Here is a 144179-nt window from a genome sequence, read left to right as displayed (position 1 = left end):
TAACTGCTGAGAGTTAAAGAAGTCAGGAATGATGGCATGGTCGATAGTCTGGATGTTTATAATTTTACAATGGAATGCTCGAAGTCTACTAGCTAATGGGTTGGAGTTTAAAGGTTGCATTAATCAATCTATAAGAAAACCAGATATAATTTGCCTTCAGGAGACTTGTGTATGAGGGGGGTGTGTAACATTTATTAGATCAGGAACTTCTAATAGAGTAGTAGGAATAGGGGAAGAAATGGAATATGTAGTGGTGAAAGTTTGGATACAAGGGAAAAAATATGTGATAACAAACTTTTTTAATCCGTGCCATAGACTACAGTTTGATAAGTCGGAGCAAATAGAAAGTCTCAAGGATGAGAGGGTAACCTGGTGTGGAGATTTTAATGCACATAACACTCTTTGGGGTGGATTGATCGTGGATTTCAATGGGAAGGTGGTGGAAGAGGTAATGGTGTCTTATAATTTAGTTTGTCTTCATGGTGGAAGTGGGACAAGGGTAAATTTTTAAACAGGGAAAGAATCTGTTTTGGATTTAACTGTAGTATCTGTAGTAATAGGTGCATTGGCTAAATGGGAAATAAGTAGGAAGTGCACTATGGGTAGTGATCACTATCCAATAGTTACAGTTATTCAGGGAAATGAGAGAAGAGAAGGAGAAAAGATTGGTACTGTTGGGAGATGGATTTATGAAAAAGCAAACTAGGAAGAATTTATGTCAGTTAGTGAAGAAGGGTTAAAAACACTGGATAAAATGGAAATATCTAATAATGATAATATAAACAACAGAATAGTCGCAGTAATTAAGGAGGCAGCAGATCAATATATACCAAAGAGTAAAGGGGGAAGGGAGAGAAAGATAGTGCCTTGGTGGAATGAGAAATGCAAAGAAGTCATAAAAAGTTTCATAGCTTTAAAAGTTTAATTGAATATAAAACTGTTCAAGCAGAAGTTAGGAGAGTAGTAAGGAAAACAAAAAAAGAATACCGGAAGGAATTTTGTAACAAAATAGGAAGAAGTACACCAGTAGAAGAAATATGGAATATGATTTTAAAAAATTAGAGGAATTAGAAAAGATGTAGAAATTCCTGTACTCAAAGAAGGAAATGTGGTGGCAGTAAATGACAGAGAAAAGGCTATGTTGCTAAGAGAGGCATTCACCAAAGTAAACTCCTCTAGAAATTTGTGTGAGGATAGAGTAAGGATCAGGGAAGAGGTGTAATCCGTTAATAAAGCAAAGAAAAAAAGAAACAGGCAGTGTTTTGGATGCTCAGATTGAAATGGTAGAACTAAAAAGAGTTCTAAACAGAGTAAAAGAATCTTCCCCTAGTTTAGATAAAGTAAGTTATACTATGATTAAACATTTAAGTGACAAAGCTTTGAGTATTATGTTAGATTTTTACAACAAGGTATGGAGAGAAGGAATTTTGCCAAAGAGTTTGAAATAAGCTTTAATAATTCCAATTAAGAAACCAGGAAAGGATTATAGTAATCCAAACAGCTACAGACCAATAGCACTTACTTCTTATTTAGGTAAAATAATGGAAAAAAAATCATAACTGACAGAATAATGTATCATTTGAAAAAGGGTAAGAAATTATCACAAAATCAGAGTGGTTTTAGGGGGAAAGAGTGACTATGAATTCAGTGGTATGTTTGGAGACAAATATAAGAAAAGCATTAATAAGTAAAGAATCAGTGGGAGCAGTATTTTTTTTTTTTTTTTTGATATTGAAAAGGCCTATGATATGGTATGGCGTGATGGACTGGTAATGAAATTGGAAAAAAATGGGAGTAGAAGGGAGAATGTTTAATTTATATCAACAAATCAATGGACAGAGAATGGTACTCCTCAAGGGAGTGTCATAAGCCGTTGCTTTTCATTATAATGATTAATGATGTATTGGAGAAAGTAGATAAGGGGATAAGTAGGTCTTTGTATGCGGATAATGAAGCTTTGTGGTTTAGGGGAAGAAATATAGATTGTATTATAAGAAAAATGCAAGATGGATTATATAAAGTTAAAGAGTAAAGGTAAGTAAAGGAACAAATCTAAAGTTAAAGTTATGTTATCAACAGCTAGAACAGGTATCAAAAATAAGACTTTTAGGTATGTGGCTGGATTATAGACTTACATGGAACAAACATATTAAAAGGATGGAAGATAAATGCAAAAAAGTTCTGGGCATAATGAGATGTGTAGCTGGGGGGGTCTGGGGGGCAGACAGGTTGGCTTTAAAAACTATACAGTATATATTACACTGATTAGATCAGTGTTGGATTACGGCTGTGTACAGGTCAGCAGCAAAGACTCATCTAGAGAAGTTGGAAAGAATACAGGCTCAGGCATTAAGGATTTGTTGTGGGGCGTTCCGATCATCACCTGTGTCAGCACATCAAGTTGAAGTAGGAGAAATGTCTCTTAGTTTAAGGAGGAAACATTTAACGGCAGTTTATAGGGTAAATCTAATGGGGCAAGAGGAGTCTTACCCTACAACTGAGGTCTTAAAGAAATGCTCGGAGTATGGAAAGAGTAAATGCAACAATTTTCTGTGGATAGTGGAACATTTAGAAGATGAAGTGAACAATAAAGGGTTAAGTATTTCTCCTAGACTTTCTCCTAAACCAGTAGTGGATCTAAAAATGTTAGAAATAAGACAAAAAGAGAGAATGGGAGTATTAGAAGAAATATATGTAAGGGAATATTTAATGGAAGAATATGGAGAGATGGTACTTGTTTTTTCAGATGCATCAAAAAATCCAGATAATGACCAGCTAGGAATAGCAAATGTAATTCCAAAATTTAATATAGTAAAAAATAAGGATTTCAAACAAATTATTAGTATACACAGGGGAAATGTTGGGAATAAGTCTAGCCTCACAATGGGTGAAAGTTGCAGGAATTAAGTAAATTTTAGTTTGCTCAGATTGTAGTTCTGCTCTTTTAAGCATTGAAGCTAAACACTTAGACTGTAGGCAAGATTTAGTTAATGAAATATTACAAGAGTTGGATAAATTTAAAGGAGAATGAGTAAAGGTAGTGTTCATATGGGTGCCAGCTCATGTGGGATTAAAAGGAAATGACGCAGCAGATAAAATGGCAAAGCAAGCTACAATGAAAGATAATATAGGAATGGAAGTGAATTACAGTAGAAGTGAAGTTAAAGCAATAATAACAAAACAAATAATGGAGAAATGGCAGTTCCAATGGGAAGCAAGAATGAATGGAAGGCAAATGTATAATATTCAGCCACAAGTGGGTAAAGGGAGGTACTCGAGTGGAAAAAGAAAAAAGGGTACTATATTATCCATACTAAGAATTGGGCACACTGGACTTAACCGTACAATAAAGTTAATGGCAAAGCACAGAACAGGTCTGTGAGTGCGGGGAAAATTAATCTGTTGAACATGTGAGAATGCATTGTGAGCGGTATAATAAAGAAAGAAGAGAGTTATTGGAAGAAGTCAAGAAAAAGATTATGAGTTTACAATCACATTTTTATTAAATCCTGAGGTAGGAAGGCATAAGTACACAGCATTGTTTAGATTTTTTAAAAATACAGGACTGATTAATTAGTTATGATTATTAGAATTATTTAAATTTATTAAGTTTAAGGTAGGGATGGAGGGAGTTATTTTCTGAAACTGACATAGTTGGAGGAATGAGCAGAAGTCAGAAGAGCTGGAGACGCAGCGCTGGCGGATGTGAAGTCTCTAACTGAGTTAGGGGAAGGGTTTATAATGGGAACATAGTAGAGTCTCTGAATTAGGTTACATTAAGGTGGCAGTAATGCACAAGAACTGGTGCGAACTGAACGAACTGGTCCCTCTTTCTATAATTACGCCATGTCCAAGCCTGGTTCGGCACGTTTATTTGTTAAAAGACAGCAATTAATTATGGAAGTTGTCTCTAAAGATCTCCTCAAAGATTTTCTCAGTGTAATCTTTTTCCAAAAAATGATCAATGCATACTCGTGGCTCTGAGCCCATTGGAGGGTTTTTCCTTTTTATCGCCGCTAGCCAGTAAAGCAGTGTTGTTCTGCGTTTATGCTGCAGTTTATGAAAATTAACTAATTTGCCCTTTGCTTTGACACTGTAAAAATCATTTTTACAACTACAATACAGTAGCTTTACATTAGCAATACAGTAGTGCCCCCCCCCCTCCTTAACTTTTTATATGCCTTGTGGTATTCGACTTTGTAGTCTCCATCATTTAGTCGTTTTTTGCTACTGTATCTATTTACCTGTAGTAAAGGAACCAACCCTGTGACGTCACATGCTGCGGCATTCCAAGATGGCATTTGGACATTTTGATTGGCTGTGCTTTTCCCTGCTGTCTTGAGAGTGGCTGTGGCTGTGTTCAGACAAAGAGCTTAGAAGACCAAGAGGCGACACTCAATAGAACGTTCCATTGCAACAGCAGCGCCCAGCAACAGCCCTGGATTCCGCCATTTTGGAGTGAAAGTGATTGACCGTCCATTGGATCTCATTACTGTCGCGATGGCAAGCAGCTGCTTTGTTATTTATTTATTTATTTTAAAAATGCATTAAAGCTGATATACAACCTGAAAGACGACAATACAACACTTCTTATCACAATCATCAGCACTTTTAATAGTTTATTTTACAGATTTATAATATGCTGTTGTTCTATTGAAGTTTTCATTCCAAAATGGCCGCCGCGCCCTCTAGTGGCTGTTTCCCAAGTTACACTAAAGTGTCGCCTCTTGGTCATTCTAAGCTCTTTGGTTGAGATAAGCAGCGCCAAATCCAGTAGATTTTTTTTTTCCGGTGCAAGAATAATATGTGATGGGTGACACACAAGTAAGCATGGCGGCAGCAAAATAATGTGGACATGAGCTTTTTTTCAACGAAAGTGTAAGTCTCATAAACGCAAGTTCGCTACTGAATGAGTCTATCATGATAATGCCGTTAATGCTTGTGTTTTCCTCCGCTTTAACGCACAGTCTAACGATACAGAAGTGCAGACTGATATAAGTCCCTTTCACACCATTCATTACCGGCAATTTACCAGAAAGATGTGTATGTGTGAACAGGATCTTTTTGAAAATACTAGTAAATTCGTTCTGGCTATTTTCCGGAAAGAAAAGTTTTAACATTACCGGTAATTTGCCGGAATGCTGTGCTGTGTGAACGCAAAAGGAAGATTGCCGGAATAAGCGCGTGCACGTCTAGAACGTGCTGACGTGAGACGCCTGCTTTAGCCAATCAGAACAGTCAGACACATTTACGTCCGAGCGGTTTATGAGAATAAAAGCCTTATATTTATATATTTAAATATTTTTCCAGACACATTTAGCTGCTAGAAATTAGTCAGATAATGTTTATATGTTCATCTTAATGCCAACTGTGTAATTAATTATCGATAAGATGCTTATGATAAGCCATTGTTTGTTGACCTTCAAGCTTTGCGTGTGCCCATAAAGTCTATGAGCGCCAGCACACACACATATCATGTACATCTCGAAATGCGAAAATGTTTCTCTATATGTTTTCATCGAAGTTGTCCACAATACTGATCCATTCACAGAGTTAGTGATGTAGTCAAATGTTTACAAATACAAGCGCAGCCGTTTAGAGCTCATTTCTGGTTAATGATGTCAAAATTTACCGCTATTTTGGAATGGATGTGTGAATGCTCGTTTCCAGAAAAATTCCGTAACGTTCTCGCCTGTGTGAACAGCGCTTTTTTTAATTTACCGTTAAAGTCATTCCAGAAATTTTCCATATATTTACCGGTATCAATGTGTAAAAGGGGCTACAGCCTAGTCTGTGTGAATAATGTGCCCTGAAAACTAACTGCAAAATAATCAGCTCAAGTGATCCCCGGCAGCTCTCAAAATCTCTAGCATGTGCAATTTTAGTTGAAACAATTTGTCAGAAAAAATACAGCCTGTGTATAGGCATAATACTGATATATGGGACATGTTATATTTGCATTATAGCTAAAATAAACGGAATTAAACTCTCTCTTTATCAATTAATAAACATTATTTTAACTTTAGACTATCAGGCCTGTAGCTAGCTTATTGAAAGTGTGGTTAATTTTTTCTGAAAAGCTAAACCTTTTAGCAGTTATTTATATTTAATTATGAGGTATACATATTGCATATTTATATTAGTAACATTTTAAGAACTGTTTTTTGCTGTTTTTTTTTTTTTTTTTGGACGGTTATAATTACCACATTTTCTGATGTACCAAAAATATTCAAACCATTTTGTCAAATTGCTCACCATACTAATTTACTTTTTTAAGTGTTTATTTAAAAATGTGCATTCAAACTGTAAGTTTTATATCACAGTTTTATAAATAATGTCAATTTTCAATACAAAATATGAAAAGATTCTTATTATTAAAATACCATTTTTTTATCGTCTATCATTAGTTTTATTTATTTATTTTTATTTTTTAAAATCTGTTAAAGCTGGTTTTAAATTAAACACTGATGCATACGAGCAAATAAGAAACTGGTCAGTACAATAAGCATTCCTCAGTCAGATCTTGGCCACTTGTATAATCAGAAAAAAAAAATTCTAAAATAATAACAATCCAACTTTTGGTCTTTCGAAACACCAGAACCCCTTTTGGCTACAGGGCTGAAAATTAATAAATTGTATGAAGAGAGGATTAATTATTAATATATTTGAATAGCAGTTAAATAAAGATTTTGCCCATCTCAAACGAGCCTAAGAACACTGAAGAATATGAGGATATTCAAAAACAGCCACTATTCCGTACAACAGGTGGTTTTTCAAACAACTGTGACCTCTAGCGGTCGACAACAGGATCTGCTACAACCGTACTCTACTACAGTGTTGTGTGTCTAAAACAAATTTCTAACCTTGTGCAAATTGATGTGGGCAGATCATTTTGGTGTGGTGAGCCCTGGTTTAGTAGAAATTGTACAACTCTCATTTTTACCTGTTTTTCTCATATTACACTTCCCGGAGCAATAACGTCATATACCTCACTTAGGATATATATTATATATATATATATATATATATATATATATATATATATATATATATATATATATATACATACATACATACATACATATACATATAGGCAGCAGAGTAGGTAGTCGCATCACAGCAAGAAGGTTGCTGGTTCGAGCCTAGGCTGGGTCAGTTGCCGTTTCTGTGTGGAGTTTGCATGTTCTCCCTGTGTTCGCGTGGGTTTCCTCCGGGTGCTCAGGTTTCCCCCACAGTCCAAAGACATGCGGTACAGGTGAATTGGGTAAGCTTAGTTGTCCATAGTGTATGTATGTGTGCAAAATTAGTGTGAATGGGTTTCCCAGTGATGGGTTGGTTTCCCAGTGATGGGTTGAAGCTGGAAGGGGATGCGCTGCTGGAAGGGCATGTGCTGGATGAGTTGGCAGTTAGTTTAGCTGTGGCGACCCAGGATTAAAAAAGGGACTAAGCTGAAATCTGACATTTTTGGCAAAATTTTGTTATTGACATACTGTTTTTAAATGACAACTTATTTGCATTATGGGATGTTTTTTATAAGTTGTTTACATTTTAAGATTGTTTATTTAAAAAACAAATAAATGGTACACACATACTGTTTGCTATGATATGCAAAAACTTTAACGCTGATAGAACCTTATAATTCTAAGATGACGATATAATCTCAGAGTCCGAAAAGTGGTTCCACGTATTCCATAAAATAGCCCTTTTCTGTTTTGTTACTTTTAAGTAGTAAAGTGGGAGAAGTTGACAGAAGCCATTTACGTGTAATAGTTTTTTTTAGCTGCAACCAGAAGTATTCTCCATATATCTGTTTATGGTTTTATGCAACTTCAGTGTGTTTTTTTAAATAAAAAAACTCTTCCTATTTATATAAATAAATGTATTATTTCATATTTTATTTTATAAATACTTTTGATATTTTTTTATTATTATTATTGTTGTTATATTTTAGGCATCACGGTGGCACAGTGAGTAGCATAATCGCCACACAGCAAGAAGGTCAGTTGGCATTTCTGTGTGGAGTTCTGCATGTTCTCCCCGTGTTCGCAAAGGTTTCCTCCAGGTGCTCCAGTATCCACCACAGACATGCTCTATAGGTCTATTTTGTGAGCTAAATTGTCCATAGTGTATGTGTTTCCCAGTGATGGGTTGCAGCTGGAAGGGCATCCGCTGTGTAAAACATATGCTGGATAAGTTAGCGGTTCATTCCGCTAAGGGAATGAGTGAAGGGACTAAGCCGAAAATAAAATGAATGAATGATTATTCTAATCTAAATAGATAAATAAATAAATAATAAATGTAACTGGAAATCAATGTAAAGATATGAAGTGAATGTAAAACTAAAGTGATATGTTGAGAATATTTAAGAAAATTTTTACATACATATTAGAATGTAATTCTATAGACAATAGAACACAAAAAATATATATTTTGTCTACCAAAGCTCACTGCATGTTGACACCAGAGATGGCAAAAGTACACACATCCTTTACTCAAGTAGAAGTACAGATACTGCTTAAAACGACTCTGGTAAAAGATTAAGTACTGACTACACTTTTGTAATTAAGTAAAAGTAAAGAAATACGACCTGAAATATGTACTTAATTAAAAAGTATTCATTACTACTACCTGTTTTAGTTTAGTTATCATGTATATACAAAACAATTAACACTTTGTGGTTAATATTTTTGTTGCCAAATTTCAGCTGCAAACTAGTCAACCAACATCACTACATTTTTTGTCCAACAACACTTGTCAAAAAGTTGCCCCATGTATCCTGGACACAAAACTTAGAGCTGTTAAGAACAGCTGCCATACTCGTTTATATACTCTAAAACGTAATTCTGTAGGCCTATACATTTATCACTAATACATGTCTTAAATTAAACACTTTATTTTGTCCAAAACATATATAAGTTTTTTTTCTTTTGAAAAAAAATAAAAACAATGTATTTTACTACAGATTACTTTTTTAAACCATGCTAAAGCTGCTTAAAGTTTGTTTTAAATGACATTTCTTTGTTGATTATATGAGCTTACATAATGAGCAATGGACGCATTTATTTAGTCATATTAATGACTGTGAATTCAACAGCATGCATAAAGTTCTTTTTTTTTTTTTGAAAAGCTGTGTAGTTCAAGTTTCACTTTCAGTTTAGAAATGTATCAATATAGATGAATACTCTTTTTATTTTATGTCTTAATGGTGAGATTTTTTTCCAACACATTTCTAAACATAATAGTTTTAATAACTTATTTTTATTAACATAAAATTTATTTTATCTTTGCCATGATGAAATAATATTTTACTAGATATTTTTCAAGACACTTCTATACAGCTTCCAAAAATAATGTTGATCTTAAAATGTATTTAAAAACAATATAAAACTGCTTTTTTAAATTTAAAGGGGACTGAGGCGATAATTTAGTAGTGTACAGTTCATGAGAAAATCGCAAAACATTTAGGGAGGCTCAATAGAAATATATGGGGGCTGAAGTGACACCGATGCTGTTTTATAATTTTACCTGAATGCTTTAGCGAGACATCATTCAGTTGATTTTTTGTTATCTTCAAAAAACTCTCACAAAGTTTTCTTACTGCTGTGGTTGTCAGGGTGCGGAAATGAAGGAAGTTTAAAAAAATACACCAATTGCAACAAATTAAATATAAAAAAATAATAAAATAATTTCATATACAGTTAAAGGAGATGTGAATACATGTAAATAAGGGAAGTCTAATCAGCAAGAATATATGCAATTATTGATTCTTAGAAGTCGTAAAAAAAAAAAAAAAAAAAAAAAGTAGGCATACGGAGTATACGGGTATAGCCCAGACTACACCACTGCTGATTTCCATAGTATATTTTTGCTTACATTACAGTCAGATCTGTTGGCTAAAACGATTACACCTTTTTGGTGTTGTCTCATTAGCAGTTGTTTTATGGCTTAGCTCAGAGATTAGTTTAAATCTTTTCACCCATAAAGACTGTGGTACTGTAATAGTTTGTAGTTTGAATGTCATCATATCCATCCCCCTTTCATTTTTTTTCTGGTCAGTTTAATTCTCTGAGCAGGTTTAAATTTTAGCTGGAATGTCTCATCGAGGCTTCATTTGGTTTACAATCAGTTATGCCACACTTTTGTTAGTGTCTTCATTAAGGCACAAAGAAAGCAAACCCAGCAAACCTCCTCAAGATAAATGTATCATCTTTTGTTCTTTAGTGCCATGATTGTCGATTATAATATAATGTACTTTATGGTTTAATTGTTAATGTAATTCTATTATATTAAAAATAGTATGGATTAAAATAGAATTATATCTGGTCTCTGGAGAGTCTTTTAGAACAACAGTTGTTAAGGTGTTTATTTTAGTTTAATGCTTTTGTCTTGTCGTCAAAGTTGTGCTTGCCTGTGGATTGTATGGACAACAAATGGTCTGGCTTCTAGCCAAATGGGAGACTGTTGTTGTTAAAGGGCCATGAACCCCCCTCCCCCTGTCTCAGCAGGGTATTTTCACACCTGTAGTTTAAAAAAAAAGTAAGAAAAGTAGGTTAGCCCAGGTTTGTTTAGGTGGGTGTGTCCACTGGCGGGAAGGATTTGCATGAAAAGGAGAGTTTCATTGCATGCATAAAAAAGCTAATTTGCAGACCGGCAACCCAGACACAGATGCAGTAGAGATGGACAACTTTGCCATCTAGAGAAACATAAACAACAAACATTGATCGCACACTTACTAAATTCATAGAGAAAGGACAATCAACACAAACTGGAACTGCGTCTTTTTTTAAAAACAGATGAATGGCAAATCCAAACACTTTAATGTTGTATGTAAGCAGACCCCTGTAATCCAACTGCTTGGGTCCAAACACAAGATGTGCCTTCATTGCGGGGAAATGGAAACAAAACTTTTGTTTCGGCACATTTAAATAATGGAACACAGACAACCCATGCTTCCAAACAATTATTCTTTTTCCTCTTGTTTTATTTACGGTTGGCAACAAAACTTGGCATCTCTCTGAATTTATGCTTTTTCAAAATAAAACGCATTAGTGTGAACGGGGCCTGAGAGGTCATGAAAACACAAATAAGCTTTATATGAATATGCCCACCTATAGTCCTAATAGTTAAATATGTGCCCTTTACAGATTTCAAGCATCTGTAAAACTGCATTTTTTTTTTCATTTTAAAAATTTTGCACTTTTTTTGCAACTTCAACATAAGCTATCAATGTCTGATATAGAAAAGCTTATTCATGTTTTCATGACCTCTCAGGCCCCGTTCACACTAATGCGTTTTAGTTTGAAAAAGCTTAAGTTTTGCAACAATTATGCCATCCCTCCACACTACGCCGGAGTTTTCGAGCGCCGAAAACAGATCGTTTTGGAAATGCTGGAGAGGCCCTTTTTATTCTAAAACGCTGCTGCTCCATCTCAGTGTGGATACATCTGAAAACACAGGCGGGGCTGCAGACATTCGCCTCTCTGATTAGGGCTTTTTCTCAATATTAAGTAGCCTACACACAGTTCAGTCCTGCATCCTCTCCTTGTAAGTTCAGACTTCGCAAGTTTGATATGGACTCCCGAGAACATGTCGGTAAATCTTCAAAGGGAACCGTGTACTTTAACCTCATTCACATCACCCTGGCTACGTTGTTTTACTTTCTTAACAATAAAATGAAAACATGATATGAGGAACTGCTATTTTCATTTTGATATTAGCAACTTAACAGACAGAAATGTTGAGTCGTCGTGCTGCATATATGAGCGTCATCTTTACTGTATGCATATTTATAACAAAAAGGAGCTTATAACATCACTGGCTTCTTTCATTTTTATTGAAAATGCGAAACATGCCCTCTGTTTTGCTGAATATCAGTTTTAATAATCAATAATAGCCATTATAAAAGTATAATGTACAATAAGTTTATACATTATCGGAAATAAAGGTAAGCAATCAGTAAATATACAGAATGTATATGAATGTGGTTTCATTAGTTATTAACTGATCTTTGCTCTCAGCCAAAAGAATGTTACCCGAGAACAAGTAATAGATTCAAAAGACCAAAGTCGGGGAAAGTCGGGGAATATGTCGTTAGATATAGACAACAAGATGAATTAAATCGTTTGACAAATATAGTGAGATTAGATCCAGAATCCAGAATCATAAATCTTTGATGAACACTCCGATGAGCACAGCTCTCATCTGGATGAATAGGCTGCAGTGCATGCCAGTGTGTGTGTGTGTGTGGTCACATGATGTGCGTTTTCAGTGGTGTGGTCCAGTGGTCCCCAACCTTTTTATCACTGCGGACCGGTCAACATTTGTACATTTTACAACGGACCGGTGTGGCCCAGGGGTGGGTGAGGGGTTCTTCACGTAAACACAGCTGCTGAGTATGATTTTGTATGATGAGTATGATTTTGTGAAACCCCTAATACATATTGCAATGATTTCGGGTACTTAGCGATGCGCGCACACAAATATGCACAGTCCTTAAATGCTCTGCTGACTTGGACTATATAATACCTGTTTTATAACTTTAAACTATCAACAACCACCACTGAGCTATATTCTAGCGATTGTTCTTCCCGCTCCGTGGTGGATTTTAGCATAGTCCATGTTACGTGAGATGGCGGGGGTGAGTGGAAGAAACCAAGTTGGGGGGAGAATATTTTCTACAGAAATAATTTTCTTATGTGGCCCAGTACCAATTGTTCCAAGGCCTGGTGGTTGGGGACCAATAGTATAGACGAAGAGCTGTTCAGAAACATTCAGAAACTGGCTAAACTCTGGAAAAGTTTTCCTAACACAGTTCGGGAAGCAGACACACACTGTCAGTTTAAAACTAGATTAAATACACATCTCTTTGCATTAGCATATAAAACACAAGTGCTATTGAAATCCAAATCCTCTAAGGGATTGTTAGTCGGCATTATTTAGGGCAACCGGAGCTGGGAACACTTCACAAAAGACATTATAATTTAAACGACATCTGCGCTTATTTGAGTCTTTTTTGATTATTCCTGAGGTTTCCATAATCCTGGACCAGGCTGTATTCTGAGCAGTATTCTGAGCTGCTATGGTGGTCATGGAGGAGTGGAGAGCATGAGCCTGATTCCTGTAAGACCCCAGTGACAGCACAAGACTGCAGCTCTGCACAAGAAGTTTGGCCAGAGGAGAAGTGGTCATGCCCAACTGAGCCTGGTTTCTCTCAAGTTTTTTTTCTCTTCACTTTCACAAATTGGCAAAGTTTGTTTCTCAATGCTGTCCCCACTGGCTTGCATGGTTCGGGACTTGTAGAGCTGTGCATCGATGGATTTGCTAATTAGTGTTTGGACTCTCAGCAGTGAAAATTAACCACACTGAACTGAACTAAACTGAACTTAAACTATGAAAACTAGACTGACACAGTTTCAGTTTGCTATAATCTTCTAAATCAAGTGCTTCAGAAATAAAAATGAATTAATAGTGTTTTAGCAACATGAGACATAATTTCCAGCTAAAAAATAAATGAACAATAATAACAAAATGTGGTTAAAAAAAAACACATTTTGTTATATCAAAACACACACATATATTCTATTCTTATGCCCCATATGGTAATGCATATGTCTTCAAAACCTGACTGGTGTACAAATCTTGTAAACTTGTTATTATTAAAACAAATATAAATATGCATAAAATAAATAATACTGCTAATAATAATAACATTAAACAAATGCAAATTATCATGAATAAACTTTGCTAAACATTAAAAACATTGGACAGAATCACACTTTTAAACTTTTAGGATCTAAATTATGACTCTCTGTTGAGTTCCAGAACATAATTTGTATGATGTTATTCCAATTTAAGTTTAAAATCTTGCAGCCTACCAGACAAGGAGAACAAGCCAGGGATGACATTTTTCATCTATGCCGCTATCATAGATCACTTTGCTATCCCTGACAAGCAAAGTGATTTTGTCTAATTCTAAAGCCCCACTAAATTAAAGCCCCATAACGCAATCCGGTCTAACATTTTTAAGTATTTCTGACTCAATCTATCAATGTTTATATAGGGCGCATCTTGCTTTCCCTCAATGTTTCTAGACAAAGAAGAATTTACTTCCAAAAAACTGAAGATAGAAAAGAAAAAGATCCAAAGATCTTGTTTGATGTATATCAATATTGTGCTGAAAAGACATAACTCGCCTGGGTTGGGAAATCACGAAGGTTGGTCACCACTTTGTAAGATCCACCCAGTAGGCCCAATGAAGGTGTCCACAGATGGATGAAGGTTCACTGCGTGTTCGGCCTTTCCAGTGCACAATGTTGTTTTAGTTTAAATTTAGCTCATATTTGACTCCAATTTTAATATGAAGTGGTTTAGAATATTAATATATATTTATCTTTTTTTTTATCTGACTGCTATCATAAAAAAATTAAGTATATTAATTCAATATATAATTTAGATCAACATGTAGTGATCCAATGTTGATTTTTTTTTTTTTTAATCTTCAAACCAGAAACACAGCTTCATAAGTTTATAAGTTACAGTTCTCTTACTACACCACTTGAAACAGCAGGTAAGAACTCAGGTATTGTAATGTTTTTTGAAGCACAGATGATATAATATCTACATACCCATAATGTGGGTTATTTATGTTCTCTGGGAAAAAATGGTGGACAGTTCTAATTTACTGTATTTAAAGTTTAGTATAAAATGTTTGAGCAACAGTTGAGGTACATTTAATTTTTCACAGGGTGTAATTTCTTAAGCGTAGGTTTGTCAGTGGACTAATGGTGGAATAAGCAAAAGTGTGAGAGGTTCTATGTTCAAATCCATCTTTGTCTGTTGTACTTTTGTTATAAAAAAAAATAGTTATATATTTGTATTACTTAGTATAACAACAATGTGATTTGTGTATGATGCTTATGTAAACGTAGGAATGTGTTTCAGCCACAGGTATGCTTACTGTCTTCAGCCACTGATTAGCACCCAATGTAAATTTCCCAAATGACCCATTCCAATGCGTGATCATGTTTCGCAACATTATACTTTTTATAGTGTAGGCTACATCCATTCAAAGATTGGAGGGGACAAAATCACTCCTACAAAATAACAACAAAATAATGATAAGTGTGCTATATTTGGGATTAATAGACGTTTTTCGAAAATTCCCAAATCACTGGTGAAAATGTTAAATTACTGTTAAAGTTTGTGTTTTTAAGTGAAAAACACATTCTATTTTATTCATTACATTTTTCATTTTATGTATGTTTTTATATATTTCTACTCTAACAAAACAATAAATGGATGTTTTCTTAAGGAAATGTAAGGCAAATAATACACTGCATATATTTTTTATGGTTTATAGATTTATTTTTATTAAAATAAAATACATTTATTTTAGATGAGATTGTAAAGGTTTATTTTTTATTTGATACAGTTTAATTTGTTTATCCTAAAATTATAAAAAATGTGGTTTATTTTCTTTTTTCCCCTGTTTAAATTATAACTTAGCCTTTCACTGTCATTTATAAAGCATAAATAGTCCTTACTTTAGATTAGGTCACAAAACTAGATGGAGTTGAGTTAATAAAGCAGTTCTAAACATTCAAAGTAACTTTTAATATATACCTGAATAATAAGATATATGAATGTTAATTTAAATAGGTTATTAATCATACTTCATCATCAGTTTTCTTATACCTTATTTACAGTTTACTTATTACTTATTTTCTCAAAAACTTTAAGCTTTACAGAATTATATTTCCCTTATCAAACTTGGATTACTGCAGCACTACCAAGTTCTTCATTTAATTGAATGAATGAATGAATGAATGAATGAATGAATGAATGAATGAATGATTGAATGAATGAATAAATGAATAAATACAGCTTGAATATGCCCCAAAGTTTCCTTGTAGTCTGTCAAGTGTCAACATATTTGGGTGCTGTCTTATATAGGTCAGAAGGTGTAAATCTACTTGCATATAGCAGTTTCAAATACAGTTTAAAAATGCCAAAGTGCTTTTATGTAACCTTAAATAATGTAAAGCCTTTAAGTGTAACAGTAAAATACTTGTTACAAAATCATGTGTCTATCATTCATATATTTTCTCTTGTAATGTAAAAGAATAGACACAAAGATAAATATTTTGATTTTATTAGGCTGTTTTATTATATTTTACTAATTTGCTGATTTGTTCTTATCTTTGAGTTACAAACTTTTAGAACAAAGAGATGAAAGAAGGAAAAAAGATAAAACATTGAAAAAATAGGACTTTGAGTTGGAAAGTTAAACGGGAGGAAATGGGGAAAGGTTTTTACTGTTTTTTTCTATTTTCCTAATGATTATTGTCCATTCATTTTCTGTCTCTTCCAAGAAAGCTAGTAGGACATTGTGAGATGGTGGCTTTCTATTACTGATATGTATAATCTCAGTCTGTACAGTTTATTTGTCAAGAGGAAACAGAGTGTGATTTTAGATCATTTTATTGAAAGTAATCATATTAGTTAAACAACACTCACATTCAGCCCAAATGCCAACAAACCTTTAGTTCAGATAAGTATTTTTTTCAAAGGGCAGATGAACCATGACGGACTGACATGGTGTGGTAATAAGAGAAGGTAGAGAGATTATTAATGGATTAAATTATTCTTCTTCTTTCTCCTCTCCATGTGTGATGACGTAACAGATGTTCTTATAGTCTACATTGCCAGCTACATCTGGAGGGAAAGCAGCCCAAAGGTTTTTCATCTAGAAGAAAATTATAAGAGGATCTTAAACAAAATAATAAAATAAAATAAGGACCACAGGTTACCTTCTTGTTTAATTAAAAAAGTGGTAGGGTGGGGTTGTGGTATTGAATAAGGTGTTATGTGTGCCTGCTTACTTGCTCAACTAAAAAAAGAAAACACTATCTCTATATGTATAGTATTTAGCACATGTAAAACGTAGCATAGAATTTCACATTTCCTTGCTGTAGCACAAACGTCAGAAAAAAACACTAATTAAAATATTACAACTACAACTAACCTCCTCTGCCGTAAACCGGTCACATTGGGTGGTCAGAAGTTCCTCAAGGCTAGAGAATGAAACAATAACAGTTGTAAGGGCTTTATACTGTAAATGTTCTTTATGAAATATTCTTTAGCGTAAACAGGAATTGGTAAAGACACTTACAACTCCTTTTTGATTGTGCCTGTTGCCTCAGGGTCTAGGACTTTGAAAGCACTCACAATAACATCCTCAGGGTCAGCGCCTTAATTAATAGATTGATAATTAAAGGTTGTGAATGCTTGATAAAATATTAGTACTAAACTTTTACAATTCAAAACTATATTATCCACATTTTCTGAAAAGATGAAAAAACAAATTTTTTTTTTTTTTTGTCTGTAAAACTTGGCCGGTTAGTGAAGTCAAAGAAAGTTAAACAATTATGGTCTTTAGATCTAACTCCCTGTACTAGCTATCAGTAAGTCTGTAAAGAAAAGCAATAGCAAATAGAAGGTGTTGCCTTCTGTAGCTCAAACAGTAAAATGCAACACCAAGATCATAGTTATTGAATCCCATCTTCAGTCAAATGCATGTAAAAGTAATATAAAAGGTTCTCTGCTGAGATGAAAATGACATATTTGTATACCTAATTTATTACCCAAAACCAAAAGTATGAGCATTTTAAGTTTAATGTGTTTACTGTGCTAAACTTGGTAAGTGAAGATTTGGACAACTCACCCTTTAGCTTTTCACCAAACATGGTAAGGAAAACAGTAAAGTTGATGGGGCCACTGGCTTCTTTGACCATGGCTTCTAGCTCTTCATTTTTTACATTTAGCTGACCCATTGTTGCCAGCACATCCCTCAAATCATCCTTGCTGATAATACCATCTCTGTTCTGGTCAATGATTGTGAAAGCCTGTTTGTTTTAGAGAGGGTTAAACAGTTAATGTCAGTTCATGTTGCACTATGCAAGATACAAGATCTAAGCAGAAGATATCGTTCATGTTAGTGCTGTCTAGACTGAGACTATGCAAGTCAACATTAAGGGTTACAAATACAGTCTTCACAGAAGAAAACATTTTTCTTTAATTAGGAAATATATTTCCTTTTCTGAAAGTCTTTCGATATGCCATCTTTTAAACTGGGTATGACATTTGAGACCAAGAAGTATCTTGGCAGCTGCTGCCTACTTGTCTTTCTAAGCTGTTAAAAGGTCACAGACAAGACTTTGGGGTTAGTGGGGATGGGAGGGGGGTGTAAGGTGTATCCCCAGTTAATAAGAATTAATGTACTGAACTAATATTAGGTTGAATCAAATACAACACATACTTTAAATTATTGCAGAACATGCAATATACCTCCTTGTATTCCTGGATCTGGCTCTGCTCGAACATGGAGAAGACATTAGAGCTACCGCCCTCTGCCTGCTGCCTCTTCTTGGCTTTCTTGGGTGCCTAGATATAAACAAATGTAGTGAAACAATACAGTTGATTGTTACGCTGGTCAGTGTTCATATGCAACTTTTATCATCAAATAAAATTTCAGCTAATTTCCCTGTGTAAATCTTCTACCTGCTGCAAATTCAAATTCCCATTTCCAGTGGCAATGAGGTTCTATATTTCATATGATAATAAGGAAAGATTTTTTTCTTTGTCTTCTATCAAGTGGTTAATTGCACTGTCACTCCCTACAAATATATTTTATCTACAGTCATTATTAATTTGTCATCAAATGATGATCAGATTTCAACAATTAACCTCATCTTGAAGAACTGAATTCATATTTTTTTGTAGACACTTACCATTTCTCAAGGTTTTTGTCGTTGGTCAAATTAGGAGTTACTCCACGTTGATGTGACTGACATCAGTGAAGTTCCTTCTCAGGTCTTATATACTGGCCAAAGTGTGCTAACTTTAGAATCAACAGTAGGTTTAGAAAAGTGAGTGCTAGTGAAAGTACAAGAGAGGAGCTGTACTTTGGTGTCATTTTTCATTCCTGATCTAAAATAGGATTTGCACATTTTGGAATGAGAAGAGAACTGTCTAGAAAGTTTGGTTAAATTGTGGAGAAATATGGCAAGGCCAAGAAGGACATTGTTGCTGGTTTGAAAAAAGGTTCATATGTCTCTTATTAATCTAATTATTACATTTTGATAATATTCTTCTAGATTAAGGCTTGGTATGTGGATATCTTTGTAAGTGATAAGTCATTTTAATGCAACCCATGGTACTTCTATACATGACAGCATTATTGTAGCTACAGAGTAAATATCTGAGTTTTATCAAAAGTGTGAAACATAAAAATGTGTTTCTTATTATATTTTCATTAAAAATGTACCATTTCTAGTAATATGGTTTAATAGTTTGTCATTATTATTGTTGTTGTAACAGAATATTTAGATTTAACTCAGGTGTGAATTGCAATACTATAAAATTAAAATGTTGGTCTGATAGTCAGGTAGTCAACTCAACTATCTATTACCACACTATTATTTTTGTTAAAAAGCATTTAGGGAGTTTGTATTATAACTCGGGTTGCTGTGTATTCAACAATTATCATCTGCAGTCTACTGAAAGACAAATAATAAATAACAACTGGCAAGTAACAACATATCAAATTGATAAAGATTCTGTTTGTATATGTTTGATTTGTGTATAGGATGAAGCTTTTCAATCAATGGGCTCTATATTGAGTAGCTTAAAGACACCCCATGTAGTCCAAAACAGCATTCTGCAGCCCTCCCTCTTTACACCATATATGCAATCCATGAAGCACCATATATGCAGTTCATATCATTTATCTTTGGCCTAACACAGAAAGCATTGAAATTCAGAATTGTGGGAAGTGAACTGCAAGAGACTTGGTCTTCTCTTTTCTTTCTTTTTTTTTTTTTTTGACACGTCATGGCATTCAAAACTTGTGTGTGTGTATACATAAATGAATTGAAAGCAATGAATGGGGTCTTTTTTGTTTTACAGGCTGTTATACCAGTTATTAAACAGCTATACAGAAGATTAACATACTTTTATAACTCAATTTCCAATGAACACATTTCTTGACAAAACACCACAGACAATATATTTTTTTAATATATACCAGTCAAAAGTTTGAGGTGACTGCACTTTAAAATAACGGTTCAAAAGTAGTTTATTCCAGTGATTTTAAAGATGGTTTTTCAGCTTCATTATTCCAGTCACATGATCCCTCAGAAATCACTCTAATATTTATTATTATAATTATTATCATTGTTATTATTATTAATGGTAATAGTAATAAAAGCAACAATAACTGGAATAATAATTTCATTTGAAACTACATGGAAACAGCAGATATTTAACATTTTATTAAATATTTAACTTTTTTTTTTTTTTTTTTTTTTTTTTTTTTTACATTTAATAAATCCTGCCTTACACAAATTTTCAGTCATGGCTGTTGTCCTCTACTCTGTAACCACATGGCCTCTTCCACTCCCCTGAGCTAAATTTAGGGTAAGGGTTTCTAAAGATGTTTGTCAGCTGAATCTCTTGGATGCAAAATATTGCCTAAAACACATACAAAGGTTTGTAATGATCTTTGATCTGATTCAAAGTTTAGCCTTGAAGGAGTTTAAAAATTCAAATACAAAGATTGATTCAGTACAAGCTACATCAGCAGAAGAAAAATTTAGTTTTCAGTCCTTATGGTTCAAAATGAGTGAAACATTGGTGGCAGCAGTAGATGAATTGGAAAAATCTTGGTTTGCTGTGGCTAGACTGTCTTTTAGCTGTATGCTATATTCTGTGGAAATAGTTTGATAGGTTGCAGAAGAAGAAGTAGAAGATTTATAGATAAAAGAGGTTAATTTATTCATTCATTCATCATAAAATAATAATAAATAATAAAATGGCCCGAGATGCCATATGTGTCTTGCAACCTGACAGATTGACAAGCAATTAGGAGAATGGATGTCTAAATTATTATTGAAATAATTAATATTACACTAACACTTACAGCTTTATAGCCTAGTTGACAAAGTAAACCAAATTTACAACATACTTTTTATAATAACACTGTATTGTCATGGACATTTATGCACTGATTAATTCTCTGTGAAGTAAAATCTATAAAGATTGAAACTGAAAAAAATGTTTGTCTTTCTTTTGTTTTTAATTCTTCACACAAAAAAGTAGGCAGTTGAGATAGTGTATTGCAAACAGCAGTGTAAAAAAGCAAAAGTAGATTTTTTTGAGATAATATTAAACTTAGATTTAATATTTAAATAACCAGAGGGCTTTGTCTTTTTCACCTCTAAACAACACAATCATTTTACAGAAAAAAGAAGCTCCTTAAAAGTTTAATATATATATATATATATATATATATATATATATATATATATATATATATATATATATATATATATATATATATATATATATATAACTAATTCACCTTAATCATTACATGTTTCATGGTTAATATCTTCATTGGATAATGATCAGTAGATATATAAAAATTATACATTTCCACCCTACTTTCTTTCATTATTTTTGCTCATTACGAGAATGTGTTCTTCAAACAGACACATCCTTTTAGTTTTATCAAGTGTGTAAATGCACTATCAAAACATACTATTTTTTATAATTTGAAACAAGCTTTGTCTAATGACAAATCAGCAGAGAGAGAATCCATGTGCAGATTTATTGACGAGAATGATGTGATGAATGATGAACAAGCAGGGTCAGATAACAGCAAACAAATGGGTCCGTTATTCATACGTGGTTTACTTATTAGCTGGATTTGGTTATTGACGATTTGACATGATCCAGGATCATTTCTTTCTTCAAAACTGATCCGAGAGTTGTTGTCAGAGCAACAGTTCTGGTAGCTTAAACCTGCTCGGTAGCATGCTCATTTCAAATAAACAGGATTAGATTGGGTCAGTTCAAGCAAAGATAACACTGAAAGTATGTAACGAATTCAGATATTTTCTTACAGTACTTGGTTATTTACACTTAGGAAGCTAACCAAGAACCATATATAAAGTTAGAAATTATATATTAATAAAACTTGCAATCTGCACTACGAAGTAAAAGTACAAAGACTGCCACCTGGTGGTTCAAAAAGAAAAATTATTGATAAACAATTTAGATACAATAGTGTACAATCGCTTTAGTACAATTTGTTTATATGCACATCATGCACAATATTTGACTTGTTTTTTAAAGGGATAATACATTTATGCAGTCATGAACATGGTTTGACAGCTAATAAGACGGTGATTTGATGCGTTACAAAAGTTGCAGACACCATTATATCAAAATGCTTTCTTTATATCAAAACGCTTTTGTCATGCAAAATTCCAGGTATTCTTTACACTGATTAAGAAACTGGCTACTATATTACTACTGTGGCTACAATAATAATGGAAATCTGCTCTAACATTAAAGCTAAATAAAATGCTAAATACTCTTGACACATGAATGTAAAGCCTGCAGCCCACAACATAAGTGGAAAGTTTATGCATATCATATTTAACAAACAGTTTACTATGAATTTTAAGGAATTTAGCTCACATGGATAATTGAATAAATCAGATATCATCATTAAGCTGCGGTCACACTGGGTTTTTCCTCCCATAGACGTTCATTCATACGCACGTGAATGCGTCAGACCGGAAATGCAGGGTCATGCGTTAAGTTTCGCAGGTTGCTGCAGTGCAAAGTTCAAGCTTGGTGAACTCTGGCCTGCGAAATCGCATCACTTGACTGCATGAGACCAATCGAGGATCAAAACATGACATCTCTGGACAAAAAATTAAAACATGGAGCAATCGCTCGCTTTTTTAAATGTCTAATAAGCTTGTTTAATCCCACCCCTTTTGGCAGCGCCGCACGACAGAATATCGCATGCTCAAACTCTAGTGTGACCGCAGCTTTAGGCTGCTGTGCATCAACCAATCATTACATTGCTGATCATGATTTCGAGGATCGATAGATCAGTCCTGCACAGCACATGCAGCGATCTCAGATCAGTTCATCAAAACATTTTAATCTGATTTGTGGACTTGTTTGAAGAACCAAATTAGCCAGAAATCAGTTATCAAGACAAACAGATCCATGATCTATTAAATCATCTTTGATCATTTAAGCAAGGTACAAAGAATGGACCCCAATGCAAAGTCAAACACAGAATCAGTCAACGCAATCACTAAGCAGGAGAAGAGTTTATATAGTCATTGTAATTGCTTTCATGTGCAGAAAGGGATGCTAGGAAATGTAGTGGGTAAGGATTTAAAGGGTCACGAAACACCAAAACACATTTTTTGAGCTGTTGTCAGTCGTATATTTGTCCCGCACTGCTAAAAACACTATTAGGACACCTATATTTCACTAAAAAGTGTAAATTTAGACGCGCGACAACAATAACTTACGTGTCTAAGGAGGAACATTGTTTACCTGAGAGCTGTTCTCATCTGCAAACGCTGAGATCCGGATTCGCTTGTAGTCTCCTCTAAATAAAGACTCGGCTCTAGTTGCTGGTGATTGTCCTGTCTCTACAGATTTGGTAAGTGAGCGACCAGTGCTCTTTGTTTATTCAGTTCGTATTTTATTCGTATCAAACAAACTATTGCACCGAGTGTAAACAAGTTAGCACTAACAGTTACAACCAAACTATAACCTTGTGTTGAATTTTGTGACCGGAATAACACACACGGCTTTCTGACGCTACCTGCCGTGTGCATCTAAGTTTCCGGGAAATGCTGAGTTTTTTTTTTTCTCTCATTCGCCGTGCGGTATCAAACATTGCATGAAAAATACACGCTTAGAGCAGCTACTCGAATCAAATGTCACGTTTATCGGGAGGGACATGAATGAATGCCCTGAATGAAAGAGCAAAACTGCAGTTAAAGTCCACCATTTAATAATTCGGCAAATAATTCGACTACAGATGTCCATGTAAACACAGTCACATTGTCCGCTGTGGTTGTGTGTTTTGACTCTAAAATTCGGCGCGCCCAAATAGACACTCCCACACCAAGCCTATTTTCTTCCTCCGACACTCCCCCTAAACAGAGCTGGACACGCCCACTTTTCTGACTTTTTCCAAAGTAGAGGTGTGAAAACACCCTGCTGAAATGAGGGGGTTTCATGGCCCTTTAATAGTCCGTTGACGGTGACCTCTGGTGACGATAGGGGGAACCACAGAGATCATGCTACATTCTGAAAGACATAAAATAAAAAAAATCTTCGTTTAATTCCATAATTGCATTATTTTGTAATAGGGATAGTATCCTAGTTAAAACCTACTTATAACATTTAATTTATATAACATTTATAACTAGTTTATTTGATTCCTTTACTTGAGCTTGAAAAAAAAAACATTTTACATTACCATCTGGTTAACCACTATGCCATTGTCAAAATTACTGCTCCCCACATCACACTCATAAAAAAAGGGCTGCATGAACAGCGGGAAAATTTAAAACCAGTGCCATAATAGCAATCAGACCAATGTAGCCTATAGTGTTTTTTCACAATCCTTTGCGCCAACCCCAAGCGCCAACCCCAAACGTCATCAACACTAACTTTCATTGCCATTCTTTGCACTTTTTTTTTTTTTTTGGTTATTTTGTAATCATGCAACACTAATAAATATTATTTAAAAAAAAAAAAAAAAAAAAAAAAAAAAAAAATATATATATATATATATATATATATATATATATATATATATATATATATATATATATATATATATGACAGCTATTTGGGGGATTATTTTATGCTTTCTAATTTGCTGTAGGGCTATACTGAAAGGAAAGGATGAATATGTTAAAGCCTACCTAATCACTGTAGCCTGACGGATGAACAAATAAAATTAAAACTTTATGAATAAATAGGATATCTTGTAAGATACTGCATGATACAAATATAGTATTATTTGATCAATTTTGTAAGTTTTCATTACATTTTAGGCATGAAATCCACGCTGAATCCACCCTTCTGATGGGATCGGTTTAATCTGGATTTTTTGGATCAAAGTGATCCAAATCCTACAAAAAAAGGTCTAAAAAACCCAAACTAAAGGTTTGATCCGGATCAAAACCAAGATTGCATTACGTGATCTAATCCGATTATGTAATCCATTTTTTCCTTCGAAAAACCCATTTTCAAGATTTGATCCAATCCCTTATCGAAAATCCTAGTGGATTACTTTTGAAAAACCGGGCCCCAGGCTCTCAAACGAATCCGCATTTTTTTTGGACTGGTACTTTTGAGTGACAGATGTAGTTCTAATTTATCGTCACTAGGGAGCGGTGTGGGGCCCGCACGGTTGTCATCTCACACCATCCACAGTGACAAAACAATCCAGTGAACCCCCACAGCTTGTGGACAGAGCTGATTCACGAAGAATATTGTGTTGCTAATAGTCATGGAAAGCCGACGAACATTACAAAGCCTGCTGTGTACCGTGACAACCCGTGTGCGAAACACGTCCTTCTGTGCACTTCTTAAAAATTGGAGGAATAATGTAAAATAAACTTAATCTCTGTATGGATTGGAGTATCAGTCACATCACCAAACATTACCTGAGTCAAGTGCGGTGACAGCGGGCTTGACCAAGGAGGATTGCGCTGCGGAGCCATAAGCAAAAAACTGCCTCGAGAATGATTGGAAAAAATAGGATGAAAGCACAGTTTACGGAGACCGTGCACATTAGAGGGCAGTATTGCAACAAAAAGTATGCCAGCTGCCCTAAAACACCAAAGAAGAAGAAGAAAGTAGAAGAAGAAGAAGAAACAGATGATTGTTTTTAAAGAGTTTGAAAGTACGTGGCGCCTTTATTGTCTTTATTAATTATAATATACTTGCGTGATTAACAGAAAGCTAACGTTATGCCAGAATATAAACCCGGGTCAACACCATGATGTAGGTAACGTTAACGTATTATGTTATGTTATGTTATATATATTATGTTATATCTGTTAACGTTAACGTTATCTGAATATCTGATGATGAACTGGTTCTTCACTTAACGTTTTTCCAGTCTAAACTCTTCTATGTATGTACAGCATCTCAACATTTTTTATTCTCGTAAATAATAGCTCGTGTAACAAGTTAGTATAATTTACTGTATGAAAACTCATTTGTTTCTCAAAGTATGTTTTGCTAATCGTAACCTGTTTAGATAACTGTGTACTTTGACATTTACGTACTGTTTAAATTCTTAACCAATTCAGTAGTCATAATTGTAAACTTTTAGGGATACGTTTCAAATCATTTGTCGCTAACAGAAAACCAGGTATTGTCATGTTTTTTTCATGGTATGGTATGTAACGTTTTGTGTCACCGTGCCATTGCATACCAAATTATGTTGCTACAAATTTTACCTAATAATGTTGCAAACTTGGTGGCCATGCTTAAATTATATTTAGTAGTTTTTTTTTATTTAACACATATTGTGTTGTGTTTTAGGTTATAGGTTGATGTGGAGATTCTGCATGTGAAGTCCGCTTTTACAGTTTCTTAATTCGAAACAAGTTCGTTGATGCTCTATTACTTCAGAAGGTTTGATTGTGCATTTCCTATGTCGACATCCCATCAAACACCTGTGGTTAGCAGCACCCCTCTCCCACTGCCTACCCACTTCTCTAATGCTCAGCATTCTTTTACTGTTAAGAAAAGGAAACCTCCTTTTTCTAACTTATCATATTCCTCTCAGTCTCCTTCCCCACCATTATATCATAGTTTACCACCACGGCCTCCATCTAAAGGATGCTCCCCAGTAAGTCGAGTGTTTCCTCATCGCTCCATTCAGTGGACACCTCTGTCACGCTCCCTTATAGAATCACCCCCTCCTCTCTCTGTGTATGACCCATCTCAACAACAGTCCTTTTTCAGCCAGTGCTTTACCAACCTGGGCCTGATTGGACGTGGTTCCTTTGGTGAGGTTTTTAAGGTGAGACATTCCTTATTGTCCATCATTCCTATTTATAATGTTTCAGGTGGATGTACAGGGCATTTGTGTGTAACATCAGTTACCATCTTTTGTAGGAAAATTGGTTTTAAAAAAGTTAATTTTTCTCCCAAGTTATATCTTAATATAATTTGTTAAAGTAAAAATCTTGAATGAGTATACTCTGAAACTTATTTTTATGAAATGGATGCAGTTTTATAAAATAAAGAAAACATTTATGGGATGCAATGTAACACTATTAAGCTTGGTTTAAAAAAAATAATAATTACATTTAGTAAGCTATGACGTTGCTGCATAGACATCTACATTGCTGTTTCTGCTTTCCAAAAAAAAAAAAAAAAAAAAATCTTTGCAACATTACATATTGACTAAAGTTCAAAAAGTGAAACCATAATCATAGGCTTCTTTCATGTCTATCAGGTGGTGAGTCTTACAGACAATTGTCAGTATGCTGTGAAGCGTTCTGTTCATCGTTTTCGTAGTGAGGTTGAACGAGCAAAAAGCATCACAGAGGCTTGGAATCATGAGGAACTTCACCCACATCCTTACATTCTGGGTTTTATTGCGGCTTGGGAGGAGGCCGGCCATCTCTACATACAGACTGAACTCTGCTGTACCAGTCTACTGCTATATGCCGAGGAAACACCATGTCACACTGGTATGCAAAACACTACATAAGAACTGTTTATATACAGTTATTATAAATATTAGCCCCTCTGTTTATTTTCCCCAATGTCTGTTTAATGGAGAGAAGATTTTTTTTCTTCACATTTCTAAACATGATAGTTTTAATAACTCCATTTCTATTTACTGATTTATTTTATCTTTGCCATGATGACAGTAAATAATATTTTACTAGATATCAACTGGGCAGGTTAGGGTAATTAGGCAAGTTATTGTATAACGATGGTTCTGTAGACAATCGGGGAAAAAATTAGCTTAAAGGGGCTAATAATTTTGACATTACAATGTTTTTTAAAAAAAATCAAAAACTGCTTTTATTCCAGCCTAAATAAAACAAATAGGACCTTTTCCGGAAGAAAAAATAGTATCAGATATTCTGTAAAAAATTCATTGGTCTGTTAAACATCATATACGTTTAAAAAAAGAAAAAAACATTTAAAGGGGGGCTAATAATTCTGACTTCAACTGTATATACTACCATCCAAAAGTTTGGGGTCAGTACGATTGTTAAATGTTTTAAAATTTTAGCTTATCCTGCTCCCCAAGTCAGCATTTTTTAATAAAAAAAAAAAAAATACTCTACAAATTGTAAAATTGTGAAAATTTTTTGCACTATCAAATAACTGTTATACTGTTCAGTGACTTGCCTTTAACCTTATTAACCTAGTTAAGCCTTTAAATGGTAATTTAAGCTGACCACTAGTAATAGAATACTAGAGCATCTTGTAAAATATTATGTACTTTCATATTATAAATTAAATTTTATTATACTGGCAAGTTAAAAGTGCAGTAGTTTGAGTTTCGAAACCATTTTGAGAGACATTTTGCAAAACATTGTTAAATTAAATTGGCATGAATAATTGATGACCTCATTGTTTGACTTTACCTATTTTACTCTTCAAATATCTTTAACTAGAACCACATCATAACAAGCAGTACTGACAAAAACTTGAAAAAAAGAATATTTAGTATGTGCAACCTATAATATTTTTAAATAGTAATGTTTAATAGCACTATAACCTATAAAATAAAGTGCTTTCTCAGCTAAGAACATACAAAAACTTCTTAATACTTTTGGAATAATAAAGCCAGGAGATTTTTTACAATATATCTATTGACAACAATCAAATGTCAGTTTGCTTTTGATGAGTTTTAGATTTTCCTCCTTGGCTGTAACAATGTTTTCTTTTTAAAGCTAAATTTAGCCATTCATTCAAAAAAAATTGGCTTACATCAGTTTAATAAGTGACTGTTTGTCATGCATGTTTGTGCTGCAAGAAGCAAAGCCTCTGCATCTGAAATTGTATTATTTTTAGTAAATGCATTTACACAACATGTGAAGCAGCAAATCAAATGGGATGCTAAGTCCATAAATTGAGATGTTATTCTGGTACACAAAACTGACAAACAGCTGATGACAGCACATTTTTAATGTTGACCACAGCAGAAAGAGGTCATGTAATTGCCACCCAGACAGAGAACAAATTTTAAAGCTGTTTATTTATTTTAGTTTTATCGTGTTTTCATTTTGCATATATAAACAAAATGTGATGAAAACAAAAGAGTAATACAAAATAAAAAAACGAGAGAATCAATCATATATAGGTACACAAACAGTATTCAATCTTCAGCCAAGTGCTTCATTATGCTTTAGCCAGAATTTTTCATTTCGGTGCATCTCTATAAAACAACATTCAGTTTTTTTCAGCCAAACATAATTTTTACAAATGTATTTATTTATTCTTATTATTTTTTCATAGCAGCTGGAAGTTGAAGCAAAGTGTGTGGTTTGTGTTGTGGCAGGTGAGATGAGAGCTTGGGCATACCTGTGCGACATGCTGTCAGCACTTATTCACTTACATGACTGTGGGTTTGCTCATTTGGACATTAAACCCGCAAACTTTTTCATTACAAAGTCTGGACGGCTCAAACTGGGAGACTTTGGCTTGTTGATCAAGCTTCCTGCAAATGCTCAAAAACAAGTAAACGAGGAAAAGAGAGAAATGAAAAGAGAGAGAGATGATTTACAGGAAGGTGACCCAAGATATATGGCCCCCGAGCTATTGAGAGGAGACTATGGGACTGCTGCAGACATCTTTAGGTTAGCAAATGTGAATTTTTTTTCGTTGTCAAAAATAAGAGAAAAATCAGTTTTTTTCTAATTTGTACAAAGTGTGTCTTTTCTCACTTCTCTTATTTTAGTTTGGGTATTTCTATCCTGGAGTTGGCCTGTAACATTGAGGTTCCTAAAGAAGGAGATGACTGGCAGCTGCTCCGAAACGGGCACTTACCAGAAGAATTCACTAATGGTATTGTAAACCAAATACTGTAATATATTTAATTATTTATACTTTAACCAGGGTTTTCACAGGCTCTTGACATACCTAATGAAAACATGTATACTTAAAAAAATAAAAGCTTAAAGTTGCTAATTATTTTATCAGTTCATTATATTCACATTGTATATTCATGCAGTGCTCAAAAACCAGAAGAGGCTGGCAGATATGAGCAATTTTACAGCCAAATCATGCTTGCTTTACCAGGTTAAAATAAAAACTTTTATTTTAGCCTCTCTAAAATTATAATTTCCCATATTGTCTTGCTTAATTTAGTACCTTCCGGGGTCATGCTCAAGTCAAACGATGTATCAAGTATCGAGACTTTATTACAGTGCCATTACTTCTACTTCTTCAGTGCTACTACTTCTACTACTACTACTACTACTAGTGAAGCAATGAATTTTTCCACTTACAAAGGGAAGGTAACAGAAAAAAAATCTACTGCTCTGAAAGTTCCAATGACCACAGTGGCCTCCATCATCCCTAAGTGGAAGATGTTTGGAACCACCAGGACTCTTCCTAGAGCAGGCCGGCCATTTAAGAATTCATGGAGGATGTACTAAGTGAAGAATATGTTGAAAAGATGGCAAGAAAAGTTTATAGTATAATTGTCCATCTTGGTGTTATATTATCACCCAGTTTTGCCAATTTTGATTTAAAGCAATCAGGAATTGATAATTAGGATACAACGCACAAGTCATTGACATCATCAAACATAGTTTCTACATTGAGGGTTGTCCCTAGTCTGTGGCCTCTGTGAAAGATGCATTTGAGCTCATTAAATACCTTAGGGAAAGCATGTGCCCTAGCAGGATTTACTTTGAATAAATAGGTGAGCAACAGCTATGAACTTCTTAAGACCATTCCACAAAATTACAGAGCCCCTGGTGTAAAAAAAAAAAAAAAAAAAAAAAACTCAAATTGAGAGGCCATTATTAGTGACAGTAAAAACTTGGGGACTCGTTTAAATGTATTGTGCCTCAACTCGTAACATCTTATTGTGTCTCTTACTTTTTGGCACTAATAGATTAATCTGGAGCATATGTGTGTGCCAATACAATACCCCTCCCAGAAATTCCATAGTTACCCAACCACTGATATCATTGATATCCCCCCCACCCCTGTTTTGCTAACATGGGTCCATCAAACATAACTTGGTTCTGAAGATGGTTGTTCAGGAGTGTGTCTCGTAAAGGTGGCAATCATTTCAATTTCTATATCATGTCTCGTTATTTTAAAAAAATGAAGCCAAATGATCAATATTAAGTATTGCTCCTGGAACCTGGATTAGCATAGTTTGGTTAAGAATGACAATTGTAGTAGCAGTTTCATGGTGGCCATACATCATCGCTTTTCCCACTAGGGTATTAAACAGCCACTTATTCCCTGCTCCCTCAATTTGGGTAATGATCATATATCTCTATGTACGTGGGCAGAGACATGTTGAATGGTATCTAGAATTGTGCCTTTACTAGTGTAGTTTGAAAAAGGCGGTATGCTGAATTACTTTAGATTTGTACCCTTCAGAGTTGTATATTACATAGCTGCCTATGCTTTGTGTCTGGCTTGTTTTGGTTTTCTGGCATTTACTTTTGTAATCCTACTACACCATTTTTTTTGAGTGAAGATTCTAATAGGATTAACTGTTGGATTAATTAGGATTCAATTAATTTTGAGGGCTCTATCATATACCTAGCGTAAAACAGCAAGGTATGTATTAGCGAGATTTGTTGCCATTTTCCTGAGGGCACAGGTGTAATTACGTTTTGTGGCACTGTGCGAAAACCTAGGTGTCTTGAGGCATATTGTTGGCACATTTCTATTTTAAGGACACTGAAATACACTGCGCCATTGACCGACAAAAAGCTGGTCAAAAGTCCAGGGCAGAGTTTTTGTAATTTAAAGATCATCTTAGTGGGTTCAAAATTTTTACACATTGCTTAATGCACAAAGGATGTACAGTAATACACAAATATATTTTAATATGAAAAAAATAAAGGATTAAAATGTTACAAAAAGTATTATATTCTACATAATTATAAAAAAAAACACTACCTCCTCCCATGTCTTTACATCAGGGGGTTTGGAATTGTCATGACGATTTTCATTTGTATAATGTAATTATTAGTAGTATTTATAATGCATATTTATATTTGTTTAAATAAAAAACAAGTTTAGATTTGTCCACCTGTCAGTTTTGGAGATTTATGCCATATGGGGCAGTAGAATGTGTGTTTGGATATAACTTTAATTAAAGTTTTTTTGACCAGACTTTGTTGTTTTTGTTTAATTATTAGTTTTTTGTTTTTTTTTGGAAACTAGAAATGAATTTCTAAATAGTTTTTAAACAAATCTTTGCGCTTAACGAACAAATGCTAAATTAAATATGCAGGCTAATAAGATGTTTTCAGTGGAGTAAGTCCACAGTTTCCTTACTCCATGTAAGTAAAGAAGTAAAAGTTAAGCGTAAAGTAAAGAGAAAATAAAGAGGCTGAATGGAGGAGGCTCGTTCTAAATCCTTGCTGCAGATGATCTGTTTTCTCACTAGTGAAGCATTCAGTTTTTGCACCATAGTGCGATGCAACTGAATCTTAAAGGGAAAGGGAGATGAGGGTGGTTTAATGCACGTTAAACTCAAAACACACCTATCACTCATTAAGAGAATAAGCCCAACCCTTTAAGACCATGTGCTGGGACACAAACTATATCTTTCCATCCTTAAAATAGCAAAAGTGGATTTGGATATGCCCTTAATGCTTTTGTGCCATGTGCTTTAGACTTTGTGCTTATATCGTTAAGATAGAGCCCTGCCTAGTTCAATGGACCTAACATGCTAGCATTTGTGTTTATGTTTCAGTGCTTTCTGAAGAAATGCTGTATATACTACGACTTATGCTAACCCCAGAACCCTGCAACAGAGCCACTGCACAGCAGCTGCTCTCTCTGCCCTTTGTACGCAAACACAAGTGGAAACGGCATCTTTATCTTTGCATCATTGAGAGCTTCCTGACCTTATTTCAGTGGAGTCAGGTAGTCCAACATTTTTTTGCCAACAATAAATATACTCAGAAAATGTTAAATTAAAAAAGCCATTAGGATTAATCTATTATTTATTTTATATTACAGTGTGTAAGATGCGTTATTACAAATAGTTATTTCTGTAATTAGTAAGTAATGAAAATTCTGTTTTTTTATGTAATGTATTTTTTTTTATGTAAATTAAGTTTTTACTCTGTAAAAATGGCTAAAGTTTAAAATTTAACATGCTGTTTTTCACCTGCTACTGACTATGTGTGAATGTAGTGTAAAACATCTGTGTTCTTTTTGGAAAACTGATTACACTGAGTGGGGCGTCAGTGGGTAGCACAATTGCCTCACAGCAAGAAGGTTGCTAGTTCAAGCCCCGGCTCAGTCAGTTGGCATTTGTGAGTAGAGTTTGCATGTTCTGGGTGCTCTGGTTTCCCCCACAGTCCAAAGACATGTGCTAAAGGTGAATTGAATAAACTAAATTGGCCGTAGTGTATTTGTGTGAATGCAAGAGTATATGGGTGTTGCCCAGTGTTGGGTTGCAGCTGGAAGGGCATCCGCTGTGTAAAAAACATATGCTGGATAAGTTGGCGGTTCATTCCGCTGTGGCGACCCCTGGTAAATAAAGGGACTAAGTCTTTAGTTAAAACATAGCACTCATCACTGTCATATAATTTATAGGCAGGAATTATACATGCACACCCTATTTATAAAAGGCTGGAATTCATTAACATGCACGTTTAACTAACAAATATGATGTATACAGAGCCTTTATAAATTTGGAGGACAGTTTTCAAGGTCTGCTTTGTGTAAATCTTTCACAATATGCTCTGATATTTATTTTTTTTTTCATGAATGAGGCCCATAGTACATAGTTAAAGGTAAGTCATATGCATGTTGATTAGTCTTAATGATGAGACACAGATTTGCATAGCCAAATTCATGTGCATAAAACGTTTGGGGCTTTTCTACACCCTAACTCTCCTGGATGTGATGAAGGTGGACTCATCAGAGAACAATACACAGTCCACAGCCCAAGATTTTTGTTGCTGTCACCATTAGTCACATTTTCACTGTCGGTCCAGTGTGAGCCAGGGCTTTTATCGGGCCAAGCCATGTCAATTGCCCGGGAGCATGAGCAGTGAGGCCCAAATCTTGTTGCGTTTCCACTGTTGGGCTAGTAGCTTGCAGCGTGTCACGCAAACCCCGCCCAATACTCACATTCACATATATATATATATATATATATATATATATATATATATATATATATATATATATATATATATATATATATATAAAATGTATAAATAAATAATATAATGAATCAGCAATATACTTTATGTTTGCGTTAATACTCTGTATATACAGATCGATCTGAATTCTGCATTCAGGTAGGTCTTCAGGAACAGGACTGGGCATCAGTACTTGCCTTGTACTAAACAGCAAATGTGAACTTTCCCATTTGTTTGTGCGGATTTTCCTAGTTCTATATTAATACAACTACTGCCCACCCAACCGCTGTCGCAGAAAAAAGTCATAATGATGCTAATGTGTAGTCTTCATTTTGAGTCTTGAAATCTTAAGTCTTTGCATGGCAAAATATTTGAATAAATACCTAAAAGACTATAAATAAATTTTATAGTACATTTAGGGAATTTTAAGCAAAATGATTGTTTTTTAACAATGTTTTTTTTTCTTTCTCCTCCCCCAACAGTCCCTTTTTTATGGTAGTTGGAATTTTATATCCTCTCTCAGTCTGCTGTTTAAGACCCCTGCCTCTGAGTCGTCCTTATCAACCAGTACTCCTCCAAGAGAGAGATGGGAGAGAGATGCAGACATAAGCAACATTCAGTCATACTCGGAAAGCCCCATTCATCACTGTGTGTTCCCTCCAGATGTTTCTGAACACTCACCAACCTACACGCACAGGTACAATACACACAAATGTCAAATTAAAGACAGAAACTGAACTGGATATAATTATATTGCACAACTGGTAGAGCTTTTTAATTAACCTTGAGAGTATTTTGTATAAATAGGTAATTTTGGCAATTCCAGTCTTTGCATTCCTCTGCTCTTCACATGTTTTATGTTTCACTCATCACTTCAGATGTTTGCTCTAATGTGTCCATACAAGGTGGGTTCCACAGGATGTTCTGCCATGGTTCCATTTCAAAGAGAAAGCATTTGTTTTATTCAATTGGCTTTTTAGTGTGTGATATGGCAAACTTCACACTTCGATAGCGTCATATGTGTGAGATAACGCTGTTGGCTGTGTTGTGCAAACCCATTAATGAACATTTCAAAGTCAAGTAAACATTTCTCATGCTCCTTTAGGGAACAGTGGAGCAGAGAATATGCGCTGGTTATCAGAATAGGGTGTGTTAAATAACCGATACATGCAATATATGCAGAATGGTGGACAAGAACTGGGATTGAGAACTACTGACACAATTAATATTGAACACTTTTGAATAAAAAAATAAGATTACATACATTTAAGGTAACACCCACAATTGTTATTGCACACATCTGGCCATCCAACTCATTTAAAAGAAAACTTTATCTATCACACCAGGGCACCAGCTAATGCTCAATTGTCCAGTAATGATGCTTGCATGCCCATTTTACTGGCATTAGTGGAAACCAGAGCATCTGGCATTTAAAAAAAATTCAAAGTGTAGGCTAATCTAAACATAAGTTCAGTATAAATTTTTTAGCACTACTGATAACTTGACAGTAGCTGCGTTACCACTATCGCGCCTATAAAGTGAGCGAGCCAATGCCAGTTGTGTTTACACTGTCACTTCCGGGGCCTAATTGGGCCAAATAGGGGCTTTCTCGGGGCCAGCAGTCGGCCGTTTCCTGCTCGCCGAATATCTTGGGCCAAAGAGGGCCAGCTGGGACTTCGAGGCAGAGTGAAAGGAGAGGCGAACAATATTTTTCTGATCGCTCACAAGTACTTGCGCCAAACAAACAAATAAATAAATAAGGGAAAGAAAACATCTAGCCTTATAGGCTGTTTTTTTTTTGCTTATGATCGCCCTGATGTTTCCCTTTTAAATGTAAGGGTGTTGCATAAATTTTTTTTTTAAGTTTTAATTTATAAGTGACATTTTTTTGCTGCATCCTCCTTGATTATTCAATAATGCATAATAATCTTTACACCATATAAAAGACACAGCAGACAGTAAAGGTTTTCGAGAGTTTTTGTCAAGTTTAAAAGGTGTTTGTGCGCGTTTAGATGCCTGTATGTGAATGTGAGACCGAGCAAAAGAGTGCTCTCTTAACAGCTCTGTTGATGCCGTGAGCGGCTTTTTTCTCTTTTTTTTTGGAGATAATAAACAATATGAATACAGCAGAAAGACATAAAACTTAAATTTCGTGTTCACTTTTGTATTCTCAAAACAATAGTGTCATATCTTGATTAAAAAAAAGCTTAAGCTATAATTGAATAATTTAAAGAATTACAAATATCGGATATAATAAAATCACTTTAAATAAAACAATATAAAACAAACAAAAGCTAGCTATAACAATTTAGGTATATACAATACACAAATCAAACCGTTTTAAAGCCATATATAACTTTCATTTTACAAAGACCTGAAAAAAAAAGATTTTAGATAGCCTATTTTCTAAAAACAAAAAACACTGGAGAAGGTTTGAAATATTATTTATAAAGTGTTTGGATACGATGATATTAATCAATTCGTGCAAACAGAGCATTTATTTGGGTGACTGAAAGCAGAAACTAGGCTACCTTTTTTCTGTCCTGCATCTTTACAAACATATCTTAATGCTCTCGTGATGATGCAATGGTGTGCTTATCTGCCTTATCACACTAGCCCGACAGTGGAAATGAGGCTAATGATATCACTGACTGACAACATTTAATTCAGTTCAATTTTATTTATAAAGCACTTTTCCCAATAATTGTTGTTCCAACATCTGTCAGAGATCACTAAAAATATTTTTAAAAAGCCAAATAGGACATTGATTCGATATTCAAGGCAATTTATTTATAACACAATTTATACACAATGGTAATCCAAGGTGCATTACATAAACAAGAATAGAAGAAACAAAGAATAAAAATGTTGCACAGTGCTCATTTAGTAAACAGGACAGCTAAACAGATGTGTTTCTAGTCTTTATTTGAATGGGCCTAATGTTGGAGCACATCTGATCATTTCTGGAAGTTGATTCCAGCAGTGGGGGCATAGTAGCTAAAAACAGATTCACCCTGCTTTGACTGAACCTTTAGAATTTCTAATTTACTTGATCCTAATGATCTGAGTGACCTGTTAGTGTATTCAGTGCGTATATCTGTAATGTATTGAAGTCCTAGGCCTTTTAGAGATTTTTAGGCAAGTAATAATACTTTAAAATCTATTCTGAACGTTACTAGGAACCAGTGTCTTTACCTGCGGAAATGTGTGATATTCTCTGATTTTTCTGGTTCTGGTCAGAATCCTGGCAGCAGCATTCTGGATGAGCAACAACTGTCTTTTGATTTAGATTTGAAATCAGCCTGTAGCTGCTTAAAGGTGCTTTCACATCTGTAGTATTTAGTCCGGACCATGGGCTATAAATGATACATTGTTGGATTTTCTGCCGTCTTTGGTTCGTTTTCACACCACACTGCTGGCTTTGGTCCGAACCAGTTAAAACGAACCAAAATGCAGTAATCTGACAAAATACAAATCTCTCATTAGCTAGATATTGTTGAACGTAGTTCCTAAACTGCTTATTGATTGGTTAGAATTCAAGTGCAGGAAAATGGCAATGAACTCCTGCAAGTAAACAAAACCGGCAGACACAAAATGTAGTTTTTACTATGGATGTACGACAGCGCTGACTGATTGTATCCCTGCTTTAGACAAACTATACATTTCGAAAATGAAGCTGTCGCGCAGTGTTTTAATGCATCACTCGTCACTTCAGGGGGAGGCGTGAATTAATTTAGCTAAAATGCGACATGGTCATCTTGCAGAAATATTACCTACAATCCATCAGGTAATGTTTTCTCCTCTCTCTCTCTCTCTCTCTCTCTCTCTCTCTCTCTCTCTCTCTCTCTCTCTCTCTCTCTCTCTCTTTCTCTCAAATTCAAGTTCAAGTTGCTTTATTGGCATGACATTAAGTACAGTATTGCCAAAGCACTTCAAATATTAAACATATTAAAACCATTGAAAAATTTATAGTAATACAGATAAAATATAATGATACACACACTAAAAAAAAAACAATACATTTGATAAATATAATAATAATAATAATAATAATAATAAAAAGTTTAAATTATTTAAATAAGATACATGAGTTTACATTAACCATTTGGTGTGTAGGGTATATACATATTTTGCAGCTAGTCTAAATGTCAATTCGTCCTCTCCGAGTATATGGTAAAGTTTTTCTAAATCATTTAAATTAAAAAATGAACTGATCAATGTTTCAAATTTGGGGAAAAATATTTCTCTAGTCGTGGTGTATTTGGGGCAAAACAGAAGGAAGTGTGTCTCATCCTCTATTTGGTTTGTGTCACACTTTTTACATATTCTCTTTTCCTTAGGAGTCCAGGATATTTTATGTCTGCCTTTTTCTATTTCTAGGTCATGATCACAGAGGCGATATTTAGAAAAAATAGTTTTTTCTTTTAATTGTTTTAATGATAAATTATTTACCAACTGTGTGGTTCTATTTAGGGCCGAATAACATTTAAGTTTAGTCTGGAGGTTGAATTCAGTTTTTAGTTTTTCATCATAGTTATATTTTAATGTTTTGTCAATTTGTTTGTGGAGGTTTTGTTTGGGGACGGGTTCGGTTTGTGTTTTTTTTCAGTAGCTCAGATACCAGTGTGTTTAGAGGATGAGACTCTGTAGGTTTTTCATTAGCCAGAAGGGCTTTATATTGGACAGACTGGGGGTCCAACTGATGCAGGTGCAGCCAGAACTGAACAGCTCGTTTCTGAATCTCCAAGTTTAGCGGGTATAAACCCAGTTCAGCCCTGCAGGCAATGTTAGACGTGTTTCTGTGGATATGTAATATGTTTTTAGCAAATTCTAATTGTGTTTGTTCGATTAAACTTTTATTCCAATTTTCAAATTTTAATACTGGTGCCCAAATTTCACTCCCATATAATAAGGTAGGTTTGATAATAGCGTGATATAATTTAAGTCATGTTTTAGTTGGTAACTGTAATTGGCCAAAGCGTGACTTTATGGCATAGAATGCTCTGCGAGCCCTCTCGCTCAGGGTCTTGACAGCGAGACTGAACAGAACTGCTCCAACAGAGTCAGGCTGTGTTGGAGACCCTCTACTGTGGGAGACAGCAGCACCAGGTCATCCGCATACAGCAGGCACTTTACTTTAGAGTCAAGCAGAGTGAGGCCGGGGATGCAGTCGGAGCCGTCTAGAATGTCTGCCAGATCATTAATGTAGATGTTAAACAGGGTTGGGCTCAGGCTGCAACCCTGCCGCACCCCTCGACTCTGCTGGACAAACTCTGTTCTCATATTTCCAATTTTTACAGTGCATTTACTTTTCTTATACATGGCTTCTATAATGCTATATACTTTTCCACCAATGGCAATTTGCAACAATTTGTATAATAGTCCGTCATGCCAAATAGAATAAAAAGCTTTTTTTAAAATCAACAAAACAAGAGAAAATCTTTCTTTGTTTGTTCTTTATGTTTTTATTTATTAAAGTATGAAATGAGTAAATATGGTCAGATATCTGTTGTTTTGGTAAGAAGCCAATTTGTGATTAGTTTAGGATGTTATGTTTTGTGATGAATGTCACTATCCGGTTGTTAATAATATTGCAAAATAGTTTTGCTAAGTTGTTGCCAACACAAATGCCACGATAATTATTGGGGTCGAGTTTATCCCCGTTTTTATGTATAGGTGTGATAAGTCCTTTAGACCATGTCTCAGGGATGTCACCAGAGGATAGGATCAGGTTGAATAGTTTGGCAAGAGCCCGAATTATGTCAGGGCTGCTGAGTTTTAGCATTTCATTACTGATGTTGTCCTGTCCACAAGCCTTCTTCAGTTTCAGATGTTTAATGTGTTCTGATATTTCTGTTGTTGATATAATTGTGTCTAATAGGTTTTGGTAATCTTTAATTGTCTTCTTTAAATCGTCTAGTCTACTCTTGGTTTTGGTTTGAGGCTGGTTGAGTTCTGGCTGTTGGTATAATTTTTTAAAATAATTCTTCCAGATTGTTTAAAGAGATTCCAAAAATGGTTTTGGTCTATTGATTTATTAATTTCATTAATTTTATCCGCATAATATTGATTTCTTTTGTTGCAAATCAACTTTTTATAATTTTTCAGACATTGTGAATATGCAAGTCTTAGGGTTTGATCAGCTGGTGCTTTATGCTTTTTTTTTAGCAATCTGGCGAAGATCTCTTCTGAGATTTTTGCACTCATTATCAAACCAAATGTACTTTATATTTTTTGGTTTGTTTTTTCCAAATTTGAATTTTTGTTTGATGTTAGATATCGTAGCCAAAGTTTGAAATATGTTATTAAAGGGCCATGAAACCCCCTCGTTTCAGCAGGGTGTTTTCACACCTCCACTTTGGAAAAAGTCAGAAAAGTGGGGGTGTCCAGCTCTGTTTAGGGGGGAGTGTCGGAGGAACTAAAGTGGGAGGGTGTGGGAGTGTCTATTTGGGCACGCGCGAGTTTCAGTCAAAATACACACACAGGAGAAAGAGATGGTGTTTAACCTACATGGACATCTGTAGTGGAATTATTTGCCAAATTATTAAATGGTGGACTTTAACTGCAGTTTTGCTCTTTCATTCAGGGAATTCATTCATGTCCCTCGCGACAAACGAGATATTTGATTCGAGGATCTGCTCTAAGCGTGTATTTTTCATGCAATGTTTGATACCGCACGGCGAATGAGAGAAAAAAAAACTCCGCATTTCCCGGAAACTTAGATGCACACGGCAGGTAACGTCAGAAAGCCTCGTGTGTTATTCCGGTCACAAAATGCGGTGCTAACATGTTTGCAATAGTTAACTTAATTCGATACGAACAAACTGAATATACAAAGAGCACTGGTCGCTCACTTACCAAATCTGTAGAGACAGGACAATCACCAGCAACTAGAGCCGCGTCTTTATGAAGAGTGAAATTTTAGTGAAATATAGGTGTTCTTATAGTGTTTTTAGCAGTGTGGGACACATATACGACTGTCAATAGCTCAAAAAATGTGTTTTGGTGTTTCGTGACCCTTTAAGATTGGATGTTGCAGAGTTTATTCCATTAGTATCTGGTGTGTAATTTGTGGACATAAAGAGATTTATCATTTTGTGTACTGTAGAGCTGCACATGTTTTCTCTGAATATTTCTGCATCAGACTGACTCCAGCTGAGTTGGGTTTTAAAGGGAACATTTTTCCCTGATTAAGGGGAGGGACATTGAGCTGGTTACATGACTGCTTCAGGTAGAGGACTGTTTGGCAATGGTCAGAAATGGGACATTGAGGTCTAACTGTAAAGGCATTAATAAAATACGGGTCAATGTCTGTCATTGAATAATCAACTACGCTTGCTCCTAATTTGGAGCAATATGTAGGTCTACCGAAAGAATCTCCTTTGGTTCTACCATTTATAATATATAAACCTAGACTTTTGCAAAGTTTAAGTAATTGTTTCCCGTTTACATTAATAATGTTATCACAACTAGTTCTCGGAGTAATGACAGATGATGAGTAAGACATGTTCTCAGATATGTGATCATTATCAACAATATTTATATAATCAATTTCTCTTCCTGTCCTTGTATTTAAATCTCCACATATGAGAGTGTGTCCTCTGGACTGGTAGTGCAGGACGTCTCTGTGCAGCTGCTGAAAGCAGTCTTATTTATGATAAGGAGAGTCATGGGGTGGGATATATACAGCACATAGGTAAAGGTTACTCTGTGGCAGGATCGATTTTAATTCAAGCCAAATTAGTGAATTTTCAGTTTTAATAACTTTAATCAGATGTTTTAGATTAACTTTGTGCCATATAAGAATGCCACCTGAATCACGGCCACATTTGATGTGGGAGTGTTTGACTGAGGGTACAATGATCTCTCTGTATCCTCTTGGACAGTGTATGTTCTCATTACTCCAAAACCAGGTCTCAATAAATATGACTATATCTGTCTTTTATAATATTAAGTAGGTCTTGGTCTGTAGACTTGTTTAGTCTCTCTCTCTCTCTCTCTCTCTCTCTCTCTCTCTCTCTCTCTCTCTCTCTCTCTCTCTTTCTCTATTGGTAAAGTGCTGTCAACAAATATTTTTCCTCCCTATCCCATAATGCACTGCTCATCGGCCTACGGCAGCTGGATTAGTCCAAAAGGCGCAGTACTTTTTTTGGTTGGACCTGTTTTAGTACGGATCATATTCTTACCACAAACGAACCGCTCCAGGGTTCGTTTGAAAGCGTACCGAGACCACCCCTTCAAGCAGGTCTTGGTACGTTTTTGCTGCGCACTCGAGTACGATTGCTGCATTCGCATCTGCCCAAATGAACCGCACCAAGAGGGAAAACGAACTTTGGTGCGATTCAACCAAACTAAATAAGGCAGGTGTGAAAGCACCCCTAATCTGGTGTTATCCAGGTTGCTCTTTTATTAAGAGGGGTTAGGGTTTTTTTATTAAGGGAGTTTGGGGAAAAGTCGCTAAAAGAATTGGAGAATTCAACGTTTTTAGGAGGTCCATTTCTAAACCGTTTGACGCCATTTTGAACAACTGATGTGTGGAGTATGTCATGACTGCAGGTTGATGTTTTCATAATCTCTCTTCCAAGATTTTACTATCAGCTGTCTTGAAATCAGACATGATGTCTGTTTTCTTAAGTTGTGGTTAAGCCTGTCTGATGTTGGCACAACTTGGTTGATTGGATGAGCTGATTGCCTTTCTGATTAGTTAGTCTCTCTACTGTTGCAAAGAGAGTGCGAGTGTTGTTTAAATTGCTTTTTATACATTTTGAAAAGAAAGTCTGCCTAGCAGTGTTTAGTTTCACATTAAAACCATGAAGACTGTCTTTGTAAATGTTATAATGAACTGCAATTTTTGTCTTACTCCACATGCGCTCAACTTTTCTGCAGTCATGTGTACAGCTGTTGAGTTTTTCCAAGGTGCTATGTATGAAAAGCATTGTCAATGCATCGTGATGCACCGATAGGGCTGGACAATAATTCAATATCAATATATTTTGCGATAGAATTTTTTTCAATAACGTTCATATGATTTTTAAACCCATTTTTGGTATTTCAATATAAATTTGCACATGTATATTTTATTATATGTAAGATCTTATACATTGTATCATTGTCACTGAATGACTTTCAGTGTTCAGCCGTAAAGAGCGTGATCATGTCACTTGCACGATGTTGTACATCACAGACTCGCAGCTGCCAGTGCTCATCAGTTCACTTCGTCGCAGTCTCGCAGAAAGTTTAAGCTACAAAATGAGTGCCCTGAATACAGATGTGTCTGAACAAGCTTCCACGAGTAAGAATACAGACAAATTAGTTGATGAGAGAGAGAAAAGTGCCGACTAGCAGAGGGGACATGTCAATCTGTTCCACCCGATAGAACAGTGGTCGGGATCCTATGACAAAACCCACCATGCAGCTTTTGTGCCAAAGTACAAATTGAGCGAAAGCTAAAAAAACCTTTCACAAATGGCAAATAAGTCGTGTATGCTATGTACGGCAAATAAACTGTTCGCGGCAGTGGAACCGGATCTTGCTCCGGGAAATGTCAGATATCCGTGTTTTGCGTAACTTGTGCATGGTAAATACCTGCATGTGTGTTTATGTGAGAGAGAGACTGTCAATGAGTCAGAGTGAAAAACAGCTGTTAGCAAAGCTGTGTGCAGTGTTGCCAGATGTTGCTGACTGATTCCAGCCCAAAAACTATCCAAAACCCGCCAAAATGCAAAAACAACCGCCCAATCAAATTCAAAACTGCCCGATCTGGCAACAATTGTGGAGTGCATTGTGTATGCACGCACACACTAATGTAGTTACTTGCTTACGTTTAGTCACACAGCTTTCTTACGTCTACAATCACTCTCATTGATTGGTGATTATTGTTTTGCGCGCAGTGAGCAGTGAAAATAAATAATGAAATTGTTGCCTACTAAATAACGTATGTATTTTCAAAAATGCCAAAGGCAGTCAAGCATACATATGCATTTTTTTTTAAACCAGAGTAAATCAGATAATGAGCCTGATCAAGATGAAACTACGCCCTCCGTGTAGGATTTCAATCAAACTTCGCTTATTAACACGTGCATATACACCTATAAATTACTCGCATATAAACCTATACTATACTTCAAACATGTATGAAACTTGTGTGTGTGTGTGTATATATATATATATACACTGCTGCTCCGCACATCCATAATATATATATATATATATATATATATATATATATATATATATATATATATATATATATATATATATATATATATATATATATATATATATATATATATATATTATATATATATATATATATATTTATATTATGGATGTGCGGAGCAGCCGGTATTTGTATTTGTTGAGGGTGTAAAAGTATTTGTATTCGAGTAAAATTCAAAATGGTGTAAAAATATAAAAATATATATTTTTTTCTATTACACTTCTAATTTACGTTATAGTGAAAGCATTGTTTAATTATACCCATTATATAAATTATAGATAAGCAATATTGGTTGTTGTTTTTGAACATGTGACAAGAAACGTCATTGAAAATAAAGTAACATAACAGCCATTATCTCATCCATGGTTAAACCAACAACTAATAAAATCCCATTGTGAATATTATGAACCCCACCACCACCGTTCTTGTTGAAGGACACTGAATAGACAGAATAAAAACAAATAATACTTCAAAAAACTGTTCTTCTTCTAAATGAACTTCTTTCCAATTCACAGAATACCAAAAACTAAAATTAACTAAATTAAACTTAATAAACGCCTGACTTTGAGATCTGGCAGAAAAAAAGTATTCTATATAATACAAAAAGATACAGCCCTGCTTATTGTCATCTGCCTGCCACAAAACAGACACAAAGTTTCTTTGTTTTTTCACTTTTTTTATGTTTGAAACTGATTTGCTGGGGCAGAATGTGGCTGTGTTGATGGTTTGGTGCTTGTGGAGGATTTAGCAGAACATAGCTGTGGGGGGTTGGCAGACAGTATCAGAAGAGGACGCTTTTAGTGCATGTTATAATACATTACATAGAAGGTTGCGCGGTGGCACAGTGAGTAGCGCTGTTGCCTCACAGCAAGAAGGTTGCTGGTTCGAGCCTCAACTGGGTTCTCCCCATGTTGGCGTGGGTTTCCTCCGGGTGCTCCGGTTTCCCCCACAGTCCAAACACATGCAATACAGGTGAATTGGGTAAGCTAAATTGACCCTATTGTATGTGTGTGAAAAAGAGTGTATGGATGTTTCCCAGTGCTGGGTAGCAGCTGGAAGGGCATCCACTGCGTAAAACATGCTGGATAAATTGGTGGTTCATTCCACTGTGGCAACCCCAGATTAATAAAGGGATTTAGCCGAAAAGAAAAGAAATGAATGATTATGTATAGAAGATGTTGACAGATGTTTAATATCTCTGCCTCTGCTGATTTCACTTTTGCACACATTACATACAGTACCACTTTGCTTTATCTGCAGCAGCACTGACTATAAAATTCTTTCACAAATAACTTGAAGGTTTTTTTTTTTTTTTTTTTTTGACTGGTGGAGGACCAAGAAATGGCTCAGCAGCAGTCTCAGTCTTTTTCTATTTGGGTGCCCAAATGTGTTTGAGGAGTTTCAAGTTAATAAAAAGTGACGAGAAGCTATGCTAAGGTTAACTAGCCTATAGCATATATCTTGCTGTCTGCAAAAGACAGTAATTTAGACGTACCATATAACTACCATAAGTGCATACTATTTGACACAACTGCACAAGCATCGTTTTCACCTTCATAAACAAACGTTAACGTTACTCTGTCAACAGTCTATTGTCTAAATTACTGTGCTAACAGAGCTAACGTTGCGTAAACAGAGAGCACCCGATTGCAAATGTCAAAAATGCAGCGTAATGGAATATCCCAATCAAACTCCGCTTCAACTCCGCTACAAGTTTATAAACTGCATATGGAACCCAATTAAGGTACAAAAATCTGTTTAACAAAAATAGTGATGCAGTGAAGCATTTTTTTTTTCGCTGAACCGTGCCTTCTCTTTCTGTTGCTGTCTGTGTGGGGAAGCCTCTGCCAGACACCTTTTACCTCCACGCACCCCGCACTCCGACTCCTGAGCGTCTCACTCACTCACTCACTCTCACTCACTCACTCACTCACTCACTCACTCACTCACTCACTCACTTACTCACTCACTCACTCACTCACTCACGCGGGCATGCACTGTGGTCTCATGAGGAAACGCTGCTTTTTGACACAATGTTTGTCTTGCTCCCGAATACAAATAATTTTTCAAGTCTTTGTTCGAAATAAGTATTCGTAAAAACACGCTATTCGTGCCTTTCCGAATACCGAATTTGGGTTCGGCTCCACCCATAATAAATATATATAGAGTATATATATGAGCAATATCACACGAGTAGCAGTGCGATTATGGCTATATATCAGCACTGGTGGGAGGCGTGCGTTGACACGAGGCCGCTGGCCAAGTGCCTTAGTGCCCCAACCAGTGCCAATATACAGCCATATCGCATAGCTACGAGTGTGATATTGCATTTATATAACAGTTTGACGGCATAATTGTGTATATAAAAACAAAATCAAACATGGAGAGTCTCAAAAACCCTTTTGTATGAGGAACTACTTTCTTCCGCGTTGGATTCAAATCATAAGCTGACAGTTAAACAGCTGAGCAAGCATCTTTTAAACTTTAGATTTGTAGTGTCTGCTTTTTGCTGGCTTTATGTGGGTGGAATAATACACAAAGGGTAAAGAGGCTGTACGGGTGCTGATATTACTTAAATAGATCACGGCTATCAGCCAATCAGATTCGAGAACCAGACAGAACTGTTGTATAAATATATATATATATATATATATATATATATATATATATATATATATATATATATATATATATATATATATATATATATATATATAAACCCAAATTAACAATCAGGAATCTGGTTATTTGCAAAGCTGATGAAATAGAAAGAATGTGATTAATAGAGGTATTAAATCTGTTAAATAATGAAAGTGTTATATAAAACATAAAATATTAGTCGATAAAAATAGACTTTATTTAATATTTAAGAAGTATTTTATGTTAAACCTTTTAATTTAATTGGGTAATTATACACAAATATATTTAAACAAATATAACCCTTAAAGGCATTCAAGATGAAAATAAATCAGAACTATGAATATACTCATCTGTTTTAAAGGCTAAATACAAATAAAAAGTAAAAATAAATTTTTTGTAATTTTATTTTAAAAAAAAAGTTAGAAGAGCCTGGAGTTATTATAGTTACTTTGTAAATTCAGTTTGCAGACATTTGTAGGTACAGACATCTGTTGTGTACAGTTTTTTCCTGGTTTTTAAAGTTTGTTCATATCGATATCGGAAATATATCATATCGACCGAAATTAAGAAATATATTGCGATATAAATTTTTGCCATATCGCCCAGCCCTATGCACCGAGATATCGAATTGAACCGAATCGATGGCATGATAATTGTAACCGAACCGTGAGACCAGTGTAGTTTCACCCCCCTACCAAGAAGCCTTTAAAACATATTTGGTCCTCTTGCAGAGTGGTCCACTGATGAAAGGCTGAATTGTCAATCTTCCAACTGTTTCCAAGATTTTATAGAAATCTTTCTTGTGTAACTGCTCTTTACGGATATTGTTCTTCCCCACATGGATGATATTTCACTTTGCAGTCTTGTGCTTCTTCTAAATGTTCTTAAGTTCTTTGTTTATATCAGAAAAAGCTGCATGAGTGAAGCAGTATGTCATTGTAGCCTTGCTTCTAAAATTCCTAATTATTGAATCTCCAACAATCTGTATCCTGATCTCGGCTGCCATCAGTGCAGAATACCACTGTCTGCTTGGCCTTGAGTCCCTGTTCCATGCAGAATTAGCTAATGAATTATGTGATCTCTGTCTGACTGGATTTGGGGACTCTTCACCCATACAGTGCATCCAGAAAGTTTTCATAGCTTTCACTTTTCCCACTTTTTTATGTTACAGCCCTATTCCAAAATAGATTAAATGTATTTATTTCCTCAATTCTACCTACAATACCACATAATGACAATGTGAACAAAATATTTCTTGAAATTGTTGCAAATTTATTAAAAATAAAAAACCTGAAAAATCACGTTTATAACTATTCACAGCATTTGCTCAATACTTTGTTGATGCACCTTTGGCAGCTATTACAGCCTCAAGTCTTTTTAAATATGATCCCATCAAAAGCTTGGCACACCTGTCTTTGCAAATTTTTGCCCCTTTTTCTTTTGCAGTACCTCCCAAGCTTTATCAGGTTGGATGGGAAGTGACGTTGTACAGCCATTTTCAGATCTCTCCAGAGATGTTCAATAGGATTTAGATCTGGGCTCTGGCTGGGCCACCCAACGACATTCACTGAGTTTTTGTAAAGACACTCCATTAGTATTTTTTTGGTGTGCTTTGGGTGTGTGTCCGAAGATGAACCGTCGCCCCAGTCTGAGGTCAAGAGCAGGCCGAAGCAGGATGTTTTTCCATTCAGGATGTCTCTGTACTTTGCTGCATTCATCTTTTCCTCTATCCTGACTAGTCTTCTAGTTCCTGCTGCTGAAAAACATCCCCACAGCATGATGCTGCCACCACCATGCTTCACTGTAGGGATGGTATTAACCTGATGAGCAATGCCTGGTTTTCTCTCAACATAACACCTGGCATTCACTCTAAGGAGTTCAATTTTATTCTCATCAGACCAGAGAATTTTGTTTCTTATGGGCTGAAAGTCCTTCATATGCCCTTTGGCAAATTCCAGGCAGGGCTTTCATCTGGCCAATTTACCATACAGGCCTGATTGGTGGATTGCTGCACAGATATTTGTCCTCCTGTAAGGTTCTCCTCTCTCCACAGAAGAACGCTGGAGCTCAGACAGAGTGACAGGAGACATCTGAAAACGGTGGCAGAGGCCTTTTTCCTCAATATTAAGTAGCCTACAGTACACACAGTTTAGTCTTGTATGCTCTCCTTGTTCAGACTTCACAAGTTTGATATGGAAATTAAACTCCCAAGGACACGTCGGGGAAATCTACTTAACTGGGTACTGAATATTCAAAATTAGAAAGAAAAAGCAGGATATCATCTGCATAAAGTGAGATTTTATGCTCTTTAGCACCTACCGACACCCCAAAAACAGTAGTCTCCTCCCTTATTGCCTGAGCCAACGGCTCAATTGCTAAAGCAAACAGCAATGGGGAGAGAGGGCACCCCTGTCTAGGAAAATTATCTGACCTGTAACCGTTAGTGACAACAGCTGCAAGAGGGGAAGAATAAAGTAAATTAACCCAACGAATAAAATTGTCACCAAGGTCAAACCTTTCCAAACTGTAAAATAAATAAGGCCACTCCACTCTGTCAAAGGCCTTCTCTGCATCTAAGGATAATATAAGGGTGTCAGTACTGCGTTTATGTGACAGCTAAACAATATTAAGAAGCTGTCTAATATTGTTACTAGAATTTCTACTCTTAATGAAGCCTGTTTGGTCTTCATTAATTATATATGGAAGTATTTTCTCCAGTCGTAATGCAAGCATCTTGGAAAGCAACTTTAAATCTACATTCAACAAGGAGATCGGCCTGTAGGACCCACAATCCTCTGGGTCTTTTCCTTTTTTTTAGATAAGGGAGATATTGGCCTCTCTAAGCGAGAGAGGTAACATGTTTGTCTTAAAAGAATAATCATACATGGCTAAAGAGGATCTATTAATAAGTTCTCAAATTCTTTATACACTTCACTCCCTAGGCCATCGGGGCCTGGAGATTTACCAGATTGTAACCTACGTAAAGCCACTAAGGCTTCCTCCTTTGAAATGGGGGCATTCAGCATTGTTCTTTGCTCATCAGATATACTAGGGAGTGTTACGTTATCAAAAAACGTTTTCGTAGCATTGTAATTTTGAGGAGAGTATTGAGAATTATACAAATCGGAGTAAAACTGCATAAATGTGGAGTTTATAACTCCAGAATCAAATGATTGTTCTCCTGTAGAGTCCCCAATAGATTTAATGAACTGTGGACTAAATTTATTCTTCAGTAAATAAGATAAATACTTATTAGGTTTATTACCATGCTCATACAATCTTTGCTTCGAAAATAATATTTTAGTACTGGCCTGCTGTGTTAACAATGAGTCCAATGAGGCACGTATTACACTTAGTTTTTCGAAATTAGTGGCAAATAAATTTTTTATGTGATCCTCTGTAGCCATTTTGAGTTCTAGTTCTAAATGTTCCTGCTTTTCTTTTTGTTTCCATTTCTTTGTTATGGAATAAGATATGGCAAGTCCTCCATTGTAGGCTTTACAAGTCTCCAACAGTATGGATGAATTATCTATCGACTCTGAGTTAATTGACCAAAAAATCCTAAATTCGGAATTAAAATATGAAATAAACCTATTATCTTTAAGCAATAATGTATTAAATCTCCAATGTTTTGTGGATTTAGAAAGTCCTCCAACTAACATGTCCAGTGTTACCATAGCATGATTGGATACAACTGTGTTTCTTATAGTACAACTAGATACATACTGCAAACCAGCATTGGGAATAAAAAAATAATCGATTCTTGAATATGACTTATGAGGAGGGGAGTAAAATGTAAATTCAGTTCGCAGCGGGTTTAGAGTTCGCCATACATCAATGTAACCTAATTCTTTACATAAGAAAGATAAATTTTTAGATTGCTTAGAGGGAGGGTAAGTCTTAGGGGGCAGTCTGTCCAGTAAAGGGTTCAGCACACAGTTAAGATCGCCTCCTATAATCACTTTACCTGAAGCAATATCTAACAAGTCTGGAAAAGCCTTTGTGAGAAGCTCAGGGGTAAAGTTTGGTGGGGAATATATGTTTAAAAGTGTTATCTCTCCTCCGAACAACAATCCTTTGACAATTATATAACGACCTTTCCTATCTTTAACAGTATTTAAAATCTTAAAATGTACATTTATGTTCACAAGTATAGCTACTCCCCTACTATTCGTTGTAAGTGAAGAAAAATAAATATGACCTATCCACTTGTGTCCAAGACTGGATTGTTCCTTGTCATTTAAATGAGTCTCCTGCAACAGGGCCAAATCAACATTCTCTTTGCTCAGCCAATCAAAAACCTTCCGGATTTTCAGTTTTCCATGCAAACCCCTTACATTCCATGTAGAAACTCTTAACTTGTTAGTAACCATTTATACACTTTTTAAAATGTAATTGGTAAAATGAGAATTGATGTAACCTAAAGCTTTTCATCCGTATAATCCGCTGCAATGAAGTTTCACACACAATAAAGCTAAACAAACCAAAAAAACGTGTAGACCTTAAAAAACGAAGCATTTCTGGCCAGTAGAACATGCATTCAAATTCAAAACCCAAACGCAACAAGATCAAAAAATAACTATGACAAATATAACCTATATAAAAAACTCCAAAAACAAAAGGAGGCATTTTCCTTTCTCAGGGAAGGAATTCCAGTCCAAACAAACCATCCGTTGCGTTCAGAAAAGTAAAAAAAAAAGGCCAAAAAACAGTCCAAAACTTACAAACACAACTCACCCAAGAAGCAAACTACGTATCCACATTGTCCACACCGCTCAGCACGAAGTATGAAAAATAAGTAATGTTACAGAACGCAAATTGCTCATTCTGGTCGGTGCTGGAAATGTCAACAAGGCAAAGGTAAATAGCACCGCTATTCATGATTTCGGGACGTTGCCAGTTGCAGCCGGTTTTACGCGCTGATCCTTTTCGGACATGAACTCTGAAACAGCGGCCGGTGTACTGAAAACCTCGCAACTTAGCTGGATATAACATTGCATAGCGGGCTCCGATTTCTTGCAAGCGATGTTTAACCGAATCAAATTCTCTGCGCTTACGAAGCACCGCGGCAGAGAAATCTTGATAAAAGGATACCTTACTGTTGTCGAAAACCAGGTTTCCATCCATGGACAACTTTCTGCTTGCGTCAAGAATCCTCTGTTTATCTCCGAAGTTATGCATGCGCACCACCATCGGCCTGGGTCTCTCTTTGGCACCTGGTCTCGGTGCTAGAGTACGGTGAGCCCTTTCAATCTTAACATGTCCTGCTTTAGTCTGCAAATGAAGAAACTCCGGGATCCCTTTTTGAAGAATTAACATCGCGTTAGAGCCCTCTGCCCCTTCAGGTAAGCCGAGAATGTGAATGTTTTTGCGCCTTCCTTTATTCTCCAAGTCATCTATGTGGTCAGTAAGTGACGCGACTTGACTTTCCAGCGTGAGTACACGGGCCTGCATGCCTTCTGTAAACTTCTCCGCCGCAACGATTCTTCATTCGGCCTCATCCAGTCGAGCCTTCTCCAGTTGTTGAGAATGAATTTGTATAAGCTCAGCTAGAGGATCAAGTTTTGCGTTTATCGTTTTTGAAATCAATTCCGTCATTTGTTGAAACGCCTTTGCCATGGAAGGGCTTAACTCAAACTCACTGCTAGTTTGGCCTCACAGGGTACCGGTGACGAGGTCGGGGAAGAGTCTTTCTTGGGTTTCATTGCAGTGCGGGGCATTTTCAAAAAAGATTTTGGACAAAAAGATTCCAGAGACAAAATGCTATAATCAAACGTCAAAAGCCATAAGGTTGCGTCAGATTACAATTAGTAATTCGCTGATTGATGCAGGAGCACGTGAAAAACGCTGTTACACTCTATCCACCATCTTGCCCTCCCACTTCGGGGAAATCTTCAAAGGGAACAGTGTAATTTATAACATCATTTAAATCACCCAGGCTATGTTGTTTCACTTTTTAACAAAATGTAAACATGATATAAGGAACTGCTATTTTCATTTTGAAATTAACTTAACAGACACCAAAAATGTTGAGGCATCGTGTAGCTGCATATTTATGATTGTCATCTTCACTGTATGCACATTTATAACAAAACCTAGCCTATAAGATAACTGCCTCCTTTTATTATCAGTGAAAATACGAAACATACCCTCTGTTTTACTGAATATCAATTTTAATAATCGATAATGGCTATTATAAAAAAAAGTATAACGTACAATGTTTATATATTATAGAAAATAAAGACAAGCAATTTGTCAAATGTGCAGAATTCTACCTTTCTAATGTTGTCAGGAGTTTCCGTGGTTACATTAATTAATATATTAACCTAACTTATCTTTGTGCTCAGCCAAAGCTCGCTACCTGAGATCAAGTAATAGATTTAAAAGACCAAAATCGGAAAATATGTTGTTAGATATAGACAACAAGATGAATTAAATATCACGTTTAACAAATATAGTGAGATTAGATCCAGCTGTAGATAGCGATACAGAAATTTTTCTATAACTTTCCCCAGACTTGTGCCTTGAGACAATTCTGACAATCCTTTGTCTTCATGCTTGGTTTGTGCTTTGACATGCACATATCACTTCTATTAGTGATAATTTCTTTGGTTTGACTCTAATATTAAAATTAACATTAGTATTAATATTATTATTAAAATTTTGGTCACTCCTCTCCTAAGTGTTTAAATAATAGATAAATAACGTATTTTAAATGAGGCACCAATGACCGCCTTTACTGTGGCAATAATTAACAATCAAAGAAAGAGTTTATCTGGCCAAATCTAAAGGATAGTGATATTATCTGACTTGTACAGCCTTTTATTGTATTATCAACACAAGAATTGCTCAAGAACAACACAAAAAATACTAAATGTGCAATAAATGAAGAGCTTAGGCATGAGTGCTGAGGTGATTCAGTTGAGGAGTTGTACATTTAATTTAACATTTACATTTAGTCATTTAGCAGACACTTTTATCCAAAGCGACTTACAAATGAGGACAAGGAAGCAACTTACACAACTATAAGAGCAACAATGAATAAGTGCTATAGGCAAGTTTCAGGTCTGTAAAGTCTAAGACGGAAAGTATAAGTACTTTTTTTTTTTTTTTTTCTTGGTACAGTTAGTGTGATATCCAGAGAGGCAATTGCAGATTAGGAAAAGAAGTGGAGACTAAATAGTTGAGTTTTTAGTCGTTTCTTGAAAATAGCGAGTGACTGCTGTTCTGATGCAGTTAGGGAGTTCATTCCACCAACTGGGCAGATTGAGCGTGAGTGTTCGCGAAAGTGATTTCTTCCCTCTTTGGGATGGAACCACGAGACCACTCGTGCTGCTGCGTTCTGGAGCAGTTAAAGAGGCTTGATAGAGTTAGCTGGAAGCCCAGCTAGTAGAGAGTTGCAGTAATCCAGTTTGGAGAGAACAAGAGCTTGAACAAGGAGTTGAGCTGCATGTTCAGTAAGAAGGGTCGGATATTTCTGATGTTATAGAGTGCGAATCTGCACGATCGAGCAGTTCTAGAAATGTGGTCAGAGAAGTTTAGTTGGTCATCAATCGTTACTCCAAGGCTTTTCACCATTTTAGATGCAGAAATGGTTGCCCCCTCCATCTAGATTGAAAAGTTATGGTGTAGAGTCGGGTTGGCAGAAACTACAAGCATTTCCGTTTTTGCGAGGTTCAGCTGAAGATGATGATCTTTCATCCAGTGTAAAATATCCAACAGGCATGCTGAGATGCGAGCTGGAACCGAGGGATCATCAGGATTAATAACTCTGTTATGTTTTCTAAAGACAAGCTAGGGTCTAATAAGGTCAAATATATTGTAAAATAACAAAAACTGAGGAAATTTTTGTTATTAATGAATATAAGTATCTAATTAATTAGAATATCTTATACTTAAACACACTATGCCAAGGTATCTGATTTACTCAGCCCCGTTATATTTTTCTGATGTGTTTTATCTAAGGGAAACTTTTTTAGGTAATATGGGGTGGCTTTTTCTTTTTATGCATATAACATGATTTATATATACACATATTTTTCCTAATTTACATATTTTATTTTATTATTATTTTTTATATAAATAATTATAAATGCCCTTGCCTCCCTTATGAGATATTTAACCAAGGTGAAGACCTGGATGTCATTTTTTTTTTTTTTTTTCAATGCGGGAAAAACAACTAGTCTGTTTTAGGGATCCTGCCCCTCCTGATTTATCAGGTTTAGGTGAGCTGTTCACTTATTAAAACTTGTTATATGAAATCTAGGGTTTAATTGCATGTTTAATAGAAATTTTAATTTGTTAAAGAGGTAATTAAATATTTTTCCCATTAACAAATTGTAAAAAAAAAAAAAAAAGTGATGTTGTTTCTCTCTTTTAATGATTCTTATAAGGTAAATCATGCGTTTATTCTGGAGATACTTGGCTATTGCAACTCTTTATATGTGGGTGTCAGTCAAAATGTACTAAACAGACTGCAATTTGTTCAAAATCTCCAGATTTTTTATCTCTGGGCTGGTTGCATGTCAGGTTTCAAATTGATTTTAAGTAATTAGCTTTTGTTTATTTATCCTTAAAGGATCTGGCACCTTTTTATATATCAGATATCCTATACAATCTAGATCTCCATACATTGTTAAGTGATTACGTTTATCAGATCAGACGTTTCTGTCAATTACCATGAACCCCGGGGGTTGAACTTTTTTGTTATTGCTCTAAAGTGCTGGAATTTGCTTCCACCTCACATTAGACATGCTCCAACTTTACTTGTTTTTTAAAACCTTCTGCATTTTCTTGCTTAAGCATTTGAGGCTTGTCAATGTTGGCAGCTTTGTTTTTGTGTTTTAGTTTAGTTATATATGTGTTGTGTCATTTATTTTATTAGTATTATTGTGTTCAGCACTTTGAGCAATACTGTGTTGTAAAAATGTGCTAAATTAATAAACCACATACATAACGGTCATTAGCACATGTGAGTGCATTGAGAAATAGAGAAATAGCTAAATTACTCATCTTTTTTTTCCAATATTTTGTTTAAATACTTTTTGACTATTAAAACAATTTGCCTTAGCAATGTATAAATATATTTATTTATTTATTTATTTATTACTATTATTATTACTTTTTTCAATATTGCACAGCCCTAATTTAGATAGCTTTGTGCAAATTTGCCTGTTCTCCCATTTTATTATTTTCATAAAATGTAAAATACAAATTCTCTTTTCTCTTTACATGTACAGAGTCCAGTCAAGGCTATCTTCTGGGAGTACTTCTACTCTACTTCCCGAATCAGACAATGATGTCATAGATGCATCATCCCACAACCAGTGCATACCCTCTCCCCCCAGAAGCCTTTACAGCAGCAGCAGCAGCTTGATTCATACCAGACTCACAGACTCACTGTGTATCCATGAAAGAGACACTGAACTGTCTAAAAGAAACTTTGAGCCAAAGAACTTGCTAAGTCTTTTTGAAGAGACCACCCTAGATGGTGATCACTGAGGTTTCATTGAATGCAGTGCTTTTATCCCTTATATGATTTATGTATTTCAAATTTGGTTGCTATCTTAGTAAAAAAAACGTTTCAATTCAATTTAGATGTTTAAACCTGGTTTGATTATTGTTTTGTAATTGTTGTTTTTGGTTGGTGTAAGTTTGCCAATATATTCAAAGATTTAAGATATATATCATTAAGAGAGAATATTTACTGTCTATGTCATTGTCACTCCTCAGAGACCACATTACATTAATGACAGTAACACAGAACTAATGACAGTTCAAGTGAAAACTGCTGAATGACTTTTGTAATTAAAAAAAAATAAAAAATGCACTAAGATCTAACATGACAAACTGCAAAAGCCTGTAAAAGAAATAAAAGCTTGGAACGTTGTCTTTTATTAAACTGTTGGTTGTTTCAGTGGAAATCATTAGCTTTCCATTGATGTGAACGGTATCATTTAACCTTATCACTAACGATGCAAAATCAGTATTTTGGTCTGAATGTTTAATTAAATTTACTGTCCGCTCCATACACTCTGCATTTCAAATGTCTCGCACAAGCGGTAATTTTTTATTGTCATTTAAAATAAATATTATATAGTACATAAATTAATACAACTAAAAAAAAAATCTAAATATTACAAACTTTCAAGGATTTAAGATGTGATGACCATTAAACGCATCATAACAGTCTTGTAAAAATAATTCATCGTTGTTTTACATGCACATGCTTTGAAAAAATATATAGTTTTATTAAAAACATGCACTTGTTTTTTATATTAATTTAAATATATGTAAATGGCACATGCAAGGCCTATGTTACCTACAATTATTATTGAGAATATTCGATATTCTAGTCTAAAACATAAAACCATCTTTGACTGTATTTTATTGCAGCTACTATATCACAAACTATTTCATGTTTTGTCTTTTCAAATTCAGATCTGCAACACATTAAAAAAAAGTATGTATTGTAGTCAGGTGTATCAGTATTTTAGGTCATTTTTGGGAGAAATGGACGCTGTGTGCTCTTACCTAAAAAAGAAAAGGATCATCCATGTTACCAGCAACAAGTCCAAAAGCCAGGGTATGTCATGGTATTAAGTTGTGTCACTGCCCTTGAAAAAGGTAACTTCTGTGATGGCACTTTTAATGCTGAATAGTACTTATATTTTAGAGCACAATATTCTGCCTTCAAGAAGACATCTTTTCCAGGTACACCCATGCATATTTCAACGAGAAAATGCAAAACCACATTCTCCACATATTACAAAGTCCTGGATACAAAAAAAAAAGAGGACACAGGTACTTGACTGGCCTGTCTGCAGTCCCAACCTGTCTCCAATAGAGAATTGGAGAAGCACAAAATGGGTCATTAAAGACCCCATATATACGTATACACATACATAATGACACACACACACAAAAAAACTTGTAGTTAAACTCTAGATTTTCTGAGAGTCTGTGGCTTGTGAATAGCATGCAGTCTTTTGTAAGGGCTTTTTCATTGGTGATTCCACTCTAATGACTTCCTGTCATTCATGGATCTCTGTAGTGATGTTCTGGAAAGGGGTATTTCTTGAGAAGATGTAACATTGTAATCTTGTATTTTTGGTTTAATTTTGGAGCACCACTTGGAGATCATCCTTCATGTTCAGTCATCTGCATTTATTTTTAATGTATTTGAGTGCCATAAAGGTGTCGAAAAGTTTAGGCTGGTGCCTTAAAATTTATCTGTTGCAGGATACGCTAGTGCTTTGGGGATAATCCGATGGCAAGAACAGATTACTTATATAGCACATTTAACCCTTTAACTGCCTGCTAGACCAAATGGTTGGCCATATTTTGACTGACTAGTGTGTGGAAATCACAACTTTCAAAGATGGTTGCCTCTTAAATGGTAAATGCTGGTGTACTAACATTAGCACAATTGTAAGAGACTGATATTTGATTGTCTTTTGCAGTTTTTTGTTGGATGTCAACAGTTTCTATGCTACAAGAACACACATCCTTCAGGCCCTTTTACCAGAAAATCCCTTTACTGATGAGATAATTGAGTATGTTCACTCACATACAGTACATACACACTTAAATGTACAATCTCTCCCTAAACTCACACATTCATACAGTCTCACAAACACAGTTCTCGCTCTTTCTCTATATATCTCTTCCTCCCTCTCTCTCTCTCTCTCTCTCGCTCACACACATTTTTGTGAATTGTGGGGACATTACATTTTTATACGGTACAAACTGTATTTTCTATTGCTCTAACACCAAACCCTATTTCTACCCAACCCTTACAGGAAATTGTGTATAGGTTTGCCTTCTGAAAATAAAAAACAATATTTAGTATGATTGAATGTCATACATAATGTCCACAAAACTCTCCATCTCCTTATAACATTTGTGCAATAGCAATGTTGTTACACATACATGGGTACACGCACACACAAACACATATACATAGTTGTAGAGGAAAGGAAACTGCTAGGCTCTAGTTCAAATTATGTTCAGCAAACAATTCTGGGTGTCGGTCAGGACACAACAAATGAGGAGACTGGAACTTCTTTCCAAAGTGTATTGATATTTAGTCTAGAAATAACATAAATAACATGAGGATAAATTAGTACAGTTGAATGGGTACATGTACACAAAATAATCAATCTTTGCTTAGTTAGGTATAATAAAGCTTACAGGCTTATCCTAAATAACAATTATAGCTCTAAATAATATAAATCTTACAAATAAAGATGATACATTATCAGCAATATGTGTAATACTGAATCCAAGTGCATTAATAATTAAATAATTTGCCAAACATCACCACAAATGCAATAATATTGATTATTACTGCAGTATAAAATATTTTAACATTTATAGTGGCTAATGAGGCATTTAGCTGTCTCTATATAGCTTAATGATCACTCGATCGGACATGAAGCATCAAGCATTGCATATAGATGTAAATGTATACTAATACACTTCAACAAGGCTAAAACATACAGAAATAAAGAGAAAAACTTACTTTATGGTCATGCACTAACACTAGGAAAACTTAAAACACCAAACGAACTTCAGGAGTGACAGGATTAAACTTTAGCTGCACAGCCGTCGATCTCTGACTGAATAATGAAAGCAGCAGAAAAGTGAAACTATAACTATAACGCCTCCTATTGTAAGCATCAGGAAATGCACTCTTAAGTTTTCAGAATACAAGTCTGTTAATAAAAGTCTAGCTTTCCTTAGAGCCTTTTCTACATGCATACACTTAATTTTTTTCACGCTCACCTTCAACTCATACACTCTCTCTTTCTCTCTCTCTCTCACACACACTCACGCACAGATATAATCACACAGTTTCTCACTCTCTTCAACACACATTATACACTCACACACTTACACTCAAACTTTGCACTAAAAGATAATGCTCAGATGTTTTTCAATGTTTTATATTGTTTTGTTGACTTTTAAATAATGGTTTTATTGTAAAAAAACTAACAAACAAGAAAATTACTGTGTTTAATGAGAATCTGCCGCGATGCAGATGCAGTAGGTAGGGCTGTCGCCTCACAGCAAGAGCCTCGGCTGGATCAGTTGGTGTTTCTGTGTGAAGTTTAAATATTCTCCCCGTGTTAGCATGGGTTTCCTCTGGGTGCTCCGGTTTCCCCCACAGTCCAAAGACATGTGGTACAGGTGAATTGGGTAGGCTAAATTGTCCATAATGTATTAGTGTGAATGAGTGTATGTGGATGTTTCCCAGAGATGGGTTGCGGCTGGAAGGGCATTTGCTGCGTAAAACATATGCTGGATAAGTTAACGGTTCATTCCACTGTGGCGACCCCAGATTAATAAAGGGACTAAGCCGACAAGAAAATGAATGAGAAAATGAAATATGTTATTGCCTATGGCTATGATTTAGTATTCAAATTATTATTATTTTTTGACTGTTTTTAAATAAATTCCTCTTATACTTCATATTTTCTGATTTTAATAGGTTATTTGGGTCATTCTTAAACTACGGGTACTTTTATGTCCGTCCTTTGATCATATATATATATATATATATATATATATATATATATATATATATATATATATATATATATATATATATATATATAAATGTATTAATATAATTTTGTTCAAATTTATCTTTCTTTGTCAAACTAATTATAAAACTTACTTTTTTTTAAAAAATACTAGTTTTTTATTTTATATATTTTTTTCATATTATTCAACCTAGTTTTAGGTATCAAAATCACTGTTTTCGCTTTGTTGCACACCCAGAGTTTTAAACTTTAACAATGAAAATAACATTTTAAAATATTATTTATGGTATCTATTAATGTATCCTAATGAAGCACTAGTGAAATAATTTACATATTTCATAGTTATTAATGTGAGACTATTATCAATATAATTTTTTTATATAAAATATAGCTGTTGCACAGTATCAGTGTCATTTCCACCAAAACACTATAATGTTGCTTTAAAACGTGGATTATTGGATATTGGATTATTGGATTATTTAGGTGATTTCTATAAAAATGAATAGTGACATCTGAGTACATGTTCGAGAATTAAATTTTTCATCAACAACAGGAAGAAAAATTGAGGAAAGTATTACTTGATAAGAAAATACATTTATTTTACGTCATTTCCAAAACATGCTGTAAGTTCAAAGGTGTTTTTAAAAACCAAACAAAATTAAGGTAAATAAGAGTATTTTATATGAAATGCTAGTATCAATTCAAAGCTAATCAGTAAAGCTATCTTTAATTTCTTCACAATGAACTGTAGAAAAGTAATTTCTACTACTGCTCACTGTGGTGGAAAACACAGCATGTGGTGAAAATGACATTTATGGTTTCAAAACCCAATTGATTACAAAAGTGCAAGGGTTGGACAATGAAACTGAAACACTGATCAATTTAGTGTTGGAGGTTTCATGTCTGAATTTGAGCAGCTGGTGGCCAGTCTTCATTGATTGCAGAGTTTGCAGAGTAAAAGAATCTATGCCCCACCCCTATTCCCACAACCATGTAACGTTTTAATCAATTTTGACCTTTGTTTTGTTTTTAAATGTAGACTGAGAGTCCTGATGAAAGTCTATAAAAGGGGTGCATTTTACGGCAAGGGTGTTTCTTGGCACAACACAGCGCATGAGCAGCACATATTTTTTTGACATGAATGTTTGTGGGATTCATACCCGGAGCGGGAACGCGTCCAGCGCATCAGCACAAGCAGGAACAGTGCAAGAGGCACACAGATATATCTTCTTTGCGCATGCATCAGTTTGTTTATGGTTACATTGCTTTCACCAGTCTTGATTCAGTTCCACACAGAGAATAACATCTTTATATAACGAAAAAAAAAAGTCCTTAAAACCGGCTTTTTAATAGCTAAAAAATATTTCACCAAGAATATTTTTTTGAGTTAGAAAATGGATGTGTGGCGTGAAAGCATGAGAATACTGTCAAATGCGTGACTCTATTGAATGCGTGAGAGTTGGCAGCTATGATATGCATGGCGAACTGCTTACTTGTGCCAATGCCAAATGCCTGTTTCAATGGTGCAGCAGCCAAAATCTTGGACTGTGGATAATGTGAAACGTATTGTTCTCTGATGAGTCGACATTCACTGTCTTTCCCACATGCGGGAGAGTTACAGTGTGGAGAAGCCCCAAAGAAGCATCCCACCAAGACTATTGATGCCCAGAGTAAAACATTAGGACTATGTGCACCCAATGGTCCAAACATAAAGGTAGTAGTGTGTATCAAGATGATTATGCACCAATACACACACCAAGAGTGGTGACAGAGTGGTTTGATTAACATGAGAGTGAAGTCAAACATCTTCCATGGCCTGCACAGTCACCAGAGCTATATATTATTGAGCACTATGTGGTATTTTGGGGGAATGAGTCAGGAAATTTTTTCCCTCAGCAGAATCACATAGTGACCCTGAACACTATTCTGTAAAAAGAATGGCTCAAAATCTCTCTGTCTATTGTGCAAGACTTATATCTATCATTTCTGAGATGAATTAATGATATATTGTCCGCAAAAGGAGGTCCGACACCCTACTTTTAAATTATTCATTTATTCTTTTTCTTTTCGTCTTAGTCCCTTTTTTCATCAGGGGTTGCCACCGCAGAATGACCCGCCAACTTATCTAGCTTATGTTTTGATGACCATTCAACCCGCAACCCATCTCTGGAAAACACCCATATACCATCATTCACACTCATACACATCGGACAATTTAGCTTACCCAATTCCCCTATAGTTTGGACTGTGGGGGAAACTGAAGCACCTGGAGAAATCCCACGCAAACATGCAAACTCCACACAGAAATGCCAACTGAACTTACCGGGGCTTGTACCAGCGACCTTCTTCCTGTGAGGCAACAGTGCTACCCACAGCACGCCTGACTAATAAATTATTGTGCTCTAAAACCAGGCCTTTTACTTTCATTGTCTGACCCCTGTAGATGTGTAATTCTTTTTATTTTAAAACTAATTTATAAAATATTAGAAAAATAATCAGTTATTCACAGTACTTTTACTGTTCATCTGTTAGACAAATCAGTTTTTTAAAATCAATTTCAGATTTACACATGCAAAAAAAAAATAAGGTTATGCTTTGTAATTTTGTAAATTAAGTTTAATAAGTGTGAGTTTATGAGTTAAATTTTTTTTCTAAAAAAAATTTAATGTTTTTCTACATTAACACTGATTTAATGTCATTACCGCAACACCCTGTCATTTCCACCACCACCGTCATTTCCATCACCACAAACATTATTTAAAAAATACTTAAAAAGTTCAAAATTTATGAGTTCATTCTAATATACAAATTCAATGTATTTATTTACCAATAAGCTCTTAACCAAATTAATATTACATTTTAGAGTGTGACAGATGTACAATTTAGCATTTGGTCCTACGTCAGAACAGCAGAAGCCATTACGAATTCACCAACATCACTTTAGAGCTAGTATTTGAGTGATTCTCTAGCGTTCTGTTCTGTCTAGCGTTACAGCATACAAAAGAGAGATAGACTTAGAATATCACTTACCAGTTTAATAATGATTTGATCTGCTGTAGTTAGAAATTGCGCTGTTTTAATCTTCTAAGGCAGGGGTCACAGGGTATATATATATATATATATATATATATATATAAACATAAATATATAATATCTCATTTAAAATCTCAAATAAATTTACATTCTTTTAAGTGTGTAAAGGTGGTATATTTCTATATTTATTTATTTATTATTTTTCATTGTAAATCCTCGTATTGACTTGGATCATTTTTACTTACATTAATACTTATGTACATATGATCTTTAGTTTTATTTTTTCTTCTTCCTTTTGCCTTATTTACTCTTTCCAATGTCTATCTTCCACTCACTTTTCCTTTCTTTATACTTTTTACGTTTTGTCTTATTTTTTATTTATTTATATCTATTAGTATTTTTATTCAGAGTTTCTATTTTCCTTATACACTATTTATATAAAATTATCCCTCCTTTTGCCATTTGTCATTATTTTCTTTTCTATTTTCTCTTATTTGAGTATTTAACTATAAATTATTTATATCTTATATGAAGAGTTCAGATGCAAAAGCCACTGAACGACACTTCTGCCCAAAATGAGATAATGACATTGAGTGAATGCTATAAGCACATTGTACATCATAAACAAATACATTTGCTTCTAATCATCTAAATTGCACCGTCAGCACATTCAGAAATAACAGTTTGTTGGCAAAACCTGCTAAACGCCACTTGAACGCCACATTATTTGATTCTACCAAGCTTAGTATACAATGTTTGCAATGTGTACATTGCTCTACTTACATTAAATCTAAATCCCAAATACCAGAAATGACAACAGATTGTTAAGATTTAATTAATGTCAGTTTTAATGTTGTTGACTACTGCACTGACTTTACAGACTTAATTTATTAATTTTTCTATCCATTAACTGCCACTTACTTGACAGATTTATATATTTTAAATTTTAGGTAGTTTGTGTAATGTGTTTTCTGTTTGGTAAAACAATTTCTAATTGCATCTTTAGTGATTTTTATCAAGTGGATTTCGCTGGTTTTGACGCAAAAGAAATTTTCCTTCTTTAAAAACAAAGAATTGTCTAAATTGGTATTTTGGGGCGAGATTGGGGCTGGAGGGAGGAGGACGGCACCTTAGAGGAGAACCCTACCTTGGAAGATTAAAACGGTGTAAAAGTATTTTTATTTATTTATTTATTTTTTTACCTACTGTATTTAAAAAATACAAAAGTTCAGCTAACTAAACCAATAAGTTTAGCAAACTAAAAAAGTGATGTTTTAGCTAAAATCTGAACTTATTGAATGCAGTTTTAAAAAAAATTTGTTTAACTTGTGTTAAGTAAAACTATAATTAATCCACACAAAATTAAGTTGTATGAAAAAAAGTTTTTTTATTTTGTTTTTTTTTTTATTGAGGAAACAATATTTTTGTACAGTGTATGCCATTTCTGTTATTCCAATCAAGTTATAACAATGTTTTGTTGAATGTTCCATACTTATTTTTGCTATTTGAAAGGTTTATTCAATTTTATCTAACTTTTTAATCTTCTCAGGACATTCTAATGTATTACAATATCTTAATATGCAATTACAATATTTGAAAACACATGTCTTTACACATATCATATTGAAAACGCATATCTTTTGGATTGCTCTGTTTGTAAAAGGTTATAGAAGATCACGTCACAAGAAACATCACTCCTGAACAATAATAAGTCTTTGAAATGCAGCTTACCTAACTCTTCATAAACATTTGCTGGATCAAAGGTGTATCTTATTCCTTTGTAATAGTTTATGATCAAAGCATATAGTTCAAAATATGTTGCAAAAGCATCTGGGTAATCTTTGAGATCCAAAAATCAGTCCCCTCCACCAGTATCACAGCCATATTCATAACATACCAGTTATTTCATCATCACTTATACATATATTACCAAAATAAAGAACTTGGACCATTTCAAATATGGCAGAAATAACAACTTCATTCATTTAACAGTTTACAGTCTTTTTTTAAAACAGATGTCTGTGGAATAACACACATCAACCCAGTGTTATTCCACTTTATTTAGTTTGAGTTCATGTAAACAAAAATAACTGATTCAAAAGGTGATTTAAAAGTAACTGAAGCAAAAGGTGTCCACGTAAATACACTTTGTGAAAATACAGGTATCAATAATTAGTTTTGCCAAATAATAAAAATAAATGCATTAATATCATACAAAAAAAACAACATTTTACCTCTTAAACTTTGAAGTTTACTGTCATCTAAAGTATATGAAGTACAGCCCAACTGCTCACACTGAGTTCTGAAAGAGCAAACACATTCTTGGTGAAATGACAATAGATGCATTGCTATAAAATCATTTTTTATGGTTTTATATATATATGCAGTATTATATATATATGCATAATTTTATTGTGAAATTACGGCAGATAGCATGATTACAGCAAATTACTGTGAAAAGGGCTATATCTTTTGCACGTTAGTTATAGAAATTCAAACCTTTTTTAAACTCAACGTAGAAATTAATACAAATGTACTTTTAACAGATAATAACAGAATGTTATAGCCCCCAAAACGATTTGGTTACCAACATCTTTTTGATTGTACTGCACCTTTATTTAATTTTATACAGTTAACATAGAATAGGAAATAATATTTAATGAACATAACTGTGTGCTTAGCCAAAACATAATAAACTGAAATAAAAAGTAATTAATTAATGAAACCAAAGACTGTTAAACAGCCAACAATTATTTCAATGTCAGGGTAAATGTCTGCTTTAGACGGTTTCATGAGTATTGGGCACCTGTCATCGCCTGGAGGTCACTAATCTCAGAATTAAATATATATATATAAATTATTATTTTTTTTATCTATATAAATAAACCACAGATTAGAGTTTTAAACAACTACATTCTAGCATGAAAAACAGTTAAACTTCATTTTCGGACGCATATAGAGCCATCGAAGACGGGCAATTGTCCCAATGTCTAGCCTGAAGACAGGCGCCTCTCGGCGGATACATGAGTAAAGAGCGCCGTTACCGCCTGGAGGTCATAGATCTCCGCTACCGGCAAAACACACTTAAAATTACACACAATCTTTACTAACAGTCCACAGATTTGAGTTTTGAAGAACTACATTCTCGCATGAAAAAGTGTTAAAACTTTATTTCATTACATATTACAAGCAATATTTATAATATTATGTGCCTTCTCATCCACCATTACAGCTTGATGCAGCTTGGTGCGAAATGAATCCTGGGAGGAAAAAATAATAATTCTCAATACACTCCAAACGAACTTTATTCTTATTGTTAAAGTCAGAGATATGTAATATTTTGAATGGCGAAGAAAATAATTAACTTTATATTTCAATCAATATATTACTCTTGCACTGCTTCGGTTCAGGACTCGTGTGACATTGAATCAGATTCAGATATTTTATCAGACGTGTTCATGAGCTCGAAGTGATCAACAAGCAATTCGTGTACAAGCAGTACACGAACCAAGCAATATGATGAAATATTAATGAATTATATGTTTGCGTCTTACAATATTATACAAAACGGAATCGTTTTCAGGCGAATTCGACTCTTTACTGTTCACTTAAAGGAGCCGAATTCGACTCTTTACTGTTCACTTAAAGGAGCCGATTCATTGAACAGAACTGACTCGACTCGACCGCAAACAAGCGCCATCACCACAGACAACGCCGTCGTCTCTTCACCCAACGGATTCATCCTCGGTAAGTGTTAAAATATGACTTTTGTCCGTTAAATGATTGTTGTATGTGTATTTCTTTATAGTGCATGTCATTTAACAGGAATTTACCGAGTACTTTAGTTGTACTCGCACGTACAGGGTTTAAGCGCGCCTTTTTTTAAAGCAAGAAATTAACGACGCCAGATGGTGATTGTAGTGTTTTCTGAGGTATTAGCATAACGTTAACGTTAGTTCCTGAAAAAAGAAAGGGAATTTTCTTTAATTAACTTCTTGTTAACTGCATTTTCTGTTTCAGTACAAGACTGAAGTAAAGGTGAAATGACTATAACGTTAAGGTAAGCTCTGACCTTCACTTAAGTTAACGTTACGGTTAGTGACCATCATGTAACTTATGTTAATTTTGTTCACTGTAACGTTAACGTTAAGTTAGTTAAATAAACTAAACTCATTATGAAACAAGTCTTAACTGTTTTATTAAATGAGGCTTATACAATTCAGTTGTATTCTTTTAAACTAACACTAACACAGTACATATTGTATATTTCTCACTGGTGTTAATGCAGTGCTAACATTTACTAATGAGAACTAATTGTATATTGTCACTAACTGTAGATTTTATTTTTTGGTGTTCAGGTGTACCTGATAATAGCTAAAGTGTGAGGTGAGTGTAAATTCTGAGCACACAAATATAACCTAAATTCATTATCACAATCTAAACCTATATATATATATATATATATATATATATATATATATATATATATATATATATAGAGAGAGAGAGAGAGAGAGAGAGAGAGAGAGAGAGTGTGTGTGCGTGTGTTAGGTTGAGTCTTATTCTACTCTTATTATATTCAAAATTTTTTTGCAGCCACTGATGTTGAAACACTGATGCTACCAATCAACCCTTGCTTGATTATTAAAGGTAATGTTGATGCCTTCCTCATTTTTATTAGATTTTTAAATGTCAGGTTTTTCACAGAGTTGTTGTGAGCAGTTTCTTGTACAAACTCTTTTTCTTCTTCCAGAAGTTCCACCAGTACCTCCAGTAGTAGTAAATATTAGACAAAGATTTTTTTAAACTATAGTTTTTATTTTTATTAGCAATTTTACTGGGCATGTGTTTTTGTTTGCTTGGTTTTTAATAGGCAGAGCATGGAATGTCAACTTTGTTTCTACAAACAAATTTAATTATTCACAAACACCTCTAATTTAGTCCTTCTTTCCCCCTTTTAGTCTTATTCCTTGGAGGGTCGAGTGGTCATGGGACCTCACCTGGATTTCACAACTGACTTTGGATCTGGTCTGAAACTGAAGTATGCTTAAGATGCCTTTTGCACTCTGGAATTTAAGGTAATGTCTACAATAAATATTGTAACTGAGGGCTTGTTTTGGGGGGGGGGGTAAACAAGGAATGTATAGGAGCACAAGTCATGACTCCCCTTGTCCCCTTGTTATAAAGAGCCGTGTTGCAGACACAAATTGTTTGTCTGTGCTGGAGACCAGAGGGGAAGCTGTCTTTAAAAGGATGGGGCTCTTATACCATATGTGAAGTTACCTATTCAGGTGAGTGGATTACATACAAGTCATTGCAAATGCATAAATAGTGGGAAATTTTTACTGGGCAGCACAAATTAAGTGAAACTCAAAAAACGTTGAAAAATATTTGGAATATTTGCAAAAAACTTGATTGAAATGAATACAACACAAGTGCTGTATCACTTCAATCAAGTTTTTTTTGCAAAATTTTCCTAATATTTAAATAATAAAAAATTAGCTTGATGCAAGAAACATCCTGCTAGTATTCAAGAGCAAGTGCTGTGATGCATGTGTTAACTTTGCAATAAGTGTGAACCCAGCATTAGATTATAGTCTGTAAACAGAAGATGTAAATCAAATCAACTGTTTTAAAATGCTCTGCCTAGGTCATTAAAACCACTATTTGTTGTTGGACTGTTCTTGATTGTGTGTTTGTGATGGAAATGTTTTTCAGATGTTTTTGTTTAAATGATTGCAGTTTGACTGAGCTACAGTATTGTCAGCATGTTCAAACTGAGCTAACAGTAATTTTGCTCTGTAGTGCAGCAGTAGTGTCCCAGTAGTGTTGTATGAAGCTAACTGTTTGTCTGCCATTTTGCTTATAGGTGCTTTTTGGGCACCAGTTTGGAGATGGGAGACAGACGAAGTCAAAGAAGCAGAGAAGACACATCAACCAGCAAGTGTGTAAAATTATCAGGAAAATGATTGACCTTGAATAGACGACTGCCTAATTTAGCAAGAAGTTTTGTCTCTCTCTCTCATGTATATGTATGTATATATATATATATATATATATATATATATATATAATGAGAGACAGAGAGCGCACTCTGAAGCACTGCTTTTTATATGTATGCTACATATGATGTCAGATTTTTTTATGAATATGTTCTTATAGTATTTTTTGAGCCTTCACCTTTTGAAAGTTTTCTGAAATGTTTACACAGATGTCATTAAGCTGTTAAATAAATCTGTAAAATGTATGTGTGTTTGTTTTTATTTTGATTTTAGAGTCTTTTCAGATCACCCAAAAATGAAGATTCTGTCGTCATTTACGCATCCTCAGGTTGTTTGGACACAAAGAGAATTATTTGATATTTTTATTCCTGTGTTTAACAAAAAAACATTTTTAACAGAGCTGGAACAACCGGAGGGTGAGTAAATCAAGATAGAATTTTCATTTTTGTGTGACCTAAAATTGCTTTGAAATTTTACAGCACCAAACTGTTAAATTACAGTAATCCGGGATATAATTGTAACTTTACAGTTAAATCAGGTATTTAAACTGCAACCTACTGCTAAATCACAGTAATCATTTTGCAAATTCACAGTAAAATATAGTTAATTCTACAAGATAATACTGTGAAATCACAGTAACAGACTTTATTATCTACTGTAAAGTTACAATATATGGTTGTAATTTCACAATAATTTAATGTGACAAAACCACAGTAAATTACTGTGAACTACCTCACAATAATTTACTGTGAATTTACATACAGTAATTTACTGTGAAAGTAATGCAATTATTAGCCAGTAATTTACTGTGAATTTAAGGTCAAATTTTTTACAGTGAAGTTACTATGGCAACATCTACAAAAAAAGATTAGCATTTCTTTCTCCAGCTGAACTTGATATGCTCATGCAAAGTTATAGCAAACATGACCATATTGTTAAAAAAGCAACACCACTGCATCAGCGAAACAGAGACAGTTAGTGTGGGGAAACATAGCTGCTCAAGGTAACGCACAAGTTCACATTTAAAATATAAAAAAATATTTAAGTTTAATAAAATAAGTAATGTAATGTGTGACGTTTATTGACTTTTCACTTAAAAAAAGAGGAGAAATGGCTGTAATTTTTAAGTTATTATGGATGAAATTGCATTAAATTACATAAAACAGGCTGCTGCATAGTTTTTAGAACAAATTTGACAAAACAAGAATGAAATGAAATGTTTATTTAAAGTTCCCACTTTTACACACATTGATCAGTTTAAGATAACATTTCTGAAATTGAGTTTTTAATAGATGTAAAAGTGCTCTTGTGTGTCTGTCTTTATTGTTGATCAAGTGGTAGAGGTTGATAAGACATTTAGAATGTAAGAAAAAAATATTTTTCTATAATGAGTAATAATCCCATTAATCTAGTTACAGCAGACATCCCTGTCGAAGGCAGGTGAATTTAAGCTAATTATTCATTAAAAAGGACAAGCCATTCTCATATGTGACTTTGTTCTTTGTGAGACAAAAATTTAGGCAATAGCTATGTTTACATCAAAAATGCGAATTACATTTATAAGCAAAAATGAAAATATCACATAAAAGACTTGCGAATAAAGCAGCGTTTCCATCCAACAACTCAAAGAGAACAAAATCGACACATCCTGATTAACTGGCACCAAATATCAACCGAATTTACTGTGGTAGAAAAAGCTGTGTGAATCTAATCTTTTTTATTTAAATAAATGACATGCACCTCAGAAGAGAATGCTGACATGCAATGAACGCATAGTGGTGTTTGAAGGCGTGGGGCACAGAAGCTCTTGAAAGCTCTGGCAGTCATTAATAATATTATAACACTAATACTGAAACGGTTTAGGCGTTTAGAATGACCAAAACGATATTTCAAATGTTTTACAGTGTGCTCAGCCTGCTATTTGTCCATTTACACAAGTTTTAATCATCATATCATCTCTTGCAACAAAATCACATGAACTTTTTTAATGCACATACTGGAATTTGTTCAGTAAAAGTGTTTTCATCGTAGATTATGCACATTTTTTCTTATCAAAAAAAAGTTTATCCTACTCAGTAATGCGCATACATTTTTATGCGTGTTTTTCAAAAATTATCTTGGCAATACCACTTTGTCTATAAAAAAAGGGGAGGAGACCGACATAAACAGGGTTTAGAGAATAAAACTTGCTCCTGACCCTGCTTTCTCCTAGTGTTGCCAACTTAGCAATTTTGTTACTAGATTTAGCAACTTTTCATACTACTCTAGCAACTTAAAAAAAAACACCTAGCAACAAATTTAGCAATTTTTAACAAGTTGAAAAGAGTAAGTGCACAAGCTGTGAGTGTTTAAAAGAATGCTCATTGTGTTATATTTTTTTTAAAAAAATCTTATCAAAAGTGTTTGTATTACTTTTACAAATAGTCACTATATTTTTCAGTCAAATCTAAATGGATATTTCAAATAATGTTTTTGCTGAGATGGCCAGCCAATTTAAGAAAGGCAGGCTTTAGCTACTTTTCATTGAAAATAGGCAAAATTGCTTTCTCGAGTTTGACACATAACCTGCCATTTTGAAACAGAAAACCCAAAATTTCTCTCATTTTAGGGTTTAGCATATTCTGAGTTTTCAATTAACCTCCTTTCTGAAATGGAGGCCAGATCTAGTCGAGCTATGAGTAACCCAATTTTAGCCTAAAAAACCTTAAATTTGGTTGCATGCAGTTTTTTTTGTGCAAAATAAAGCTTAAGATATGTATGGTACTCCATCATGTAAGCAAAAGTCCATGTATAGGTACCTGCAAGTAATAGCCACAGTTTCACTTTCTTGTTTAAGCATAGATCCAATCTACTCTAGCTACGTGTAACCCAGCTTTAGCCCAAAAACCCTTAAATTTGGTTACATAAATTTTTGTGCAAAATACCTTGTGATATGTATGATATTCCTTTGAGTAAGGAAATTTAATAACATTTATAAGATGTTTGGGTTTTTTCTTTTATTATTATTATTATATTCATAGCTTGAGCATAGCCTTAAATTAGCTTGTCATCAGATTGGCTGTTTATAGCCCACTGAGTCTAAACTGATTCACTGTAGTATTTGGCCATGCAGCATGTGCAATGGTTAATACATCACATCTGCGTTATCAGTATCCACAAGTGTTAAGGTGTATTTTCGTGACATGTTCTATTTGTAGCCATAATTTAGCTTTACCCACCTCGCAAAATTTACATAAAAATTAATTGTAGACTTACTGGCTTTGTATTTTAAGTAAAAAATTTATATGGTAAATAATATAAATATTATTTATATTAATATATAAATAATATTTATATTATATTAAATAATATATATTATTATTATTATTATTATATAATTATATATTAAATAATATATCTTATATATAACATCTTACACACACACACACACACACACACACACACACACACACACACACACACACGTATCTTATTTATTTATTGATTGATGCAGCTCCGTACTCCACGCAATAGATGGCGGTATTGCACATTTGTTGAGTCGGCTGAAATGGACTACTAAATCAAGAGGAGGAAAACTGTTGTCATTTGAAATTTGTAGCACTATGAAGTGTGATCGCGATTGCCCACCCTGCAAGGTAAGAGTAAGCTGCTTTAATATCATGTTTTTTGGCAATGTTGTTTTTATTATATTTTATTATGTGTTATATGTATTTTAATATAGTATTAAGCTAATATCAATGCACAGGCACCTTTCATTTCATAAATCTTAGACGAAAATAGGGAGTGTTACAACTTTTTAAACATCTCAAAATAACACTTATTAAGCAAAGTTTGGTAATTAATTGCATTTATTTTGTACATTGCCAGTCATCTTCATTAAAATGTCTCATGCAGTCAATAAAAAAATCAGTCAAAAACTGGAACTTCTGCAGTTTTAAAAGAACTGTTTGCTTGTGATTTCATAACAAAAAAGACAATTTTTAAAACACTGACACCAATTTAATTGTTTTTAGTTAGAGACATTTGTCATTTACAGAAAACTAATTTAAGCATTATTTGATTTAGATTTGATAAATAAACTACTATTTTATGGAAAACATTTTTTTTAGTATAATAACAGTAACTGTATTTTGACTTGTAACAGTAAAATAAAGTATAAAGTAAGCTGTTGATTATTATTATTAGTATTATTATTATGATTCTCTAATATTTGTAACTATTTGTTTTTTCCACAGATATTGGAGTGTGGCTATGTAAAGTAAAATTTCTTTATCTAGCAACCTAGCTGGTACAATTTGCTTAACCAGTTTAAACATTTGCACTATGGCCGCATTTGCTGGTATCCCTGTATGCAGATTGCCCATGTACATTTACAAGCTGCAAAAAGCTTTCAAGCCATATCAAACATAGAGAGTGAACATTTATGCATTACCCATGTTACTGCTGTTGCCAAAAAGAAACATTGAATATAACACATTGATGCTAAAATAGTTTAAATAAGTTAATAAATTATTGAATTAAAATTGTGAATGTGTAAATACGTTGTTGTATCAGCAGAAAAAATGCATTATCCTGAATACAGTTTTATTGCCAAATAATAGTTTGGGCACATTATTAAGAATATTATAGATTATGAATAGTGAATATCAATTACACTTAATGTTTAATTACTAGGTTATTGAAAGGGGCTATTGATTAGCTTGTGTTTCTTCTAATGCATTAAGGTGTTCTAATATCTGTCCCCATGTTTTTCAAATATCTGCAATTTGTCATTATTGATATATCTCAATCTCTCAAAGCAAGCATGTTTACGATATCTTTGATATATCATACCAAATTTAGGTACAGATTCAGTTTTCCACATTCTCAAAATCACCCTTTTGGCAATTACCATACCATATAACATGACTTGTCTTTCATATTCTTTAACATCTCTAAATTACTTAATACCACAAGAACAGCTATAGGTGGACATGGTTCAAGATTTTTTTGGAGGGCTTTAGAAAAACATTCAAATATATTTTCCCAATATTCTTGTAATTTAGGACATAACCATATCAAGTGGGTTAGGAATTCTTCTGCTGCTTTACACCTATTACAGAGTGGAGATTCCTGAGGAAAAATCTTATGTAGTTTCTCCCAAGATAAGTATAACCTATGCAGGGTTTTAAATTGAATTAATGATGTCTTATGTTAATTGAGCATGCATGTATATTCTTAAGGCTTTCTTCCCAACTCTCTGAATATATCTCTTATCCTAATTCATTCTCCCAGGCTTGCTTAACTTTGGTTTCATCCACAACTTCCTGTCTATACAAGATGCTATAGAAATATGACACAGCTCCTCGATGTAGAGGATTCTGGCATATAGGTTTATGTAGATACAAGTCTGAAATCTTTAAATAGGCTTTTAATAGGCTTTGTTTCCAGATTTTCAGGGAATTATTTATAACAAAATGATTGTCATATTAGGCTGGGTCATTGTTAATTCATTGTTAATTGGACTATTAAGCAGTGCAGCAGGCAATGTTTTGTTACAAAAGTTCTGCTACTTTTTAAGTCAGGATAGGTCTTTATCAATATCAGTAGGTTGCATTTTTAAAAAAATAAAATAAAAAAAACCCCTAAGTTAGCTGCCCAATAATAAAATTTAAATTGTGGTAGGCCAAATCCTCCCTCTTTCTTAGTCTTACATAAATGTTTCTTTCAAATTCTTACAGTCTTATAATCCCACTAAATAAGGAACAATTATCGTATCTAACTGGTTAAAAAGAGTCTGTGGAATGGAACAAAAGAGTGACTGAAATAAATACAAAAATCATGGGAGCACTACCATCTTAATGGAATTAATTCTTCCTGCCATTGACATTGGCAGTGTTCTCCAAAAACTAATGGTTTTCTACAACTGGTTCAACATCTGTTGCCAATTTATCTTCAATAGATCTTTAGGTAACTGTAATTCCAAAATACACAAAATATTTTTTTGCTATTTTAAAAGGTATGGATTTTAAAAACTGTTGGTCAATATTTTTTTGTAATAGGCATTAACTAACTTATTTTCCAGTTGATTGTGAAGCCGGAGAATGTCCCAAATGTTTAAATCAAAGACAAAATTGAGGAAACAGATTTCTGGTAATTGGAAATATATAACAAAATATCATCTGCATATAGTGATAATTAATGGGAGAGACCTTTATTACTTAAAGAATAAACTTCTGAATGTTGCCTGATGCTTACAGCTAGGGGTTCAGTTAGTATTGCAAGCAAAAAAGGTGAAAGTGGCCATCCTTGACGTGTTCCTCTACATATCTTAAAGGGAGAAGGCACATTTTGTTGAGATTACAGATGCTACAGGATGAGCAGATATAGATATAGATCCAGCTTCTGAAAACTGGCCCAAAGCCAAAGGCTTCTATGGCTAACCTCATGTATCCCCACTTGACTTGGTCAAAAGCTTGTTGTGCATCAAGAGAGATAATAACTGTGTCTGTGCAGTGCTTGGCATATAAAATGTTAAAAAGACGATGCAAACTGGAAAACATTTTTCAACCTGGCAAAAAAACAGTTTGGTCTGAATGTATAATGAAGCAAATATATGATATGTTTTGTTTCTATTGGAATTAAAGAAATAGGATGGTAAGATGATACTAGAAAGGAAATAAAGTTATGTTAGCTCTATATAAAGTGGGAGGTAACTTTCTCGGCTATAATTATTCATGGGTAGAAGAAGAGGGGAGATTAAGTCACCAAATTTCTTAAAAAATGAATGAATAAATGAGTTTTAGATGTTAATTTAGAATCAATTAAAAAATAATCCATTCTCGAATAACATTTATGTACTGAAGAGAAAAAGGAATAATCTGTCAGGAAAAGAGGAGTACTCTCCCGATTTCTAGTGTATGGAGATTCTTAATATTGTTATAAATAGTTGCACAAGACTTGGATATATTAAGCTGATTTGGTTGCCTATCAATAGTTGGATCCATGACACAATTAAAGTATCCTCCAAAACTTACATTTGTGTCTTGTAGATTTGGGATAGCTTTAATTACTTTAGTCTGTTTAAGTTAACTAGTGTTATTAACATCTGGTTAATTATCCCCTGTACTATAAGGAACCTACCATTTTGATCTGAAATAGTTTATGTATACATGGAAAGTTTTTTTCTAATAAGGATTGTAACCCCTCTAGCTTTTGTTGTAAAGTTTTAGATTGTTAAATTTGGGAAGCCCAAGCAGGCGGAAGCCATCTTTGTGCCGTCTTTTCCAGATGTGTTTCCTGAAGAAAATGTATATCTGCTTTAAATGTCTTTATATGTGCAAATACTTTCCCTCTTTTTAGATGGTTATTCAAACCACGTACATTCCAACCTAAAAATTGGACAAACACCTCAGGTGAATTACTCAGTTTTGTAGTCATTCAATAAATGCTTTCGAAAAGTGCCCATAGAAAAACATAAACTACATACCTTTAAATAAGGTATTTGACATAGCAATTGCATTGTCCCTGACAGAAATTAAAGAACATATCCCCATATCACCCCCTATTCTCACTCTCTTCTTCTTCACTTAAACCTAACACCAAAATGTTTTTAATGTAGGTTCCTGCAACGTTAGACCACTGGAGCATACATATGCTTCATCTGACCACCCTCTTTAACTGTTAATAAGACCTTTTTTTAAATAAAAATATATTCATTCATTCATTCATTCATTTTCATGTCGGCTTAGTCCCTTTATTAATCCAGGTTCGCCACAGCGGAATGAACCGCCAATTTATCCAGCATGTTTTTACGTAGCGGATGCCCTTCTAGCCGCAACCCATCTCTGGGAAACATCCACACACACTCATTCACACACACACACTACGGACAATTTAGCCTACCCAATTCACCTGTAGCATCATATCTTTGGACTGTGGGGGTAACCGGAGCACCCGGAGGAAACCCACGCGAACACAGGGAGAACGTCCAGGTTGTGTGCGTAACCCACGTTTCCTGAATAGGAAACAGAGACGTGTGTCTGTGTAAACAGATTTTGGGAGTGCTTTAGACGACCAATCATTTCTGAAGATATAGAAACGGGCCAATGAAATGCCAATTGACTTGGCGGAGCTTAGCTCAACAGCTGAAACTCTTATAGAGTGCGCTTTCACATTAGGAGGGTGCGGCTCGCCCTGGCATTGATAAGCGAGGGCGATGACATCAACTAACCAGTGGGCCAACCTCTGTTTTGATACGGCACTTCCCTTCTGCCGACCACCGTAACAGATAAAGAGCTGTTCACATGATCTTACATTTTGCGTTCTTTCCACTTAAAGGCGCAAATCGCGAACTTGACAAAGCAGTGAGTGGGTTGAGCCTGCCTCCTCTGAAGGCAGCGCTAGCAGGTTCACCACCTGATCTCTAAATGGGGTGGTAGGAACCTTGGGCACATAGCCTGGCCGGGGTCTCAGGACTACGTGAGAGTAACCGGGCCCGAATTCAAGGCACGATTCGCTGACCGAAAATGCCTCTAGATCCCCAACTCTCTTGAATGACGCCAATGCGATCAGCAGAGCTGTCTTTAAAGACAGAACTTTAAGAGATACTGACTCCAGTGGCTCGAACGGATCTCTCTGCAAACCCGCTAGGACTAGAGAGAGATCCCAAGAGGGCATGAGAGGGGGGCGGGACGGATTTAACTGCCGCGCGCCTCTGAGGAATCAGATGATTAGATCATGCTTCCCGAGCGGGTTGCCATCTACCGCGTCATGATGAGCGGAGATCACAGCCACATAAACCTTCAGAGTGGAGGGTGACAGCCTGCGCTCCAGCTTATCCTGAAGGAAGGATAACACAATGCTAATCTGGCAAGTTCGGGGGTCTTCTCGGTGAGAAGCGTACCACTCAGAGAATAGACTCCACTTCAGGGCGTACGCATGCCTCGTAGAGGGTGCTCTAGCCTGAGTGATGGTGTTAAGTACCGCAGGCGGTAAGTCACCTAAGTCTTCTGCGCTCCGTCTATGGGCTACACGTGGAGGTTCCAGAGATCTGGGCGTGGGTGCCAGATGGTGCCTCGTCCCTGAGAGAGGAGGTCCTCCCTTAGGGGGATTCGCCAAGAAGGGGCCGCTGTGAAGCGTGTGAGCTCCGAAACCCAGGTCCAGTTGGGCCAGAGAGGCGCAACAAACAAGACCTGCTCCTCGTCCTTCCTGACTTTGCACAAAGTTTGTGCGATTAGGCTCACTGGGGGAAACGCATATTTGCGTGTGCCCGATGGCCAGCTGTGAGCCAGTGCATCCGTGCCGAGGAGGGCCTTGGTCAGGGAATAAAACAGCTGGCAATGTGCGTTCTTGGTGGAAGCAAACAGATCGATCTGGGCTTCCCCGAAGCGCGCCCATATCAGTTGGACCGAATTGGGGTGGAGTCTCCACTTCCCTCGGGACACTAGCTGCCGTGAGAGCGCACTGGCTCAACGGTTGAGCTCGCCCGGAATGTGGATGGCACACATCGATTTCAGCCGTGTGTGACTCCAAAGGAGCAGACGGCGAGCAAGCTGAGACATGCGGCGAGAGTGTATACCCCCATATGGTTGATATAAGCCACCGTCGCCATGCTGTCCGTCCTGACGAGCATGTGTTTCCGCTCCAGCACCGGTAAAAAGCGGCGGAGAGCCAGATACACTGCCAACAGCTCCAGGCAGTTGATATGCCAATAAAGGCCGGGTCCAGACCACGAACCCGCGGCTGCATGCTCATTGTACACGGCCCCCCAGCCCGTGCTGGAGGCATCTGTCGTTACGACAACATGCCTGGATACTAACCCTAGGGGCACTTCGGCCCGTAGAAAAAACAGATCCGTCTAGGGGCTGAGGGTGCGGAGACACAGCGGAGTGACGCGCACCCGGTGCGTGCCCGCGCGCCATGCTTGTCTGGGGACTCGATCGCAAAGCGAACGCCAAAGTGGTCTCATATGAAGCAAACCGAGCGGCGTGACCGCGGCTGTGGATGCCATATGCCCCAGGAGCCTCTGAAAACATTTCAGACATCTACCTGTAAAGCTCGTTTACACAGGAAAGCATCAGCCTGGCAACCATAGTGACCGAATCCAGCTCCAGGCCGAGATAAGAGATCTCCCCAACCTGAAACCCCAACTGGTCAAGGTGCCGAAACACTTTGTCTCTTCATAATTGGCTGATCACGGAACGAGGCTAGAATGAGCCAATCGTTGCGATAGCTGAGTATGTGGATGCCTGCAAGGCGCAGGAGCGCTAGGCCACCCTCCGCGAGCTTGGTAAAAACCCGCGGAGACAGAGAGAGCCCGAAGGGGAGGACTTTGTATTGCCACGCTCGTCCTTTGAAGGCGAACAGGAGAAAAAGGGCGATGGCGTGGAAGAAAGGAGACGTGAAAACATGTGCCCTTCAGGTCTATGGCTGCAAACCAATCCTTTGGACGGACGCTCTGAATAAAGCGTTTCTGCGTGAGCAATCTGAAAGGCATTTTGTATAAATGACAGTTCAGTCTGCGCAGATTTAGGATTGGCCTTAACCCCCCCTCTTTTTGGGCACGATGAAATACGTGCTGTAAAACCCGGACATTATCTCGGCTGGAGGGACCTGCTCGATTGCATCCTTCGCCAGGAGGACAGCAATCTCCTCTCTCAAGACAGGGGCGTTCTCAGGGATCACCGCCGTGAAAAGGACACCCGTGAACTTGGGAGGGCGAAAAGCGAACTGAACATAGCTGAGTCTGACCCTCCGTATGAGCCACCGCAACGTGCTGAGCGGCGCTAACCAAGCCAGCAGAGCGCACGCTAATGGCACTATCGGAGCGATTGCTGACATGCCAGCGGAGGGGCAGCTCGGGATGGGAGTGCTCATCCCGGGAAGCAGAGCGTCCCGAGGAAGAGCTGAAAATAAGAAAGTTTCTCTTACCTTCCTCCCTGGATTCTGCGGTGAGGCCGGAGTGAGAGAAAGAAGTCCGTTCTGTTGCACTCTGAGCGCCTGAGGCGAGGGGTCCCGGCGCTGCGAGCTGGAAGGCGGAGCGTCCCAGACTGGCAGTGCTCGGGTTTGCACATCCAGAGAGAGGAAACTGCTCTTCTGGAAATTTGGTTGCCGCTGGCCCGGAGGCCGGCAGCGATGAGTTTAGAGTCATTGAGGATTGATGTAATAATCCTGAATTATAATCCTGAAGCCCCCCACCGAGGAAAGAGCAGGTTTTCTGTTCTCCAAATAGCCGTCATGGGAACGCTTCGCGGCCCGTTTACCAGACTTAACAGCGCCCTGGGGCGGTGGCGTTGCGGTCCTGCGGGAGGCTCGCCGTTGCCGCTTGGCCGGTGAAGCAGGCAGCAGAAGCGGAGTGGATGTTGAAGCCGCGGGTGACCGCCTTCGGTGAAGAGCTGCCGCAGCGGAAGGGGCAGCGGGAGGAGCAGTTTTCCGAGCCCGCTGATCGATGACTTCACCCATCGCCTTGGACTGCTCTTTCATCGCTCCCCAACGGTGTCGCCGAACAGGCCAGCCTGGGATATGGGAGCGTTAAGAAAGCAAGCTTTGTCAACGTCACTTATATCAGCCAAGCTCAGCCAAAGGTGCCGTTTCTGGATCACTAATGTGGCCATCGTCTTCCCCAGGGCACGAGCAGCCGATTTGGTGGTCATGAGAGCATAATCGGTTGCCGTTCAGAGCTCATGCAGCAAGCCCGGGGGAGAACCTCCCTCCTGCATCTCGGACAGATTTTCGGCTTGATAGCGTTGATAGGTGGCCATAACGTGCAGACCGGAGGAGGTCTAACCTGCAGCAGTGTAGGCTCTGGCCATGAGAGACTCAGATAACCTGCACGTCTTGGAAAGGAGTTTGCGTGATCCCAAGTCTTCTATTTTTGCTTGCATTTGTGTCGCCTCACCATTTAGCTTTGAGCACAGCTGCTCCAGGGCATCTATTCGCTTTCGGGTTCATTTGCCGTTTGTTCTATTTTTTCTGCTCGCTTGATGACTTTGTCCACTGCATTCTTTAGTGTGGAAAGAGAACTTGAAATATCATCAAATTTCTTGTTAACAAAAGCGCTAAGAGTATTGATAGCAAGCATAATTGTCATGATCGTCCTTGCTAACTGATGAATCGGTGCAACCGTTAGCATCTGCTCCTTTAGCGCCTTCGCTTGCTTTCATTACTTTTGTATTTTCCTCATCAGCTCCTTTCTCTCCCTTTTTGTTTGGCTTTGTCATTGTTTAGTGTACTGAAGTGCGATATTATTTTCACAAATAATTCAGTCTAAGTGAGAAAACTCGGTTTGGTCAGATGGAGCTAAAGATAGTGTCCCCTCTATTAGATTTTCACTGACAGCCCAAATTTAAAAATGATTTAGCACAGACCAAAAATCATCGGCAGTAGACAGAAATATGTAGTTGTCAGTGTTGGAAGTAATGTGCTACAAAAGTAATGTTTTAAAGTAAAGTATTACATTTTCCTGTGACGCAGTAGTGTAAGGCATTACTAATACATTTTCAGTCATATTTTCCTCGTAATTATTTTACAAAATGTACATGTTCAGTAATGCATGCTTTACAACAAACTTTATGTCTGCAAGACATTAACAAATAAAAAATACCGCTGTTCTACTTCCTGTTTGTGATTAGTGAAAATACACGTGTGTTGTCATTAATCTCCCTCTGGCTATTGGGATTTTTTACTTTGAATGCGGAAATATTTCAGCCTCTGAATTTGAGGTCCCAGGCTATTGGCTCAGCCTGGTTTGCAGTAAGGTTAAGCCCTAACGGTCAGCGTAAAAGCGGCAAATAGATAAAGATGGCAGAAGACAGTACATTCGTGAAATGGACGTACGTGATTATGGCACTATTTCACTGACAAATGTCTTAAGCGCAGTATTACAAGTGGAGAGTGCATTCATGAAATACTAGTGAGTGAACGTGCCAGTTTCCTTTACTCTTGGACAAAACTCCTCATGTGCACTCAAAAAACTGGCTGCTCTCGTGCAAATCATCTGCTCTCGCTCTGTCCGATGATGCAGACTCAAAATTTGTGCCTTGTGTTTCCTCCTCTTTTCATGCTTTTGCACTCCAGAGATTTTCCTGTTAAATTGTTGTCTCAGGAATGTTGATATGGTTTATGTATTGCTACACTTTTTACCTACAGGTTAAGGTAAATTCTATAATAAATACTAGTGTTTTTAATGGTTAGGTATACTGCCTATGTTTTAGGCTACAATATTTACAACTTGTTAATGAATGCTTCAGCATACTGTAGTATTAAGAATAGTGAACTGATAAAATTAAATACAAAGAGTAAAGTGTGGTGAATGGTAGAATAATATACCCTATAAAAAAAAATTAAAAAAAAAAAGCACTGGGTAATTTGTTTATATAACACTTGTGTTACCATAGCACCTATAGTATTACCACAACAGATTAATTGAAGTACTTTACTATAGTACTGTTCAAAACACTGTACATGTCAATATGTGTGTTCATGGGCCCTGTGGAACAGCTTTTCCATAAAATGAAGAGGGTGACAGCAAAAATGTCCTCCAAAATCTCTTCAACAATGTGGAAGACAACAGAGACTAGTTTACTTTATTTTAGTTGCCATGATAAAATGGGATTGATAGTGGGATTTATTTGAAGAGCGAATAGTACAGTAGGCTATAATACCTTATCCAGTGTTTGCCTATTTTCTATTAGTTAAATTTCTGCTTGTGTTAGTTATATTTTTGTTTAAATGTTTTTATTTGATTAGTGTAGTTCACCTTTTGGATGTTTAATATATGTTTTTTAAAATAAATTGTTTACATTCAATGTCTATTCTATTTGTCTTTAAGTGTTTGAAACTGGAAATATCTCATCATATAACATACAGCCAAAAATATTATGGTTTATTTATTATTAGATAAAAAATTTAATAAGTAAGTCTATTTTAGTATTTTGGTTATTGTTAATTTGTGGACCAATATAAATCATATCAAAAAGCACAAAAGGAAGAGGGAACACAAGACACAAATTGTGAGTCTGCATATAATTTCACTGACCGAGCAGTGTACTGAGAGCGTGCAAGAAAATTTGTGCGTAAGCAGTGCATGAGAGAGCGTGATAAAATTTGCACGGAGGCAGCGTATATTTGAGAGTTCACAAGTAGTTTTGCCCACAGAGGAAATCAGTGCACAAGCATTATATTGAGAAAGCTGTTCATCATTTACAGTTTACATATAGTCCTGTTTTGTCTAATATGAATATAGCCAAGCTATTCACAGATATTGCCAGATAATCACTTTACCTCTATAATACTTTCAACAGATCATTTGTGATTCTGACCGTCATCCTTTCTTGCATTGTCTTGAGCCTTCACGTTGCCAATTTTATAATATATTGTTAGTAGCCTGGGTAGGTCACAGTCATTCTGCTACATCATATCGCTTTCTACTGGATGTAAAATGCTATGCAGTACATTTTGTCATTTTAGAATGTAAAGTTCTAATTCTGTAGTTATTTTGGTAAAAGTAACAAAAAATTAATATAAGATTAATGTAACATATTACAATTCTGAGACAATAATATTGTAAGGTAATGGATTACTTTTAAATAACAGTAACAAGTAATCTGTAATGTATTTCAGTTTAGAAGTAACTTGCACAACACTGGTAGTTGTTGAATAGCCATCTAAATGAAGACTAGTCTAATCTTGGGCTTAGGTTAGACGTCTATAAAATTTTCACTGACAGCCCAAATTTAGCTGTCATTTTTGTTTTAGCCTAGACATCTAGGCTATGTTTAGATGGCTTATAAATGCTTGCTGGTTTTAATGTATCTTTACTTAATCACTTTATTTGGAGGGGCACATTATCATTAAAGGTTCAGGACAACCTGGAGAACTTTTTTTTTATATATTAACAGATGTGTGTGTGTTGAGCATCAGTTAAGACAATGTTAGCACCTGTCAGCTTTAATTGTGGGGAAAACTGGATAATTTTGAGCTTTTGTCAGCTAATTTCAGCTTCCGGGTTTAAAATGATTTTTGGGACGGGATCAAAATCGGTGACGTAGCGCAGTACTGCAAGTGCAATGATGACGCGTCGGTTTCTCGTTATTATTCATAGCGGAGTTTTCTTATCCTATGAGAAGAGCCGGCTGCTTAATTATTCATGAGACCTGCCAGACCTGCCAGAGTCAAGCTCGAGCTTTGAGACACGGACCCAAGCACACAGTTTTTAGCCGTTCATGAAGGCTCATATGCGTTTGTTTCCATGATCCACGGGGTTTGTTGCATGCTTTCCCCCGCGATCTTGTCAGGGCCGATCATACAGCAAAGCTGTGTGTGTGCTGCTAGCATTTTTGTCGGGAGAGCAGCACGAGAATTAGAGAATAGTGGAGGCTGTCTTTTATCAGGAGTTCGTTCACATTCAGACACTTCACTGTGCTGCTGTGTTTGCCAAAATCGTCCAGATTACCAGCAGGGCTAATGGTTAAAATAGACAGGTCAGGAGACCTGCTGCACTGAGTCTGCTGGATATGGGGATTGAGGGAGAAGTCCTCATTTATATTGTTTACATGAACACACATCTTTATAATGATATAAATTGTGGTTATGTGTATATGAAATTACGAATAACAAATGTAGCAGGGCACTAAATCACTGTTTATTTCTTTGCATTTTAACTTTGTAAACTATAAACTCATGCGTCTCCTCACGGTTTGTCTCATTTTCTGAGCTAACTGGCTACAACAGTTGTTCTCTCCCCTAATGGCCACGCCCACTCCTGCCCGATGCTCGCGGAGTTCTACGCCCATTAATCATGCATCTTTTGAAAAAATTCTCAAGTAGACTTTAACCGAAAGTGGGGGGTGTCATGGCTCTTTAACTAATTTTACCTACTCATAAATTCCTGTTTAAACGTACCAATTATGCACTTCTAGTTTAAAAAAATAGTCAAAGTTAGAAAGGTTACAAATAACAATACAAAAATACCAGTATCAGTTAATCATTTAAAGTGGGCATTATCTTTGCTGACAATCACCAGAAGCTGGGTAGACTATTGGCTACTTATTTACCACAACCAGTGATGGGCAGTATTTCTGATACATGGATTTAAAATATGTATTTTAAATTCAAAATAGTATTTTTTAAATTGTCTTTTATGGGGTTTATGAAAATGGATTAATGTTTTGTATCAAAATACTTTAGTGTCTTGTATTTTTGTTTATTAAAATACTGTAAAATACTTTGTAATAGGTCTACATGATGACATCATAAAAATGGGGCTTGAGATTGGTGCTTTCTCAGTTATTTGCCTAGGCTTGAGATCTAAACAGAATTTTTTTTAAGAAGGTGGTCAATGCTTGGAGTACAAATGGAAATTAAGCAACATGCACATAAAGGATTCAATTTTAGCGTTTTAGTCTAAATCACATGGCGCAAAAGCATTAGTAAGTGGATAAACTGAATGGAAAAACTGAATGCTTCACTAGCGTGAAAACAGTTAAACAGACAATCTGCAGTAAGAATAAAGAATGAGCCTCCTCCATTCAGCCTCTTTTCTTTCTCTTTACTCCTTTATTTTGGTGGAGCAAGGAAACGGTGTTGTACGGTCTCCACTGAAGACATCCATAAGCCAATATATTTAATTTCCTTTGTTAAGCACAAAAATTTGTTTCAAAACTATTTCTAAGTTCAGTTCTAATTTCCAGCAAACTAATAAATGAACAAGAATAACGAAGTGTTGTTAAAAAACAGTAAAAAAAAAACACACGTCCTGTTCTTATACCCCATATGGTGATGCAGACGTCTCCAAAACCCCACAGGTGGACAAATCTAAACTTGTTCTAATTTAAACAAATATATATATATATATATATATATATATATATATATATATATATATATATATATATATATATATATATATATATATATATATATATATATATATATATATATATAATACTGCCAATAATAATAATAGCATTATACAGATTCAGATAAATAAACAGAAAAAAACAGGTAAAGAAGGCATGGAAACAGTGTTGTTTATATTTATGTAGAAAATAATAATTTTTGTAACATTTTAATCCTTTAATTGTTTTCATCTGTAAAGATATTTGTGTATTGCTGTACATCCTGTGTGTATTAAGCAATGTGTACACTTGGGATTGGAAGATTAACCCATATGTATCGATACGCAGTCATGAGCGTGCACGATGAGCGTGAATCGGTAGAGCAGCAGAGGATGAATGAAATTTTGAAAGCAAATCAAGATGCATCGATTTTTGCGAGATGCATCGGTTTTTCCAAAATACAACTTATATTTTTAATATAGAATGTATTTTTTTATTATTAACAAGTGTTGTCAACCTGTTTTTGGGCGCATAATTTAATCAACCTACATAAAGTATGCCTTAGCAACGCACTTGCGCATGTGTACACTTACACTACAACTCAGTTTATCAGGTGTGCGGATGAAGCTAGTGGTGCGCCCTCAGAAAGCGTGAGAAGCAAAACAAACACGTCGGACGCCGAGACAATTTATTCCCCACTGAGTTTTAAATCTAAAGTATGGCAACGTTATGGTTTTTATATAAAAGATGGACGTCTTGACAAGACAGATGCAATTTGCAAAATGTGCCGCACATCTGTAAATACACGGACAGTACGACTAATCTGATATCTCACTTGAAGCGGCTCCACTGTGTTGTTGTGGAAGCATCTTTCCGTGTTCTTGCATCCCCTGCTTCCTGCTCTAATTCACCTGTAGTTACCAACTCCAAAAGTGGTGAGAAAAGCATTGAAATTTTTTTGCATGCCCCGCTTGCTAACAATTCTGCTCGCTCTACGGCAATAACGGATGCTATTGCATTGTTCATCTGTAAAGATATTCAGCCTTTTAGTGTCACGGAGAACGAAGGTTCTTTAACACCTCCTCCTGTTAATTTTTATTTAATTTTTATTTTTATTTTTTTTATTAGCCTGTTGTTTACAGTGAAAGTGCTGTTTTAAAGCAGCATAACACTGCTAGTTTACCTTAAGTTTTAAATATTCAGTGGCAAAATATTCATTTATTCATTTTCTTGTCGGCTTAGTCCCTTTAATAATCCGGGGTTGCCACAGCGGAATGAACCGCCAACTTATCCAGCAAGTTTTTACGCAGCGGATGCCCTTCCGGCCGCAACCCATTTCTGGGAAACATCCACACACACACTCACTCATACACTACCGACAATTTAGCCTACCTGTACCGCATGTCTTTGGACTGTGGGGGAAACCGGAGCAACCGGAGGAAACCCAAGCGAAGACAGGGAGAACATGCAAACTCCACACAGAAACACCAACTGAGCCGAGGTTCAAACCAGCGACCTTCTTGCTGTGAGGCGACAGCACTACCTACTGCGCCACTACCTTGCCCCGTGGCAAAATATATATTTGTAAAATTTGTTTTCATAGTTGAAAAGTTAAATCACAAAACCGCAAGTCTTTGGACTGTGGGGGAAACCAGAGCACCCGGAGGAAACCCACGCGAACACAGGGAGAACATGCAAACTCCACACAGAAATGCCAACTGGCCCAGCCGAGGCTCGAACCAGCGACCTTCTTGCTGTGAGGCGACAGCACTACCAACTGCTTCACTGCGTCGCCGTTATATAATTATATAATTCTTTGCAGTTGTCATTGTTTATTGTTTTGTCCGTTTCTATAAATTTTTTTATTGCTGCTGTTATTATTGCTTGTATCACTGTAATGACAAAAAAGTCTCTTTAGTCTTTACATTAGTGGATTGGTGTGTTTTTAACAGGCTGGTTTTTCATTGTTGTACATTACAATATAAAATAACAAAACTAACCAATATTCTGTGATTTCTTAAAGATCAATAATATAAAATGAGTCAAATTACTGTAAGCCACAGGCCATAAACCTTTTTTATTGCATGAATTCAATAGTTTATTTTTGCCTGAATGTTAACAAAGTTTTTGTTTAAAAATACACTCATTAATTCTTAAAAACCACAAATGTCTTTGATTTATACTGAAAGCAAGGGTCAATTTTTTTGTCACCACGGATTATAATGCAAGTTAAATCTACATTTTGGTTGTAGTTAAGACTATGAAGAGTGCTTGACTAGCCTATTGTTTTAATAGTATGTCATGAGTTTTTCTTTAAATGACTAGTTTCTTCTGTATTGTACATGAAGGTTCTTCTGTACTGTACATGCTCATGGTGAGGTGGAATGACAGCACTGCTCCAGAGGCACCAGCAGCTGCACTAATGACACTGGATGCAGCACTGAGGACTGTCCACTCTACAGGTAAAGAAAGGGTTTTATTTCTTACCTTTTGTTAATGTTTGAAATCAGGAATGTTTCTGCAGAAGGCTGGTAGGTGTTTTTTTTTTTTTTTTTTTTTGATGATCATGTTTTATATTGTTTTATATATACGACTGTCAACAGCTCAAAAAATGTGTTTTGGTGTTTCGTGACCCTTTAAAGAGTACAACTGCAAAAAACATGATTTATGGAAATTACTAAAACTTGAGATTTTAGTAGTTTGCAGACATGTGTTTACATGAAGAAAAATCTATATTTAGTGAACAAAAATAAATATGAATGTTTTGGAGTGGCCATCACAAAGCCCTGATCTCAATCCTTTAGAGAATGTGTGGGCAGAGTTTAAAAAGCTTGCACGAGCAAGACTCTGAAGCAAGACTCTGAATTCTGTCAGAAGGAATGGAACAAAATTCCTGCAAACTATTGTGAGAAGCTTGTGAAAGGATACCCAAAACATTTTACCAAAGTCATACAGTTTAAAACCAAAGCTAAAAAAATAACAAGGAAATGTATGTACAATTTTGACTGTGTACAATTTAATAAAAAAATCACACAAAAAAAACTCATTATTTTGGCATTTAGCAAATCATTAAGGTAATCCTAACAGACCTAAATTAGTAAACGTTTAGTACGATTTACCATCAGACATTTTTTAATAAATAGTTATGTTCCTTTTTTGGGGGTGTATGTAAACTTGGTTTCAACAGTATATAGTACTATTCCAACTCACTATCTGCATTATATGTTTTTTACAGTGATTAAACAGATCATCTTTAAGACAGGACTTTATGTATAAAAATTGTACAAAATGTGTGCTAAAAAGAAAGAGAAAGTCAGTTTAATGGTCAAGGGATTGATCAAATATACCTATTGATTGAAGGTTTGCAAAGAAATTTGAGGGTCCCTTGTAAAAGCATTTTGTATTTTCAATATACAGTATTGTATTTTGATACATTTGTGGCTGCTGTGTTTTGTAGTTTATTTTGATTCATGTAAAAATGTGAGGTATTTTTTTTTTTAAATACAATTTGCTGTGTTTTTGCCTATCCCTGACCACAACCACTAACACCACCTCTACAAATTAAAGTAACTAAATCTCCATATATCGTCAGGATGTTATTTTATAGGCTATCAAAATAAATGATGTTATAATTTAACATTTTTAAATGAAATCTTACATTTAGCACTTGTAGGGCTTTGTTTTAATAACTATTACAATAAAAAAAAACTGACTATCAACGTCACCTGTCCTCAAACAGGCATAGGCTAGGCCATGCTACCCGACGTTAAGCGTTAAAAGAAGAATAAAAACGGAAATAGGATTGCATGTTCAGTCACTGCATAAATCTTTCTGCACACAAGCAAACCAAAATAATAAAGCCTCGCAAACACATACACACACATGTAAATCATTTTAATGTACAAATAAAGCCGTTAGTTTTTAAAAATCTGATTCGCCACATTCCCTCACGCCATGTATAAAGAGATATAGCTGTGTATAGGGTGTAGTTTCTATGCAAAGCGTGTTTCTCTTCAGTGAGGTGCGTGTGCAGCGGCAGCGACAGATGGTGGGCTCCTCTTCCCTCGGGAAGGCAATCTCTACGAATGCGAGCGCGTGTCAATCACCCGCTCTCATGTGATGGCTCCTGCCAGTGACGTGCCCACCATATGGCTTGGCATAAGAGCAGGTATGTAACCCTGCTTGCTAGGGATGCCACACCGTCTCGCTGCAGTCCGGGAAAAGGATAACACGTATCGGATCAAAGACAATCGTCGTTCTCTTTTTCTAAGTCTTCGTAGCGTAGTAGGGAACTGTAGCGTGAAGATGATGTAGACGCACGCACCCTCACCCGTAGAGCACCATAAACTAGGTGAGTTTTCTAACGCGAGAGAATATGATGCAAGATCAATTTATTTTTAAATGTTCTTCTATTTTAGAGTTTTGTCATCTATGATAAATTATCCCAGTTAACTATTGCGTTTTACAGTCTAAGTATTAGAAAATCTATAATGTTAAAGTGAATAATAAAAAAAACTGACCCGACTCGCTCAGAAACAGATGTTATGTTAATTTAGTTTACTCTAAATCCTATCATTTTTATTTTACGAGGTATTTTTGACAATTCATTATGTTTTTTTTTTCTTAGGCCTATATGTTGTGCAATTTAATGCATGTACACATTTAAAACGTGATCCACTGTAGTAGCCTAACTCATTTTTTACATTTCTATGATTTATATCGACATACTAATAATGCAAGCTTTCTTTTGGTGATCATCAAACAGTAGGCTACCCTATGTAAACATCAAACAGGTTGTCAGTAAACGTTTGTAATAGCTTTGTATAATCAAATCGGTTATCAATTTTCTGCATATTTAGCCTATCAAAAATGTAAAACAAAAAATAAGCACGTAATGTTGTTACGCATGACAAAGACAAGAGACCTGTAATTTATTTTTTTCTTTTTAAGAATAAATTTTGGAGCGACATTGTTGTTCTCATGTTCATACCTTCATGAGAACAACTGTCTAATATAAATTGGTTCTTTTGTATGTATTATGATTCTTTATAGCCTAAACAAGAGTGAAAATCGAAAAGAGTGGACAGCATGGTTATTTACGAAAATGGTTGAAAATGGACATTCTGCGTTTTTGGGACCCCGCCCTCTTCAATGGAACCCATAAATTAGCTATTGCAATCATACTTATTACCATATTATATTTTAATATTAGACTGACTTACAGCGACGCCTTTTTTTCATTTGCGGTTTAAAGGTTGACTAAAACGGTATTTAGCCTAATTCAGCACTGTTTAGCCTAGCCTACTTGGAATAGAATATTAAATGGTTAACATTCCCCATATAAATAAATAAATAAATAAATAAAACAGGAAAACAGAAATTGGAAGTTGAAGTAAGGCCTCTCTGTCACTGTTTCTCATTAATGTATAGGCTGATATTTTAGAACTTTTCTCTCACATATAGACTCAAACCCAAGAAAACGACTTTTTAAACTTTTTTTTACCCAATTAATCCCATGTCATTAAAAATAGTTAGTTCGGTTCACAAGACATAGCCTTTTTAAATTCGTACTAAATTGCAACATGTTTTAAAACGTTTGTTTAATCGCTGTTTATGTTTCAGTGGAATCGTAATGTTAACAAGATTATTCAAAGAACCTTCACTGCTTCCGGACATGCAGAAGTTCGGGGGCTGGGTGGATGACAGCGGGAGCGAGGACTCCAAAACCAAGGACGAAGAGCAGGAGCGCTGTCGCCTTGGCGACGAGGACTTAGACGAGGGCAGTGTGAAAGGAGGGGGCAGCCGGGCTCAGTCTGAAATTGCAGGGGAGGAAGACTATGACGAGGATGTTGATGAAGATGACTGTGGAGAAGAAGGTGATGGAGACAGACCCAAAAAACGTGGGCCCAAAAAACGCAAAATGACTCCGGCTAGGTTAGAGCGCTCGAAAGTACGGCGCCAAAAAGCAAATGCCAGGGAGCGCACGCGCATGCACGATCTTAATTCAGCCCTAGACAATCTACGCAAGGTCGTACCGTGCTATTCAAAAACTCAGAAACTTTCCAAAATTGAAACGCTAAGATTGGCAAAAAATTACATTTGGGCCCTGTCCGAAATCTTAAGGAACGGGAAAAGACCGGACGTAGTCTCTTATGTTCAGACATTGTGCAAAGGACTATCCCAGCCCACGACCAATCTGGTGGCTGGGTGTCTCCAACTTAACTCAAGGAATTTCCTAACGGAACAGTGTCAGGAGGGAGTGCGCTTTCACACACCCACCCCTTCATTCTCCATTCAATCATATCCATATCAGTGCTCCCGTCTTTCAAGCACAAATTGTCAGTCCGGATCGAGCACTCATAGCCTCCGAAATCACTCCCTCTGTTCGGCCTATGAGGCTCTGTACACCGAAGGGACGTCCCCAGAATACATCAGTGCAGATTTCGAGGGCCACCACAGCCCTCCGGTATGTGTAAATGGTAACTTTGGTGTGAGACAAGAGGAGCCACTTTCACCAGACGCGGAAAGAGGCTATCAATATTCTATGCATTACACCAATCTGCATGGCTCACGTTCATCTGCTGCTCATGGTATTACTTGCGGACCACCAGGAGCTCGCAGCGGCAGTGTACACTCAGAAAACCTTCCCCTGTTTCATGATGTACACATGCACCACGATCGTACGCCTGCATATGAAGAACTCAACGCCTTTTTCCACAGTTAGGTGATTCTTCCCTGCTCTGACTTTTTGATCCACGTTGAAAAAGTGTCATTTACTTTACTTTATTTGGAAATCAGTCGGTGCAGGGTAATATATATTTTTTATTCAAATTAATTCAATTAATCAAATAAGTTGTTTGTTAGTTTTGCATTACTGCATAAGAATCCGATTTTTACAATAATTACTTAATGACAAAATGTGTATACAGAATTCAGGACATGAGCCCAAAGCGAGTTTATAATGTAAAAACACAAGAAAGAAAAATGTTGCAAAAAATGTTAAATCAAGTATGTTTCTTGCTTCAATAAATAAGGAAGCATATTGTTCCAGAATCATCCGGAGTTATCATTTACGAGAATTGGTCAGACTGTAATGCTAAGATTAGCTTATATACCAAAGTTCCCGCTTTAGGAACAATTATGAATGTTTGGGTAGTTAACATTATAATAGGCGATGTATAATCACATTTAGAAATAATAAAACGAAAGTTGACCATTATTATTTATAAATTAATTTTAGGCTATATAAATAATTTATATTTATGTGTATATGTGTGTGTGTGTATATATATATATATATATATATATATATATATATATATAGAGAGAGAGAGAGAGAGAGAGAGAGAGAGAGAGAGAGAGAGAGAGAGAGTATCCGAATTTACAATAATTCGATAAAATAAGCGCTTTGAGGACAAATAAATACACAATCTAAATTAATTTAATTTACCGTGCCTTAAATAAATGTATTATTCCACGTTTCCTTTGGAAAATGAGAAATTATTGGTAGCTGTGTAAGATAATTTTAAAATAGGTCAAAAACTGGGTTGTTTTACATTTGTACATTTACATTCACAATAGGTGCAGTGTAATATTATAACAAAAATTAACGTTTGTTTAATTGCTGATTAGTTTTGTTATTTGATAATATTTAATTTAAATATTTAATTTATTTGATTTGAAAATATCCTGGACTGAAGCAACATTCCGCAATAGATTAAACGTGAAGGGACATTGCTATTCATTAGAAAATCAACATAGCCTATTCGTCAATTTATTTCACTTCATGATGTTAGGTCTGTAACATAGTATATTTACTTTTCGTTATCACTTTGAAACACAATTTTAGAACAGCTACCGGGACTATTAATATTATTATTATTATTATGGTCAAAATAGTTAGCAATCACGAACGTACAACGCAGGGGACTTTATAAAACGTGCACAAACAAAGATCAGTGATGTAGCAAACTTATTGTTACATATTGCATTGTTAAAGACAAAACAATATTTATTAATTATTATTACTATGTTTATAAATAGGTTAAACTATATAATAATTACATTTTATGTGAATTTTTAAAATCTTTTCACTGTAAATCAGCGTTTTAGAACACAAAGTAGCTATTTTTAGAGATTATATTTTAGTGCCATATTAAAAAGTAATAGGCTATGTATAAGTATTACTTATACTTTTTTAATGTAAGTATTAAAAATATTTATAAAGTGTCGGCATATAATAAAATATGCCGACACTTTTTAAATAACACTTCTTCAGTACCACTTTGTCGCACTATGGATTTAATATACACACTGTCTTTTTTGTTTGTTTGTTTGTTTGTTTTTTGCCGTATTGTCTACTCCTGTTGGCTAAACGACCAATTTCTTTGTGTTGTATTATTCAGCTTGTATCGCCATAGGAAATATGACGCTCAATTGGTTTACAACATTTCTTAAAAAGATAGTTCACTTATTTTCGGGTAGACTAAAAAATCATTAATTAATTCATTATCATTAATTCATTAATTTTATGCTCCGCTTAAAAATCGTTATAGTTCATCCAAATTATCTGCTCAAACTAAATATTTCTCTTGATTCCAGCATTTTTGTTTAGAGTCCAGAGGGTAATAGCCAACAAGGAGACAAAAGGCGCTCCCTCTTTAAATTCGACCACAGCCGAGGTGATCTTAAGTTGTGTCCAGAGGCCACGGGCTGGCACGGAACCGAGGCAGTCAGGAGACACGCACTTGCCAAATCGCTAAATGTCTTAGCGTCTGTGCGCACGGCCAGCGGGGCAGCCCACCACAGCGATGCCAGCTGCGCCTGTGTGCCAAGCTAGCCAAAGCTACACTGCTGGGTGGAGACGGTGTTTCTTTCCTAATTCAGCAGCATCTGTTCATTACTTCATGTTTTAAAGGGAAGATAGGTTCATCTATATGCTCGTAAACAGAAACAGCAATGATTGCACTGTGGAATAGTTGAAGTAGGTATGCGGTCCGGTCATGCACATTAATTAATTTCATACATTAAAAAAAATAATTATGCGAAGATAAATATAATTGGCCTTGAATCAATGTATGAATATTCTAATATGTAAAGTCACAGTAAATTTGGTTAACATGATTTAAGTCAGTTAAAAAATGGTTAAATACATTTTTAAATCGTTTTTTTTTTAAAAAGTTGAACATTTTTTTGTTAATTTAAAATTATTTTGCAGACGTACTGCGTGTGTAGCTAATGTTAGCCTATATGTTCGAAGGGGACATTCGTAAACACTGTAATTTCTGACAGATAGTAGGATATATCTTTACAGTTTTCTTTCTTATAGTGATTGAAAGGTATTAATGTGAGGCAGATTTGGTCCACAAATAAACACACAGATTTAACATAAATTTTAGGGACGTTTATTTTCAGACTTAATTTTAGAAAAAAAAACATTGGCGATGTCTTTTTCGACATCTTGCAATTTTTATACCTTATTATATGCTTCATGCTGTGTTCACCGTACTAATTTCTGCATGCCAGCCACACCCCAGCAGTCCCTGTCATGGAGGTTGGCACAGACTGGCATAGCTTATCAAAATTCCACAGCATCTGTTCACTGTGGCAGAGTAGCACTGCAGAGAAAACGCGTGCAGAGCAAAAAAGAAAAGAATGTAAGATCTTGTGAAAATTCAGATTACTTGGAATACATTAGAAATCAAATTCAATCAATTTAAATGCATTTGATTATTCGTGATAAACGACGATAGTAAGTAAAGATAATATGTATGTTAATGGTATGTTTTTGCTAAACAAAAAAAATGTACTTTTTCAGTATGTTTTGTTTTCCCTTCTATATCTCTGGGTTTAAACAACGTGTTTGTGAGTATTACTGTTTAATGCTATTCTGTGTTTATATATTTTGTATGTAAGTGCGTTAAGGTTGTTGCTTATCTGCACAGATGGCATGGGTTTGGGGGGAGGGGGATGGTGTAGTGGGGTATGGGTTCTGATGATGCCATGCAATGGTCACATGGGCATTGGTAATTGGGCGCCATATTGCCTGGTTTGCAGGGCTCTGGGGCAGCCAGTCACCCAGCTGGACCTGTCAGATGGCATTGAATCCAGCTCACTGCCCTCTACCCTCAGATCCCTTTTTCTCTGTCTCTCCCTCTTTCTTTCACTTTACATTTTTAATCTCACTCTCACACTGCCTTAAATTCTTGTAGTGGAGTGTTATTTAATTTTTGCAGAATCTAATAACACAAGTGGCCGTTCTGTTTTTGAGTTTTTTGTTTTTTAAATAGCATGGTTAACAGTGTATCAGGTTACCTTTTCCCTGAAGAAAGTGCTTTTTTAAAATATGGGTTGTTACATTTTCAAACATTTAGATTTATGAAAAAAACCACTTTATATGCAACCAAGTAATTTTTTTTCTATAAAAAAGAAAGCCTGGCCTAAAATTCATTCTTTTTATATATAAATTTTATATATAAATTGTGGGAAAAAAAAATCACAAGGAAAGCAAGAAGAAAACAAGAATGTGTTTGCATGTGTGAAAAGAGAAGAGGAATATTTGAGTGAAAGGAGCATGCTATGTTTGCAGTTCTTAACACTGCAGAAGATGAAAAGAATACGACAGAAGAGTTAGAGAAGGAAATATAGAAAAGGTTGCCTCTTTCCCTGCATCATGCCATGTTTCTTCTTCATAGTATGGGTCTTCTCCATCTATTTTAACATAAATACAACAACTGTTACTATAAATACTATTACTTGTCTACAAACTTAAGGAATTAAATCTTTAAAATAAAAGCAAACATCCCTAACCTTAAAAAACGTTATCTTTGGGCCAGACATCTTTTTCAATTCCCATGTGATGAACTGTGACTGTCTTTGAGGGTATGATGAAACACACAATGTCCTCAAATAAGTACCAAAGGATGTTTTCACGGGTTGGCCAAAAAAACAACAACAACCTTTTTGACTCTCAGTGGCAGAATTGTCATTTTTAGGAAAACTATCACTTTAAATATATTACAACTTCAGTGTTTAACTATAAAATGTCAAAATCAGGTGAATAATAGAAACTAATATATAATAATCTAATAATATTCTACAAAATAAATACATCAGAAGATGCTTCTCACTCCTGTTATTGATATGCCAAATATGTGAAAGGTTTACACTAAACAAATTACACCTATGAAATAATTTAGGTAATAGGACAGTATTTTAAAAATGATGCATCCTATCTACTTTACAATGTAATCGAATATGTAAAAATATGTTGTTTTTTTTGTTCAAATATATATATGTAAGAGGCAAAGATAAGATATGGTTACACAACAGTGCAAAACACAATTAAAAAATGTATGATTTTTAATGATTATATTATAGAGTGAATACAGTGTTGGAGACTGGGAAAAAGCAAAAAAAAAAGAAGAAGCTATTTTCACTGTTTTAGGTCATTTTTAATCAATCTTTTGAATGTTACAGATGAAGTCAGAATTATTAACCCCCATTTGAATTTTTTTTTCTTTTTATATTATTTCCCAAATTATGTTCAACAGCGCAAGGACATTTTCACTGTATATATTTTGTATATATTAAAAATAAAATAAAGTAATAATAATGATTATATATATATATATATATATATATATATATATATATATATATATATATATATATATATATATTTTTTTTTTTTTCTTTTTGGCTTAATTTGTTGTCACCATACATACAGGAGCACCCGAGGAAACCCACGCAAACACGAGGAGAACATACAAACTCCACACAGAAATGCCAACTGACATGACTACAGTTTGACTTGCAGCTGTTGGACAACATAATGTACTTTTGAGGCTTTTTTAAGGCAAGAATGTAGTTGTTTAGATTGCAACTATCAAGTTTTTTGTTAAGGATAGTACCTATTTTAAATGTTCATACTTTTAGAGATTCAGCGTGTTGGTGGCCAGCCTGCCATATGGAGCAGAGCAAAGATGGTGGACTTTCCGTCACAAGATGGTGACAGAGACTGAATAAAAAGTCCTTAGGGGAGATTTTTTCAGTGTACATTTCAAACAACTGAACAAATCATTACAGAACAGGTAAGTGACAATCTAAGTCTTTCTCTCTCTTTTATATATTTATAGTGCTGTATTTATACCATAGTAATCTATTACTATTTGCTCTGCCTTTTTTTTGGGGGTGGGGGGTTGGGGGGGGACGGGCTTGCAATAGAGAAATAATGGGAAATCTCTGTAGACTGATGGCAATTCTCATCTTTTAGCTTTTAATCTTGAACGGGAGCAAAATCACCTGTTTTGTCATCATTTTAGATATTATGCTAGAAAAACATTCTAATACTAGCTTTAAAGTGACGTTCGTAAAGTAGCAAAGTTGTCCACTGTTCTGATTGTTAGCTGCAGAGGTGTATGAATGGTTTCTTTTTCAAATGATGAAAGTAGTTCCTCTTACAAAAGGCTTTTTAAGAGTCTCTGTGTCTGATTTTCTATTTTATAAACACAATCATGCAGTCGAATTGTTGTATAAACTTGTAGCAGTGTGATATGGCTGTATATCATCATAGCTAAAATACCATTTCACACTGCAACTCGTGTTGTGTTGCTACTTGTGTTGTGATATTGCTCATATATATATATATATATATATATATATATATATATATATATATATATATATATATATATATATATATAGGGATGTAACGGTATCAGAATTTCACGGTACGGTAATACCTCGGTATGAATGTCACGGTACGGTATTTATTGAATCATTTACAGGAAAAAACAAAACTTATGAAAATACTCCAAAAAAGTGCCAAAAGTGTCAATGACATACAAATTAGCCATCTATCTGTAAGCTTTGAAACAGGAACTTCAATTTTAATAACAAAAAATTATTAAACCATGTAAAAACAATAAAGTTTCAATTTAATATTGTTGAAAACTCATCACATTCAACATTTAATCACACTCAGCCCATCTACCCAGATGAGAGCTCTGCTAGTCGGACTTCTCCTCAAGCATCTCCCGCTGGATCTAATCTCACTATATTTATTAAACGGGATATTTCATTTATCTTGTTGTCTTTATCTAACGACATATTCCCTGACTTTGGTCATTGGAATCTATTACTTGTTCTCAGGTAACGTGTTTTGGATGAGCGCAAAGATAAGTTAATGATTAATGTAACCACGTACATTCTGTATATTGACTGATCGCTTGCCTTTATTTCCTATAATGTATAAACTTATTGTATGTTATACTTTTAAAATGGCCATTATCGATTATTAAAACTGATACTCAGCAAAAGAGAGGGTATGTTTCGTATTTTCACTGAAATTGAAAGGAGGCAGTTGTTATCGGCTCCGTTTTGTTATAAATATCCACACAGTGAAGATGACGCTCATCTTATGCAGCACGACGCCTCAACATGTCTGCTGTCTAAGTTGCTAATATTAAAATGAAAATAGGCAGTTCCTTAAATCATGTTTACATTTTATTGTTGATAAAGTGAAACAATGAAGCCAGGATGATGTGAATGAAGTTACAAAGTACACTGTTCCCTTTGAAGATTTACCCGTGTCCTCGGTATAGTCTGCTTTTCCATATCAAACTGAGAAGAAGAGACTGCAGCCTTGATCAAACTTGCGAAGTCTGAACTTACAAGGAGAGGATGCAGGACTGGACTGTGCGTGTTAGGCTACTTAATATTCAGGAAAAGCCCCAATCAGAGAGGCGAACGTCTGCAGCCCCGCCTCCGTTTTCAGATGTCTCCGCTTTCCATTATCCACACTGAGACATTATCCACACATTTCGAAACGCTCCGTTTTCGGCGCTCGAGAACTCCGGCGTAGTGTGGACGGTTGGCGTAACCGTAGCAAAACTTATGCGTTTTCAAACTAAAACGTGTAAACGGGGCCTTAGAGTTTTCCAGCTCTTTTCATCCCCGCTTCTAGCAGCACACTCCATTTCCGCATTACTGGATCTGTAGCGACAACAGACCGCAAGGGATGATGGTCAAGCATGGGCTGATGGGTATTGTAGTTTTCGCTACCTCCCGTTCGCTTCATTCGCCTAAGCAAATTTTCTCAGAAGACCTATAGTTTTACCGAGTCATGCGACTTCGGTAATATCGAAAAAAAAATAATATTGCGGTATGACGGTATTTACAATACCGTTACATCCCTAATATATATATATATATATATATATATATATATATATATATATATATATATATATATATATATATATTATTATTATGTTACAGTCTTATTTCAAAATGGATTAAATTTGATTAATCCCTCAAAATTCACACACAATACCCCATAATAACATTGTGATTTTTTTTTTGAAATTGTTGCTAATTTATTAAAAATTAAAAACCCTGAAAAATCACATGTACATAGGTATTCACAGCCTTTGCCGAAAAGCTCTAAATTGAACTCAGATACATTCTGTTTACACTGATCATTCTTGAGATGTTTCAGCAGCTTAATTGGAGTTCACTTGTGGTAAATTCAATTGATTGGTCATGATTTGAAAAGCTGTCTATATAAGTCCCAGAGTTGACAGTGCATGTCAAAGCATAAACCAAGCATGAAGACAAAGGAATAGTCTGTAGACCTCCGAGACAAGATTGTCTCGAGGCACAAGGCTGGGTAAGGATGCAGAAAAATTTCTGCCATTCTGAAATTTCCAAAGAGCACAGTGGCCTCCATTATCCGTAAGTAGAAGATGTTTGGAACCACCTAGACTCTTTTAGAGCTGGCCAGCCATCTAAGCTGAGTGATCGGGAAAGAAGGGCCTTAGTCAGGGAGGTGATCAATAACCAGTGTTGGGGAGTAACCAGTTACATGTAACAGCTTTACGTAATTTAATTACAAAATAAAAGTAACAGCAATTCCTTAGAGTTACTGAGAAAAATGTGTAATTAAATTATAGTTACTTTTGAAAATGTTAAAGATTACAAATGGGGTTGTATCTAATATTTTTCTTTAAAAATCTGGGATATGTTGAATAATATTAATCTACTGCTTTGCTTGTTTTTTATATGCACAATGTCTTCTGCTAACCCAGGTGAAAAGAAAGTGTACTTAAGTTGTACTTTTTTAGACATACTTATCATACTTTAATTGTACTATACTAAGTGTATATTAAGTGTGTTATTTTGGAACAACTTCAAGCATATTTATTGTTACTTTATATATACTTAAGATTAACTTTAAGCTACTTAAAATATCTTGTAACATACTTAGTTGTGTTAAAATGGACATACTTTGAGTACAATTAAAGTGTACTTTTAAAAGTGTATTTTATTTAAAGTACATTTAAATTATGTACTTGAAATACAGTTAAAGTATATTTAAAACACAGTTAAAGTATATTTTAAGTTTAGATAAAGTGTATTTTCAGCCCAGCTGCAGTGCATTAATGTATAGTATAAGCCCAGTTGAAGTATACTTTAAGTTGTGATAAAGTATAATTTAAGCACACCTAAAGTGCAATTTAAAACTAGTTAAAGTATATTTTAAGCCTAGTTGAAGAATATTTTAAGCTTTACATTAAACATTTTACATTGTGTTATTACTATACTTTCTATAAATTTGCAGAGTACTACAAGACCTACTTTATTTCAACAACAACATAATTCAGAATAATGAATTTAAATTCTATTACAAATATGCTGTAAAAGTACATTACAAACACAAATAAATGCACGGCTTTTGAATGCTTGAAAAACTGTAATTTTCAACTTTTTCAATTGACAATTAACAATGTACAACAGTGTGAAGTAAAGTGCAATCAAACAGGAAAAAACATGTGTAACAAAACACATTAAACCAAACATAGAGCTGATGCTTCACTGTATCCTTAAAGTGGAGGAATTTTTTGTTGCATTTTCTGCGATGGGAGATCACACCTCAGACACTATGGTGTTTAGGAATTTTTTTTACATTGTCTGTGGAAAGAGAAAAGTATCGTTAAATATAAAAGCTATTTTCTAATATAAAAATTACATGTACTGTCAAATAATGTAAAACAAAATTACTAAAAGTTATTTTAGTGAATACTATTATTTTGCTTTATTCAGTTCCCCTTGACGATAAAAAAAAAACATTTAAAAAATGATCATGTATAGGACTAAAACATACCTATTGACCTTGTGAGGGTCCAACTGGTCCTTACAGGTTTCATTGCCAGATTTTCCCATAAGGGTGCATCTTAAGATGAGTTTTAAGGGTGCTTTCACACCTGCCTTATTTAGTTCGATTAAATCGCACTAGAGTTCGTTTTCTCTTTTGGTACGGTTCATTTGGGCAGGTGAGAATGCAGCAATCGTACTCGAGTGCGCACCAAAAGCGGACCAAATAAGCGTACCGAGACCTGGTTGAAGAGGTGGTCTCGGTACGCTTTCAAACGAACCCTGGAGCTGTTCATTTGTGGTGAGAATATGATCCGTACTAAAACAGGTCCAACCGCAAAAGTAATGCGCGTTTTGGACTAATAGGGTATATGCCGAGCTAGTGCTGTTCCCATGCTGATACACTTCCGGTGACCTGTTATTGTGAACTTTTTCCATTTTATACGGTTCCTTATACAGCATCGATGTTGTAATGTCATTAAAATACATTCAGTTAAATAAACTTTAGCATTTATTTGGTTGCCCAAGCGTAAAACGAGACAAAAAGCTGTTTACTCGCACGTGCCCGTCAGAATGGCTAACGCAGAAGCTCCATTGAATATACTGGGGTAAAATAAATGCTCATATTATAAAGATATGGCGGGGGAAATGCAATTTAATGCACTGCTTCTTGTACAATCTGAGACCCACTTTAAATCGGATATCACTCAGTGTGTGGTCTTCTATAGCCATTTGTGGGTTTGGCGCTCCACCTACCGGACATTAAAGACACTGCACTATATGTACAATTAAGATTCACTTTCGTTTTCCTTCAGTGCATACAGTCAAGGACAACTCACGCACGCAGTTCTTTCGGTGCCTGATTAAAACGTGGAAACCTTGGAATTATATGTCCGTAAGTCCACAGTTTGATTAAACAGCAATTGTATGTTCAAATGTTGCATGTTAAAGAGTCATTACTGGTTTATTAGATTTATTATTCCTGTATTTGCTCTCCAATCACATGTTCATAATTAGTGAGACAAGTTCATAAGAGTGGCGTAGCAAATATGTTAATTTGCTGACATTTGATATAAAATGTGTTTTATTTAATAGATTTCCTTATGTGTGTACAAGATTTGTGTAAAAAAGAACTATGTACATTAGTAGTAGGATAATGTCTAGCTGATTGAACTGAACATGTTGGAAATATCTTTGTCATGTGAATAAGATTGTATTCCCCTTTTTTTCCCCCTTTCCTTTTATTGTAGTTTTACCAACAGAATAGAAGATATTATAAAGGATGCTAGTCCTGCTAGTCCAATACGGAGCCCCAGTAAGAAGCGTGACAGGAGACAGATGATGATTATTTATGTTTTATCTTTTCAGAATGTGGCACTTTACATCCTCTAGTATTTCACAGTTCTCAAATGAACAGAGGTGGTAACAGGTGTGGTTTTATCTGAAATAAAGAAATAAATATCAAGATCTATCTGTATACAGTAACACAAATGTTCATTTCAGCATACAGTTCAACTTAACGTGAATATAAAATATGACGTGATAGGCGCTAAATATAGACGCGGGAAATAGCCGCGAGTCATCCTTTCACATTCTATAAACTCCAATATGAACTAATAGTAATATCAGTCGGCCGTGCCGCAGCAGGATTACTATAACATGATAAACAGAATTACTAACAACGGAACATAAATCAACTTACAGTCATGCACGCACGTTTACCACTCATCAATATGAGGAGAGAAGGAAAAATGAAACCAAACTAGACCATCACTGACAGACTGCCGTCAGTGTTCTGAACACGCCCATCTAGAGCGAGCGCACATCAATACGTCTGTTTAACACTCAATAAGGAATTTAGTACAGCCGCCCCCAGATTAGCATAGCTAATTTGCAGAAACATAAATTCCTTAATTAGTGTCCGTATCTCCACTGTTCGGGAGTGCAGGAATCTGGACCAGCTTAGCTACCGGACGAAGATACAGGCGGTCCTTAATCCTGACCTTTGCTGACCTAATATGTCCGTCTTCACTGGGTACCAGACTTTCAATCCTTCCAATAGACCAGTGAGCCCGTGGCAGATGTGGATCTACCACCATCACTACAGCATCCTTGATTAAATCCGGAGTCTCACGTTGCCACTTATGGTGAGATTGGAGGTTAGGCAGGTAATGCCGTGTAAAATATGCCCAAAAATGTTCAACCACACTCTGAGCATGGCGCCATCGTCGTTTAGATAGAGGCTCTGGCATGTATACTACCTGGGGTAGTGAAGCGTCCCGCCGCCCCATGAGCAGGACGTTAGGGGTGACCGGGTCCACATCTGCTACATCAGAAGACACATAGCCTAATGGCTTGCTATTCAGAATACCCTCTATCTCAATCAAGACAGTGAGCAGAACATCTTCTCGTAGGGACTGATTTCCTGCGACAACCTGTAGGGCCGTTTTCACTGATTTTATTTCGCGTTCCCATGCACCGCCAAAATGCGGTGATGCAGGTGGATTCATCCTGAACACAATCTGTTGGTCTGTCAGCTGTTCTTGCAGTTGGGATTTCATTGCCTTAAAGCCCTCTCTCAGCTCTGTTTCCGCACCTCGGAAATTAGTTCCTTGGTCTGAGACAATCTCTGATGGGGTACCCCGTCTGGCTATGAAACGCCTTAGGGCGAGTAAGAAGGCATCTGTGTCTAGGCTGTTAAGGAAATCGAGGTGTATGCATCATGTCGTCACACATTTAAAGATCACACCCCATTGTTTCTCTGACCGATGGCCTACTTTGACGGTAAATGGCCCAAAGCAGTCGACCCCGTTGAAAAGAATGCCCGCTGATAGAGCTGTAGCCGAGCTAAGGGTAAGTCAGCCATAATGGGCACAGTTGGTTTAGCCCTCCACATCTGGCATTGCACACATTCTCTGTGGTGCTTTTTCATTGCTTGTCTACCCTTTAAGTAGTTTTGTCGGAGCTCTGCGAAAACTAGGTCTGGCCCTGGATGAAGCAGGCGTTCATCTACATCTTGGATGAGTAGCTTGGTGATAGTATGTTGGGGATCTAATACTATAGGGTGAATCTCTATTGGACTTGAGCCCTCCAACTTTCTGAGCCGTCCTCCAACTCGTATTAAATTCAGTGCCTGATCAAACTCTGGGGCAAGCGTGTTTAGACCACTTGAAGGGGAAACTGGCCTCCCTTGGCGTAAAGCCTTGACTTCCAGTGGAAACGATTCAGCTTGGCATTGGCTTAGAATTAATGCTTCAATGCTTTGATAATCTGGACCGGATGTTTCTGGATCGAGAGCAGCCGCTCCATGAAGAGACTGATAAGTAGCCTTGACTAATGCCTTCCAGGAGGTAAACTGGGTTGCATCAGGAATATGTGAATTCTGTTTATCGATAGTTAGACCGCAGAATACAGTCTTCTTAATCTCTGATGAGTCTTCTCGATCTTTGAGAGAAGGTATAGCTGGCCATTGAGAAATGGCCCCAATAGAAAATCTGGGCCCTGATTCCACCTGCTGGGGCTTGCCAGCTCAACCAGAGTCTTTCCCTGGGTAATGTCATCTGCCGGGTTACTTGCTGAGTCCACATACCTCCATGAGTGCAGGTCAGTTAACTCTTGGATCTCGGCCACTCTTGTGCCGACAAAGACTTTATATCGACATGATTCTGACTGAATCCATGTCAATACAGTAGTTGAATCAGTCCAGAGTGTAGTTGTCTCAATTGGAATGGTCAGCTCCTGTGTTAGAAGCTTAGCAAGTTGGGCCCCTGCCAATGCTGCGCAAAGCTCTAATCTCGGGATTGACAATTGTCGCTTGGGAGCCACTCTAGACTTGGCCATAATGAAAGAAGTATGGAGTTGGCCCCTTTGCTCAGTAAGCAGGTACGCTACTGCCCCATAGGCCGTCTCGGCCGCATCACAGAATATGTGCAAGCTGCATCGGGATGTCTCCTTACTAAATTGTGATAAGAGGTAACAACGAGGAAACATTACCTTGGTCAAGTTGGGTAGTTCCTGTTCCCAAGTTTTCCATTTCTCAAAAAGATCTGTGGGAAGGTTTGGGTCATCCCAACTTCTTGGCTTAGCCCAGAGTTTCTGAACTAGAACTTTAGTCCTTGTAGTAAAGGGGGAGATGAACCCTAATGGGTCATATTGGGATGCCAGAACTCTGTATATGTGCCTCATTGTTGGGGATTGTTGGGCAGATGGGTGTTGTTTGTAGCCCAGTTGGTCCTCCCGGCAGTGCCATATTAGACCTAGAGCTGGCTCCTGAGGGTCAGAATGATTTTTCTGCAGCCACAGCTCAATGCTTTCTGACTTAGCAGTTGTTGGCAAATGTTCAACAACAGACGGGACATTACTGGCCCACTGCCGGATTTCAAACCCTCCTGAGTTAAGTACAGATCTCATCTTGTTGACCAACTGCCTGGCTTCCTCTGCAGTAGGAAGACTCTGTAGGAAGTTGTCAACATAAAAGCACTGTTCTATCGACTGCCTCACTTCAACATCACATGGTTGGTAGTCCCTGACGTGCTTCTGAAGTGCAAATGTTGCACAACATGTACTGCAAGTCGTCCCGAAGGGCAAGACTTGCCATTGGTAGACATCAGGTTGCTCCTCCTTTCGCATGTTTCTCCATATAAACCTCAGGAAAGGCCTGTCCTCAGGCAGAAGTCGTATTTGATGAAACATAGCGCGTATGTCACCGCTGACTGCGACCATGTGCTGTCTGAATCGAATAAGAACTCCTAATAATGATGCACCAAGGCAGGGTCCGGGTAGGAGCTGCTGGTTGAGTGAAAGCCCTCGATGAACAAGAGAACAGTTAAAAACTAACCTGTCCTTGCCATTATGGTGAACAAGATGGTGTGGAATAAACCACGATTCCTCATCTGAACTCAGAAACTCCGAAGGAACCTTGACAACATATTCGGCGTCCAGAAGCTTCTGAATTTCAGCCTCATAGACCTTAGCTTTTCTTGGATCTTTTCCTAAGCGTTTCTCTATGGCCCTGAGATTGTGTGGAACAGCATCTTTGGTAGCCTTGAGAGGAGGTGAGTTTGGAACCCTGAGAAGAGGTGTGGCATAATGACATGTATTATTCACCTCCACTCGCTGTGTTTTGCTCTCCAACAGATCTATAGCAAGTTGGTCTAGTCGTGAACGTACTACCAGTTTCTCGTGTCGGTAAGGGAGAACGTCCAACTGCCACAGCTGTTTGACCTGTTGAAGGATGGGGTCTCGCACTGTTGAAAGGGAAGTGAGTAAGCACTGTTGAGGTGACACTTGGTGTGGAAGAAGACCATCTGGTCCTTGAAGTACCCAGCCAAGCTGCATGTGTACTGCGGCTGGTCCTCCATCTGGGCCCACTCTAATGGGTTCCTTTGCCGCAATTAAACCTGGATAATCAGAGCCAATTAAGAGTAAAGGTTGAATTTTATTAAATGATGGAATTGGAATGCCCCGCAAGTGACAGTAGCTCTTTTGAAGTCGTTTGATTGGGTACGTCCGCTCTGTCAGATTCAGGAGAGGTGCAGTGAATACACCAGTGAGGCCATACCTTGCATTTGGTTTAGACTGGGATGAAATCTGAAATTGGACAGATTGGCCCTCCACATGAGTGACATCATGGCGAATAGTTCGAAGAGCCATAACCTTTCCCATAAACTTTCCTTGTAGTCCTAGTTGGTGGAGAGCTGCCGGGAGGATCATGCTGCGCTGTGCACCATCATCAAGGATAGCATAGGTTTGTATAGACTTTTCACCTTTCCACAGCAGAACGGGGGTGACCTTTAGGAAGACCCGTCCCATAGAGCTAGGTGATGTTATGTAGATCGAGTGGTTCTTTGATGTTGTAACCAGCATGATGCTCGGACCCTGCTCTGCTATTCGATGGAGAACACTAAGATGCACGTCTCCACATTCCCCATAGGGTTTCTTCAGTGTACATTCTTTACAGTTATGGCTAGTGCGTCCGCATTTCCAACACCTCTTTCCATTTTTAATCCATTTAATGAGTCGCTCAGGTGGGCATTCAGTGATCTCATTGCATTGAGAGAGGTAATGTTCTTCGCTGTGACAGAATAAACACAGACACTTTGTTGATTTAGCAGGATGAGGGTTTGCAGATGCCTCGGTGCGAATAGGCTGCCCCATTTTCACATTCTCAGATGGGTTACTACCATAATAGACAGAAATAGCATGAGTCTGTGGCCTAATGATAGCAGGACGCTCCCTACGAACAGATGCCTTTTCAGTGTGGTAACGTTGAGCCATCTTTGAAGAAAGCCGCTGAGCTTCTGCTTTGACCCTCAACCATTCTGTAAGGTTGTGTAAGTTATACGGATTGAGACTAACTGTACTCAGTCTACCCCGTAACTAGAGATGCTCTATGAAGCCATCCCTGTAATGTTTAGGGAGTTTGCTAAGCAATCTGTCCACATGTCCAGTACAATTAAGTTCTCGTCCATTTGGTCCCTCCAGAGATATAAGCATACCCACCAGAAGGTCAATGTTGAGTGCAAAGCTCTGGAAAGCTTTATAGTCTCCAGCTTTGATATCTGGTGAGTTCATTTAACTCACGTAATCCTCTTCACAGTCCAGTTGTTCACGCGTTCTGACCAGGTTTTTCTTGTCGTCAATGTTTTTGTGTAATTATATCGGTGTTGTCTACCTTTACAAGATTTGAGTCTGGGAAATAAAACAATAAAAATTTCGGAAACCTCGGAAACAATCTGTCTTCTGTTATCGGCAAATATGAACTTGTTGCTCGCGCTCAATAAGGGTGCTTTCACACCTGTGTATCGATTCAGTTGTTCCGAAACAGAGATTACAATTGTTACATTGTTGCTCTTTGCTCTTGGAGCGATTCGCTTTCACACTGCAAAGTTTATAATCGGACCAAAAGAGCTAAAACAAGTTACGTGTGAGTAAACTCTCATCACATTGGTCAGAGTGTCAGGGTTTATTTTGCAGTGTCCCGCTCAGCTGTCAGGAGAGGTGGTGGTTTGGTGGTGATTGACAGGGTGCGTGCGCGTGACGTGTCTGTGCAGAGACGCGATGGGGAGGGGTGAGAAGGATGCGCGACGATGCCTATTTGAGGACCGGGAGGGAGACACGAGATTACCGGAAGATCATCACTCGTTTGCGGGCATCGGGAGACTCGCGAAACTTCCCGACATACTCATAATTCTCTCTTTATATAGCCGTAAGCCTATTGCATATCCATAAAACACTGTGATATAACCGCGCTCGGATCAGATCACTCTCACTGCAATCGATCCGCTCCAGGGTTCGTTTCAATCGAGCCGAGACCACCTCATTCAAGCGATCTCGGAGCGATTACTTTGGCGCGGAACAGAGCGCGATTGCCCTGTTCACATATGCCAATCAAACCGCGCTAACTGGGCAAACGATATACGTTCCGAAACAAAAGTGTAGGTGTGAAAGCACCCTAAGATTGGACAATTTTATGTTTCGATTTGAAAAGCTTGGCTCTGATTGGTGAAACAGAATTAAACGCAACATTCTGGTAGACCTTACAGAGAAAATGTATGTCATACACCTTTGCCACATAATATCGAAAGAGACTGAAGTGATTGATTCAAAATGCTTTAACTAGTGATTTGCAAATGTACATCCTTTTGTGGAGTGATTTTTTATATTTTATTTTAGCCATTGAGCTTTTAATTATGGATGTTTATGACATATGCTCAGCTGGTACAGTATGTAACTGAAACTTTTATCAGTTGTTTTATTTTTTTTGTAATTTGCTTTGTTATAGGTGTACCTTATGTAAATCTGGGTTTTAAAAGTGGATTATTTTAAACTGACTGTAGAGTGATGCACTACGAAGTATTGGAAGATGTAATATGAAATTATATTGCTTTAAGAGTATTTTTGGCAAACATATTTTTTGAGTAATGTAAATATATTTGTAGTGCAAAAAAAGGTTATCTATTTTTCCAAGGAAACAAATAACTACATATCAGACGGAATGCCACTCCCCACTTGGAATTTGCCAAAATGCATCTGAAGAGCTCTCAGACCATAAGAAACTACGTTCTCTGGTCTGATGAGACTAATATTGAACTTTTGGAGTGTATGCCAGGCATTATGTTTAGAGAAAACCAGGCACCGCTCATCACTAGGCTAATACCATCTCTACAGTGAAGCATGGTGATGGCAGCATTCTGCTGTGGGGATGTTTTTCAGCAGCAGGAACTGGAAGACTAGTTAGAATAGACAGGTGTGCCAAGCTTGTGGCATCATATTCAAAAAGACATGAGGCTGTAATTTCTGCCAAAGGTGCACCAACAAAGTATTGAGCAAAGGCTGTGAATACTTATGTAAACGTGATTTTTCAGGTTTTTTTATTTTTAATAAAATTGCAACAATTTAAAAAAAGCTTTTTTTTAATTGTCATTGTAGGGTAATGTGTGTAGAATTTTGAGGAAATAAATGACATTAATCCATTTTGGAATAAGGCTGACACTTAAAAAATGTGGAAAAGAGAAGCGCTATGAATACTTTCTGAGTGCAACGTACATGACAGAAATGTCACCAATTCAGTGAAACGGGCCACATATATATTGTAATGACCTGGCACACAGCACTGTAGCCAGGTGCATCATGGGAAATAGGTGTGGCGGGCCACCCTTTTGACAATCAGCGTCATCCTGGGAAAGGAGCACACAAGCCACCTGGATGCAATTACGCCGATCGCCTGCACCTGGATCTCATCAGCAGCACACAAGATAAAACCAGCTCTAAGAAGACAGACGGTGAGAAGCCTCTCCACTAACCCTGACTCTAATGAGTTCTCTCTCTCTCTCTCTCATACAGAAAGCACGGATTGATCGGATTGGGCGATCAGCGTTTCACAACAGCACGGACAATATCAAAGGAATCATCACCATCAACTCACCCACAACGCACCTGGAGCACGGCAACACTGGGACAGAGGGAAGTTCACGGAAGATACCTGCACTCTTCGCACTTTTCACCTTCTCTGTAAATAAAAAATCCTTCGGGGTGTGTTCACTTACAACTTGTGTCTGCCTTTTCACTCCACCCTGCTACACTGGTGGAGAATGCGCACTTTATAGGAGTGAAATTAAGGATTCCATCAACCGCTCACACTTGTTGTTTGTCTTTGCAGTTTGTCATCTCGCTCGCTCTCCTGGAAACAACGTAATGAGGAAATACTGCGGCAGCTCACAGACGTGGCGGCAACAACAGCTCTCGGATCAGATTAGAAAGGACAGAGCAGGTGGTCTAAAGCCTATTGGGCCAACAGGTGCCTCTTCTGGATGCCAGGAATACTGCACACCACCACCTTACGAAACTCAGCAAACTAGATGACATTGAAGCGTATTTACACATGTTTGAGGTGATAGCAACCCAAGAGCTGTGGGATAAGAAAGAATGGGCGAGAATCCTGGCTCCGTTTCTGACTGGTGAAGTGCGACGTGCTTATTTTTCACTAAAAACCCCACAAAATTAAGATTATGAGATATTGAAAGGAGAGATATTAGCGAGGCTGGTGCTTTCTCCCATCAGCGCATCACAGCAGTTCTGGCAATGGTCATATGATGAACAGATCTCCGCCCGGGTAAAAGGCACACAGCTCTCCAGACTGGCACAGCTCTGGTTGCTATCGGGGAACACCACCGCCTCCCAGTTCGCTGAAAGAGTAGTGATCGACCGCCTGCTCAGAGCCCTCTCCAGAAACTTTGCTGCCCCGTGAGTATGAGAAACCCCACCAGTCTGGCTACTCTAGTAGAAGCCATTGAGCTGACAGATGCTTCATTTGCACAGGACGAGAGAGAGCGAGTGGCTGCAAACCCCCCAAGGGTACCCCGGGATCGATGCTCACCGGAGGGTACCTCAAGTACAGTGAGAAGGCCGACGGCCCCCTCCCACAGCGACGAGCCCATGCCAACCGAACCGCAGTCGCCAGGAGCCCAGGCATGGATGGCCGGCTGCATCGTACACCATACGATGCCAGCCAGAGCCCCACAGCGCATGGTAAAAATAGGGGGAAAAGAGCTGATGGCGGTGTTAGACTCAGGATCCTCCATCACACTGGTCCAACCACACATTATCCCTCCCCGAACTGACTTTAAAGCAACAATACCAATCACCTTTGTACATGGAGAGACGCGCCACGTACCCACATGCTGAGTAATGGTGGCAGCCGGGCCAGGCGCCTGGCCGATGGAGGTAGGAATTGTCAGAGACTTACCAGTTCCAATCCTGTTGGGGAGGGACTGTCCCGGATTCCAACAGCTCCTATCAGCCACGATGCAGCCAGCAGGACCACGACAGAGGGGACGGGCTCGTCCACGAAGAAAAGGGGGTCATCCAACCATCATGCTGGCCACAGACAGCGAGCAAGAGGGTGAGAGTGCGCACAATTAGATCCTAATCCCTTTTTTGATCTGTTTCAGAGAATAACCACAGGGGGAGAGTTTGGATAAGAGCAACGGGAAGATGACCATTTAAAGCACTGCTGGAAACAAGTCAGAGAGATTGATGGAGAAGTGCACATCCCAGGGCCTCACCCTCTCCCATACTTCGTGGTCAGAAAGGGTCTGCTCTACTGTATAGCACAGCAATGGTGGGAGGAGAAAAGTCTGCTTGTGGTTCCGAAGACCAAGATGGAGACAATAATGGAGCTGGTGCACTCACACCCAATGGCTGGGCATCTGGGAGCAGAAAATACCACCCAATGTATCCGAGATCGCTTCCGCTTGCCCGGCATGGATGCAGAAGTAAAGAAGTTCTGTAGGGAGTGCGCCACCTGGCCGCCACATCACCAAGGAAACCTTCCCCCAGCCCGCTAATACCAGTACCCATCATCGAGGTGCCCTTCGAGCGAATAGGGATTGATCTGGTGGGCCCGCTGCCAAACTCCACCCATGGTCATCAACAAATCCTGGTCATCGTCGACTATGCCACCAGGTACCTCGAGGCGATTCCCCTCTGAGTAGCCAACGCCAAATCCATCGCGAAGGAATTCTTCCAGTTCATCAGCAGAGTGGGGATGCCCTCTGAGATATTAACTGACCAGGGCACCCCCTTCATGTCTCGGCTGATGAGCGACCTCAGTCGGCTACTTATGGTAAAACAGCTTCGCACATCTGTTTAACATCCCCAGACAGACGATCTGGTGGAGCGGTTTAACCAGACCCTTAAACAGATGTTGCGCTGGGTAGTCGCAGAGGATGGGCGTGACTGGGACCTCATGATCCCGTACATGCTCTTCAGAATAAGAGGGGTACCTCAAGCATCCACGAGATTCACTCCATTTGAGTTATTGTTTGGGCGACAGCCCCGCGGATTGCTGGATGTGGCCAGAAAGACATGGGACCAGGAACCAGCTCCACATCGCAGCATGATAGAGCACTTGCGGGACATGCGAGAGCGGATAGACCATGTTATGCCTCTGGTCCAAGAACACCAAGCAACCTCCCAGCGCGCCCAACAGAGGATATATGAACAACCCGCACAACCCAGACGGTTCCAGCCTGGTGACAAAGTCCTGATACTCGTACCCACCACCACTGCGAAGTTCCTGGCAAGGGCCGGGCACCATCGTGAAGAAAGTTGGGTCGGTCAACTATAAGGTTTGTCAGCCAGGATGTCGATGTGAGGATGTGAGGTCTACCATATCAACCTCCTGAAGAAATGGGTTCCCCCCCGATAAGAAATGGCGGCCCGGGCTAAAGAGACCAATGCCCGCATCACCAGGTGGTTCGTCGCACTCCAGTGGCAGGCCGCCCTATTGACAATCAACGTCATCCTGGGAAAGGAGCACACAAGCCACCTGGATGCAATTACGCCGATCGCCTGCACCTGGATCTCATCAGCAGCACACATGATAAAACCAGCTCGAAGAAGACAGACGGTGAGAAGCCTCTCCGCTAACCCTGACTCTAATGAGTTCTCTTTCTCTCTCTCATACAGAAAGCACGGATTGATCGGATCGGGCGATCGGCATTTCACAACAGCACAGACAATATCAAATGAATCACCACCATCAACTCACCCACAACGCACCTGGAGGCAGCAACACTGGGACTGAGGGAAGTTCACGGAAGACACCTGCACTCCTCGCACTTTTCACCTTCAATGTAAATAAAAAGCCCTTCGGGGGTGTGTTCACTTACAACTTGTGTCTGCCTTTTCACTCCACCCTGCTACATAGGTTAGAGTTATTGTATGTTTTATATTAGTTAAAAACATGGGTTGTTTTGTTATAAACTTTGTGTGTTTATGTTTAGGTTAGCTTCTGTGTTTTAAGCCTAATATTTCTTTGGTTTTAAAATATTTGTTATTAATGTTGGTGGTAATGTTATTACCACCCTGCTAGCGGTTTTAGATATATTAACAGTATAGCTAGGTTATATTAGCACTAGTTGCACAAATACAGTAATGATTACAATATAAATATGTGGCCCATTCCACTGAATGGGTGCCATTTCAATCCTCAGGACTTATTATGTAAAAATATTTGTGAAAATTATCTTAAACATACATGTTGTTGTTGTTGTTATTATTAAGCAAAGTGTCAATTTATCTACTCAGTTTAAATTTTCATCACAAACAGTATTACTGTTTTATATTATCTGCAGCATCAGTAGGCTACTTTAATTAACATAAGCGTCCTTCTCCATTGTAGAAGTCCATAGTTGCTTTTTGACTATCAAAACGTAAAGGCTCATTCACACCAAGCGTGATAACTATAAATATAATGATAAAGATAGCATTCTAAAAAGTAATTCACAGTGTTTAAGTATAGGATATATAGCCCAGTCCATAAAAATACAGAAAAGGTATTATAATTGAGATCACTTTCAGAATTATTATTTTTTTTTTTTACCAATGGAAGAACAATAAAACACAGACAATCAGTTAGAATCTAGTGAAATGTAAAGGGCAAGCACAATTTAAAGCCACATCATGTGAAATCAAAATTTACAGTGGTCAGTCACATTGTTATTCTTAAAATGAATAAAAAAACCTATTTATTTATTTATTTTTTATTTGGCAGGGACAGTGTACATTAATTAGCATTTCTGCAAATGCACCAGAATTAGCCAGAAGGCTATTTTTCATCTGTTGTCCCTGGACAACCTAAAAAACAATACAACAATTATACAATCAATCAAGCACAGTTAAGAAGTACTAAAATAGACATGGTTATGTTGATATTAATTTTAAAAAATGTACATTAGTCTAAAACACCAGCATTATGTAATAGAGATATAAAAAAAATAGTTAAAAACACATTTAAACAACAAATTATTAAGATGGCAGGCACAAATGGTAACATGCTGGGTAGGTTCATGCTAATAGGAATGATGACACATCTGATGCTCCATAAACCAGATTTGTAGATGTTTTTTGAACATATTGTAAGAGGTTAGTTCTCTGATATTGCCAGGGACAGAATTCCACTCCTCTGCAGCTGTATCTGAAAAGGCACCCTGACCAAAAGCACTTTTCTGGAGTAGGACAATACAGTCTCCTCAGACTGCCCATCGTGTTGCTCTGTGTGTGGTGTTCCTGATGTTTACAAACTGACTGAATGGTGGAGATGACAGACCATGAATGATTTCATGCATCAGACAAATGTTTGAATACTTGAGTGCATGAATATTTTAGCTGCCTGCAGTAAGTGTGACCTTATAAACCAGAAATTAGACATATTAAATTTGACACTGTCACAGACCTTTTAAATTTGTGATTTAAAAGCTAATTTTGAGTCAATTAGTACCCCAAGATATTTAAATTCAGATACAATTTGTATTTTGTCCCCAGCCACATAGACATCTGTTAGATTATTTGCTATGTTTGTTTAAGAAAAGTACATAGCAACTGTTTTGTTTACATTGAGTTTTAAACAGGACAGGTTTAACCATTCTGAGACATGAGCCATAGCTTGTGTAAGTTTATCTGCTACTTGAGTTGTGTTTTCACCACGTGTAAAATGACTGTATCATCTGCATACATCTGAACAAGGACATTTGGACAGACTGAAGGAAGGTCGTTTATGGTTAGAGTTAATCCAGGGTAGTATGTTTTTATTGTGGTTGTGTTTAAGTTTAGAGCTGAATTCTTTAATTGTTTTCCGATTGTTCCTACAAATTATCCTCAGTCCTTTTCAACATAAGTACCCAGTAAAATTCTGTCCCAGTCAATTTGCTCAATGGCATTTTTAAAGGTGCAGTAGATGATTGTCTTCAGAAACATTTTTTGTTGTGCTGGTTGAAAGTCTCTTCACAGTCCAATAGTAATTATTACAGTAAATGATCTAAATGTATTTATATGCATTTATATGTTCTGGGTAAAGCATAAAACTAAAAAATGTTTATCCAGTTAGATATTGTCGGACGACATCTCCCATAATTCCGATAAGCAGCTCAGACTGTCTGTCAGCAAATGTAGATTCGGACTTCTGCGCATCTGTTTACGCTGATCCGCTATTAGCACGTGCCCGTCTGCATAAGCGTCACACGGTCATGAGACATACACAGACCGGGAGAAATCAAATGCTGAATTGAAACTTTTAAAAACCTGAATCAATTGGAGTTACTTTAGCACGCTGGAGGAAGGACAACACCATGGCTGAAGTGTTACTGTTAGGCTAAGCTTATGTTAGATTGTGTTGTGTTATGAATGACTTATATGCACAGACGTGTTGTTCAGCCACGAAATCTCCCGGTGAAAGATTGATGTGATTTTTAACTGGCGAATGACATGAACTAGTGGGTTGCCTGCTTTTGTGATGCTGTGTGCGTGCTCGCAATTTCAGGGGGTGTGGCTTTGAAGTCCCTCCCCGCCGTCCAAAGATAATATGCTAAGCGGTTAGCATTTTGGCAGATCACCTACTGCACCTGTAAATCCTTCCTTTCTATTTCTTGGTATTCCAATAAATTCATGTTCTCTGGCAAGAAACTTAAATCTCTTTTTTGCGAGTTTTCTAGCCACAAGTGTCAAATTGTGGTCAGAAATACAAGCTAACATATTATAGGATTTAATTATCCTCTCAGGTCAGTTGGTAAATATTAAATCAATCTGAGTGCTACTTAATGTGGTGATTCTTGTGAATGACGTCAAATATGTCAGGTATTCTTTTAAGATATTTCTGCATGATGTATCCTCCCAGTTCCCAGTTTATGTTGAAATCCATCCAAAAAAGAAAAGTCTCTCTCTCTCGCTCTCTCTGTATGTATATATATATATATTAATATGTATAAATATATATATATATATATATATATATATATATATATATATATATATATATATATATATATATATTAGGGATGTAACGGTATTGTAAATACCGTCATACCGCAATATTAATTTTTTTCGATATTACCGAAGTCGCATGACTCGGTAAAACTATAGGTCTTCTGAGAAAATTTGCTCAGGCGAATGAAGCGAACGGGAGGTAGCGAAAACTACAATTCCCATCAGCCCATGCTTGACCATCATCCCTTGCGGTCTGTTGTCGCTACAGATCCAGTAATGCGTAAATGGAGTGTGCTGCTAGAAGCGGGGATGAAAAGAGCTAGAAAACTCTAAGGCCCCGTTTACACTAATGCGTTTTAGTTTGAAAACGCATAAGTTTTGCTACGGTTACGCCAACCGTCCACACTACGCCGGAGTTCTCGAGCGCAGACGTTCGCCTCTCTGATTGGGGCTTTTCCTGAATATTAAGTAGCTTAACACACACAGTTCAGTCCTGCATTCTCTCCGTGTAAGTTCAGACTTCGCAAGTTTAATCAAGGCTGCAGTCTCTTCTTCTCAGTTTGATATGGAAAAGCAGACTATACCGAGGACACGGGTAAATCTTCAAAGGGAACAGTGTACTTTATAACTTCATTCGCATCACCCTGGCTTCGTTGTTTCACTTTCTCAACAATAAAATGTAAACATGATTTAAGGAACTGCCTATTTTCATTTTAATATTAGCAATTTAGACAGCAGACATGTTGAGGCGTCGTGCTGCATAAGATGAGCGTCATCTTCTCTGTGTGGATATTTATAACAAAACGGAGCCGATAACAACTGCCTCCTTTCAATTTCAGTGAAAATACGAAACACACCCTCTCTTTTGCTGAGTATCAGTTTTAAGAATCGATAATGGCCATTTTAAAAGTATAACATACAATAAGTTTATACATTATAGGAAATAAAGGCAAGCGATCAGTCAATATACAGAATGTACGTGGTTACATTAATCATTAACTTATCTTTGCGCTCAGCCAAAACACGTTAACTGAGAACAAGTAATACATTCCAATGCCCAAAGTCAGGGAATATGTCGTTAGATAAAGACAACAAGATAAATGAAATATCCCGTTTAATAAATATAGTGAGATTAGATCCAGCGGGAGATGCTTGATGAGAAGTCCGACTAGCAGAGCTCTCATCTGGGTAGATGGGCTGCAGCGCTTGCCCGAGAGCGTCTGTGTGGTCACGTGATGTGCGTTTTCAGCGAGTGTGGACGCGGATCGTTTTCATTCTAAAACGCCGTTTTAAAACTAAAACGTACTAGTGTAAACGGGGCCTAAAGCGGGTGTTGTCGCCGCGCGCGTACTGAATAGCGGTATTGTCGGTGGGTTTTTTTCTGTTGCAGGGGACATTGTAAATGCCCAGAGATACCAGCTTTTACCAGATTACATTTATATGATAATTTTCCTTTAATCCCATCTCTATCTAAGTGAGTGGGTGATTAAATGTTGAATGTGATGAGTTTTCAACAATACTAAATTGAAACTTTATTTTTTTTACATGGTTTAATATTTTTTTGTTATTAAAATTGAAGTTCCTGTTTCAAAGCTTATAGATAGATGGCTAATTTGTATGTCATTGACACTTTTTGCACGTTTTTGGAGTATTTTCATAAGTTTTGTTTTTTCCTGTAAATGATTCAATAAATACCGTACCGTGACATTCATACCGAGGAATTACCGTACCGTGAAATTCTGATACCGTTACATCCCTAATATTTATACATCAGTTCTGTTTGGTTCTCAAATCTGATTGGCTGAAAGCCGTGAGATATTCTGCAATATCAGAACTCCTACAGCCTCTTTACCCTTTGTGTATTACTCCGCAGACATACAGCCAGCAAAAAGCAGACATTACAGATCTAAAGTTTAAAAGATGCTTTTAACTGTTTTAACAGTTGTTTAACTGTCAGCTTATGATTTGAATCCAATGCGGAAGAAAGTAGTTCCTCATACAAAAGGGTTTTTGAGACTCTCCATGTTTGATTGATTGTGATATTGCTCATATATATAGATATATATTCGTTCATTTATTTTCTTTTCAGCTTAGTCCTTATTTTGTTCAGAGGTCACCACAGCGGAATGAACCGACACCTTATCCAGCAAATGTTATGTTATGCTGCAGATGCCCTTCCAGCTGCAACCCATGAATGGGAAATACCTATACACTTTCATTCACACACATTCACTACGGACAATTTAGCTTACCCAATACACCTATAGCGCATGTCTTTGGACTTGCGGTGGATAATCAGAGGATATCCACATGAAAAGAGTGAGAACCAGAAACCTTCATGCTGTGAGGAGACAGCGCTACCCACTGCACCACTGTGCCACCTATATAAACTTCAGTTAAACTGCATTTGCGCTTGAGTGGTGGTGTGATGACAAATTCCCACCGCTTAGGACCCTGTGGTAAATGGCTGATCAAAAGCTATTATTTATTATTCAAAGTTAACTATTTAACAGTTAAATATGTCAGTAAATGTAACACTGTGTACTTGAATATGGTGCAAGTTTAAGTGTGTAATTTAAAACGTAAGTTAGCAAACAGATTGGTAGATTTTTTTTTTTACTTTATTGAACAACATAAACATTACAACCATAAGTGGACAATTTTTTTTTCTTTTGGACAACAGTCAAGCATAAAACTTAAGTTAAGGACAAAATAAAACACACAAAAATAAGTCAATAATAACAAGTTTTATATTTTATAACTTTAAGGCATTCTTGTTTTAGTGACAGAAAACAATGACATGGTTGATTATATTTATTCATGAACTACCCAAAAATAATAATCGTGTTAATTGCTTAATTTTGTGCTTTATTACTTTTACAAACAAATCAAATAAAACATGTATTTTTTATGAAATGGGTAAATCTTTAAATTTAGGAAGTAACAAAACAAATTTACTTTTTAATTTGATAATCGTAAAAGGAACAGTTTTTAACATCAAATCTACATCTCAAAAATTCTCTACAAGGATATATTCCAATATGAATTATAAAATGTTCTTCTTTTGCTTTTGGTGCAACTTAATTTCAATTTTATTTGAAGAGAAGGGATCTAGTTAATGAACAAGAGAAAAAAAATCTGAATTGCAATTTTAGATAAATTTGTGTTAGCAAAAAATATAAACTCCATTCAACTGAGATAAATTACAAGACATCTGAATCATATATATATAATGCAGAAGCTTTGTTAAAAGGCACCAATTGTGAAAAATCTACTTTTCAAGCTGTTTAGACATACATGTGTGTAACTATAGTGTATATACTGTCATATTGGGGTGAAATAAACACACCCAGTCCTTTTTTTTTTTCAAATTTACATATAAATGGTGGACCAATTAAAGCGTTTTCAGATCAACCGCAACTTTATTACGTAGGAGTGCGGTCCCCTAGCCCACCAATATTGATTGACAGCTGCTCGCATTAACATGTCTCCATAGTAAGCAGAAAATCATATCCACAAGACAGGACGAGCGCTAATCAACCAGGAATAAAAGGTCTGTTCAGTTTGCTAGGATCATCAATCATCATCAGACGTGATCAAGAGTGAGTTTTACAAGTTTAACATGTTTTAAAACAGAGCATGTGTGTAATGAAGTACAACCATTCACTTCAAATTCACTTCATCAGCACAGCCTCGTGTCTCTCTCACTGTCTCTCTCTGTTTGTTTGTTTGCGCTATGTATGTATATGTGTATCTTGCTACATGTCTGTGTCGGTCTGTGCTATGTGTGTGTGTGTGTGTGTGTGTGTGTGTGTGTGTGTTTCTGCGTGTCTTCGCTGTGTGTGCCTGAACTCATTGTTGCAACTCCACAAAAAATGCATCAAATACCTATTGGTAAAGTTCTTACTGTAGTATTTCTCACAAACGCTACCTGAGATCTGCTTCCTGTGGCAGCCGAGAGCCTGTTGAGGCATGTTGCTGACAGGCACTTGGGATCGGTGGGCGGGGATGACTCGCCTTAAAGGCCCAGTGCAAAAAAACAGCAACACTTTCCCAGCTATAATACAGACAGTTCAAACAACTATAATAAATACTCTGATGGGTGTTTTAAGCTGAAATTTTACAGACACATTCTGGGGACACAAAAGACTTATAATAAATATGAAAAAAAGGGGTAACCTATGTGCCCTTTAATGTTTTCATCCTGCTCCGCGCTTTGTACTCTTGCTTTTTATATTTTATACTCTAATTTTAACTTCAGCCTATTAGCACAGTGCTCAAATGACAGAGCTTGAAGATCAAGATCAGCTTGAAGATCATCTCAAATCTATAAACTTTCTGGAATACAACTTTACTAACAAGAGTGGAATCCTTCTTGAAAAATAAATATGTTTAGTGTACTTTTGTCAGTATACTAATTGTCAGTGTATTGTAAGTGTGTTATGATTAGTTAACTGAAAGTGTGCTATTTTGGACATAATTATTTTGTGCTAAGTATGTTTTAGTTGTAGGCAGCACGGTGGTGCAATGAGTAGCACAATCGCCTCACAGCAAGAAGGTCACTGGTTTGAGCCTCGGCTGGGTCAGTTGGCGTTTCTGTGTGGAGTTTGCATGTTCTCCTCGTGTTTGCGTGGGTTTCCTCTGGGTGCTCCTGGTTTCCCCAACAAGTCCAAAGTCTTGTGGTGTACATGAATTGGGTAAGCTAAATGTATGTGTTTGAAAAAGTGTGTATGGATCTTTCCCAGTGATGGGTTGCAGCTGAAAGGGCATCCGCTGCATAAAACATATGCTGGATAAGTTAGCAGTTAGAGAAGAAGTCTGCTGTGGTGACTCCGGATTAATAAAGAGACTAAGCTGAAAAGAAAATGAATGAATGAATGAATGAATGAATGATACTTTAGTTGTAATTATATCTAGTACACTTTAAATAAGTAAAATATGTAAGAAAATTGTATGCATGCTTAGTGACATTTAAGTGTACTTTTTTGTATTACAAGTACATTAGAAATTAACTACAAGTATATTTAAAACACACAAGCTACTGTATATACTATAAATATATTATTTTCTTAATATATGGTACACGCAACTTCAATAAAAGTCAAATAGTCACAAAGAACCATTCAAACAGTTTTTGTAAAAACCTAAGGTTATACAGAATCATTCAAAAGTATATATTTTTTCCATTAAAAATAGTGCAAAACAATGTCGAAAATAAAAATACAGACCTTTAAAAATTTCATGATATTACAGAGAGTCAGAAACCTGTGTAAAGTGTGCACATTAAGTGCAAATGCACAGTGCTTCAACAAACAAGTGCATAGAAAACATAAAATTTCAAATGTGGTTTACCATGGAGGCTCACTTATCTTTGATAAAGGCCCAATCCCAATTCTACTCTTTAGCTCTTCCCCTTCCTCCTCGTTTCGCACATTCATGTGAAGGGGGTAGAGGTGTCTCAGGCCCCGTTTACACTAGTGCGTTTTAGTTTTAAAACGGCGTTTTAGAATGAAAACGATCCGCGTCCACACTCGCGTTTTACCCAGCGTTTCTGAACTGCTCTCCGTCCACACCAAAACGCTGAAAACGCACATCACGTGACCACACAGACACTCTCGGGCAAGCGCTGCAGCCAATCTACCCAGATGAGAGCTGTGCTAGTCGGACTTCTCATCAAGCATCTCCCGCTGGATCTAATCTCACTATATTTATTAAACGGGATATTTCATTCATCTTGTTGTCTTTATCTAACGACATATTCCCTGACTTTGGTCATTGGAATCTATTACTTTTTCTCAGGTAACGTGTTTTGGCTGAGCGTAAAGATAAGTTAATGATTAATGTAACCACGTAGCCTACATTCTGCATATTGACTGATCGCTTGCCTTTATTTCCTATAATGTATAAACTTATTGTATGTTATACTTTTATAATGGCCATTATCGATGATTAAAACTGATATTCAGCAAAAGAGAGGGTGTGTTTCGTATTTTCACTGAAATTGAAAGGAGGCAGTTGTTATCGGCTTCGTTTTGTTATAAACATCCACACAGTGAAGATGACGCTCATGCAGCACGATGCCTCAACATTTCTGCTGTCTGTTAAGTTGCTAATATTAAAATGAAAATAGGCAGTTCCTTAAATCATGTTTACATTTTATTGTTGAGAAAGTGAAAAAACGTAGCAAGGGTGATGTGAATGAAGATATAAAGTACACTGTTCCCTTTGAAGATTTACCCGTGTCCTCGGTATAGTCTGCTTTTCCATATCAAACTGAGAAGAAGAGACTGCAGCCTTGATCAAACTTGCGAAGTCTGAACTTACAAGGAGAGAATGCAGGACTGAACTGTGTGTTAGGCTACTTAAAATTCAGGAAAAGCCCCAATCAGAGAGGCGAATTTCTGCAGCCCCGCCTCCGTTTTCAGATGTCTCCGTTTTCCATCATCCACACTGAGACGGAGCAGCAGCGTTTCAGAATGAAAAAGGCCTCTCCAGCGTTTTCGAAACGCTCCGTTTTCGGCGCTTGAGAACTCCGGCGTAGTGTGGACGGTTGGCGTAACCGTAGCAAAACTTATGCGTTTTCAAACTAAAACGCATTAGTGTAAACGGGGCCTCAATTCTCTTTAGCTTGGGAGCATAGGGGTAAGGGAAAAGGCCACAGCACTTCAAACAAAGATTTTTCAGGACCACACTACAAACAAAGGGGCATGAGAGTTTTCTCTGACTACAACAACTACACCAGCAACATGGCTGCAAACCGAGCAAAGAGACCCACAAATGTAAAACAATTGTGAATTAATAAGAATTTCAACTACAAGCGGCTGATTTATTACATTCATAACGACCTTAATGTGTTGTCTTCAAGCAAACATTAATTAATTCTTTTTCCCTTGGCTTAGGCCCTTTATTCATCAGAGGTCGCCACAGCGGAATGAACTGCCAACTTATCCAGTACATGTTTTACACAGCAGATGCCCTTCCAGCTGCAACCCATTACTGGGAAACACCCATACACACTTGCAATTACATACATATACTACGACCAATTTAACTTATTCAATTCACCTACAGCACATGTCTTTAGAGGGGGAAACCAGAGCACCCGGAGGAAACTCACACGAACACTCCATGTAGTATAGGGACAATTGGATTTATCAAATATTAAAATCAATATCTTGTTATTGATATTAATATTGATATTTTAGCCTCACCCTGGGCACCAAATAATGTAGTGATAATTGGATTTATCAAATACTAAAATCAATATTTAGGTATTGATATTAATATTGATATTTTAGCCTCACGTTGGGGCACCAATTAATGTAGAAATAAAAGATAAATAACTCCTTTTAAACGGGGCAACAGACAGCTTTCCGCTGTCAAAATAACTAACAATAAAATATTGTTAATTAAATTATACATATGAGGAGTTTATTATCTGGCCAAATCTGAAGGATAATGAGATTGTTTGACTTGTAGAGCCTTTTTCTGTATTATCAACACAAGGAAAACACAATTGTAATAAATGTGTATTTATTAACAAAATAGTAATCAAGGGTAACTACATTTACTAAATGTATAATAAATAAAGTGCATAGGCGAGTGATGAAGGTGATTAAGTTAAGGTAAGGTAAAACTTATTCTACAATAACAAAGAACTGAGGAAGTTTTTGTTATTAATGAATATCAGTTATAAACATCTAATTAATTAGAATATTTTATACTGAAACACACTATGCCAAGGTCTAATTTAGAGGGTTGGAATGCGGAATATTTACGTTTCTGCCTATAATGTAGTGGTTGGAAGAAGTTGGATCTTCTTGCAGATCTTGAAGCATGAAATTAGATGTCTTGGAAAAAGCACTGTGAATCCAATTATCAAATACTTGCTGGAACACACAACAAAAGTTCTGATACAACTTGTTGTTACTACCACACTTCTGCACCACTCTTGCTCTGAACTGAACCACACTTCTGAACAACACTGAACTGCACCCCCGAACCTCCATGAACCACTGAACTGAACCACTCTTTTTAACAGAACCCCCCTTCTTTGTATAAGAAAATGTCTTGAATACTTTCTCTGGAAGGTGGGATTGAAAGGATGTCTCCTTTCAAATCCAGCATTGTGATTGGATGATCCTGTGAGTTGGTCACTTGGAGGTGTCATCCATAATGTGGCCTGCATTTGCATAGTCATAGTCCATCGGTTAACTATTATACAAACAGAGAGACAGAACAAAAGGAAAATCGTTGTTCAGCATTGTTCAGTGGTGGTGCATTCTACGGAATGCAATGATGTCTCAGCACCAGTAGACAAAAAAGTTAAATTATCATTTTAGGAAAATAAAAATAAGCACCACCCTGATTTGTTAAATGAACTCAGAAAAATAAAATCAGATCTGGCAGTGTTAAAGAGTCTCAGCGCTGAAGTGTCACAGATCAGAGAGTCAATTCAGTTACCCCAGACAGCAGCAGAACAGGGTCTATCCTCACCAGGCTTCCAAAACTATGCCTCAGTTACCCACCCTGAATGTTCATTTCCTGAGAATTGGTTCAATTACAATTCAGGACAGAGAGGAAGAGTTGCTCCATTCCAACAAGGATTTGCACTACGCCAGCTCTCTAATCAGATAAGGGGTCAATGAAGGAAATTTCTTTAATTCTCAGCAGAGCGACACTGATAATTATTGCACCCATTGCTAAAGATGTGGAAGTAGTGAACATTTCTTTGCTGGCTGTAAAGCAAGGGCAGTAAACTCCCCTAGGGAGGTTCAGTTAAACGGAAGACGGGTTACTTCCACGAGACAGGGAGTAACCTTCCAGATGTTACAGTCCCAACAACAATGCATAGGGTGTGGAAGGGGAGATGATGGTCACACTTTGAGAGTATGTTCATCCTGCCACAAAGCTCGATATTGCTCCAAGTTATGTCATGTGCACCACTGGGGTAATCATAAGAAAGTCTGCCAACAAAAAAGCCTAAAGGGGTAAGAGAATTAGGTGCCAAACAAAGATCAAATTCAAACAAATCACTCAATGTAGCCCCTTTGTGGGAAAACAGTGTCTCATTGACTGTTATATACATGGGGTTAAAACAATAGCATTGTGGTACACTGGATCTCAAGTTTGTATTATTGATGAGTGGTGGAAAAATGAAACATCTGATGTGATGTTGAGACAACTTTCTGAAATTATTGATGCACCTGACATACTTCAGATTGTTGTAGCAAATGGACAAGATATCCGTTATGTTGGGTGGATAGAAGTAATGTTTAGGCTGCCAGGGGAAAACAGTGACCATACAGATTCTGTCATACCCATGCTGGTGACGAAGGGGAAACATCTCTAAAATCCCATTGTTGGTTACAATGCTATTAAGTTTAAAATGACAAGCAGGGCTGTTGACAGTGTCAATCCCGCTGGGGGTGGGTAAAAGTTAAAAGGAATAGTTAATATGGCTCTTCCGAGACTTGAAATAAGTCACATTCAAGCTTTCATCGATCTTGTAAAAGCAGAAAAGTTGCATGAGTATGTCGTACGGACTCCCAGGGAAATAGTAATCATTCCCTAACACACCTCCATGCAGGTTGAGTGCCGATTAAATATGAGTCCTCTGAAGGAAGATACCACTTTGATGTTTAAACCTGATCTTGATCCCAAACGGACAGAAGGACTAAAGTTTCAAGAAACACTAGTTAGGGTAAAAAAGGGCACGCCACCATTTGTCATACTTGATGCCCGGAATCCAACGAACCATAATATTGTTCTGAGGGGAAGAACAGTCATAGAAACAGCATATGGTGTACAATATGGTGTTTATCCATCAATGTTATTTGGTCAGTCAAATCAGTCCATACCTGAATCAGTAAATCCTATTCAAACATGCAGTGTTGAGTTTACCTAAGATGCCTGGGACCCTCCCATTGATTTTAGTCATCTGAGCCAACCTGAAAAGAAAAGTGCACAAGATGTTACAAGAGGAATGTGTGTCATTTTCTGAGTCCGAGGACGACATCGGATGCATAGAAAATCTATCTCTTAATAGATCCTTAAAAGATACAGTACCTGTCGCACGTTAATAAATCTCGGTACCAAAACCCCTTTATAGAGAAGTAAAGGATTACCTTCATGACCTGATTGCTCAGTGTTGGATATCAAAATCAACATCATCTTATGCATCGCCTGTCGTCTTTGTTAGAAAAAAAGATGGAAGCCTTCGCCTTTGTGTGGATTACAGGGAACTGAATAAGAAGACCCACCCTGATTGTCAGCCAATTCCTAGAATCCAAGACATCCTGGAAATCTTGGGTGAAAATTCTTGGTTCTCACTATTAGATCAAGGTAAAGCATATCATCAAGGCTTCGTAGCAAAGGAGAGTAAACCACTGACTGTATTTGTAACTCCATGGGGGTTATATAAGTGGATAAGAGTGGTTTGGCTTGATGAATGCTCCAGCTGCCTTTCAAAGGTACATGGAAAAATGTCTGGAGAGTCTAAGAGACAGAATATGTGTGCCATATCTCGATGATGTTTTAGTTAACAGCAAGTTATTTGAAGAGCATGTCCATTATGTAAGAGAGGTACTGCAGCAGCTTAGACGGTATGGAATAAAGTTTAAGCCAAGTAAATGTGGAATGTTCAAGAAGGAAATTTGCTATCTTGGAAGAATTGTTTCAGCGGAAGGTAGTAAAGCGGATCCAGCTGATACGGAGGCTGTGAGAGCTTGGAAGTAAAAGAGACTGAGTACCGTTGGGCAGCTGCAAACTGTGATAGGCCTCTTTCCAAGTTACTATCAACCATATATTAAAGAGTTTTCAAAGATTGCTGGTTCACTGTATGATTTACTCAAGTGTACATCAGCAGTGCAAAACACTCACAAAAACTCAAAACAAAGTAAACTGAAGAACAGAGAAGTCCTTTTAAATCAACCAATAGTAGGAAATACCAATAGATCTTGAAAAGATTTATCAAACATCTAGTTGAACCACCTGTTCTTGAATTCCCTGATTTTTCACTACCATTTATTCTTCATACGGATGCCTAAAACAAAGGCCTGGGGGCAGTATTGTACCAAAAGCAGGATGATAAACTGCATGTAATAGCTTATGGCTCTCAAACCCTCACAGCTGCTAAACAAAATGATCACCTCCATTCAGGCAAATTAAAGTTTCTCGCCCTAAACTGGTCAATAACTGAGAGGTTTTGAGGCTACTTATAGTACGCACCTACATTTACAGTTTTTAGCAATAACAACCCACTTACATATGTAGTGTCTAGTGCAAAACTTAATGCAACTGGATGTAGGTGAGTAGCGGAGTTCACCGACTTCCGTTTTTCAATTAAGTACCGGCCTGGGTGAGAGAATGTTAACGCAGACAGCTTATCAAGATTGCCTCTTGAAATCAAAGGGATTTTGGCACAATGTAAAATGGAAATGTCATCAGACTGCTTTGTAGCCACTACACAAGCTGTTGAAATAAAAGAAAATATCTCACCTTGGGTAGCATCTGTTTCATCTCTATGTTTGCCTGACCAGAAGGACAGTGACCATCTTCCCATGGCGGAAAAAAAACAGAGTCAAAGCGAGGATCCACACATCGGACTGGTAATAACATATAAATTAACGGGTATACGACTTCTTGCACACCAAACAAAATCCCTTACGGCCCTGAACCGATTCCTTCTTTGAAAAAGGGAGAAGCTTCACGTTGATAAGGATGGTATTTTAAAAAGGAAGACAGTCAATAGACACCAACTGGTCCTACCTGAAAAATACAAGGGAGTGGTAATGACAAAGTTGCATAATGAGATGGGTCATCAAGGGGTTGACTGCACAACATCACTGATCAGAGATCGTTTTTTTTGGCCCAAAATGCAGCAAGAAATCGAACATTATGTTGCAAGAAGCTGTTCATGTCTAAAACAAAAGAAACCTTGTAAAGAAGGGCACCTCTCAGTAATATAATCACATCCCAGCCCTTTAAACTTGTGTCTGTTGACTTTCTTTATTTAGATAAATGCAAGGGAGGATATGAATACATATTAGTGATAGTCGACCAGTTCACGCGATTTGCACAGGTGTATCCTACAACACCAAAGTCTGCTAAAACAGTAGCCAATCACCAGGTTAATAACCATGCTCTGCTATTTGGATTTCCAAAACGAATACATCACAATCAGGATGGTGAATTTGAAAATCAGCTTCTAGCACAGTTGACAAAGTATTGTGGCGTTCTCTGTTCTAGGACAACACCATACACCCTCAAGGGAATGGTCAGGTAGAACGATTTAACAGGACGTTGATACAAATGCTTAAAACACTGACAGACAAGGAGAAAATGAATTGGAAGGAATACACAAATAAACTGATCTTTGCATACAATAGTACAAAATGTTATGTATCAGGATACTCACTTTTTTGTCTTCTTTATGGTTGACATTCTTGACTACCTGTGAATGTACTTTTTGGCCTGGAAGAAAGCAATGGTACTGTGAGCTACCAGGAATACCTAAAGAGTTGGAGTGAACAGATGAGAGAAGCATATGAAATAGCAGAGGAAATGCAGAGAAAGCAGCAGTACAAAAGCTTTATAATTGGAAGTTGAGGAGTACAAACTTGTATCCGTGTGACCGTTTGCTTATTAGGAATTTGACACCAAGAGGAGGCTTGAGCAAATTGCGCAACCACTGGGAAGAGACTATCCATACTGTTGTAAGGCAATCGAGGGAAGATCTGCCAATTTATGAATTGAAGCTAGAGGTAGGAAAAGGAAGGTCTAGGATCTTACACCGTAACCTCTTGCTTTCATGTGATCATCTGCCAGGAGAGAGCCAAGTTAACACAGCTACTAACTTAGAAAAAAAGATGACAAAGTCAAAGAGAAGTGATATTGTCAAAACTAATCAAGACGAAGAGGAAGATGAGGAAGAATTCTGCCTGTACTATCAAAGCTGCAGTATCATAGAGAAAAGCAAAGAGTGGCAAAGAGTCTGTTGTAAGGGGAGAGAAGTGGACCTACTGGCCTGTCCAATGATGGTGAGGATGTAGGAAAAAGAGATATTATTGAGTTTTCACAGGAAGTATGCCCAGTTGAAAATGAAGAGCTAAATCAAACTGAAAAATCTTTAGTCACAGGACACTGTCAAGAGGAACAGGTTAAAGTTGATCAATGTTCATTTATGATTACCTTGGATCACCCACATGCTATAAGACAAGTTGCTGTGTTGAAGTTCAGCAGTATGAGAATATGTCTTACATTAGACAGCAAAGAGTGCCACCGTTGTTAAAACCCAGTGCCCTTTTATAGTCCTTACCAATATTTTATTTATGGATACTAGAAATAGACCATTGAACGAATAGGCAAAGCAGATTATGATTTGGTACAGCCAAAATATGTCGCTTTTACAAAATATGAAAAAAAAGGGTAACTTACAGGATGTCGGGAGGGCATCTAATTTTGTGGGGGAGTATGTAGTGGCTTAAAGATCAATATGATCATTAAAATATTTTTATCAATTGGGTTTATAAAAAAAAAAATACAAAGAATAGTTAAAAATGATTTGATTTATACAACGATGTGTTGTTCTTTGTATTGAATAACTGCCTGAAAAAATGAAAAACGTAATTTGTTGATTGTCCGTTAGGGAGAAATCTAGAGCTGCAGATAGTAGGCGTTGTTTAACTGCACTGTGGTAATACACTACACGTTAATACAACTCAATGCAAACAGAAGCTCGAGATTGTGTCTGATGATTATTCATTAAATTCCCCTTTTCCAGGGGTGCAGCAATTTCACTATTTAGAGTTTGCAAATAATACTTTTATGGAATTATATTATTAAGAAGACAGTCAGAATGTGCGAATATAAAACCAATTTTACCTCAATGTGTATGTTCAAATACCTTGCCGTACAGGTGTAGTTCACTGTTAGAATGCCGTTTGCTTGTTGATTATTACTCAGGACTTGTACAGTTCCGTCTTCCTTATCATTGGATAGGCAGAAACTCTGGTTATTATGGAACATTATTTCTGGCACATGACCACAAAGAACAACATTGTTGGCATCCAAAGACTTGTAGGCCTTTAACTTCTCTCTTGTAAAATCACTTGGAGCTTCAATGACATTGTATATTTCGGGCTCCCAGCGCGCACCCTGAATGTTGACAAACATGGTAATTGGTCTATAGCTCATGTCTTTGGACTTGTGGGGGAAACCGAAGCACTCAGAGGAAACCCACGCAAACAAGGGGAAAACATGCAGACTCCAAACAGAAATGCCAACTGCCCTAGCCGAGGCTCAAACCAGCGACCTTTTTGCTTTGAGGTGACAGCACTACCTACTGCGCCACTACAAATATTTTCCTGAGCTAAAATAGAGCAATCACGTACACCTGAACACCACAAAAAAAAATAAAATGTACAGTCAGTGACACTAACAGTTATACAAAAAGTTCTCATTTTTTTCCTCAGAACATGGGAAAAAAGGGTTACTTTTATACAAACAACTAAACAAGGAACATGTGAAACTGATCTCGGTGATTACAGGTAACCAAAAAAAAGAAAAGTTGAAATGGCGACCTCTAGTGGCGAATAAAAAACATTACATGAAAAATTAACCAAAAACCCTGACAGGACCCCCCCCCCTCTAGGAACGGCTCCTGACGTTCTTGCAGTGTGATTTCATCTTAAGAGCGTGAAAGTTTCGAATGAGTCTCGGATCTAAAATGTCCTTGGCAAGGACCCAGGAACGCTCCTCAGGGCCATAGCCTTCCCAGTCCACGAGATACTGTCGAGTTTTGCGTACTTTACGGGTGTCCAGTATCCGGCGGACTGTATAGACTGCTTGGCCTCCAACAAAACGAGGAGGGGGAGGTTTACCTGTCACAAAGAAAGGAGAAGACAAAACTGGTTTTAGTAAAGACACATGTAAGGTAGGGTTTGTCTTTAAAGATTTTGGCAAGTATAATTTGTAGGTGACTGGGTTTACTTTCCTGGCGATCTTGAATGGACCAATAAACTTCTGGGATAGTTTCCTGGAGTCAACCCGTAGGGGAATGTTCCTGGTGGAAAGCCAGACTCTTTGGCCCGGACGCAGATTGGGAGCCGGTCTGCGCCTGCGGTTAGCCTGGTGTTGGTACTGTTGGGATACCTTGAGAAGTTTGAGACGTGCCTTCTTCCAAGTCCGGCGACAGCGTCTAACAAACTGGAGGGCCGAGGGGACTGCTACTTCCACTTCCTGTTCAGGAAATAGTGGGGGGAAATAGCCAAACTGGCACTCAATAGGGGACATGCCTGTAGCTGATGAACACAAGGAGTTATGTGCATATTCAGCCCACATAATGAACTGAGACCAAGTGGTGGGATTGTTTGCTGTCATGCATCTAAGGGTGGTTTCGAGGTCTTGGTTGAGTCTTTCCGTTTGTCCATTTGATTCTGGGTGGAAACCGGAGGATAAGCTTGTAGTGGTCCCTAGGGATTGACAGAACGCTTGCCAGAATCGGGAGGAATACTGAGGTCCCCGATCTGAGACGATATCTTGGGGAATGCCAAAGACTCTGAACACATGGTTAATGACTAGTTTGGCCGTCTCTTTGGGCGTGGGAAGTTTAGACAGGGGAATGAAACGGGCGGCCTTTGAGAATCGGTCCACCATGACTAAAATAGTGGTGTTTCCTTGGGATGGGGGAAGTCCAGTGATAAAATCCATAGATATATGAGACCATGGTCTGTGAGGTATGGAGAGTGGGTGGAGAAATCCTTGAGGAGGCTGATGGGAACTTTTGTTTTGGTTGCAAGTGGGGCAGGCCTTAACAAATGCCATCACATCTTCCTTGATGGTTGGCCACCAAAATCGTCTTTGCAAGAATTCAAGGGTAAGGGCAGAGCCCGGATGGCAAGTAAGCTGTGACGAGTGTTCCCACATGAGGACTTTCGATCGAACAACTCTAGGGACATACAAACAGTTGGGAGGACAACCGCCTGGCTCTGGGTCCTTAGTTTGGGCCTTCCTTATCAAACCCTCCAGCTCCCACCTGATGGGGGCTACTATCTTAGAGCTGGGGACAATCGGTCTGATACAGTCCTCTTGTGGGGACTTCACATAAACTCGGGACAGTGCATCCGGTTTCAGATTCTTAGATCCTGGACGATAGGTGAGTGTGAAGTGGAATCGGTTAAAGAATAGAGACCAACGTACTTGGCGGGGATTAAGGCGTTTGGCCTGTTGGATATATTCTAAATTCTTGTGGTCAGTAAGAACTTGGAATGGGTGTTTTGCCCCCTCGAGCCAGTGTCTCCATTCCTCGAGAGCCAGTTTCACGGCTAACAGCTCCCTATCTCCCACATGGTAATTTCTCTCAGTAGGGGTGAGACAGTGAGAGAGAAAAGCACAATGATGAAGCCTTTTAATCCTCACCCCTTTGCGATAGCACTGCTCCAACGCCCACCTCAGAGGCATCAACCTCTACAATGAAGGGTTTATCAGCATTGGGGATAAGAAGGATAGGTGCTGAAGTGAACCGCTTCTTAAGAATCTTGAATGCCTCTTCAGCTTCAGGTCCCCACCGAAACCCGATCATGTTCCCCTTGGTGAGGGCAAATAAAGGGGCTGCCACAGTGCTGAAGTTGAAAATGAATTTTCGATAAAAATTTGCAAACCACAAAAACCGCTGTACCTCCTTGACCGAGGAAGGCGAGGGCCAATCCACCACTGCCTGGATCTTTTGAGGGTCCATCTGGATTTGTCCTGGTTCAATAACAAAACCCAGGAATTTCACCTGGGAGACATGAAACTGACACTTCTCTGGTTTGATGTATAGATGGTTATATAGCAGATGACGAAGGACTTTGTGTACATGCTGCACATGCTCATGGAATGAGTTTGAGAAAATAAGAATGTCATCCAAGTAGACAAACACAAACTTATTTAGCATGTCACGGAGCACATCATTAATCAGGGCTTGAAAAACTGCAGGAGCGTTGGTCAGTCCAAAGGGCATAACCAGGTATTCATAGTGCCCTGTAGGCGTGTTAAAGGCGGTCTTCCATTCATCGCCTTGTCTGATACGCACTAGGTGGTAAGCATTGCGTAAATCAAGTTTGGTGAAGATGGAAGCCCCTTGCAGCATTTCAAAAGCTGTGGACATCATTGGTAAAGGGTAACGATTGCGGATCGTGATCTTATTGAGACCTCTGTAATCTATGCAGGGGCGTAACCCACCATCCTTCTTCCCCACAAAGAAAAACCCAGCGCCCGCAGGGGAGGTGGATGGTCGAATGATTCCAGCTGCGAGGGATTCCTCAATGTAGAGATCCATGGCAGTCCGCTCAGGAAGGGACAAGGAAAAGATTCCACCTCTAGGGGGACAGGAACCTGGCAGAAGATCAATGGCACAGTCATAAGGACAGTGCGGGGGTAGGACAGTAGCTCTCCTCTTACTGAAAACTGCTTTAAGATGGTGGTACTGGGCTGGGACTCGGGACAGATCTAGGGGTTCTTGAGACTCGAAAGAAGGTTTAAGGGATTTCTGACTTAGACAGGTGGTTTGGCATGTGGGACTCCAACCCAAAACTGTGCTAGTGAGCCAATCAATATATGGGTTATGCTGAAGGAGCCAGGGGTGACCAAGGATAACTGGAAGATCTGGTGAATGGATGAGGTGAAAACAGATCCTCTCTTGATGTTGATAGATGGAGAGACAGAGTTGGGACGTAAGGTGTGTCACCTCTCCCGGAGCAAGTGGTCGACCATCTAGTGCAGTAACTGTTAGTGGGTCAGGAAGAGGTTCACTGGGGATATTGAGGGTTTTTGCTAAGGTGAGATCTAAAAAGTTTCCAGCAGCACCAGAGTCTATAAAGGCTTGAAATTGGGACTGTTGGTCTGCCCAGGAGAGCGTAATGGGGAGAAAAAGACCACTTGAGGAAGGAGAGTTATTGCATGTAACTCCTGTTACAGTCCTTCCTGGCCTGTACGGGACTGGGCGTTTCCCGAAAGCTGAGGGCAGGTGTAAAGAAAATGGCCAGATAAACCGCAGTATAGACAAAGCTGCTCCCTCATGCGGCGGTCTCTCCGTGGGGGAAAGCCGAGTTCTGCCTAATTGCATAGGTTCTGCACTGAACTGAGATACCTGTGATGTGGGGGTAGGTGCTGGAGTGGGCACCCCGAAGGAGGGCTTGGGGTGGTTAAAATATCTCTCCCTCAGTCGATTGTCCAAACGGATGGCTTGCTCCATGAGGTTCTCGAGATCCAGAGATGGTTCCCGGGTAGCCAGTTCATCCTGGATTGTCTCAGATAACCCATTTTGAAAACGGACCATGAGGGCTTTATTGTTCCAACCACTTCCAGCTGCCATTGTTCTAAATTTTATGGCATATTCTGCCACACTGCCAGTATCTTGTCGTAGCGTTAGGAGTCTTTTTGAGGCTTGCCGACCACTGATGGGGTGATCGAACACCCGTTTGAATTCTTGTTCAAACGCCTTGTAACTTGAACAGAAGGGTGCCTTCGCCTTCCAGACCGCAGTGGCCCAGGAGAGGGCCTAACCAGATAACAAGGTGATGACATATGCAATACGGGCACGGTCTGAGGAGAAAGATGAAGGCTGCAGTTTAAAAGTTAGAGAACACTGTGTTAGAAAGCCATCACAAGCACTGGGGTCACCTGAGAAACGTTGTGGTGGTGGTAGGCGAGGTTCCATCATAGGGGAGATTACTCGGGACTCTGGCAGAGGTATCGAAGCAGCAGCAGGAGCTGGGCTTGAATCAACATGGACCTTGTCAAAGAGTTGACGAACAGAAGCCATAAGATCTGCAAGTAACTGACAATGTTGAACCATTAAAGTTTCTTGTAGGGCAAAGGCATTCTCATGGCGTTGAATTGTGGACTAATGCTGAGCCACAGTGGCTAGAAGCTGCTGGGAACCTGGAGTCTCTGGGGTCATGTTTGGCTCGGTTATTCTGTCAGGCTCGGGGATCGAACCCAGGTCTCTGGCATGTGAGTGTGGACTCCTTACCACTGAGCCACTGGTAGTTGAAGAACCCAGCAATGAGACACTATCAGATTCCTTGAGGAGTTTTATTAGCAACAAAAAACAATCTTCAAAATGGAAGATGAAAAACAGTTAACAAATACAGGAAACTTCAGGTTTCAAAAAATTCAAGTAAACAAAAACAGGAACTTCAGGTTTCAAAAGGTACATCAACTTAGACAGGCAAAAACTTCTGAACAGAAAAAATCTAAAAAAGCTCCAAGGACTATTAGATACAAGAGACTAGCTTAAATAACAAGAAGGAAAAACTCACTGTAGGTGACAGGCATGGGTCAACAATAACAGAGCAAAGAACAGAGGAAAAAAGGGTTACTTTTATACAAACAACTAAACAAGGAACATGTGAAACTGATCTCGGTGATTACAGGTAACCAAAAAAAAAAAAGAAAAGTTGAAATGGCGTCTGAAATTGACATCTAGTGGTGAATAAAAAACATTACATGAAAAATTAACCAAAATCCCTGACAAAAATTGCCAGTAAGAAATAGACAATTGACATGTACCATGTTAATGTTGGTTTAAACACACAACTGAATGGGGTATATGCACAAAGACTTTGAATTTTCAGTCAGTCAGCCTAAGAACTTCAGGTTAACTGTCTTTCCATTACAAAATTGCCATGTTTAAGATCTGATTTCTTCATAAATCCGTAAATAGTCAGATTAACCTTTCACCGTAAGTTTATCGTTGGCTGAAAAATGGGCATTTAATCTGTTCTATTATCAGTTTCATTTAATAAATCAGTTAAGACTTGTTTCATCATGAGTTTAATAAATAAAGTTAACAAATTTTGCCTCATTGTATCAGAATCACAAAGAGCTTTATTGCCAGATATGTTCGCACATATAAGGAATTTGTTTTCAAGTTTATTACAGAGACTGGACAAAAAATAGATGATATATTTAAAAAATAAAAGTAAGTACTGAATGCAAATTTACAGATTGACAAGTGTATGTAGAGCTATATTACTATATACGTTATATGTGCAGCTGTTATGTGCAAATTGGCATGTAAAGTGTGTTGTTAAATAAGGGTATATGTGTATAAAAAGTATATAGCAAGTAGTGATGTTGGTTCCACATTTATTATTTTCAAGTGTTCATGAGATGGATTGCATGAGGGAAGAAACTGTTTCTGTGTCGGGCTGTTCTGGTGCGCAGTGCTCTGTAGCGTCGACCAGAAGGTAAAAGTTCAAAAAGGCAGTGTGCTTGGAGTGAGCAGTCCAGAGTGATTTTGGCAGCCCTTTTGCTCGCTCTGGATAAGTGCAGTTCTTGGGGAGTAGGGAGGGTTGTACCAATGATTCGCTTAGCAGTCTGAACTATTTGACGTAGTGTTTGGAGGTGGTATTTGGTTGCTGAGCTAAAACAGAGTTATTGATGTGCAGAGGATTGATTCGACGATGGAGGTGTAGAACTGTTTGAGCAGCTCCTTGGTGGAGGTTGAACTTCCTCAGCTTATGAAGAAAGTACAGCCTCTGTTGAGCTTTTTTGACAATGGAGTCAATGTGAGTGTCCCACTTCAGGTCCTGAGAGATGGTGGTGCCCAGGAACCTAAATGACTCCACTGCTGCCACAATGCTGTCCATGATGCTCAGAGGGGGGAGAGCAGGGAGGTTTCTCCTGAAGTCCACTATCATCTCCACTGTTTTGAGCGCGTTGAGCTCCAGGTTGTTGTGACTGCACCAGACAGCCAACTCCTTAACCGCCTGTCTGTAAGCAAACTCATCACTGGTGCTTTTTTCTTTTCTGTTTCCAGAAGACCTGGCACACATCATCTTCACTGAGTGCAGGTATGGGGGAGGCGGGGTGGTGGAGTTGTTAATGGTCAATAAATACAGCATTTTCAATCAATTTATCCAGCCAGATTAACATCTTAAAACGTTATTGTTTGAAAATAAACAAATTGTCAAGCAATTAGTTCTGTGATAAACATAACTGCCAATACGAAAATCTGATTTTATTTTAAATGACTCTCTAAATATTTAAATGATAAATAATAATGCAGTGTGGTTTGACCGCTGTATTTGCCATAATCTATGACAATAACATTTTATTGGTTGATAATGATGGTCATAATGACTGCATGAAGGCCAGCTTACCTGTATCCCACATGGTCACTTCAATGTTTTGCTGAAATAGAGAATGCAGTTTATACGAAGTCAATTAAAGCTAATAGAAGTTATCTTTTTTTTTTCTTAATGACTATGTGATGACCAGCTTACCTACAATTTATTCCTTGTGGTCACGTGAAGTACTTCACCTTCCCTTCAACGTTGTGCTGCAATAGAGAGGAATTACGCTAAAAACTCACTGTCTCTGATAACGTTACCTTACAAGCACTAACTTACAAGCGCTGTCTGTTAATTTCTTGTTTAAAAATGGTGCTTAAACTATCTGTTTACAAATAACAAGTCATATAAACCTACAAGTAAAACTACCTTGGTTAATTCTGTTAAATGACATGCACTGTACAGAAATATACACAAAACAATCATTTAACTAATAGAATTTGACATTGATTTTAACATTTATCGTGGATGAATCTGAAGACGACGTCTATGTATGAAGGTAATTCAGTTGCGAAACTCGAGAGCTTGCAAATGTAAATGTGAGCACTTGTGATAATAATATTTGTATGTGTAGGTTGAAATGTACACTTACAGCTCTGATGTGAACAGCTGAATCCCTCGATTTGCACACACACACAACAATCCACACACTTGTGTTTTAAATTGGAAGTTGCAGATTAATAGTTGTGTATTTGTAAAATGTCCTTCACAAATACAAAGTGACAGACACACGTGTGCAAGGCAAATTTGATTGCATCTTTGCTCTACAACCACTGGTCGGCACTCACAACCTCTCAGTTTCTACAGTACAACTACAAATCTCCCGCGCTCTGACTTTTGCAACACATCTCCCGCGATCTCTGTAGAAGAACCCATCTGTGCACTCGCAGATGCAGAGGCGTGAGCAGCGCGGGGCGGGGGAGGGGCGGGGCTGGTGTAAAGCTGTTTGATTGGCTGATGCCTGACCAATGAACAATGCCAGCAGCCAACAGGACTGAGGTGCAAAATAATAATTTCCCACGATTATTTCATTAGTTAGGGTTTATTTAAACTCTTTTCTGAAGAGATTCTTGTTAAAAATCATAAATTCTGTGGAAATGTACATACCAGTAAAAGAGCAGCAAAGCCAGTTTATTGGCTAGAGCCAGCCAATGAGATGGGGCGTTTCTTTTTGTCAGCACACAGGGCAGCTCACGTTGTTGGAGGCTGGTTGATGCTCGCTGTAATAGAGAGAGATGATGACTGTTCAGCTTATGTTGCTTAACCCTGCAGATGAGATGCTCAAAGTGGACCCTCAGCCGAGCGATGGACACTGTCTCCCTCACCAAGTTGCTCTTCCTTTGAACACACATATCATGTTGAAGGATGCAAGTTCTGGACCTAAATCAGATGTAATGCATGTAGATGTATAAATCAGAAAGAAATGAAACTGCTTTAAAATGTATTAGGTTTTACATATAAAGTATACTTCAATTCATTAAAGTTCATGCTAGTTAATACTACAGTGTGCTGTTGCATTCATTAACAAAGTTGTAGATACTGCAATATATACAGTATAATACAGTTTATTATAGTTAGTATGGTTCAAAAACGTAATATTATCTACTATAAATACTATTACAACTTATTTCATGTGGGTTGAATCGTATCTTTAGAACGATATAACATGATAGAAAGCAGCTCCTACATAACTCATAACTGTTTTCTTATATAAGAAACAAACAAGAGAAGCACCCAGCACAGTCCTCAGCTTAGCTAACAGTATTGAACATATAGATAATTATTAAAAATCATAACTTACCCTCTGATTGCTCGAGGCCTCCAACAACGTGAGCTGCCCTGTGTGCTGACAAACAGAAACGCCCCATCTCATTGGCTGGCTCTAGCCAATAAACTGGCTTTGCTGCTCTTTTACTGGTATGTACATTTCCACAGAATTTATGATTTTTAACAAGAACTCTTCAGAAAAGAGTTTAAATAAACCCTAACTAATGAAATAATCGTGGGAAATTATTATTTTGCACCTCAGTCCTGTTGGCTGCTGGCATTGTTCATTGATCAGGCATCAGCCAATCAAACAGCTTTACACCTGCCCCGCCCCTCCCCCGCCCCGCGCTGCTCACGCCTCTTCATCTGCGAGTGCACAGATGGGTTCTTCTACAGAGATCGCGGGAGATGTGTTGCAAAAGTCAGAGCGCGGGAGATTTGTAGTTGTACTGACGAAACTGAGAGGTTGTGAGTGCCGACCTGTGGTTGTAGAGCAAAGATGCAATCAAATTTGCCTTGCACACGTGTGTCTGTCACTTTGTATTTGTGAATGACATTTTACAAATACACAACTATTAATCTGCAACTTCCAATTTAAAACACAAGTGTGTGGATTGTTGTGTGTGTGTGCAAATCGAGGGATTCAGCTGTTCACATCAGAGCTGTAAGTGTACATTTCAACCTACACATACAAATATTATTATCACAAGTGCTCACATTTACATTTGCAAGCTCTCGAGTTTCGCAACTGAATTACCTTCATATCTATGGTTCAAATGAGGCATTGCCTGTGAGATGGTGCTTGTTTGTGGTAGAGTCAAGCAAAGTCCCTACAAGGTATTCTATTGACCTTATTCCTCAATGTGGAAGTGCACCCCTTTTTGTAATTGTTTTGTGATAACTTCCGATTCAGTTGCCTATTTGAGAAATGACTAGGAATAATAAATGCCAGAAAACTAACAGTCAAACTACTTGCTCTATAAACAAATTTTAGCATGACTATATAGTACAGCTGCATGATTCTGGCTAAAATGAGAATCGCAATTTTTTTTGTTTAAAATAAAGATCACAATTTTCTCATGATTCTGTAGATGTAAAATAAAGTTATGGTAAAAACAAACATGGTAAAACATCAATAATAATATTATGTGTAGGTCTGTCATTGACAACATTATTAGACAATTTTATTCACTGGTAAAATCAGACATTTTTCATTATCATATTATATTCAACAATATATAGGCTATAAGGCATTGGTCAACAGTGTAACAAATGTCAGACAATAATATAAAAACCGATGAAACTTTCCTACAAATCTGGTTGATAATCAAATAATGGAAGTTATAGAAATACATTACTACGCTCGCTGTAGTATTCTACAGCTAACTCCGGTACTGGGTTCGGAGACATGCACGTCATTCATTTATTCATTCATTCATTCATTCATTCATTTAGTCATTAATTTTCTTATCAGCTTAGTCCCTGTTTTAATCAGGGGTCGCCACAGCAGAATGAACCGCTAACTTATCCAGCATTTGTTTTTTATGCAGTGGATGCCCTTTCAGCTGCAACCCATTTCTGGGAAACATACATACACAATCAGATATTCATCCCATGTGTCCCATTAACAGATCTTCATCCCATATGACGGAATAAACTACAATTTCATTGACGTACGCTTAACAGTTAGACACTCCACTGAGCACTATATTCATCAAGCGCTGAAAGGTGGCAGGAGCGTTCTGTAGCTAGAAAACCATCACCGTGTAATTAAAAAAATCATCTGGCATCACAAAGCTAAAATTTCGGCAGCACACTCTGTCAAGGGCACTTTCCAGTATCCTTTTAACAGATCTAATTCTGCTACAAAGCATGCAGAGCCTCCTTTGTCAATACAATCTTACATCAATGGTAGGGGAAAGGAGTCTGGTTTTGTCACAGCATTCACTTTTTGGTAATCCGTGCAAAACTTCAATGCCATCAGACTTAGGAACAAGTATACACTGTGAGCTCCATGCGCTTGAGCTCGGGACTGCAAGACCAATTGAAATGAGGTATTTCACCTCCTCTTCCATTACCTTCTGTTTTGCTGGATACACTCGATTAGCACCCTGTTTGATAGGCAGGCAGTCGCTTACATCAATGTTGTGCTTTTTTTTCAATGTTTTGCTGACTGACAGACAAGTGCAACAATTGTGGCTTTAAAATACTCAGAGCTTGAGAATTAATTTTGTGAGTTTGCCACACAAAATTAGGGGCTTCTGCATACTAAGACCGTCTTCATCCGAGCCATTGTCAGAAGTGACCACCACAGCTACAGGAGCAATCACAGAGCTTTTTGACTTTGAATCATCTTCGCGACTGGCATAAAGCTTTAACATATTAATGTGACACACACAACATTTTTTTGTGTCTGTCTGTTGTTCGCACAGCATAATTCGTAATTGTTTTTATCAAGGACATAAAGTCCTGAAAATTTCGCTTGTAATGCAGCACCTTGAACTGGCAACAAGACCAAAAGTTTGTCTACTGCTGAAACAAACAAGAAACAGCATTTTTATCATAGAGCGCTTTCATTTTGTCTGCGTATTCCCCAAACTAATCTGAGCTATGTTACATGCATTGTGCAAACGCTCTAAAAAAGCACATACATAATTAAGAAGATAGCATTCTTGTATTTGCTCTGATACCTACGAATCATGCAACAATTTTAGGGGCCCTCTGATTGTATGTCCAAATACATAAAATTACAAACATAATTTGGCTGGGCTGAAACTCAGTGACTTCTGAACAGACTCACGGATAGCTTATAAAATTAAGGGCAACCCCTATCCAAGTCTTTGCTGGACTCAGCACAATCTGACACAGAAACCCAGACACACACACACACCCACAAACACACACACACAAACATGCCGGTTGATTGAAGTCACACTGCAGATGGATATTATCGAGTCTCTACCCAAAGATGAAACCTCAGCATTATAACCAAGCAGTTGGAAACTACTGGAAACTTCTAGAAACTACATGTTACAAAGAATACTTCATCGGCGTTTGTTAAAGGAAGGATCAGTAAAGAGTAACTTACTGATGGACGTCAGGATGGGTTTCTTCCTCCATTTTTCAAGTGTAATTATGTGCGATTAAAGTTGTTGCCTTGTTTACTCTAGCTTGCAAATGTATTTAATTGTGATTTGTTACTTGTAACCGCGTGTACTGTATCAGGTTAACTCGCTATATTCCAATATCGCGTGCAAAGTCACGTTAAAAACGCGATGCCTGCTGCTTTGTTTACGGAGCTCCGTGGAGGAGGGTAGTGTGTGTGCGTGCGTGTGTGCGCGCTGTCGTCCGGAGGTATGTGTGTGTGTTTGTGTGTGTGTGCGC

General features: G+C 37.1%; 5 protein-coding genes and 2 long non-coding RNA genes across 17 annotated transcripts; 4 read left to right on the top strand and 3 right to left on the bottom strand.

Annotated features, from left to right (window-relative positions):
- Positions 1-16463: 16463 nt before the first annotated feature.
- Positions 16464-18846, bottom strand: mylpfb (myosin light chain, phosphorylatable, fast skeletal muscle b). Its single transcript, NM_001004668.1, is given in 6 exon segments — positions 16464-16744; positions 17024-17072; positions 17171-17249; positions 17723-17903; positions 18346-18441; positions 18789-18846. Coding segments are annotated over 6 exon segments (513 nt in total). The 5' UTR covers positions 18792-18846; the 3' UTR covers positions 16464-16639.
- A 6903-nt stretch (positions 18847-25749) lies between these two features.
- pkmyt1 (protein kinase, membrane associated tyrosine/threonine 1) lies at positions 25750-57014 on the top strand. 6 transcript variants are annotated; one of them, XM_087274443.1, is made up of 8 exons: positions 25750-25798; positions 26446-26929; positions 27368-27605; positions 29435-29732; positions 29834-29940; positions 32828-33000; positions 34715-34929; positions 56331-57014. In XM_087274443.1, exons 2-8 carry the CDS (start codon positions 26519-26521, stop codon positions 56590-56592), a joined length of 1704 nt encoding a protein of 567 aa, XP_087130569.1. In that variant the 5' UTR covers positions 25750-25798; positions 26446-26518; the 3' UTR covers positions 56593-57014.
- Positions 57015-67342: 10328 nt separating this feature from the next.
- On the top strand, positions 67343-69918 carry LOC137496802 (uncharacterized). Of its 2 annotated transcripts, XR_015503985.1 has the most exons (7): positions 67343-67418; positions 67692-67731; positions 68030-68057; positions 68268-68321; positions 68633-68749; positions 68859-68962; positions 69541-69918. It is a non-coding gene; the product is annotated as an uncharacterized LOC137496802 (long non-coding RNA). The 2 variants fall into 2 exon arrangements; XR_015503986.1 differs by lacking the exon at positions 68030-68057.
- Positions 69919-73256: 3338 nt separating this feature from the next.
- neurod2 (neuronal differentiation 2) lies at positions 73257-93543 on the top strand. 3 transcript variants are annotated; one of them, XM_087274555.1, is made up of 3 exons: positions 73257-73308; positions 88839-88952; positions 92113-93543. In XM_087274555.1, the coding sequence occupies exon 3, from the start codon at positions 92123-92125 to the stop codon at positions 93212-93214; it is 1092 nt and encodes a 363-aa protein (XP_087130681.1). In that variant the 5' UTR covers positions 73257-73308; positions 88839-88952; positions 92113-92122; the 3' UTR covers positions 93215-93543.
- A 4884-nt stretch (positions 93544-98427) lies between these two features.
- Positions 98428-115916, top strand: LOC141376782 (uncharacterized). Of its 3 annotated transcripts, none has more exons than XR_015504001.1 (4): positions 98428-98582; positions 111490-111680; positions 111806-112389; positions 112465-115916. It is a non-coding gene; the product is annotated as an uncharacterized LOC141376782 (long non-coding RNA). The 3 variants fall into 3 exon arrangements; XR_015504002.1 differs by lacking the exon at positions 98428-98582 and adding an exon at positions 103459-103540 and having other exon boundaries at positions 111490-111657; XR_015504000.1 differs by lacking the exon at positions 98428-98582 and adding an exon at positions 103459-103540.
- On the bottom strand, positions 103898-113282 carry LOC147841341 (uncharacterized). Its single transcript, XM_087276016.1, has 2 exons — positions 107116-113282; positions 103898-107067 (listed from the first exon to the last, which is right to left on the bottom strand). Exons 1-2 carry the CDS (start codon positions 108919-108921, stop codon positions 106042-106044), a joined length of 2832 nt encoding a protein of 943 aa, XP_087132142.1. The 5' UTR covers positions 108922-113282; the 3' UTR covers positions 103898-106041.
- Positions 115917-136968: 21052 nt separating the features above from the next.
- LOC147834426 (uncharacterized) lies at positions 136969-139237 on the bottom strand. The gene is made up of 3 exons (XM_087276030.1): positions 139182-139237; positions 139059-139089; positions 136969-138739 (listed from the first exon to the last, which is right to left on the bottom strand). Exons 2-3 carry the CDS (start codon positions 139069-139071, stop codon positions 138279-138281), a joined length of 474 nt encoding a protein of 157 aa, XP_087132156.1. The 5' UTR covers positions 139072-139089; positions 139182-139237; the 3' UTR covers positions 136969-138278.
- Positions 139238-144179: the final 4942 nt, after the last annotated feature.

This window comes from Danio rerio, chromosome 12, assembly GCF_052040795.2.
Source record: "Danio rerio strain M-AB ecotype USA chromosome 12, GRCz13ab, whole genome shotgun sequence".
NCBI lineage: Eukaryota > Metazoa > Chordata > Actinopteri > Cypriniformes > Danionidae > Danio > Danio rerio.
This window is presented reverse-complemented; position numbering and strand designations above follow the sequence as displayed.

Excerpts from the sequence above, each read along its gene's own strand:
- pkmyt1 (XM_087274443.1), top strand. The coding sequence starts at position 26,519 with ATGCTCTATTACTTCAGAAGGTTTGATTGTGCATTTCCTATGTCGACA. Across the intron at positions 27,606-29,434 it reads GGAAACACCATGTCACACTG|GTGAGATGAGAGCTTGGGCA; the intron begins GTATGCAAAACA and ends GTGTTGTGGCAG. Across the intron at positions 33,001-34,714 it reads CCTTATTTCAGTGGAGTCAG|TCCCTTTTTTATGGTAGTTG; the intron begins GTAGTCCAACAT and ends CTCCCCCAACAG.
- neurod2 (XM_087274554.1), top strand. The coding sequence starts at position 90,639 with ATGGCTTGGCATAAGAGCAG. Across the intron at positions 90,659-92,112 it reads ATGGCTTGGCATAAGAGCAG|TGGAATCGTAATGTTAACAA; the intron begins GTATGTAACCCT and ends TTTATGTTTCAG.
- LOC147841341 (XM_087276016.1), bottom strand. The coding sequence starts at position 108,921 with ATGGCTCAACGTTACCACACTGAAAAGGCATCTGTTCGTAGGGAGCGT. Across the intron at positions 107,068-107,115 it reads CGATAGAACAGTGCTTTTAT|TTGGTCAACAAGATGAGATC; the intron begins GTTGACAACTTC and ends GAAGCCAGGCAG.